The 140,399-nt window shown below is 39.5% G+C and overlaps 10 protein-coding genes, 2 long non-coding RNA genes and 1 pseudogene across 24 annotated transcripts in view; 4 read left to right on the top strand and 9 right to left on the bottom strand.

Moving 5' to 3' along the window:
* Positions 1-1,686: 1,686 nt before the first annotated feature.
* On the bottom strand, positions 1,687-15,585 carry slc34a2a (solute carrier family 34 member 2a). 2 transcript variants are annotated; one of them, XM_084931154.1, is made up of 12 exons: positions 15,493-15,585; positions 15,290-15,400; positions 14,064-14,192; positions 13,667-13,810; positions 13,447-13,558; positions 8,523-8,715; positions 8,053-8,148; positions 7,844-7,964; positions 6,866-7,033; positions 6,662-6,778; positions 6,186-6,310; positions 1,687-4,679 (listed from the first exon to the last, which is right to left on the bottom strand). In XM_084931154.1, exons 1-12 carry the CDS (start codon positions 15,575-15,577, stop codon positions 4,116-4,118), a joined length of 1,965 nt encoding a protein of 654 aa, XP_084787280.1. In that variant the 5' UTR covers positions 15,578-15,585; the 3' UTR covers positions 1,687-4,115. The 2 variants fall into 2 exon arrangements, with proteins under 2 accessions (XP_084787280.1, XP_084787279.1); XM_084931153.1 differs by having other exon boundaries at positions 13,447-13,810.
* A 1,807-nt stretch (positions 15,586-17,392) lies between these two features.
* LOC146385452 (uncharacterized) lies at positions 17,393-18,674 on the bottom strand. Its single transcript, XR_014800510.1, has 3 exons — positions 18,345-18,674; positions 18,171-18,240; positions 17,393-17,645 (listed from the first exon to the last, which is right to left on the bottom strand). It is a non-coding gene; the product is annotated as an uncharacterized LOC146385452 (long non-coding RNA).
* A 3,057-nt stretch (positions 18,675-21,731) lies between these two features.
* On the top strand, positions 21,732-26,142 carry LOC146385453 (OCIA domain-containing protein 1). Its single transcript, XM_084931157.1, has 8 exons — positions 21,732-21,925; positions 22,151-22,235; positions 22,338-22,391; positions 23,370-23,417; positions 23,565-23,694; positions 23,785-23,951; positions 25,191-25,352; positions 25,963-26,142. Exons 1-8 carry the CDS (start codon positions 21,872-21,874, stop codon positions 25,998-26,000), a joined length of 738 nt encoding a protein of 245 aa, XP_084787283.1. The 5' UTR covers positions 21,732-21,871; the 3' UTR covers positions 26,001-26,142.
* On the bottom strand, positions 25,593-28,904 carry rhbdd2 (rhomboid domain containing 2). Its single transcript, XM_084931156.1, has one exon. The coding sequence runs from the start codon at positions 28,590-28,592 to the stop codon at positions 27,600-27,602; it is 993 nt and encodes a 330-aa protein (XP_084787282.1). The 5' UTR covers positions 28,593-28,904; the 3' UTR covers positions 25,593-27,599.
* Positions 28,905-29,711: 807 nt separating this feature from the next.
* Positions 29,712-36,343, top strand: chic2 (cysteine-rich hydrophobic domain 2). The gene is made up of 6 exons (XM_084931158.1): positions 29,712-30,074; positions 31,260-31,314; positions 31,515-31,670; positions 31,841-31,897; positions 31,980-32,039; positions 33,283-36,343. The coding sequence occupies exons 1-6, from the start codon at positions 29,941-29,943 to the stop codon at positions 33,331-33,333; spliced, it is 513 nt and encodes a 170-aa protein (XP_084787284.1). The 5' UTR covers positions 29,712-29,940; the 3' UTR covers positions 33,334-36,343.
* A 3-nt stretch (positions 36,344-36,346) lies between these two features.
* LOC146385456 (uncharacterized) lies at positions 36,347-38,665 on the bottom strand (annotated as a pseudogene). The gene is made up of 6 exons (XR_014800511.1): positions 38,526-38,665; positions 38,276-38,421; positions 38,129-38,190; positions 37,844-37,964; positions 37,055-37,153; positions 36,347-36,882 (listed from the first exon to the last, which is right to left on the bottom strand). The product of XR_014800511.1 is annotated as an uncharacterized LOC146385456 (transcript).
* A 7,271-nt stretch (positions 38,666-45,936) lies between these two features.
* On the top strand, positions 45,937-46,467 carry LOC146385457 (uncharacterized). Its single transcript, XR_014800378.1, has 3 exons — positions 45,937-46,018; positions 46,178-46,234; positions 46,317-46,467. It is a non-coding gene; the product is annotated as an uncharacterized LOC146385457 (long non-coding RNA).
* Positions 46,468-54,843: 8,376 nt separating this feature from the next.
* On the bottom strand, positions 54,844-61,609 carry LOC146385458 (uncharacterized). The gene is made up of 6 exons (XM_084931160.1): positions 61,470-61,609; positions 57,097-57,242; positions 56,947-57,008; positions 56,668-56,781; positions 55,781-55,879; positions 54,844-55,101 (listed from the first exon to the last, which is right to left on the bottom strand). The coding sequence occupies exons 1-6, from the start codon at positions 61,584-61,586 to the stop codon at positions 54,932-54,934; spliced, it is 708 nt and encodes a 235-aa protein (XP_084787286.1). The 5' UTR covers positions 61,587-61,609; the 3' UTR covers positions 54,844-54,931.
* An 8,440-nt stretch (positions 61,610-70,049) lies between these two features.
* On the bottom strand, positions 70,050-71,778 carry LOC146385459 (uncharacterized). The gene is made up of 5 exons (XM_084931162.1): positions 71,648-71,778; positions 71,414-71,559; positions 71,264-71,325; positions 71,036-71,149; positions 70,050-70,338 (listed from the first exon to the last, which is right to left on the bottom strand). Exons 1-5 carry the CDS (start codon positions 71,762-71,764, stop codon positions 70,196-70,198), a joined length of 582 nt encoding a protein of 193 aa, XP_084787288.1. The 5' UTR covers positions 71,765-71,778; the 3' UTR covers positions 70,050-70,195.
* A 1,350-nt stretch (positions 71,779-73,128) lies between these two features.
* Positions 73,129-75,170, bottom strand: LOC146385460 (uncharacterized). The gene is made up of 6 exons (XM_084931161.1): positions 74,913-75,170; positions 73,986-74,128; positions 73,808-73,869; positions 73,581-73,694; positions 73,352-73,450; positions 73,129-73,257 (listed from the first exon to the last, which is right to left on the bottom strand). The coding sequence occupies exons 1-6, from the start codon at positions 75,015-75,017 to the stop codon at positions 73,130-73,132; spliced, it is 651 nt and encodes a 216-aa protein (XP_084787287.1). The 5' UTR covers positions 75,018-75,170; the 3' UTR covers position 73,129.
* A 1,816-nt stretch (positions 75,171-76,986) lies between these two features.
* fip1l1b (FIP1 like 1b (S. cerevisiae)) lies at positions 76,987-88,925 on the bottom strand. 5 transcript variants are annotated; one of them, XM_084931164.1, is made up of 16 exons: positions 88,641-88,925; positions 88,220-88,274; positions 86,338-86,404; positions 86,117-86,229; positions 85,347-85,411; positions 85,118-85,228; positions 84,021-84,151; positions 83,236-83,354; positions 82,763-82,816; positions 81,318-81,417; positions 80,441-80,597; positions 80,254-80,335; positions 79,578-79,630; positions 79,239-79,428; positions 78,767-78,913; positions 76,987-77,595 (listed from the first exon to the last, which is right to left on the bottom strand). In XM_084931164.1, the coding sequence occupies exons 1-16, from the start codon at positions 88,717-88,719 to the stop codon at positions 77,451-77,453; spliced, it is 1,668 nt and encodes a 555-aa protein (XP_084787290.1). In that variant the 5' UTR covers positions 88,720-88,925; the 3' UTR covers positions 76,987-77,450. The 5 variants fall into 5 exon arrangements, with proteins under 5 accessions (XP_084787290.1, XP_084787291.1, XP_084787289.1 ...); XM_084931165.1 differs by having other exon boundaries at positions 76,987-77,592; positions 79,578-79,633; XM_084931163.1 differs by having other exon boundaries at positions 79,578-79,633.
* A 12,556-nt stretch (positions 88,926-101,481) lies between these two features.
* Positions 101,482-121,208, top strand: kitb (KIT proto-oncogene, receptor tyrosine kinase b). Of its 3 annotated transcripts, none has more exons than XM_084931170.1 (21): positions 101,482-101,736; positions 104,388-104,663; positions 104,746-105,030; positions 106,754-106,893; positions 108,026-108,194; positions 108,380-108,569; positions 108,663-108,778; positions 109,046-109,160; positions 110,026-110,213; positions 110,625-110,731; positions 111,451-111,577; positions 111,676-111,780; positions 112,738-112,848; positions 113,514-113,652; positions 113,744-113,811; positions 113,953-114,044; positions 116,247-116,369; positions 116,758-116,869; positions 117,084-117,183; positions 117,920-118,025; positions 118,166-118,276. In XM_084931170.1, the coding sequence occupies exons 1-21, from the start codon at positions 101,682-101,684 to the stop codon at positions 118,190-118,192; spliced, it is 2,751 nt and encodes a 916-aa protein (XP_084787296.1). In that variant the 5' UTR covers positions 101,482-101,681; the 3' UTR covers positions 118,193-118,276. The 3 variants fall into 3 exon arrangements, with proteins under 3 accessions (XP_084787296.1, XP_084787295.1, XP_084787294.1); XM_084931169.1 differs by having other exon boundaries at positions 101,483-101,736; positions 113,747-113,811; positions 118,183-121,208; XM_084931168.1 differs by having other exon boundaries at positions 101,484-101,736; positions 118,183-121,208.
* A 1,236-nt stretch (positions 121,209-122,444) lies between these two features.
* clockb (clock circadian regulator b) overlaps positions 122,445-140,399 on the bottom strand; it is an 18,749-nt gene continuing 794 nt past the window's right edge. For 3 of the 5 annotated variants that reach the window (XM_084931175.1, XM_084931171.1, XM_084931174.1), the window contains exons 2-24: positions 139,179-139,270; positions 138,699-138,843; positions 138,317-138,405; positions 137,648-137,707; positions 137,185-137,333; positions 136,451-136,542; positions 136,171-136,260; positions 135,863-135,983; positions 135,393-135,506; positions 135,001-135,119; positions 134,806-134,888; positions 133,804-133,910; positions 133,552-133,699; positions 133,278-133,353; positions 132,789-132,933; positions 132,526-132,629; positions 130,768-130,905; positions 130,389-130,547; positions 127,969-128,169; positions 127,076-127,281; positions 126,830-126,962; positions 126,104-126,238; positions 122,445-125,836 (exon numbers count right to left, since the gene is read on the bottom strand). In XM_084931175.1, the coding sequence (XP_084787301.1) occupies positions 125,576-125,836; positions 126,104-126,238; positions 126,830-126,962; positions 127,076-127,281; positions 127,969-128,169; positions 130,389-130,547; positions 130,768-130,905; positions 132,526-132,629; positions 132,789-132,933; positions 133,278-133,353; positions 133,552-133,699; positions 133,804-133,910; positions 134,806-134,888; positions 135,001-135,119; positions 135,393-135,506; positions 135,863-135,983; positions 136,171-136,260; positions 136,451-136,542; positions 137,185-137,333; positions 137,648-137,707; positions 138,317-138,333 (2,658 nt within the window). In that variant the 5' untranslated portion in view covers positions 138,334-138,405; positions 138,699-138,843; positions 139,179-139,270 and the 3' untranslated portion in view covers positions 122,445-125,575. The remainder of the gene's footprint in view (positions 125,837-126,103; positions 126,239-126,829; positions 126,963-127,075; positions 127,282-127,968; positions 128,170-130,388; positions 130,548-130,767; positions 130,906-132,525; positions 132,630-132,788; positions 132,934-133,277; positions 133,354-133,551; positions 133,700-133,803; positions 133,911-134,805; positions 134,889-135,000; positions 135,120-135,392; positions 135,507-135,862; positions 135,984-136,170; positions 136,261-136,450; positions 136,543-137,184; positions 137,334-137,647; positions 137,708-138,316; positions 138,406-138,698; positions 138,844-139,178; positions 139,271-140,399) is intronic. The other 2 variants (XM_084931172.1, XM_084931176.1) reach the window with 1 other exon arrangement.

Raw genomic sequence — 140,399 nt, forward strand, 5'->3', positions numbered from 1 at the left:
GGCGGAGGTTTACCCTGGTGCAGGTGTGCCGCAGCGGTCAGTGGAAGAATCCGCGAGTTTCTCTGTGAATTTCCCATTACATCGTAGCGTACTTGGTGCTTGCTTGGAAGTTTAGGGGTTTTTTTCGCTGTAAAAAGAAGTTTTCTTCCCACGCACAACGGACACTAATGTTTTTGTCACTTTTTATGGACTCAAACTTAAAGTAAGGTCAGTACTTCCACGCTTTAAATGCTGCACGCTCATACTCTCTCCCGCACTCCATATATTATCCATTGTTGCTCTGCACACAGCACTGTCATGAGACATAACGCAGCGTTCCTACAGGAAAGTAATGGTAATCTAATTACCGTTTTTGCAATAGTAATCCCTTACTTTACTCGTTACTTGAAAAAAGTAATCGGATTACAGCCCATCTCTGGCAGCGACTGTGTGATACTATCATGTCAATATGGAATTTCTCTAATAGCTTGTTCAATATGTACAACAAAGAATAAAGGCAGGTATGAAGGCAAAATGGGTGTCAAAACAGTACTAGCACGGTGTACCTAATAAAGTTGCTGCTGAGTGTAATTCTGTACTAGTTTTATAGGTGATTTAAGAGTTTCCAAAGATACAAGATATGTTATTCTGAATTTGGGATTAATTATGTTCAAGACATCTAAACTATTTTTCTTCTGATGGACTAAAAATACAACAAACACACGCCGTCACACAGATGTCATAATATTAGTATGTCTATCAAAATTAATCTGATCTGCTGTCACCCAATGAAATGGAGATCAAAGTCCACAGTGTGTGTGTGTGTGTGTGTGTGTGAGAAAGAGAGAGAGAGAGAGAGAGCGAGGGGGAGAGACATTTCCATGGCATTAATGTCAGCTGACCATGTGGAAACTGTCGTGATTCCCGTGTTGTGCTTTGACACAGTTCCACACCCTCTTTATTGATATATTGATGGTGCATCTCATGTTCCCTGCACATGGCTCACTGACACGTGACAGTGAAGGTTTCCCAGATACCGGGTGTGATGGTACAACTCAACTCTAATGTTTTTAAAAAGTACATTTAGGAGAAAAATTGCTGTTGACCTAAATTCTGTGCAAAACGTAGAATGTAAAGAAAATAATCAAGGAAATAGGTAAGAAATAACTAAACACATACAATCTTGTAGATGTAGATGATGTCTAAAAAAAACCAAAAAAAACCAAAACATCAATAATCAAAACTTCAAAGATCTAACAATACAGTGAACGTACAATGAGAGGACCATTGGACAGTCATTTAAAAAAGTATGAAAGAATAATTTAATAATACTAACAAAGTTTACGATATTTTTAGACTCTCTCTCTCTCTCTCTCGCTATATATATATATACACACACACATATATATATATATATGTGTGTGTGTGTGTGTGTGTGTGTGTGTGTGTGTAGATAGATAGTTGCATTTATAGCTAAAGCCTACATGAACCACGTGACGACCTTGTATTCTGTACCCCTGCTGATGCGACTCTTACCACTGCAGGGTTCTGTCTTTATCTCTCTTAACACTTTGAACACCCTCCTTATACTTTGGTTAGCTCAGAAACAAATAACACAGATAACAGGGCTATATAGAAATGATCAGCATATAAACGGGTCAGAAAACCATACCAATTGATGAATCTAGCATTATTTTATTCTTTTTGCTTTTTAACACAGTTTTTTTGGGGGGACAACTCACAATTAAACAAACAAAAACAAATTGTTAGATGTGCATTCATCTAATTCCGGACTATATATTCCTTGAATACAATTACCTCTTCAATTACAAAGTTATACTACACCTTAAAACGATGTTTTAAAGATCTGAATGTGTCTTTTATACACAGTGATTTTTTTTTTGTCTCTGTATAAAAATACAAAAATGGGAAAATGATGAAACTAGGTAAACATGACAGGTTGGTGTGCCAATGAAACTGCAAAAAAACAAACAAACAACAACAACAACAAAAAAACAAGCACTACATCTCAGACTCCACAGTTAGCATGTTAAATGTTATGTTAGTTCATGACAATACAGTTACTCAGATGTTAAAAGGATAAGACTGGTGATATTCTGCATTTTTATATCCACACACAAATTGATTTAAAAGACCAAAGTCAACATGATTGAGTCTAGCTTTGTCTGTGTAGCTAAAATTTGTCACATCATACACCACTTTATAGCGATGCTACCAGTTCTGAGGCTATACACATGAGCTAAATGTTCATCAGCAAACAATGAGCAGGCAGAAAATCATGATGGCATACTGACACAATGACACAACACAAAATTTAGTTGAAGCCTTTGGGTTTTTCAATTTTTTAATCATGAACCAGGGAACTATTAAAATTTAAATTCACCAACTCAGCAGGACTCATAAATAAAATAAGCATTTTTATAGCAAAATTTTAAACAGCAAAAATCAACATGTCTGGGTGAAAGTATTCCCTGTCTTGTTCCCTGATTTACAGCAGAAAAATAGTCAAATAAAAATTTCCCTTCATTTAAATAATGAAAGTAAAAACAATTAAAGTACCAAGCTGCTTTAAGAAATGATGATGTCCTTTATAAGGTTAATAGAATTGCATTGATGTTTGCTGCATTTATGTCTTCAGCAAAGCCAAACTGATTTGATGTTAAAATCATAAACTTGCTAAATTATGAAGTATTAGTACTCCGAGATCTAAGTCGTCATAGTTAATAACCCTAACCCCACTCTAATAGCATGCTGTGGAAAAAGTAAAGGAGGATCTTTCAGGAGAAGAAAATAAAAAAAGACCCAAAACAAATATTACATATTCTGTGAAAAAAACACACATACACACATTCTGATTGGCTAGCCTTAGTGTTAGGGTTAGGTTTGGGGCCGCGATATGATGACTCTGAGAAACTAAAGTGGTTGGTTTTGATCCTTTCATAGGATTTGCTGACATTAATATAATTATAGATTTCCACTCGCATTTCAAGGTCACTTCAGTTAACAATGTAACGTTTTAGTGCATTCGTCTATGCAGTCATTTCCTATGTTACACTACAATATGTCCATTAGTATGTTTCTTTGCATCACACACAGTCACACACATACAGTTGTGGTAGGAACTTTAAATACATCGTGGAGATTTTTGGATTTTTAATGATTTCTTGGAACTGTTTTTTCCATGGTGGAATGACAGCATACATCTTTAATGACAGTAAAAAATATCAATAGGGTGCACATGTTTGAATTTATTTTGGAATTTCTCTCATCCACAAAGCGTCAAAATGACATATTTGATTAAATGTCCCTTATCAAGTTGCAGTCCGACCAGATACTTTTGGCATCCATCAGTCTTGGCAGAGTTTGGTTTAAATTGGCTGGTCTCCTGGCAAAAACCTGGCTTTTAAGCATAATGCATAAATTTGTGTTCTTAGGTTTGAAAGCCTCACCTTTAACCATCCAAACACACCTCTTGTCATTGTGATCAAACAGCTCAATCTTTGTGTCACCTGACCATAAAATTTGGCATTTGGCTTGTCCACATGGGCAGCTGAAAATTGTAGATCAGTTGTTTAAGGTGTTGATTTTGGAGCAAGGACTTCTGTCTTGGTCAGCGCCGTCTCAGTCCATGGCAATGTAAAACATGCTTCAATTGTTCAGTTCCTACTGCTGGTTTTCCAGCAGTTTCCAGTTCATGGCAGGCTTGAGCCTTTGTGGTTTCTCAACATGTTCCTGAACAATTCCCTGTCATCTAAGGGGTGAGAGTTGGGGTCTTCTTCTAGAAGTTGGCAAAGTGGTGACAAATAACTTGTACTTACAGAGAATTGTTTGAATTGAAGAATTGAAAAAAGGTGTTTTAATAACATTGTACAACTATCAGCACAACCTAAATGAGTTTATGTATAATTTCGACCCTGTGTGGATTAGAGAAAATCCAAAATACATTCAAACTTGCACCCAGTTCTTGCTTTTTAAAGTCCTGTAAGTTGGCTTAATTCCCCCCTGGAAAAACAACAGTTAAAGAAATCATTAGAACTCCAACATCACAGTTACGTTCATGGCCATGACGAGTACATGTAAACTTCTGACCACAACTGCACTTAAAATCTCAAATCTCAAAGTGTGGTCATTTTCAGGATATTTAACTCTATTTTCATCCCATCTTCCGCTTCATTCTCTACAGTCATTGCAGGATTGTCATATACTGCTGTGTGTGTCGTCTTGTTATTTTCCAATTGTTCTGCTCTGTCTTCTTGGTCGTCTGATGCAGCTTGGCAGCATTTGCAGCAGCAACAGCATTTTGCGATTAAAACCCCAACTGCTTTGTCGCAGGGAGCCAGGGAGTGTGCCCATAGTGGGAGGAAGTCCCAGGATCGCAGGACTGCAGGCAGCCACCCAGGTTTCCGCTTTTGTAGTATGTTGATCACAATGATTATGATCAACATGATGAGTAGAGGAACACCCACGCCCACCAGTACCTTCCAGCCAGCCAGCGACAGGCCGAAAATGAGAAGCGGTAAAACGAAGAAGCAGCAGATGATGTAGACTACAGCAAACCAGCGGTACTTGCCCGTGATGTTGCCCAGACCTTTAGCCAACCGGATAGGGACGCGGGTAAATGGAATGGGATACCACAGAATGATGCCAGAGATGTTGAACAGGAAGTGCACGAGGGCAATCTGAATTGTTAACAAACAACAAGCATCAGTGTAAGTGCAAAGAGGTAGCTTGCTACAAATTCAGAGTAAAAAATGTAATCTTTTACAGGTTGATAATTTCCTGATAAGTTTCTTTTTTATTGAAAATAAATGATTTGGCACAAGATGTCAGAGCCACAAAGATACTGGTCATTTTATTAGGTACACCTTGCTTGGACTTCAATTCTTCCTGACATGGATTCAACAAGATTCAGAGATTTTGGTCTATATTGACGAGAGCATCGTACAACCCCTGCAGATAGGTCAGCTGCACATCCATGATATGAATTTCTCATTCTGCCACATCCCAAAGGTGCTCTATTTGATTGATATCGGGTAACTGCGGAGGCTGGGATGAGTACAGTGAACTCATTGTCACGTTCAAGAAACCAGTTTGACATAGTTTGAGCTTCATGACATGGTGTGTTATCCTGCTGGATGCAGCCAGCAGAAGATGCTCAGTTGGTACTAGGGGGTCAAAATGTGCCAAATATCTCCCACCCCATTTCACCACTACGACCAGCCTGAATCTTTGATGCAAAGCACAATGGAGCCATGTATGTTGTTTACAGCAAATTCTGTCCCAACCATCTGAATGTCGCAGAACCTGCGTGAACTGTAATCTCAGTTTCCTGTTCTTAGCGGACAGGAGGGGCATCTGGTGTGGTCCTCTGCTGCTGTAGCCCATCTGCTTCAAGGTTCGATGTGGTGTGCATTGAGAGTCGTTAATTAGTGGTTATTTAAATTGCACCTATCAGCTTGAAGCAGTATGGCTATTCTCCTCCGACCTATTTTTTTATGTAGTTGTTGGGAAAATCCCAGTAGTTTCTCAAATATTCAGACCAGCTCATCTGGCACCAACAAGTTGAGGTTACTGAAATCACCCATAATTGAAATGAGCTCATTTTGTTAATCAATTATAAGATTTCTCAGTTTTAACATTTGTTATCTTATCTATGCTTGGAGTTGTGAATAAAATACTGGCTCATGTGATTTGAAAGTCTTTTAGTTTTCATTTTGTTCAAATTTAAAGAACGGCCCACCTTTTCTGGATAGTATTAACAAGCAGTTGATAAGGTGTACCTAATGAAGTGTCCAGTAAGTTTATATTTCCAACAGCTGTTTCCACAACGATTTGTCCCAAATTTTCATGGAGGCACCCAATTTCTCCCTCAAACCACAAATTTAAAGTTAAGCTAAATGTCACAGTTGAATAAAAATTAAATTAGTCGGATAAAATATTATTATTAGGGTAAAATTAGTCATTTGGATTTTTGCAGACCTTAATATGTAGGTAACCATAGGAAATATGTTAAATAGCAAATATGACATAATTTCTCATGAGAAGATCTACCTGCAATGATATTTAAATTATTATAAATTAAGAAAATGATTTATTTTTTTAAAAAAAGTAGTGGTTCTAAATACAATTACTGACACATTTAATGTTAACCAGGACAGGAGAGTGTTTTTGTGGGAATGACTGACCTGTAGAGCGTCAGCCAGAGTTTCTCCGGGACTAGCCATGGCTGCCAGAATGGCTGTGGTGGTTGTGCCGATATTTGAACCAAGACACAGTGGGTACGCTCTCTCTATACTGATGACACCAATGCCTATTGAATTAAAAACGACATGGTTGGAATACATATTTTCACATCCTTACACCATGTGTCTGACGACCATCACTATCTGCTTCACCATGATATTACAGTCATTAGATTTAGGTCCTGGTCATTATGGATAAACAAAAATATCAAGAAAAGAACAATAATTTCACTCCTTTCAGACAGATTTTGTCCTTTACTGCCTAAAAAGTCACATAAAAAAGACAAACAAGATATAGAAATCTTTAGAAAAAAACATTCGGAAGGAAACAAATATTCGCAATCGTGCATCAATGCTGTTTTTAATAATAAATACATGGAGGTGATAGAAGTAATGGATGAATGCATAATTAACCTCACCAACTAGTGGCGTAATGGCAGAAGTGAACACTGAGCTGCTCTGCACGATGAAGGTCATTCCAGCACCGACTAAAATGGCGATGTAGCCCGTGACCCAACCGAAGGGAAATGGGAAATCTGTGCAGAAATACAAGAACATTCATGTATTATTCTACATATCGCATCCAGTTTTTTACAGAATTTATAGAGTGCAGTGATGCTCACTGGTGTTGAGGACTTTCTTGATGACAACAGCCACCTGTCCCTTCAGCATAGAGTTGAGCAGCTTGACTATGAGGATCAGGCAGGAGCAGAGCACGAGCAGAGAGAGAGCCAGCAGAATCAGACCCACCGCCATATCGGACAGATTCACATCCACAAAGAGGTGTGTACCTGGCAACACACAGAAACACGCACATAATTACAAGAAAGAAATACACAATATGGACAAAACTACTGGCCTACATGTCTTAACATGTCTTTGAATTCAAGTGTTTCATTCAGCCTCATTGCCACAGGAGTGTAAAAATGTTTATAAGTCTACCATTATAAACATTTGTAAAAGAATGGGCCCACTGAATTTGAGTAAGGTACTCCAATGCAATGCAACAAGTCAGTTTGTAACATTTTTTTTTCCCAAGATCAAGTCGAAGTAGTTTTGTTGCAAAGTGGAAGCATTCGGGAAACATGGCAACTCAGCCTTAAAGAGGCAGACCTGATAAACTGAGTGCTGAGGAGCGTGGTGCATAAAAGTCACCGGTGCTCTACTGATGCAATAACTGAACAGCTCATTACCTCTGGCATTAACATCAGCACAAAAACTGTGTGCTGGAAGCTTCATGGCATGAGTCTCCAAGCTGAAGCAGCTCCTGTAGGTATAATGTGTAGGTGTCCCACTACTTTTGTTCATATAATGTTTGATACTTCTGTAGTAATTTTTGTATGCAACTTTTGTATGCAATTTACTGATAGACTCACAGTGCTATTAGTAAATTGCACTATTATTATGATGACATCTGATGTATATCTAATGTATATATATGTATATGAGATGCTTAATCTGGGCAGACTACTGTCCCACAAGGACAATGAAAAGTACACAGTTAAATCCAAATGTCTCTACAAGGAGACTGTCTATTATATTGTGATGGAAACATTATTCCTTTATTTACATAATTAAATTAAAGTAAATAGTGGTCTTACATTTCTTTATATTGTATGTCTGAGAAACGTTCTTTAGCGTGAAGGTATAGTTGCCATCAACCCAGCACAGAGACGGAGAGGTACAGTTCTCTGGACCAGGAACTGTGACATTCATTAAGGTCTGAAACAGGGTGGAAAACATATATTCAGCATTTAATTCTTAGTTCTTTGGAGTATATTTGGATATATTTGACATGCTTTGGTCTTACTGTGTTGGTGAAGGTTTGGCACCATCTTTTTATGAGGCTCTTGTTTTTAGCTTCTGGATCGTCGATGGCAATCCCACTAATCACAGATGCATCCAGCTGAGTCAGAAGGAAAAAGGGAGGAGGAAATAAACTGTAAACTATAAACCATGAGAGATAACAGTCTTATATATGAGCATCTTATCTGTCTGATAATGTTAAGAGTATGAAAAAAAGCAATAGACTACAGACATTCATGTCAGCATTCATCTTTCAGGAAATGAATCGTGCTGCTTAATACTTTGTGTTCTCAATGTCATTTTAGATAGAGGTGAAATTCTGCTGTTATATATAGATGTTATGCATGGCCACTCATACTGTATCATCCAGGCCTGTCAAGCATGTTTTTTCACCAGATTGATGACCAAAAACTGAATAAGGCGGCTGCATGTTTGTTTGTTATTTGGAAAATTAAGATAATAATGACATCTTACCTCTATGATTGATTTAGTGAGGGGGTCAGTGATCACATTTAACAGATCTGGGGCCTCTCCACTCTGGATTTCGAATGAATCAGTGATGAGCTTGGTGACCACAAACAAGTAACCACTGGCTACCTCCAGAGGCAGCAGCACCAACACTGAGAGCCAGTTAAAGAAGTCGTGCACCGTGGCCCCTGCGAAAGCTCTAAGTGCATAATGAAACACAAAAGAAAGACAACAATGACCTTTGATCTTTCTAATGAAAGCGTGATATCACTGCTTTCCAGGTAAAGAATTCTAGGAAATGTGTACCATTTATCTTTTCTCTGAACCTGAGAGTCATAAAATAAAAATTAATTAATTATTTTGTTTGTTGATTTATTTATTTTTTATTAAATATTACATGGTTAATTTTGTATTTATTTTATTTCCCGGAGGCCTAAGAATCTCAGGTTGAAAAGAAGGCTGTTTGTCAGTTACATAGTAGCAGGTTATTGGAGTTCAAAGGGCTTCAGAGGTAAGATAATAATACAGATAATAAGACAGTAATAAAACAGACCGATTAATATTCATTTACAGCTAAGTAAACAAGTAAAGAAAATAACAAAACATCATAAAATGAAATAAAATTCACAGGATTAGTTATCTAAAATTGAATGCATATAACAGTATCCATAAAAATACAATAAAGTAATTCTGACGGAAATATGTATAACTTCACAGTAAGTTCATCACACTTTTAATTTATCTATGTTCATCTTTTCAGGACAGATCATCACATGTACTGCTGCTGCAGTAAGGAAAGCTACAGTTGGGGTCAGATGCTTACAGGTATCCTCTCTTTCTGCTCCTGCCTACTCCTCGTTTGAATCCATGCTGATTCAAATTAATGGACCAACCCCCACAGTATTAGTTGCTGTTTACCGTCCACCTAAAATCAACTCTGACTTTTTAACTGATTTTTCTAACTTTCTCGCTGAAACCCTACTCTTATCTCCAAATATACTACTGCTGGGCGATTTTAACATCCACATGGACAACACATCAAATTCAGCCACAAGAGATTTTATATCTTCACAGCAAAATCTCCAGTATTAAATTAACACTAGAGAGTGTCTATATGGGTCCACACCTTTGAGTGTTAAATACAACACTGTTGAGTGTTAAATTAACACTTTTGACAGTGTTATATGTTTAAAAGTAACCTAGTCAGTTTTGAAGATTAACAATGGCTAACACTGAGCAGTGCTGATTTTCTAACACTGGAATATTTCTAACATTTTGAGTTATTTTCCAGTGTTAGAAAATCAGCACTGCTCAGTGTTAGCCATTGTTAATCTTCAAAACTGACTAGGTTACTTTTAAACATATAACACTGTCAAAAGTGTTAATTTAACACTCAACAGTGTTGTATTTAACACTCAGAGGTGTGGACCCATATAGACACTCTCTAGTGTTAATTTAACACTGGAGATTTTGCTGTGTTGTCTGGACAATTTTGGCTTACGCCAATATATGGACGTTCCCACACACTCCAAAGGACACATTTTGGATCTTGTTTGCTGTATGGGTGTCACCCCTAAGAATTGTGCTGTATTGTACATGCCTTTTTCAGACCATAAATTAGTTTTATTCAATGCTAGTCTCCCACTATACAAAAATAAACAAAACCGCTCAATTACTTTTAGAAATATTAGGAGCATTGATCTATCAGCTCTTTCCCATGGCATTAATAACTTACCTACCACTGATGCCTCAGCTTCCATAGATGACTTGGTATCTCACTATAACAATGAACTTATCAACCTCTTAGATACCTTGGCTCCCCAAAAAACTCGAACTGTTTCTTTCTGATACTCATCTGAACTTCGCCAACTTAAAGCTACTGGACGCCGCCTGGAACGTCTATCCAGGAAAACAGGACTTACTATTCACAAGGACATGTATCTCAGTCATATACAACACTATAAAGAAGCTATTCATCATGCTAAATCTGCTTACTACACCTCTGTTATTGAATCCGCTGAAGGAAACACTCACACTTTGTTTTCTACATTGCATAATAAGATAAGATAAGATAACCTTTATTAGTCCCACACGTGGGAAATTTGTTGTTAATATTGTTAAACCCCCAGATACCTTTGCCATACATACACACTCTGCCGCAGTTTGAAACAAATTTATGGACTTTTTTTACACCAAGATTGAGAATATTCATCAGCAATTGCCCTCGTCCTGTGAAATGGTCAATTGTTCTATCTGCATTTTTTGTCCTTCTCAGCTGTCATCCTCTCTATCCAATTTTGAACTTCTCACAATAACTCAGCTATCTTCCATAATTACTAACTTAAAGTCATCATCATGTAAACTTGATCCACCGCCAACAAATCTTGGTAAACTCTCATTCCCGTCTCTTGCCCCACTGATTGCTAATATCGCACACTCCTCTCTTATATCTGGTTCTGTTCCTTCTTCTCTTAAAACTGCAATAATAACTCCAATACTGAAAAAGAATGGTTCAGATCCCTCCAATCTAAAAAATTTCAGGCCAATTTCAAATCTCCCTTTCCTAGCAAAAATTCTTGAAAAGATAGTGGCTGCACAGATTCATCATCATCTCATTGGAAATAACTTGTACGAACAGTTTCAGTCCGGCTTCTGTTCATGTCACAGTACAGAAACAGCCCTAGTAAAAATCACCAATGATCTTTTGCTTGCAGCTGATTCTGGACTTATATCCATCCTCATTCTCCTTGACCTTACAGCAGCTTTTGTCCCACCGCATCCTCCTTCACAGATTAGCATCTATTGGCATCAATGGTACAGTACTCACCTGGTTTACTTCTTATCTCTCTGGCCGCTCACAGTTTGTTCAATTACAGTTCAGTATCTACTCCAGTTAATTCCGGTGTACCCCAAGGCTCTGTCCTGGGTCCTTTACTTTTTTATCATCTATCTCCTACCCCTAGGTAATATTTTTAGGAAGCATAACATCCAGTTTCACTGCTACGCAGATGACACCCAGCTCTACCTATCCTCCAAACCCACAGCTACTCTCCCACCCACATCCATTTCTGACGGTTTAAGTGAAATCAAGGTCTGGTTTACTCACAACTTTCTTAAACTTAATGGCAATAAAACAGAATTCATTTTAATAGGCACCAGATCAAAACAGTTCCAACCAGTCTTTCGTTATCCATTGATAACTCTGTTGTCACACCCTCCCCTCAGGTTAAGAGTCTTGGTGTCATTCTCGATAGCACTCTGTCCTTCACAGCACATATAAATAATGTCACTCGGTCTTCCTACTTTCATCTCCGTAATATTAACCGTCTTCGTCCCTCACTCACACCACACAGTACTGCCATACTTGTCAATGCTCTTGTCACATCTCGTCTGGATTACTGTAATTCTCTTCTCTATGGTTTACCTCATAAATCCCTCCATAAACTGCAGTTGGTTCAAAACACAGCTGCTCGTATTATTTCCAGAACTAGATCCACTGAACATATAACACCTGTTCTTAAACAGCTCCATTGGCTCCCAATTCACCTCCGTGTCAATTTCGAGATCCTGCTTCGCACTTTCAAAGCGCTTCATAACCTTGCTCCTCCATATCTATCCGATCTTCTCCATACATACTCACCCCTTCGTACACTCCGCTCTTCTTCAGCTTCCCTTCTGTCAGTTCCACCTGCTCGCCTGACTACCATTAGACTCAGAGCCTTTAGTTGTTCTGCCCCGAGACTTTGGAATGCACTTCCACTTGCTCTCCGGACCACACACTGTCTCACCACTTTTAAATCACTACTCAAAACCCATCTGTTTAGAATTGCATACACCTGATCTGTCTTAGGCCATTTTTACCTTGCTCAGTTTTTATATTTGCTTTTATACTTTTATGACTGTTTATGTCTAAATTTTATCTACCATGTTTGCTATATATACATTTTTCTTATCTTTTTTATTGTATTGTTTATGTGTTACTGTAAGGTGACCTTGAGGGTCTGAAAGGCGCCTATAAATAAAAAGTATTATTATTATTATTATTACTATTACATGTATTTATCATTGGCATGAATGCCATGGTAATTTTTGGCTTTAATGACTTCATTGAACTGTTCTTCTTTCAGGGTGGAATGATTGTACAGAATACATTTTACTGACTTTAAATGATAAAAAAAAAAAAAAAAAGCAAGAATTTTTTGATCATGAGTGACTACGGCTGATAATTTCTCTTTGCCAGCATAGAAGAAGAACTGTAGAGTTCTGGAGGAAGTCCCAAACTGTTACCCTGGGATGAGAAGAAATTGCTTAGGATATTCTGGAACAAGCCTGCCATGAACTAGAAACTTCTGAAATACCACGTAACGGTCAGTGAAGTGAGTATTATATCGCCATGGACTGAGACCTTCAACACCACCCCCATATGGTGAAGCAAAGGAGAAGCTAAAGGTCCTACACATTCTCTAACTTCATCTCAAAGCAACAGCTAGATGGTTGAAACTTGGAAACAGTTGGACGTTCACACATCAAAACTGGTTTTGGAGTGGATAAAGTATATATTTGGGCCTGCGTGTATAGTTTTGACCATGTGTAGATTACAGAAAATTCAAATTTATGCACCCAATCCTTTTTTTAAGTCAGTAAAGATGTATTCTGTACAATAAGTTCACTCTGGAAAAAGAGCAGTTAAAAGAAAACATGGAAATCCCCGAATAACCATACATCCATGCCCATGATGAGTGCATGTAAACGTCTGAACAGAGCTATAATTCATCAGGGTGTTCTTGGGAGAATACCCACAAGATTTGCAAGGTATATATTTCTGTATATTACTACAATATAATGAAGAACACACACATATTTTCTCCTGGGTTACTTTTTTCTGTTTAGCAGAAGGAAAGGAAGCTTCCATGAAGCACAAATTCATTACCTCCGAAAAGTGTTGCATTCACCAGCCTGCGTCATGGCGACTAGAGTGTTTGTGACCGAGGTGCCGATGTTGGTGCCCATGATGATAGGAACGGCCACCTGAACTGTTAACACTGTGGAGGCACACAGACCTCCTTCAATATCATCCTCACTCATGATGAGTTTTCTGTGCATGGATGTGTCTCTGTATGTGCTGGTAGAGGGGAGAAGTTCATACTCACAACCAGAGGAGACCATGCTGACAACTATGGAGGAGGAAGTGGATGAGCTCTGGACCAGCAGGGTGACCAGAACACCAATGACTAAACCAGCCAGAGGGTTGGACAAAATTTCATTGTCCTGAAAGATGTCACCTGCCGTTTTACCTGGACCAGGTGAACAGTAGAGAGTGAACATTTTCACATTCATACCATATTTTATTTCTGAATATAAAAATATTATGCTTGGGATTGGTGATCGGGTACATTTTAAACAGTAGTAGAACTGAGTACTGCTAAAGGTGACTTGCACAGTGTTTTAAAAACAAGACGTCTGCTGTGGTAAAAGGACTATAACTTGCAAGTTTATTGCTCAACATTACATTAACTCACAGCTTCTGATAAGTTTAAGAGTGAGTACCTCCCACAAGCTGGAAAGCTGAGCTCAGGATGTCAAGAGAACAGACGAACATATAGAGGAAACCTAAAAGCAGAATCAGCTTCCCCACTGATATCAGCACTCTGAGGACCTTCCCTTTGGTATCCAGAGCTGAAACAAAGAGAAAGAGACAAAGCAAAATATACAAGATCAACATGTCTGAAATAACTGACTGAAAAAAAGCACTGTTACACAAAAATACACCTTACCCCCCCTTCTTCTTTATTGTAAGCTCTATAGTCCAGTGGCGCTGGATTCAAAGAGGAGGGTAACAACTAAGTAAATATAGTAATTTATGTATATTTTTTAGTGCTGTCAGCGTTAATCTGGTGGGGCTGCACGGCGTTAATGCGTTAACGACCTAACCACGCTAACACGTTGACGGCGTGCAGCCCCATGCAGTAACTCGCTAACGGAGATTTGCCACGTTAATGCGGTTATGGCGTTAACGTCATTTTAACAAGACTAACGCTGACAGCACCAATAATTTTATATACTAGTAGTATTACATTCTATAATTTTAGAGTTCATCTTAACCTCTATTGCAGTCAAAGCAAATTTACCTAATTTATCTTATCTGAACAGGACGTTTGTTCACTGCTATCACTAACACTACCATTTATTACTGGTACACTGTTCAAGTAATCAGATCAATGTTTGAACTTCTTAAAATGAGGTAATGATGATCCAGAAGCAAACTAGAGTTTGTATTAATGTTTTAAAACAGGAAAAGCCTTTTATGTCTTATTCTTTTAGTTTTACACAGATCAACACTTAAAGCTGTTTTTAACTAAATATTTACAAAATCATCAAACTTACAGACAAACTCGAAATATGAAACAAGTGTTTGCAAAAGCATTTACACCTTTAATAGGACACACTGAATTATGTTAATATGGTGTACATGAGGGAAAACTCCTAAACACATAAACTTATTGGGGTTTTTTTTTCACTTTGTTTAAAAATCAAATATAAAAGCTTATCAGTGAATATTTTAATTATCACCGTAACAAACAGTATCTCTTTAGCTGCAGGACTTTGTGTTTTACTGCAGCTCTTTATGGTGTAATGTACAGGTAATGTTCTTAATCACTAGGCTTGATTTGTAAATGCAATAGTTATTAACAATGTGCACATCTTATCAGGACTGTCTTATCACAGTCCTTGATGAGACATTGCTTGTACTATTAGAAACAACGAGTCTACACCTGACCACGGGACACCCGCGTCCTTCAGTTCTGGCAGGTCCCATGGATCTGTCTCCTCCGGCTCATCCACGATCAGAGCCGCAGTGGAATGTGCAGGGCTCGCTTTGATTTCTATAAACATGAGAAAAAATACCATTTTTGTCCTGCTGCACACACACACGTGTAATTCTGATTAAATCAATCAGTAGCTTTTCCTTACACACCTTTACTTTTATATCCATTTTTCTCATCGTTGTCTTCCTTACATTTGTTTTTTGTAGCCATTTGCTGAAAAAAAATCAGGTTCATTTTTACTCATTTAGTTTTAGTCATTCTCAAACTATTCTTAAGCATAAATAATACTTACATTATATCAACGTTATTGTAATATTTAGATAACACAAAGAAAAAACACCATATTATACATAAACTGTAAAGTAGCTTGCTGTTATCCCTAAATGCAGCAAGCTTTTAAAAATAATGATGCATTGCTACACTGTTAAAAAAAATTAGGAAAATGTTAATGTGATTAAACAATGAAATTATCTATAAATAGGGGAAAAAAACAAATCCTAAAAAAACAGTAATATTCCGGCAGCTGGGGCGCCAAAATACTACCGTAAAATAACAGAAAATAACTTTCTCATGAAAATACAGTTATTTTCAGTAATGAAAATAGAGTTTGTTGCGCTAATTTTACATGGGATTCTGCCTTTTCCAAGTGCGTTTAGACATTAAATTAGGAACATTTTAACGTGATCAAACAATGAAATTACCTATAAACAAGGTCAATGAATGTGGCAATATGAATCGTAATATGTAAATGTACAGAAATATACAGTTAACGGTTTAAATAATAATGGATTGCATGCCCTGGGACAGACTGACAGAGGCGAGGCTGCCATATCGCACCATCGGCCCCTCTGGCCGTCACCAGTAGGTGAAGAGTCTTGACCACAGACACAATACGGAGAGTGTCCGAGCCGGGGCTCGAACCGGCAACCTTCTGATCACAAGGCGAACTGCCAACTCTTGAGCCACAATCACCCTAAATAGCAATGATAATAATACTAACACAAGCTTATAGGAATCATGTTATATACTTTTCCATAGCATTACATTTGAATTCAACAGTTCGATCTTTCAAATAATGGACAGATATTTGTGAAATCATGATACATTTGTGAATGTATTTTAACAATCTAAATATGCATATGTACAGACAGATACACTTAATAATCATGAAAATTATGTTTTATTACATTACAGTGATTTAACGTTAATTTACATTTGAAATGTGAAGTCACAGTCTATTTACGTAACTTTAATGATATTCCAGAAGAACAGAACAAAACTGTAAAATGCACAGTAAAATACTTTTATATTAGGACTTTTTCTTACAGTGCTGCCATACCCGCGACCTTGTGGTTGTTAGTTCACATTCATTGGCCGATGCTTAGCGTCATGTTATTATGTGTCCCAACATCCAATGGCATGTCACATTGTTTTCATGGCCACACCCTCACCCCAGGTGCAGAGGCCTATTTCTGTCTAGGAATGTTGTGAATACTTTGAGATTTATATTAATTGCAATTCCTACCTCTAGATTTATTTTTTAAAATATATAATTAGCACAGCGTGGTCGTGCAATGTTTTATATATTTTTTTTAGTTTTTATTCCTATTAATTATATTTTCACTTGTTACCTCTGAATTATTGAATCAGACCTAGATGACATGAAATTTTCAGCAAAATTATAATTCAAATACTCCTTTAATTATTGATTATTCTCATTAATTTTCAATCATTTTATATATTTTTCCATAGTATTACATTTGAATTTAACAGATCATTCTCTCACATAACAGACAAATATTTGTGAAATTATGATACATTTCTGAATGTATTTTTACAATCTGAATATGCATATGTACAAAAAAATATATTTAAAAAACAAGTAAATTGTGTTTTACTATATTTACAGTGATGTTATGTTATTTTACCTTTAACATGTAAAATCACAGTCTACTTATGTAAATTTAATGATATTCTAGAAAGACAGTACAAAACTGTAAAATATACAATAAGATACTTTGACATTACTATTTTTTGGAACAGTGTATGTAAAATTTCCTCTATTTTTGCAGCAATTTGTTAGAGTGATGATTGCCGTTAACTAACAATGCAGCAAACTAAGCATAGATACAGAAAACCTCATTCAGCTGTATCGACTCCTCGCTTATTAAAACAAACTAATTTTCTCTAGCAGGTATTGGCTTCAGGAATAAAACACACACACACACACACACACACTTATCTTGTCTCATGCCAGGGTATTGATCTTTGTGTCACATGTAATCCAGTAAAATTCCAGTCGCTGGACAGTATGACAAAAAGAAAACACTGTGGGTTGGGGTATGTTCCGTCATTTTGCTATTGTTTATACTTAATAAACAATATAATTTGTAAAGTTTCTAAGTGTACACTATTTGTCTAAGCTGTGCCCTGTTTTCTATCATTACTCGTTCATAAGATGCTGGGCTTCAGTGGACCACATCCAATCATTTTCAGACTTAATTTCAGTGTTTTCTGTTCTGAATTCCAGCTCAGTAACAATAAACGTGTTTTTTTTTTCACATGAATTAAGAGCCACATGCATACTGTATGAGCAGTATGTATGTTAAAACATATTTTAAGAATTTATAAATAAATATAATTTAAAAATCTACACACATCCTCGTGTTACCATACAAATGCTACAGTTCATGAACTCTTGACCCATACTGATTCTCCCAATCCATCATATAATTTTATTAATTTAAATACTCCAGTTTTGCATTCAGTTTTCAGTTAACAGCAGCAAAAATAATTAGAAGATTGACTGAGACAAGTCTGTCCTCACCTGTGGCGGATGTAGTGTGTCCATCCTTCCCGTGCACTTTTTACTTTGGCCTCCGGTTTTAAAATGCTGCCTTTGTGCAGATAAAAAAATGTGATGTGCAGTGTTCACATCACCGGGAACACTTCCATCACGATGATAAGAAGAACACACCTTCCAAACTTTGATTATTCTTACCTGACTCGGCTTTAATCTTTCTGCCAGTGGTGTTGCAATCCAACTCACATTGTACCTGATAAGTCTCAGGCTGGTGGCGTCAGCTTTCAACTGCACCTCCACACCTGCTGCTAAACTTACCCTACCAATGTACTTTGTACATTTTGCACGCAAAACTCATAATCAGTTCTGCTTGCGTGTATCGTTTGAAAGTATGATCGTCCATTTAATACATGAACTCTTAAAGCAAAAACTCTGTGCTTAATTTAGCTGTTAAAAAAATAATTCTTCGTTGCATGTCTCATGCACAGCTCTCAGAGTGAAGATATCTCCAGCTGGTGGACCCTGAGATTAACATGGGAAAGAGGTGACAGACACAATGGATGCCCTGACAAAGATTTATTTATACCACACAGGGCAGTGGGGTGTGATCATTGACTGTATTGGGGGTGGGGTGGGTCTATAATGTCATACAAGTCCAACTTGAGTGTATTTTTGGAGCATTTTTGGATAGAAATTATTGATTTTCCTAATCCAGCTACCCATTGGTCAATATTGCCAGTGAACTAAGTTTAGCTCCATAAAACTCTTCATAACAAAAAAAAAAACGTCAATCTGCGCCAGAGTGATGCACTGAATCTCCATGGCAGCTGCGCCAGCATGGGAACCCAGGATCCACTACTCTAGTGCACAACAAGCCCCTGTTGGACATTTCCATGTGTGCTTCCGATCTGACCAAATGCTCTGTTGCTAATTTATTAGGTTCAGCTTGTCAATGTGGATGCACATGAAATAAATATGAACTCATAATTTTCCATTTTAAAGAAGTGCTAATTTGATTTTTTTGAAGCACTTTCAACAAATACTGAACACCTTAACTTTCATAAAGGAATTCTGTGTAAGAGGACTGCTTTAGTAGACATAATTGATTTTAGATAGATTAACCAAGCAAATGTGTAACTGTATTTTTTTTTTTTTTTTTGGGGGGGGGGGGGGGGGGTGAAATGGGGGTAGTTAATATTAATCCAAAAAACAAACCAAAGTGCCACAGTTAACTCAGCAGGTAATTTGTACCTATACCACAGCTTAGAGCTACTTGAGTGGCCCAGTTATGTAACAGCGTGGTTAGCTCAAGTAACTCTGCAGTGACCTAATGAAACCATTGCCAGTATTGATTGTCCCAGAAGCCAGGCTGTGCCCCTCTGCAACCCAGTGCACTGAGGTGCCCGTCTGGTTGTCCCAAAAGCCCACAAATTACAACTCCCCAGCTACAGTTCTAATTGGCTGATTATGCCTTAGCATTCCAGTTTGGCCTTACCCCTAAACAGGAGCACCTCCATCGCACACCAACACAGTTAAGGCACATATACCCTTTAGCCTTGCATCTCCTGCCATGCAGTAAAACCAAATGGAAGATAACTAAGGTGACAAAGGATACAACTGACCTCGTCTTTTAGTTTTCTTTTACTTTTATTGATTGTGGTCTCTCTTCTGTTGTACTTATTTTGAACATGCTTAGGATAAAAAGATTCACAGGCTTGATCCTCTCCTTAATAGCAGCATTAAAAGACCTTTGATGAATATATGTGCCTCTACATGTCATGTCCTTCTGAAAACCAAGGAAACAATTATGTTTTAGTTGAACTTCTTTTGTGATGTCCAGCCTATTTGGAGCTGAAAGAGGCCACCCAAACACATGAGATATCATTGGAAAAGCCAGGATGTTCTCTTATTATGGTAGCTCAAATATGTCCAAAGACATAGAACAAAAACAATTGTCCATTAAAGAGGACATAAATTAATAGGCTGGTTCTCAGGAGGATGTGAGGCAAAGTCTTTTTCAGTTTACAAGTGCAACAGCATCATCTAGGCACTATACCATGATATTACAGCACTGCACAATTTGGCTCTTATCACCCATTTGTGGCCTCGTATATTATTTTTAATGAAAATCAAGTTGCCATTAATGGTTCCTAAACTGATACATAACTAACGAAGTACAGAAAAATTAGTTGTGCAACTCTGGAAAGTATTTTGCTGTCTGTAAAGTCTAAATAATCAGCAGAACATGGACAAAATTATAGTAAAATGTAATGTGTTATTCAATTGAAATATTACGTAGCATGCATAATGTATATTATATAAGTTGCAGTATTGTAAAATGTAATATGATGAGACATATATGATTATGTGACAAACTGTGCAAACATCTTGAGTCACCCCTCATTTTGCTTTCTAGCAGCCAGACTTTCTTGTCATGTTTTTAAAATGTTCTTGAGAAATGCTTCTTCGGTTTTATGAAGGTCTTTTAAAAGACAATGGCTGCTTTTTTGTTTATATTAAATCAAAGTACTTGCACCTGGCTATTTTCACAGGAGTGCTTTTTGTTTCTTAAGTCACTTAATACTGACCTATGAATGATTTGTTCATGAAAAGGCTGTGCAATTTAAGAGATGAAACAGTACACATAACAGACAACTTAGCAAAGAACCCTTTTTAAATTGTATCTTCAGCTACTTTATTACTAGTAGTCTGATTACTACTTTATTACTAGTAATCAGACTACTAGTAATAAAGTAGAGTCATAGAGTCTTTAACCGTCTTTAACCGACTCTATGACAAATGTCCAAGATTACACTATTTGACAGGCAAGAAACAGACTTTTTGGACCAACAAAGGAATTCCCAAGGAAAAATTAGCCGAGAACTTGGCATATCTTGGCATGGTGTGCAGTGTGTGCATATAAATTTGAGCAAACTGGACAAGTGGAAGACAAAAAAGGCAGGCCTAAAAATATCAATTCAATTCAATTTTATTTATATAGCGCCAAATCACAACAAAGGTCGCCTCAATGCGCTTCATATCTACAGCAGATAAGCAGTATCTAAAAGTCATGTACTTAGGAAACGAAAAAATTCACCAAAGACCTGACACAGGACCTGTGAGATGCATCTAACCCACCAGCTGACCCATCTACTGTTCACCCAATAAAAATAATTCTCATTAGTATCGGATCTCTTTGGGCGTGTGGCTCTAAAAAAATGAATTCTTCTTACCAGCAAACCAATAGCCACACAATAAGGCAGTTATGATTATGAAAACAATTAAATAGTTTGCATAATATGAAGATGTGAACCGGAAAGTGACAGAAAATAGTTCACATCCACTAGAGGGAGCGGGTTGACAACATTGGTACCGCTTTAACTGCCTTTTTTTCCAAAATAAAAGACCCAGTTGAGAGCTCTTTCTGATGTTTTAAAGTAATATAATTGCAACGATGTTTATTTTTTATTATTTGGAATCATGTTCATGGGAGATTACATTCCAGCAGTAAAACTGAGATTAACAGGCTTTCTTTTCTTTTCTCCTTTTTTGTTAGCTAAACAAATGCAACTTTCCTTCAACTTCCGGGTTAATGTCGACGCTATCGACGCTATCTGTAGCAATGACATTGTACCAAACACTAGATAAGTCAGTACGCCGAGTGGCTTATATTATGTTAGTTCACATGCTTTGAGGTGTCAGGAAGCTTGGACATTATCGTCAGTATGTCGTCCTCCACTACAGGTTTCCCGGGCGAGCGGCAGCACCAACCGGCGCAGGTAAAACATGGAGATAAACACGCACTAATTTAGATGCTAACACGTTAGCTTACGGTAGCTGGCAGTGACTTTGGATGAACTGCACGCGCAGTTTTATGGAGAGGGGTGTGTGCTTTGTTGCCCTCCGTTTTAATTTCAGTAATTTGAAGATGGATACGTTTGCGTGGATTTCTATGACTTCTAGCGGCTGTTAACTAACGGTAAGGTGTTTGCGTTAACCTGCAGACGCCGCTGAACATTGACTACATCCCCACAGAAGAAGAGAGGAGAGTGTTGAGAGAGTGCAACCAGGAGAGCTTTTTTTACAGGTGTAAGTTTCCCGTGCACGCCAGCTTGATGGTTTAGGATGTGAAAATATTGTTTGTTGTGACTCCGTCAAGTTTACACTGACATCATTATGATTTCTCCACAGCGGTGCCCTTCTCTGTGATCAGCATGGCTATCACCCAAGCCCTAGTGGCCAGAGGTAATGTTGTTCATACTGTGGAGCAGGGGTGTCAAACTCATTTTACACAGTGGGCCACATTCAGAGCAGTCCAATCTGGTTTTCAATAGGACAGATCAGTCAAACGTATTACAAAGTGTTCCTCTTTCTTTCACTCTGAAGACGTAAGAGAAGTCTTATGAAAACAATTTATAAAGAAAAGATGTGGGAGTGAATCAGCATGTCACTTTGGTCTTAAATGTTTAGAAAGAAATGTAACTTTGTTTTTTATTTTACAGATAAATTTGATCGTATTTTACCACAAAACATTGATTTCTAAAGAACATAGTGAAAAACTTGAACTTCTGCTAATTAATGGAGTATTAACAATAATTTAAAAAAATCTATAATTATAGATAGATACTTTACTAATCCCACACTGTGGAAATTCCCTTGTTACAAGGGTCAGAAAGAAAAAGTAAATTAGACATTATATTTATACTCAAGTATTTTTAGATGGTGTTTTTCCTGTGTCTACATTGTACACTCTGATTGCTGTTGGGATGAAGGACTTGCGATAGTGCTCGTTCCTACACAGTGTCTGTAACAGTCTACTGCTGAAGGACCTGCTCAGGGCATCCACAGTCTCATGCAGGGGGTAAGAGACTGGATGTGGACCATGCTAATGTCCATAATGAACATCAGCATGGTTAACATCCTGCTCTCACCCACCTATTCTATGGAGTCTTGGGGACTGGCAAGGACAGAGCAGTTGATGGGTTGCTGATATTTCTGTTTGTAAGATGGCTCTAAAACTGACAGAAAGCACAGTGAAATGTTGAAATTTATGCTCTCCTTTGTAATTTTCACATTTTCTAAAGCATCCAGAGGGACGAGATCATTCTGGCCCCAGGGCCATGTGTTTAACATCCCTGCTGTACTGGAATCAGCACAATATCAGTTAAATGAACATTGTCACATGTTGATACTCAAGTTGACATGAATGTGTTAAATTTGCAGGGGCTCTGTCTGCATCTCCAAGATTTGGATCTTTACCCAAAGTTGCCTGTAAGTTTAAAAGTGTTAAATATGTGGGAAACACACATACACACACTTGCCCTGTATTTACTGAGTAGAATAAGAAAAACCTCTCTGTTAAACTCAGTTTGTGTTGTTTTCTCATTTCTTTTTTTTTGACTGTGTTTGACCCTACAGTTGCTGGTTTCTGTGGCTACCTGGCTGGAAAACTGTCATATATGAAAACATGTCAGGAAAAATTCAAGAGGCTGGAGAACTCTCCTCTTGGCGAGATTATCAGACAGAAGTCAGGCCTGCCTCCACTGAAGTGAGTATCACATACACTTAATTAAATGCTGGCCTGTTGAGATTAACTGTCAGCAGCATTGCCTTTAGCATTTTGTCCCCTTCTTTACAGATCCCAGGGTCCTCAGTCAGAGTTGGGTGACCCAGACTCTCAGTCTTTTGAACCCATATTCCAGCCTGCAGAAGCCTCGAGCCACACCTACAGCAAAGATTATGGATATGGCTACAGTCCAGACCCACCAGCACAAATGGACAGAGGAGATGACTTTAGTGCTCCAGGTATTCCAAACGGGCAATATGTGGGTTATTCACAATTGAGTTCTCCACAGTAGCTCACCAAAAGAAAGTCCTGGGGCCAAAGCTTCCTGTTCTCTTTTTTTGCAAGGAGTTTGCGGCTCCCACTAGCCATCTTCAGTTAATTTTCCACGAGTGTTAATATTGTATTGATAAAGTGCTCTCTGAATTTTGCTTGCAGCAAGAATAGAAAAGTTCTACCAGTGAAAAGGAAAGACCTTTTCTGTCCTTTTCACTTGTTACAGTTAGGTGGTCATCAAAGTCCAGCATTTACTAGTTTTTCTTGTTTGGCATACATCTGAAATTACTTTTTTTAAAAAACAAAAAACAAAACAAGAGTTGGTTGCACAAATTTGAATTTACTTTGGATGTTCTCTAATCCACACAGGCTCAAAAATATATACACATATCTCCCCTGATATTTTGTTATATGTCCCTTAGCAAGTTGCACCTTAGCCATATACTTCTGGTAGTCATCAACAAGCTTCTGGCATAATGCTGGCTGGATTTCTTGGTTAATTTAAATCTGTTGATTTTGTGGTACAGGTCTGACTTTTTAAGCATACTCCAAAAATTTTTAATAGACTTTAAGGTGTAAGCTTTCTGAAGGCAACTCCAGCTTAATGGCAACCTGCTTTATCTATTGCAAAGTCAGTTTTAAAGTACTGAGATCATTGTCCTGTTGGAACACTCAGTTGTGTCCAAGTTTCAATTGTTTGTCTGCTGATTTGAGGTGAATTTGAAGAATTAGGAGGTAGCTGCGTCCAGATGAACAAAATCAACTTTTTTGAGATTTCAGATTTCCTTACGTGGATTATTGAGCATGCATTAAGACGTGGCCCTTCTTCATTATTCTTTCCACTTTGTATAATATACCACTGGCACCAAAACAGCTGCAGATCATAAACTACCACCCCCATGCTTGATGATACAGTGTTCTTGGGTTTAAAAGTCTCCCCTTCACACCTCCAAACATACCTCTTTGCAAAATACTATTTTTAATTTTTAATCCTCTCATTCTAAAAAGTAATCAGTGTATAAAGCATCAAACTACTTTTTTGCAAATGTTATATTGTAACTTGTATTCTTACTGAGATTAAAGGTGTCCACTGAATTCACAGACTGAGTTAATTTAATCATCCAAATATTTCAATAAAACTTTCCAGTAGAAATGAACTTTTTTTTTTTTTTTTTAAATCCCATCTTTTGCCCTGTAAATTTCAGTCCAGTCATATGTGGAAGAGGAGGAGCCCAAGAAGAAGTCTATCCTCTATGAGGACCTGAGGCTCAAAAACAGAGAGAACTATGAGGTCACACTCACTCAGAAAGCTGACGCATTGCTCAAAACACCACCTGCAAAAGAGCCAGAAAGACCCAAGAAAGATGGTAGGTGGTTACTGCTAAGGCATATATAGAACTTGATATATACTTTTTTTTTTTTTTTCCTTCCTTGGCCAAACTAGATGGAAGATAACCAACATTATAGAACTTTATGTTTGTGTCTCTAAAGTGGTGTCTTACAGAGGTTCAAAGTTAGCTGTTAAAGGAGTTGCTTCATAGTCTATAATTCTGACAATGTCTGTAAGTTAGCATTAAATGACACAATAATTAAATTATATCAACAGCTGAGAGAAAAAAAATCTTATAGAATTCAAGGAAGTAAAATGTACAAAACCAAATGTCTGGAAGTCCATCAAAGAAGAAAATCTTATTTAGTCGTGGCAGCAGAATCTTATTCCTGTGATGCGCCTGCATCTATATCGTGAACAAGCAGAGGAGCAACTGGCATGGAAACAAATAGTAGGGAGGGAGAAATGTGACGTCATTACTGCCTTTTATTATAATTCAAGATGCAGTGTGGATTGCACCTTACAGGAGGACTAGGATAATTTCCTTAAGAAATGGTGGTGGATAGATAGAGGTAGATTTGCAAGTACAGCCTGTCTTTTAAGTAATTTGTAAAATAATTTGCATTTCTCCTTCTGTCTCTGTACAGTAAAGAAGAACATCTATGGAGACGCTTGGGAGGAATGAGTCCTTTGGTGAAAATAAGATGTGATCAGTATTCGAGTGTCACTGATTGTACAGGACACGGGCTTTTCAGTGGTCACTTTTCATGATGTACAAGATTATGATAATTTTGTCTTTTAAGTATTAATAAAACCAAACAGTTTCAGGTCTTGGTGCTCTGTGTTTTCGCACTAATGTGAATTTATCAAAAATTTTCTATTAACTAGGATAAAGGCAAAGGTTCAAAACAAAAAAACCCTGGAGGTGCATTTGACTTGTTTGAACTTGCATCCAGAGTTTAAGACTCTTTCCTAACCTGCAGTTGTTACAATGATTTAAGCACTGTTATAATTGCATCATGTTTAATACCATGGTGTAAGTACAACAGTGAGTTTAGTAGTGAAAGAGAAACTTCTGTTTTACTCATCACAGAGGCCTTTAATTTAGGCGTAAACATGACAATTTAACTTGCAGAGAAATGGACCAAAATCACAAAGGAAACCACTCTCTAAACCAGGGGTGTCCAATCCCAGTCCTCGAGAGCTACCGTCCTGCAGGTTTTAGATGCATCCTTGTTTTGACACACCTGAATCAAATGAATGGCTTGTTATCAGGCCTTTCCCAAACTTGATGGCATGCTGAAGAGGTAATCAAACCATTAGGGATGCATCTAAAAACTGCAGGACAGTAGCTCTCGAGGACTAGGATTGGGCACCCCTGCTCTAAACCTAATCAGTGAAATTTGTTTGGACTGTTTGTCTAGATGCAACACAGGAAGTGGAGTACATCCTGCTGACACCAAATTCAGATAATCAGACAAAAAAAGAAAAATAGAAAGATACAGTGCTTAGCAATTTTACTAGACCACCAACTAGCGTAAGGATTACGCAGCAGCTCCCATAAATTAATAGCACTGGCATAAAAATCATATTTGGTGTTATTTGGTTATTCCACCAGTATGTGCAAACACTTTTAATCAAAATATATTTAATGCTAAAATATAGTTATCCATGAATTTTCAAATGTACTATTTTACAAAAACTGGTAAAGCACATTATTGCTTTCTTGATGCCAAATTGCAATTATTTACATGCATTTCTTACCAGGAACATAAATAGTTGAATTTGGTGGTCTAATAAAATACGTTTTTTAATACTACCATAAAAAGATTGGAATATTTTAAGAAATACTGGGAAAACATGACTGCTCCAACAACACTGCACACTGGTTATTAGTTATACTTGATTGTCATTTTTCTTATGGGTTGACCATGCAGTTAATACAGCCCTATTAGGGTCTGTATTAACTGCATGGTCTGTATTGTTACTTCTGTGCATCAGTTCTGGTTTCCAATTTGTAAGAAAGAGATTAGAAGGTTTTTATTTAATTTTTAATTAGTAGGAATAAAAATATAGAAAATTGGAATTTTTAAAAATGACAAGTCACCAGAAATATTTGAACTTTCAAAAAAAAAAAAAAAAAACTACACTTAATTATACAAGCAGGCAGAAACACAATCAGTGCTGAGATGCTGCAGGATCTTATAGATGATAAAAACTGAGTAGCTTTTATAGGATAAGCCTTCATAAGTGGATCCTTGCCAAGGCAAACATCTGAAAACATCTACTGTTGTAACAGTGATCCTCCGCTCTTATGGCTATGACCATGACCGTGGCCATGGCTGTGACTGTGGTTGCAGCTGTGGTCGAAACTCTGTGGTGAAAAGTGTCCAGAGCTGTGTCCTGCAACATGTCCATGAAGACTAAGAGGTGGTGTGGGACTCGCCTGGTGTGGCCAGCCTTCATAAGTCATGGCAGCAGTGTTGGCAGTGGGTAATGGAGCATAAGCCTGCACTGGGTAAGACCCAGGTGTGGGATTGATCTGTGGAAGCAAGGTCTTCTTCCTGTCCTCGGAGGAAGCTGGGATGAACATATCACCGCTGATGGTCCTGAACAGCCTGAAAGGCAACAACTTCTCCAGAACTCCAGCCTTGGCCTCAGACATGTCCAGAAAAGAGACCCATCCTTTACCGTACATCACCCCAACCAGGATGGCAATCACATTACAGGGCAGCACACAGTGAGGGACCAGAGCAGTGGTGATGACAAGGAACACCCAAGGAAGGGCCATAGTGGGAAAACTCACTCCACATAGAAAGGCTTTAGTCATCTTTGTGTGCATGGTAGTTATAGCCACAGAGGCAAGAGTGCCGGGAACCAACCCCTCAGTGTGACCCTGGAAGCCGTCCTCCTGCAGGAGATCCATGAAGCTGTAAAACAAGCCTATGATCGAGGACAGCAGGAGGAACAGAAAGAGGAAACGGACCGTCCCCACACCTTTCTCCAAGCTCCCGCTGAGAAACACCAAAGTCGTGATGTTCAGAAGAAGCTGAGCAAAGGTTCGGTGGTAAAAGGGAAACATCAGGATGCAGTATAGGTGTCCGTTTTGAAAAACACTTGCGCCGATGCTGAAGATGCCTTGTTTTAAGCTCAAACATGTTTGGATTGCAAATAAAACACACGATATGATGCTCACTGTGACAATCCCGCTGGTGAAAGCAGGAACAATATCTTTGATAATTTTGCAGATCATCTTAATATGCTCAGTGAGAGCCATTTTATCATCCAACTCAGGATATCCACGATTAATGAGCTAAATAGAAGTTGAGCAAGACTTGCCGAACTGTTTCATCGATGTCTTCACTTCCTAAAGAGGAAGAAGTGCCATTTCCGGGATGTTTCGAGCCGAAGGCATCTGTAACCTTCTCAGGATGTTTCCTTTTTGATGGATAAAAATGGTGTGCAGTCTGTGATGCAATATATCGATAAAAAGCACACCAAATTAACTTACTGTACAAACATCTAGCTAGGTATGAATCAGGGAGGCTAGCATGGGTAATAAGAAAACTTCTCGGTAAACCTTTCAAAATAAGTTTCCCTCTAATTTATTTTAGTAAAAACATGTATGTTCTAAGATTTAACCAACGACATTCAAGTTATATTTTGAAAAAGACTTTGCTCAGCTTCCGGTTTTAACTGCCCATCCTCTAGCTATCATTCACACCTCTGCGCCTTCTGCTCAAAGTGAAGAGATGCACTTTTTTCTTTACCACAAGTATTTGTACAGGTTTAAGATACTTCATATAACAACATGCAAGACTCCTAAATAGTTGGGAGATTGAGCATGCATGATTGAATATGCATCAAGACACCATATTAGACTGTGAAACACCGACTGAAAAGCTCAATAGTTTATAAAGGTTTTTAAAATGACATAAAACTGTCAGTGATTAAATGCTACAGTCAATAATTATGAAAACTATAAATAATAATAACTCAGTTCAAAGAGCATGAAGGAAACTTAATGCAATACTTCAGTTCTCCCTTTGTTTTACTGAGCAAGTGAGACTTAAATATTTTTTGCCATTTGAACCTCTCACACGCATCAGTGCGTCAAATTGTGATAACTCTGATTTTTTAAATAAAATGTGCTGTGGAATATCAGTATTACTAGACAGCAGTAAATGTCATTCCACAGATAGATGCCTTCAAAAACATCTATCCATGGAATGACCTGGGATTTTTACAGATATCCATCTTCCTGTAAGAGAGATGTGCAGAGAGCTGTAATTGAATACTTGTTTACAAATATTTCTCGAATTAGTTTTACATATTTTATATATTGTTATTTCATATAGTGGCCTTCGTTGTTTAACTGTGAATTGTGCTGTTCTTGGTGTTTTTCTGTCCCTCTTCCGGTGTCGTACGGTTACTGCGGCGGATGTTGATGTTTTGTTTCAGAGCTCTCAGAACGATGTGAAACTGTATCGTCTCCGGGACTGCTCGATATTTTTGTGGCCGTCTTCCCGATACTTTTTGTCCCATTTCTCTGTAAGGTTTCGCTGTTTGTCGGCATCGTGTCTCTCCCGGTGTCTGTCCCGGGAAGCGCGAGGCCGAGTCGTGCGATGATGGAGGACTTTGATGAGATCTACGAAGAGGAGGAGGAGGAAGAGGAGGACGAGGACAGGGCCGCGGAAGAACAGCTCCTTAAGTACGCTCCGGACCCGGTAGTGGTGCGAGGGTCCGGTCACGTAACTGTGTAAGGAACTGACAGAGCTCACGAGGGTCTACAAAATAGTTTAACGTTACTGTAAAATGCGGCGGCTAACACAGCTTTCCGTGGGTAACCAGTGGCTAGCTGCGTTAGCTGCCGCTGTCTGGCTTAGCATAGCATAGCCTAGCTAGTTAGCTTCTAACTTAGCAGCAAGCTAACTAACCGAGAAGTGAATGATCGGATCTAGCTTCAGACAAATTTGACCTTTCTTGAGATTTTTTTTATTGTAGCTATTGTCAAGTTGTGACAACGTGTTCCCATCACTGGTTTCATTTTTCTGAAGTTAAGTACAGACTTCCAGAGCTGTTTATACCGATCATTACAACACAAGACAGTACTGTGTCCGTAAATAGGTATTCTCACAATTAAAGCTAGTAATAATTAACCTACCATATCTTGAGTAAAGAAATTGTATTCTTAAGTAGTTGACTGTACTGAGAGTAGAGCTTTTTTCCAAACAAGTATACGTTTAACTTGTTTTTTCCGCTTATCTTACCTTGTCTCTTCAAAAAAAAAAAAAGGAAGAGTATCAAGCGTACAAATACTAAGAATAAAGACGGGAAAGGGATAAAGGTTGCATGTTGTTAAAGTTTTGTGCCTTGAATGGATAAATATACCTCCGTATTTCAGCCAATTTACATTTGTGGATTTAAAAGTTGTTTTTTGGGGGTTTTTTTTAAATGTCCAGTTTAGTTGGGTGGAAATGAGCTTACAGTTGAGTTACCTCCAAACATAAATCTGTGTCCTTACTGTTTTGGGGAGTTTAACCTACTGGTACTGTTTCTTTAATTTAACAGTGCCTCACATTCATTCTCACAGTGTTTTACACTATGCTGCTCTTTGCGTTGAACATTAGATTTGTTTGTGTAATTCAAAATAAACAGTGACAGAAGCTAAATAAGCAGGTCTGTGTGATAGTACACAGATGTATGGGATGTTTGAACTGTGTATTATATATTATCTTTGAATGTTTTAGATGAATTATAAAATAATTATTTTTGTTCTGATAAAGTAAATAGCTTCTCTTTGCTGTGGGTCTCAGAAAGATGTTGTGATGTAATTTTTAATGTCTGCACTAAAAGTATATTAAATCTCTAATAGTGGTTCATGGCTGATACAGTTTCATCTTTAATGTTGTAAGTAAAAATGTAATTTTTTACCTACTTTCAGGTTTGGACTCAGTAACAAATTCGAGTCAGAATTTCCTTCAGCACTTACAGGAAAGGTGAGTGTGTTGTTTTTATTGAAAGCAAACCATGACCGTGGGATTTAGATCAGAATCAACATGTAGTGTGTCATTTAAATTAATTTCTTTCCTCTTTTTTTGTTGTACGAAATACAGATATTTGATGCACATTTAATGGTGCTAAAAGTGTGAATATACTTACTTTTAATAATAAAAGTAATACTGTGTGCTTCCCTTAGGTGGCACCAGAGGAATTCAAAGCCAGTATCAATCGTGTGAACAGCTGCCTAAGAAAGACACTCCCGGTGAATGTGCGGTGGCTTCTGTGTGGTTGTCTTTGCTGCTGTTGCACACTGGGCTTCAGTTTGTGGCCTGTCATCTGCCTCAGCAAAAGGGTGAGATGCCCATTCACTTCGTCCCACAGTTTGAAAATGTTACGCAGAGAATCTACCACATTTGTTGCAGCATCACAGTGAACACAACAAAATATGTTGTGCACTAAGTTGATATGAGACTGTTTTTTCACACTACATTCACAACAGTATCATCTAATATCTTTTTCCAGACAAGAAGATCTATAGAGAAACTTTTGGAGTGGGAAAACAGCAGACTTTACCACAAGGTAAGCAATGAAGGCATCATTTGATATGTGTGGATTGATGAAACTTCTCTAATCACTGTTTCTGAACTCTGTTTCTGTGTAGTTGTGTTTGCATTGGAGACTAAGCAAAAGGAAGTGTGAAACCAACAACATGATGGAATATGTAAGTATTCGCTCTTTTCAGTGGTGCAATTATCCCCGTACAGTTAAAGAAAGTATACTAGGTGTTACACCCACTACCAGATTGCGTTAAAAAGCTGCTGATTTTAACTAAAAAGGTACTATTTTAGATGATAAATTGTGCCGAGGGTTGGTTTCTGGTTGTTCATGTAGTTACAGGTTTATCGCTGCACCATGGAAAAGTATCATATCTCCAACCTTTTTGAGCGCAGATGTTAGGCAGTTATTGTATCTGCAGTGTATGCTTGTGTGTCTTTGATCGATTAGTGTAGCGCATTGTTGCTCAGTTAGTCCAAAAGAAAGGGGTAAAAAAAAAAACTTTTTAATTGAGTATATTTAGTTGTTGAGTAAATAGGGCTCCTGCAATCCATAGCCCTGGCTAGTGGTTGTGTACCACCTTGTCTTTTGTTGTGCATTAACAAAATATTACAAATTAGTTTAACCTACTAGTATTAGCGTTTCTTATTACTAACATTAGCAATTTTGTGTCATGGTGTCTGGGCGTTTATATACAGATGTTGTTTATCCAGCCAGCTTTCAGCTACTTCATCCGATTCTGTGCCAGTTTAATTGTGTTTAGAAGAGGCTGAAATGCTCCTCTAAATATAAACGCTGCATATTGATTCTTGTAAAGATACACAAAATGTAATATTCTGTGGTTGTTATCTGTTAATATATCTGGCTTCCTCGTAATGCTAACACAATATCCATTTATCCATCAGCCAGTTCCTGTTTTTCATAGTTTTGTGTATAGCCACGGGCAGCCTGCTTGTTTTTTTGTTTTTTTTTTTGTATTTCAGAAAAAGTAACTTTAGCACGATCTGCTTAGTTAAGTTGGTACTCAGAAGTAAACAAATAGGCTTGCACAGGTTTGCATCTGTGACCCAGTTAGATGTGAGATGGTGGCTGTTTTGATATAAACGCTGTGGCCAAACCTCTCCAAGTGAAGTGAGTTTTTTTCCATCAGTACCTACTCGGGTCGGCTCAGCACAGCCTGACATGGTTATTAGGGTTTTTCATTAGATGATAGTACCTGTTACCGGGTACTTTTAAAAGTACCTGTTACACAGAAACAACATCGTGGTGCCCGTGTCTAATGAAAAGCCACAGACAGAGCAGCAGGTACGTGTCAAGTCGATCCAAGGAGGTACTAATTGGGGGGGGCTTAAATCTTGTTGAAACATCCCTGACTCACTACTTAGAGCCTTTTGTTCTATTCCCTGCAGGTAATCCTAATAGAATTCCTACCTAAGGTCCCGATCTTCAGACCGGACTAGCCTGACTACAGCTGATCTGAAACTTCTTCTGCTGCCTGCTGCTGTCACAGAATCATGATGGCTGTAAAGTTCCCAAATTATTACAGTTCCTTAAATACTCCAGCATTTATGTTGACATTTATTCTCCCTGTTTTCTCTTGGATCCATTCCCTATAACATATCTACAGCCTTGTTTACAAATCCAGCAGCCCCATACTTTTTTTTTTTTTGGGGGGGGGGGGGTGACATCACCATTGAACCATGGCCAGCTGGGCAAACCTATATCAGCCTATGGGATGTGAGGGGAGAACAAGCCGTGGACAATTTTCTTGATCTTTGGAACTATACCTGGAGACTAGACTCTCAAATTGAGTTCTTGGAGCCACGACTGGAAATTTGTCAATTTTATGTTTCCTAACCGAAGCACATGGCACAGACAGACCATGATTAAAAAATATATCAATCAATAAAACACTTTCATATGTTACACCACCAACTTCACCTGCAAAAAGTACACGCCAGTGCATTTGTAACAGTTGGTTTGGTGCTTTCGATTTGTTAAAGGCAGAGGAAGCAACGCAACACTGAACTTCAAAAGAGCCTTCATCCAAATCGACGCTGTAGCGGAACGTGGGGGTCCTGTGGGAACAGGTTGGGCCAGTGGCAAAGCAGCTGAACTCAATGTCACTATTCAAATACCAGGCATCCTCTGGTCACTTCACTGTGCATCAACCTAACCCAGTGACAATCACACACTTTGACTGTACTGTATGAATGGGTCTTTATGCTACACAGGTTACGTGGAACAGTTTGTTTTAAACGTGTGTCCAGGTGGTGGGCTGACTCTTGAAGAGACGGCCACCGGTGTTAAAGAAAAGCTTGTTGTTTTTTTCTTGTTCTTTGTTTTTATTATTTGAAGGTTTGTTTTCTGTTTTGTTGAAAGAAAAGACGGACAATGTTTGCAAAACTTTTATGTGTGTCAAACATAAGCAAAAAAAATAACCAAAATTGGACAAATCAAACACAGGATACTCTTCTTTGGTAATGGAAAAAAAATACTTCAATCTTTTAGTTTAAGTAATTTATAAATTTGAGCGTGCATTGATGAAATAAGCATCTTTTGTGTAACTGCAAAGGAATGCCTTGGTTGTTTTATTTCTCTCTGGGGTCTTGTGTCGTGACTAAAGCACACAATCGCTTTGTACATAAGAGAGGCGAAAGTAAAGGTGTTGATTATCTGCTGACCTTAGCTTACTCGTGTCTAAAGGATGTGGATGTGTACAAGGCAGATATTCTGTTTTAGATGTAAACTTACTCGAGATGAGCATAAAGAATAAGAGTTCCACCTTGTGAGGTGTTATGTGGTACAAGTGATCTGTGTCATGAAGCAGGATTTGGGCGTTCAATATAGTATGGGGAAACTCAAACAATCAACAAGGAAATGAAGCAGGTCTAATATGTGTAAAGAAGTTATCAGCCCTACTCTGTTCTATGAGGCGTTTTTGTCTTCCAGCGAGTTGTTGTGGTTTTCTGTCCTGAAGCGTTACTGCTTTGGTTCACTGTCACCGTTCCCTATCAGTCTGGTTTGAACCAGTTGTTTTCAGAAAAAAAGCTCAGACTCTACACAGTCTGCTAATATGTAAACATGCCGCTCTTTCCAGCAGAAGTTAGTGAACACCAGTAACAGACCTCAAAGGGAAGTAACAAAATGCACTCTGTATAGTAGTAAAGTGTGTCTAATTTGATTGCAGTTTTTCCAAAGACTTCTATAGAACCTGAACTCTTTTTTGTTTTTTTTGTGTTTTTTTTTTAATCACAACTGAGTGGAAGAATTGGCTCTTCCACATTGGCTTCATTTTTTTTTTTCAGGTCTTGGAGCCATGTCCATTTTTTATATCATCTATAGTTATCAGCTAGCCTGACAAGCAAGGGGCATTTATAGGCCATATTTAGCAGAAATAACTGCTAAATAATAGGCAGTTATTATTTTTCACGTAAATCCATTAAAAGCACCCCAAAAAGGTTTGAGTGCCGCAAACATGGTTAAAAGGTCTTTTGGAGCCTGCCTCAGGTGGTCATATGAGGAGCTGCAGCCGGTGGCAGTTCAATGTTAGCAGGATTTTTCAGCCCCAGAGAAGTCCACTTTGTTATAAAATGTTGATTATGAAGCCTTGTTTCTGAGTGAGTTATTTAGCCTGTAATCCTACTTCATGATGGTTACTTCAACAAATGTTTCCATGTCACAGATCACAACGTGAAGCACATCACATATCTTGCATATGTTTGACATTGACAAAGAGGAACAGATGGAAATCTTAAAGAAGGCCTTTTTGAGTAGATTGCATAATTGTCTTTCCCTGCTCCACACACCTTTGTGAAAGCATAAGAAGACTATGAGGTTATGTATGTCAAGAATTTGAGCTAAGCCACTTAGTTTTTGTTCACTGAGGTCTGGTGATTGCATGGATCACACTCAGGGGATTGCACTAGATTTTGAAAAGCCCCAAAATGTAGCAAAATCTCACTGTTACACCAGGGTGTCGCATATAGTACACGCGTCACACGCTACTTTGAGTAATTGCTAAACGATGCATTTGAAGATTTGGAAATATCCCTGAGGAAAAAAAAAAGAATAACCTTTCTAACATTTCTGTGGTCTTCCTATTTAGAAAGTGAAGGAAGCACATACACCAACAAAAAACAGATTTAGCCTTTTTATGTTAAAAGACCCAAATTCACGTGATTACTGCTGGTTTGCCTGTCGGTTCATCTGTCACTTTTCTATACTTTGAACTGTTCTGTGTAAAGCGAGGCATAGGGCCATATGCATATTTGTGGTGTGTGTGCATGATGTTTGCAGAAGCAAATGTTCCGATGTAGATCTGACTGTGATGAAATCCTGCACAAAAAACGAGTCCTTTTTATATAATCTTGAGTGGTCGTATGTGTGCGTGTGTGTCTGAGAGACAGAAAATGTATATACATGACTCATGAGCAGATGTATGTAAAGGAATAAACTTAATTAAACAAAGGTATGGACATTCTTCTCTTCAACTCATTTTTTTATTAACTGCTTCCTTGGCTGCTATTATTTGCTAGATAATAAGCGCTGACAGGCATCTTTGTAAGGTACACCTGTCCACATGCTCTTTCATTCTAATCAGCCAATCAAATGACAGCAACTCCGTTTATTTAAGCATGAAGACGCAAGATAACCTGCTGAAGCTCAAATCGGAACATCAGAATGGGTAAGACAGTTGATTTGAGTAACATTTAACATAGCATGGATCTAGGGTTTACAGAGAGTGGTCAGACAAAGAGATCAAGTAGGCTTTAGATTTAGAAAATGTGTTAACACCAGAGGTCAGAGAAGAATGGCTTAGTGACATTTATGACTACTTCAGTCTTCCTTGAATAGATCCAGACTACTTTGGACCATGTCTAAAATGGTCTTCATTCCACTCTCAGTGAAAAGCTTCTCAAATAGGTTGAGATCATCGGGCGTTATGCTGCTCAAGGTCAGATCAATAGTCTTTGTTCCTGGGCTGAGCGCTGGATCTGGGCAAAACCCTGCAAGAACACATTTGTAAATAAAGTTCATTCATAAATTTGATTAATCTATGACCTTATCAAACATGGCGGTTACAAAAATATAAAGAGTATAAAGATAATATTAGATTGAAGAAGTAACATTCAGTTCAACTGCAGTTTCTAGGTTTTCATATTATATAAAGGTTTATACCTTTTTCTGAATCCAAGATAGCAGGTGGTTGTAGGTTCAGACACTCTGCCTGCTTTGTAAACTCTTCCAGCTCAGCAGCAGACACTTTAACTCTCCTACCTGGGAGACAGAAAAAGTAGACAGAAAGAACCATGATATTGAAGGAGAATTTGTGGCCATGAGCACATGAGCAAGGCCACCTCTGAATGGCTTTCAAAATCTGTTCATGCTTGAAAATCCAATCCAGTGCGGCTGAATTGAATGGACTCTACATAGTAGAGTTTTGAAAAATTCTTCCACAGCGATGTGAAAGACTCATTGCTAATCATTGCAAATGCTTGATTTCAGTTCTTGCTAACCAGTTATTAGGTTTAGGGACAATTTCCTTTTCACACAGTGCCATGTAAAGGAAATATTCCTTTAAGAACTGTGTTTTCTATTTGCTTGGGTTATCTTTGTCTAATCTAAAAATGTATTTGATGATCTGAAATATCTAAGTGTGACTAATATATAAAATAGAGAGAAACCAGGAAGGGTGCAAATACATTCTCACAGCACTGCACGTTTTTAGATGTTTTATTCTTTTTTCAAAAAAAAAACATTTCTAAATATGCCTTTAACTGGCAAGTGTTATTTGTAACTGGTATTTCAAAGGGCAGTGTTCCGATTTATTAAGCCGTAGAACAGTGGAAACCACTGTTCAATGATTAGTCATTGTTTTATTTTGGAAATTAGTGGCCGGCGTCTCATAAAAAATACTTAAAATAAGTACTTTGACATTACATTATTTAGGTGTGTCATTGTTCTTACTCAGGAGCTGGAGAGCTTTAACTGTGGTTCTTCCAATGGTGTTATTTGAGAAGATAACAAGGCACAAGGCAGTCAGGGCAGCCAGTATTCAGCAGGACACCAGAATATTGGAAAGGGAGCTCTGTGGACAGATGACAGATGATGGCCATACTTCATATTCTCTTAGCATTGGTAAGGGTAAAGCTGCACTGTGCAAATACACACCAATCGATATATACTGAAAGTGTTATGGCAATGCTAGGCACAAAGTCTAAATCAAATGTTTGTTCCCTCAGTAATACTCACCCACAGTGAGAGTGTTGTTAACCAAAGTCATGTTGGTTTTCCGTGTGAAGCACTTGCCCATGCTTTTAGAAGATACAATTAGAGAGATTTTTACATTAATATTATTTGAAAACAGTGTCAGTTCAGGAAAAACATCCTTTTTATTACGTTTTTGTAATTTGGAGGTTGTTAAATGTATCGGCTTCACTGGCAGCGGTGATCTTCACCCAGGTATTTTCCATAAGCATCTGTACCAGAATTTTGGATCCAGGTATGCTTGTGCTCTCTCCTTGTAGTATCCATTTGCCCAACAGCTGAAACAGATGGTATTAGGTGTATAAGACAACAAACATTTCATATCGAAAATGAAAAAACAAATAAACAAACAAGTGAGAAATGATGTAAGAGAGGGTCTGACCCGACTTCTGTGGATTTCAAGAGGCTGGATTAGATTCTCACAGCTTGTCACAGGAGCTGAGTGTCCAAGAGACAGAAGACCGAACACAGTTACAGCAACATGAACAAACTCCATCATGGCTCATCTGCTGATAGTGTGGCTTCAGACTCTGAAGTGTGTCCTAGACATTCGAGACTCTGCCCAGTTTAGGTGAAGTATTGCTCAATTGTTTACTTATGTGTTGTAATTGTATTTGACAGAAATATTTACTCTGTGGCAGTACAGTCAGGGGGGTTATTTAAATGTGTTGCGACAATGGTAGAGCAGGTCATCTACTGATCGGAAGGTTGGAGGCTCGATTCCTGGCTTCCCCCAGTCTGCATGCCAAATATCCTTGGGCAAGATACTAACCCCAAATTACTCTCCGATGCATCCATCGGAGAATGAACGGGTGTGTTGAATGTGCTTGTGCGAATGGGTGTGAATGCACAAGTTGTGTAAAGCACTTTGAGTGCTCCAGTGTTGCCAACTCCTCAGTAAGGAAAATCGCTATTGGCTGTCCTAAAAATCGCTAGAAGTCGCTAAATGATGTCATCGCCTAATTTGCATAATTGGTCATGCTAATGTAATTGTAACCTACGTTGTTGGAGAGAGAAATAACATCGTGGAAGAGACATAAAGTGAGTAAAAAAACGTCTTAAATGCATTTAGAATTTATTTAGAACTACAAATTAAATTTCTTTTAGCAATTATTGTTTTTTAATGTCACAATTCCAACCCTGCTCCTTTATCAGGGCTTGGACTGGCAAAAGTGGCCCGAATTGGCACTCTGGGAGAGTTACTTTATGTGTGTGTTTATTAGTAATGGCCTGTATTTGTATAGCGCTTTACTAGTCCCTAAGGACCCCAAAGCGCTTTACACATCCAGTCATCCACTCATTCCCACACACATTCACACACTGGTGATGGCAAGCTACATGGGGCGCACTGACAGAGGCGAGGCTGCCGAACACTGGCGCCACTGGGCCCTCTGACTACTACCAGGAGGCAATGGGTGAAGTGTCTTGCCCAAGGACACAACGACCGAGACTGTCCAAGCCGGGGCTCGAACCGGCAACCTTCCAATTATAAGGCGAACTCCCAACTCTTGAGCCACGAGATCACAAGGTTTAGTAGTTTTAAACCTTGTGATCCACAAAACAGCATAACAGTAAAAGAAGAACTGACTGCGTTACAGTCAGTGCGGGAGCAGCGGCTTCGCTCATGCGCGATTCATTTGCAGTTTGGACGCATAGGTGTGAACATCTCCTGCCCTGATAGCAGCTGCTGAGGACTATTGTCGCGTGTTCAGAATATTGAGGATGAGAACAAAACAACGATGGTCCAGAAGAGTTAGGTCAAACGAAGATTTTAATGAACACACGCGTGGGGAGATGAACACTGTTACACAATCAGCGTCGATCTCCACCTAACAATACACAAGCAGTTGTTTTTATAACATCAGGGTATTCTTACGCCCCCTCATGCGTCAAGCAGATACATCACATGCATAAGTTAAAACCACAAACGTTCTGTTGACGACTTTTGACACAGTTGAAAGGAACATCGTCTCCGTCTCCACGCCAGGTGCTTCCTGTAGATGCTTCTTGCTCTCGCTTATCTCTGGAACATCAGACGCACGTCCTACAACAAACTGTCACTTATGCAGGCACAAAATGCAGTTACAAGCAAAATATGTCTGAACTCTTACCTAAAAATGAGTCTACCTCCTATGTGTGTGTGTGTGTGTCTCGACCTCAAATGCACTCTGTCTCACCTCGCCAACTAAACTCATGACCTCTTACCAGACAGAAGCCACTCTCATATGTGTAACAACCTAACTGAAACTATATATGTAATCTATTGAATAAATGCTTTAATCAAATGCCACTACTCAAAGCTTAATAAAAAGGATATAAACGAATAAAAGATAATAATGAATAACATGGCATATGTGTCTTGTAAGCGTGTAGGCAATCCTTCCATAGCTCTAAGTCCCTTTGCGCAATAGCTCGTCTGGACATAGTGCCGGACGAAGCGTCTGACCCTCAATTAACTGATTGAGCTTCAACTCTTTAAAAGCACAAACTGCAAGATGTGTATAAAAATAGTTATAACTGCACCTGGAATAAAGGTTAATGTGGTGCCTGCATGTTTAAACATCTTAAGGCCCTCTCAAAGCTATCTGTTATATTGTTAATGCAATGCTAATGCTGTAGATTATATTGTAGCAGTAAAATATTTGTTCAATTCCACACTATCCACCGCCCGTGAGCGCTTTGGGACGGGTGAGGTGCACCGTGCCAAAGCACTGCTGCTTGTTGAGAGTAAGAACCATACGTGCTTTCACGTCAAAAAGTCATCATAAATAAGTCTCCAATAAAACCAGAAAAAGTCGCCAGATTTGCCGCTAGTCGCTTTTTAGAAAAAAAGTCGCTAAGGGGGTCTGAAAACTCGCTAAATATAGCGACAAAATCGCAACACTGGCAACACTGGAGTGCTCAGAAGAGTAGAAAAGCGCTATATAAGAACCAGTCCATTTACCAATCCCACCTAAGGGAATTTTACCCCTAGGAAATAAAAAGATTGACATGTAAATGTAACAAATTAAATTAAAAGCTACCTGGGTTTGAAAACACATCCTGGCAAGAGAGATGGATTCAATGATAAAAAGAACACTTTATTGAAAGTAATACAATAAAAAGTTAAATGGAATAAAAATAATAGAATAAAAATAGACTGTCTTTCAGCCTAATAGTGTCCTCATATCAATACCAATAAATGTCTTGATGCATGCTCAGTCATCCAGGTAAGTAAATCTCAATAGGTTGATTCTGTTCATCTGGATGTAGCATTTTTAATGATCAATGAACTGACCTCACAGCCTACTGTTCATTCAGTGGGCTAGTTTCATGCAAACCTGCAGTCAGCTGAGACTGAAGAAGTCACTTGGATGAGTGATGAAACGTTTCTCCCACTGAAAGCGCTAAATCCAGATGAACAGAATCAACCTTTTGGGAGTACCAATGAAGAAAAATAATAGATGTTGGGATGGACTTGGTAGCTGGAGGCTCAAACAAAAGAGAATGAAAAGAAACACAGACACTATAAGTCACTTCAAACCCAGAGTGCTGGTCAATAAAAGAAGTGTGAAAAAGCAGGGGCACAACCAGAGAGGCCACGCTGCTACTGGCTCAATCTTCTGTAGTCAAATCCAGCAACTAAAAAGGATCAAACAAGATGATTAGTAGTCACAAGAGCTGGACTTTATAGTTTTACAGTGTCCATAATGCTTTGTCCAACCATCAGCAGACTGAGCCCAACCGGAGCAACACGAACAAACTTTATCATGGTTTGTTGATTACGTCTTTAGTACATGGTGCATTAAAGTGACAAAACTAAGTAATTTACTCATGTGTTATAATCTTTCCCTCTTAAAGCAGGTTCACATTGTCATTTTTATGTCAGTTCAATGAAACTAAATCTAAATTACACTGATGACACAGAGCAGTCAGTCTTGTGTGGATGAAGCCATACTTCTTTGGATCATGTCAAAAAGGGTCTTCACTCCACTTTCACTGAGAAGCTTTTTTAGAAGGCTGAGCTCATCAGAGCTTATGGTGTCTGTGGTTACATCAGTGAAATTTGTTTCTGGGGCAAGAGATGGATCTGGGCACAAACCTGTGAAGATGACATTTGTGAATGCCTTTAATTTATGAGAGGAGAAATGAACTGAATCTACAATTGTTCAAACCATGGTGGTATAAAAATAATGACAACATTAAACTGAAGGTGTAACATTTAGTTCAGCTGCAGTTTCTTTGTTTAACTGAACTCATTTGAAAAATTGTAATCTGCTACTGATTACTGCGTTTTGTTTATTCTTCAGGGCATGTACAGATGTGGCTTTAAGGCTTTTATATTAAGTAGAAGTTCATACCCTTTTCTGGATCCATGATAGCAGGTGGTTGTAGGTTCAGACACTCTGCCTGCTTTGTAAACTCTTCCAGCTCAGCAGCAGACACTTTAACTCTCCTACCTGAGAAACAGGAAAAGTGTTAGCATGGGATTGCTGCAGGCTCATGTCAGGGCACTACGATGGTACAGAAGTATTTAAGTTATCAAAATGAAAATTACCACACAGACTTTTCCTATTTTCAAACATCAGTGCATCTGTTTGTAAGCAGCAAATATTTTTTTTTGTTTTGTGTGGTTAAGGAAGGTATTTTATTACAATTATGTACAGTGAAAAATATTTGGCTTCTTTCTGATTTCTTAGTTTTTTTGCATATTTGTCACATTTAAACGTTTCACATCATCAACCAAATCTGAATATTAATCAAAGAAACATAATTAAATACAAAATGCTGTTTTAAAATTATGGTTGTATTTCTTAAGAGAAAAAGGCAGGCAGAGGCACATTTTTCTTGTCATATATATTTTTTTTCCTTTTTTCACTTAGTTTAAAATTTGGCCTTTAACTGTTATTTGGATGTCCTCATCTAGACGGCGGTATTTGGAAACTACAATTATTTATTAAAAGGCCTGGAAAAGTGGAAACGCCTGTTAATCATTGTTTTGATGACGTTTTAATTTGGGAATTAGTCACCAGCATTTCTTTCAGCTTTAATAAATTAAATGCATGAAGTTGGACCATAAAAACAATACTTAAGTACTTTGACATTACAGTATTTAGCTGTGTCATTGTTCTTACTCAGAAGCTGCAGAGCTTTGACTGCGATTCTTCCGATGGTGTTATTTGAGTAGATAACAAGGCAGTCAGGGCAGCCAGTATTCAGCAGGACAGCAGACAATCTGTAATTGCACACTATGGACATGTGCACATACACACCAATCGATATATACTGAAAGTGTTGTAGCGCAAAGTCTAAATCTGGTCATCCAAATGTTTGTTCCCTCAGTAATACTCACCCATAGTGAGACTGTTGTTAACCAAAGTCATGTTTTTCTGTGTGAAGCACTTGCCCATCCTTTTACAAGATAAAATTAGAGAGATTTTTACATTAATATTATTTGAAAATGTCTTAAAGATATGAGGAGATGGATTTTAAATTTGATTCTGAATTTAACAGAAACCAAAAGAAGATAAGCCAGTATAGGAGAAATGTTCTCTCTCTTCCCAGTCCCTGCTGGTATTCTTGCTGCAGCATTCTGGATTGACCAAAGGTTTTTCTAAGGGGTTTTAGAGCTACTTGATAATACTAATTCACAAGCTAGAAGTAATAAACACATGAACTGGCTTTTCACCATCACTCTGAGACAGCGTGTTTCTAATTTCAGTGATAACAATGTTACTGGAGACCGTGTCTTATGTCTTTAAGACACGGCTGTAGTTTAACTAGTTGATTTTTTTCATATTGGAGTTTTGTCTTATTATTAATAAATAAAGCTGGGTGTCATCTGCATAGCAATAAATATATGTGTAGTGTTTTCTAATAACATCGCCTAATGTATAATATAAAAAGCATTGCAACTGTGACTAGTTCTTGTGTGTGAAGAAGAAACCCCATTTATTTGCACATATGAGAATTTATCAGATACATATTATTCATACCAGTGACCCAACAAACATCCAACCACTGGGGTGAACGACCTCACCTGACTTATTTTGATATTTAGTGATAATAGTGATAAACTATGAGTCCCTCCCAAATGGCCCTGCTCCTCACTCTATCACTAAGAGAGACCATCCGCCACCATCTGGAGGAAGCTCATTTTAGCAATTAGTCCTCCAAGTAAAGGAGTTTTAAAATGTTGCTTAGATATCACCGCATTAGTGATACTCATCTAGTAATTGAACTGGACTTGTCCTTTGTTCCAGTAAAGACATACAGTAACAACATAAAAGTGATTGTTCATCCAAATAAAGCAGAAGAAATCAGAAGCTACATTTAGGCATTTTTATTTGTTTGTTTTATTTGTTATGCTTTTTCCATAGTTTCACACATAATTCTTTAATTTAATTCAGTATTACAATGGACAGTTTTGTTTTGGCACAAATACAAACTTTTTAATGTAGAAAAATCATGTCCTTAACTTCTCTTAGCAACTGGATGTCTATGCTATTTCAGACTTGATGACCCATATAGAGTGAGATGATCTTTGGTATTTTGCTGGCTCGGAGTAAAAATGGTCACAAGAAGTTAATACAAAGTTTTTTTTAACTGATCACTTTTATCCTATAAGACATTTCTGTCCTGTTTGGAGTTTTCAGTTTTATACAGTTTTCAAAGATTCAGTTCAAAACTTCAGATCCTTCACTAGATATGTGTTTACCTTTCTCCAAATATGCTCATTCATACACGTCAGACAGAAAAATTATGTTGCTTTCAAATTAAAGCCTTTGATTTTAAAACCACTTACTGTGGACTGCAAGATTGTGTACAGAGTTTACTAAGAGGCACACTCATGTAACAGACTTCCTACAGATCCGTTTCAATCCCAGTGTCAAGTGAAATCACTTTAAATGTTTTATTAGTAACATGTTTACATCATAGGAAACGTTAGGCAGTAAAATAAAAGGATCTTTAATGTCATCTTAGAGATGAACAACAATCTTTGCACAGAGGTGGAAGGAAAAACAAACAAATACGCGATAATAAGACACAGAAGCACTCAAAAAGGAGGGTGATAAAAGTAAATGTCCACATGATACAATGACCTTTAAAATAAAACTGTCAGCAACTAAAGAAGAGGCCAGAAATAAAAACAAACAAACAAAAATAAGTAAATAAAAACAGAATAACATGTGAACAGAGAAAGAACAGGAAAAACAAAGAAAATAATGAATTATTAAAACACAGACTATGACAAAATTTCATAATTACCTCACTTTCAATGGTCGTTTTGACATAGCATGTTTTCTATTTTGTGTTCTAACACGTATAAATGTGTCTAAATATGTTTTAGAGATGTGAAATAAACAAGAAGAAAAGCTGATTTGGACTATCTTTGCAATATATTATAGGTGCAATATTATAGCAATATTTTAACTTTTACTATTTCCCCACTAACAATATAAAAATAATAATGCAGTTCCATCATATTAAAATGAGCTACAATCTACTTTTATCTTAAAGTAAAAAAATAAAATAAAATAGCCAAACTCTCCCATTTGAAGGGACTATAATACATGGGGTTTACATCAGATTCAACATGTAGCGCATCTAAGTGCATTTAAATTAATTCTTTCCTTTTTTTTTCGTACAAAATACAGATACTTGATGCACATTTAATGGTGCTAAAATGTGAATAGACCCACCGTTAATAATAAAAGTAATACTGTGTGCTTCCCTTAGGTGGCACCAGAGGAATTCAAAGCCAGTACCAGTCGTGTGAACAGCTGCCTGAGAAAGACGCTCCAGATGAATGTGCGGTGGCTTCTGTGTGGTTGTCTGAATTGCTGTTACACACTGGGCTTCAGTTTGTGGACCGTCATCTGCCTCAGCAAAAGGGTGAGATGCCCATTCACTTCGTCCCACAGTTTGAAAATGTTACGCAGAGAATCTGCGATATTTGCTGCAGCATCACAGTGAACAAGACAAAAAATGTTGTGCACTAAGTTGATATGAGGCCGTTTTTTCACAACAGTATCATCTAATATCTTTTTCCAGACAAGAAGATCTATAGAGAAACTTTTGGAGTGGGAAAACAGCAGACTTTACCACAAGGTAAGCAGTGAAGGCATCATTTGATATGTGTGGATTGATGAAACTTCTCTAATCACTGTTTCTGAACTCTGTTTCTGTGTAGTTGTGTTTGCATTGGAGACTAAGCAAAAGGAAGTGTGAAACCAACAACATGATGGAATATGTAAGTATTAGCTCGTTTCAGTGGTGTAATTATCCCCGTACAGTTAAAGAAAGTATACCAGGTGTTACACCCACTACCAGATTGTGTTAAAAAGCTGCTGTTTTAACTTAAAAGGTACTATTTCAGATGATAAATTGTGCCGAGAGTTGGTTTTCAGTTGTTCATGAAGTCACAGGATTATCGCTGCACCATGGAAAAGTATCATATCTCCAACCTTTTTGAGCGCAGATGTTAAGAAGTTATTTTATCTGCAGTGTATGCTTGCATGTCTTTGATCGATTAGTGTAGCGCATGGTGGCTCAGTTAGTCCAAAAACAAAGGGGTAAAAAAAAACTTTGTAATTGAACACATTTAGTTGTTGACTAAATGGCTGCTGCCATCCACAGCCCTGGCTAGTGGTTGTGTACCACCTTGTCTTTTGTTGTGCATTAACAAAATATTACAATATTATTCTTATTACTGACATTAGCAATTTTGTATCGTGGTGTCTGGGCTTTTATATACAGATGTTGTTTATCCAGCCGGCTTTCAGAGAGAGGTGGGAACAGATGCAAATCTAAAAGAAGGCCTTTTTGAGTAGATTGCATAATTGTCTTTCCCTGCTCCACACACCTTTGTGAAAGAATAAGAAGGCTAGGAGATCATGTATGTCAAGAATTTGAGCTAAGCCACTTAGTTTTTGTCCACTGAGGTCTGGTGATTGCATGGGCCACACTCAGGGGATTGCACTAGATTTTAAAAAACCCAATAATGTAGCAAAATCTCACTGTTACACCAGAGTGTTGCATATAGTACACACATCACACGTTACTTTGAGTAATTGCTAAATGGTGCATTTGAAGATTTGGAAATATCCCTGAGAAAGAAAAAAGAATAACCTTTATAACATTTCTGTGGTCTTCCTATTTAGAAAGTGAAGGAAGCACATGCACCAAGAAAAAACAGATTTCAGGGCACTAGACTAACTTTTTGCCATGGGCGCAAAAAAGTTAGGTGCACTCAAATTTTTTCAACCGCATCGCTTAACACCGCAGTTTTACATGTGCACTTTTTTTTTTTTTTGGGGGGGGGGGGATATTAAATATAGAAATATTAATTTCTAAATTATTAACTAACAATCTTGTGCTTAAAGTGCTTTGTCAATATTGTAGAAAATGTTAAAGCGTCTGGACTTCTTTAAGTTGCTAGAAGACATTTCACCTCTCATCCGAGAAGCTTCTTCAGTTCTAAGGTCAAATGGCGGAAAGTAGGGCTGTTCAATATAACGATATATATCGGATGACGATATAAAAACAGCTATCGTTTCATTTTACGCTATAGTTTGTTTCGTGGTGTCGCAAAATACACTGTTTACGGCAATATTTTTTCATCGTTTTTGATGGTCACTGTAGTGGCTATATTAATTTCTTGAAGTTCTCTCTTTCTCTTATATTTAATATAACCACATTACAGACAAGCGCCTGTTTTTATGGGTTGTCGTTAGCAACAACGACGGTAAAACCATCGCATGTCCGCTTGTTTATTTTCCACATAAACCTTTCACAATAAAGCTCAAGATCCTGTTGAGACTTTTCAAAATAAACAGAATCATGTGAAAAAGTATGCAGAGTGTTTACGGATGAGAAGCAAAAAAGAGCCGTCAGGTGCTAAAAAATAAACCTTAGACTCAAACGTTGGAACAGGCTTTTCCCCAGAGCACGCCGTGTAAGAAATACTCACAAAGAAAACGGCGGCCATTACAACTTATGTCTAAAAATGTGTAGTTTCATGCATCGGTTAAAACACTCGACTCCAGGTACACGATGCCCAGCTGGAAACACTTCACCTACCCGAGATTCACAGAATTTACAGAAAATATTAAATTTTTTGTGATTTATATCGTTATCGGACGATACATGTTTTATATCGGGATATGAGATTTTGGTCCTATCGCACAGCCCTAGCGGAGAGTCCCAGATTTAAACCCAGTGGGAGTATCCCCCCAAAGAGGGACAAAAGGACCCCCTGATGATCCTCTAATCGCCTGAGCCAAGGTGTGAAACTGGGTATGGGTCCCAATCAGCCAGGGTTTCGGGTGAGCTCATTATGAAACCTGGCCCCACCTCATCATGCGATTTCCTGAGGTCAGATGGCCCAGGATGTGAGTGGGCGTTAAGGCGTCTGGGGAGGGAACTCAAAACTGGTTATAGATGGCAGACAGTTGGTGTCGTAAACCACCGCCTCTGTTCAAAGACGGTCGCTCACAGTGGACATAGATGGCTTCTTTCACTCCTCTTTCAAACCATCTGTCCTCTCTGTCCAAAATGTGAACATTGGCATCCTCGAAAGAGTGACCTTTATCCTTTAGATGCAGATGGACCGCTGAGTCTTGTCCTGTGGAGGTGGCTCTTCTATGTTGTGCCATGCGCTTGTGAAGTGGCTGTTTGGTCTCTCCAATGTAGAGGTCTGGGCATTCCTCGCTGCACTGTACAGCATACACCACATTGTTAAGACTGTGTTTTGGAGTTTTGTCTTTCGGGTGAACCAGTTTTTGTCTGAGTGTGTTGCTGGGTCTGAAATGCACCGGGATGTCATGCTTGGAGAAAACTCTCCTGAGTTTTTCTGATACACCGGCTACATAGGGGATGACAATGTTGTTGCGTCTGTCTTTCTTTTCCTCCCTCGCTGGTGTCTGATCTTCTTTTCTGTGCCTCTTTGCTGACTTTATGAATGCCCAATTAGGATAACGGCATGTTTTGAGTGCTTCCTTTACATGTGTGTGTTCCTTCTTTTTTTCTTCAGGCTTAGAGGGAACATGTTCTCCCCGGTGGTGTAGGGTCCTAATTACTCCAAGTTTGTGTTCCAAAGGGTGATGGGAGTCAAAGAGGAGGTACTGGTCCGTGTGTGTGGGCTTCCGGTAAACTTCGATGTTGAGGTTGCCATTCTCTTCAATGTGCACAGCGCAGTCCAGGAAAGGCAAACAGTTGTCCTTTGTGTCTTCCCTGGTGAACTTGATGTTTTTATCCACAGCGTTAATGTGTGCAGTGAAGGATTCCACTTCTTGTGTCTTGATTTTGACCCAGGTGTCGTCTACATATCTGTACCAGTGGCTGGGTACTCTTCCTTTGAAAGAGCCAAGAGCCTTCCTTTCCACTTCCTCCATGTAAAGGTTGGCTACAATAGGTGACACGGGGGAGCCCATGGCACAGCCATATTTTTGTCTGTAGAAGCCTTCGTTGTATTTGAAATATGTTGTGGTAAGGCAGAGGTCTAACAGTGTGCAGATCTTATTGGGTGTGAAGTTGGTCCTGTCTTCTAAGGAGCTGTCTTCTTGTAGTCGTTTTCTGACGGTCTCCACTGCCTCCGTGGTGGGTATGCAAGTCAAGAGAGAGACTACATCAAAGGACACCATGGTTTCATCTGGATCCAGGGTAAGTTTCTGGACCTTGTCGGTGAAGTCGGTGGAGTTCTTGATGTGGTGTGGGGTGTTCCCCACGAGAGGAGCAAGGATGGCAGCAAGGTGTTTTGCAATGCTGTAAGTGGCTGAGTTTATGCTACTGACTATGGGTCTGAGTGGGACCCCTTCCTTGTGGATTTTAGGAAGTCCGTAAATGCAGGGTATGGCATCCCCTGGATAAAGGCAGTGATATGTGAGGTGGTCAGTGATTTTGTCCTTTTCAAAGTCTTGAAGGCAAGCTATAACTTTCTTTTTGTAGCTGCTTGTGGGGTCTCACTTTAAGGCTTTGTAGGTATTGTTGTCACTGAGGAGCGTAGTGATCTTTGTGTGGTAATCTGTAGTGTTTAGGACCACGGTGCACCTTCCCTTATCAGCTGGTAAAATAGTGATGTTGTGGTCTTTGCTCAGGGAAGCGACGGCCTTCTTTTCTTGTATTGTGAGGTTGGACGGAGGGACTTTGGCACTGGAGAGGGTGGCTGAGACTTTCATCCTGATTTGCTCTGCTTCTGTCTGTGATAATTTGTTAATCCGTATGGCGGTTTCTGTGGCTGTGATGAGGTCCACTATGGGCAACTGTTGCGGGGAAATGGTAAAATTGAGTCCTTTGGCTAATACTCTCTTTTCAGGTTCAGTGAGATTCCGGTCTGAAAAGTTCTTTACCCATTTCTCCTGACTGTCTTCAGGTGTGTTTTCTTCTCTGAGTTGTGTAGGTTCAGAATGAGGAGTGTGTGTTTTTGAAAGCAAGGTGTGAAATTTCCTGCGTTGTCTTTCTTTTCCCTTAGAGTGTTGGGCCCGCTGAGCCTTGTCCACAAACTTGTAAACCTCTTCTAAGATTGGAGAGGGTAGAAGGGTTTCCAGTTCCTGCAGAGTCTGGCTGATCTTGATCTGGAGGGCATCTATAGTGAAATGGGCCTGTCTTATCCTTTCACTTAAAAGCTGATTTTGTGCTCTCTGTAGAATCAAGTCTGCTCTGTATCCCCTAACAGTGGATCCAAGGCGCAAGCTCTTAGGAACAACTCTGCTTTGTCTGCATCTTAGGTTGAAACGGAGATGGTTCCTATAATCCGCTAGTTTCCTTGATTCCCTTTCATACTCCAGCACCAGTTGAAGGGTGTTCCTCCCAAAATGTACGGCAATATGTCTGTGAAGGTTCTCAGTCATCCAGGTCATCATAGTCAAAGGAGCTTGCAAAGAAAAGCGTCTGGACTTCTTTAAGTTGCTAGAAGACGTTTCACCTCTCATCCGAGAAGCTTCTTCAGTTCTAAGGACCTTAGAACTCTCTGTGTGTGTGTGTGCGCGTGTGTGTGCGTGTGTGTGCGTGTGTGTGTGTGTGTGTGTGTGTGTGCTTGCGTGCGTGCGTCTGAGAGACAGAAAATGTATATACATGGCTCATGAGCAGATGTATGTACAGTAATAAACTTACCAATAAACAAAGGTATGGACATTCTTCTCTCATTTTTTATTAACTGCTTCCTTGGCTGCTATTATTTGCTAGATAATGATGAGCACTGACAGGTGTCTTTGTAAGGTCCACCTGTCCACCTGTCCACCTGCTCTTTCATTCTAATCAGCCAATCAAATGACAGCAACTCTGTTTATTCAAGTGAGCTTTAGTTTTAGAAAATGTGTTGTTAACACCAGAGGTCAGAGAAGAATGGTACACTACTGGAAACTGATAGGAAGCCGACGGTAAATCAAATAACCCCTCATTGCAATCAATGTATGCAGAACAGCATCTTTACAGAAACAGAAGACCACACCAGGCGCCAAACTTGTCAGTTAAGAACAGGAAACTGAGACTACTGTTCAAATGGGCTCACCAAAACTGGACAATAGAAGACTGGAAAATGTTGCCTGGCCTCATGAGTCACAACTTCTGCTGCTGTATTGGTAGAGTCAAAATCTGGTGTAACAACATGAATGCATTGATTACTCCTGCCTCGATGAAGACTGGGAGAGGATCATTCTCACCTACCTCCGACCTCTGGTGAGCGCGCTGCTGGGCCCCCTGCAGTTTGCTTACCATCCTGATTTTGGGGTGGATGGTGCAGTCATCTGCCTCCTGCACAGATCACTTTCACACCTGAAGAGTACTGGAAGCAGTGTGAGAGTCATGTTTTTTCTAATTTTCCACTGCGTTCAATACAATCAAACCAGCGCTGAGGGAGAAGCTGGAAGGAGCAGGAGTCAAACATTACCCAATTTCAGGGACAGTCGACCATGTAAGGTTTCAGTGCTGTATGTCTGAGGTGGTGGTTTATAGCACATGGGCCCCTCATAAATAAAACTCAGTTAAATTGAAAATGAGGCTTTGTGTGGAGGATTTGCTTATTCAAGCAAGAAAAAAAAAACTTTGTACAAATGGGGGAAAAAACATCACTGTTTCAAAGCTAAACTGAGCTTCCTGCAGTCCAGACCTTTAATCTGTTGTTGAAGTATAATAAATGATGAAATCCACAAAGGAGGCCCAACACTGCTGAAATCCTATATCAAGCAAGGGAAACATTTGGACTTAAAAACTGCAACAACTGGTGCCTTCAGTTACTAGACACTTTAAAGGAAAGGCCGTGTAACACTGAGGTAAACATGGCTCCTATTTCAATTTGTTGGTGACTTTCAACACTGAGCATATAGCAATTTTTTTTAAACATAACAATACAAACTTGTATGTTGTCTGTATGCTATTTCAATTTTTTTATTGCATTCTGGTTTTGTTTATATTCTACTCAGCGTCCCAATTGTTTCTGTAAACCATAAACATTTTTCTGTACATAAAAGTTTTGCTGGTTTAGTCTTCGCCCCACCTGAGTGTGAGCCCAGTTGACACCAGCTCAGCCTTCAATGAGAAGCATACAGTACCAAACAAATTCATAGCCCAGCACAAGAGGTCAAAGTACCAGAGAAATAAAAAAAACTCTCAAGCTCAGTTTGTTAGAAAAACAGAGTCAAGCCATCCTTAAATACAGCTGCTTTATTTTCCCCTCATACAAGTTGTGGTTTTAATCATTCTCACCTATAATAATTCTTGAGTATTTTTCTCTGTTGCATCAGTCTCTGTTAAAGGTCCATAAAAATTCAACAAATATGCTGCGAACTTACAGTATATCTGTTCTACCTTGTTCCTTGAAGCAATCGCACATCTACACCACCAATTACATTAAAATAATATAAACATATACATGAAAATAACTTTAATTTTTATTTAGTTTTGCATTCTGTCTGGTATTGATATGCTCAATGCAATTTTTACCAAGAAGTTTCACATTTTAAGTTTTCATTATAAGTAGTAGTAATTTGGCATTTAGCTAAGGTCAGTGTTTTTACTCGTTATATGAGGCAATACCTGGATCCTACAGAGCTTGCACAGATAATCCAGCTGCTCCAGGATGGCACATCGATATGTGCCACTGTATGGAGCCAATTACATGGAAAATCTTGGAATAATCATCTGGTAACGCTCTGGGGCCACATTTCAACCACAATGAACATCAAAGGACTCCTCCGCAGCTGCCTTGCTTCCTGCATCCATTTAGCAAGGAAACAGGTGTGGGAGGAGAAGGGCATATTGGCCCGCAGAAAGCAGAGCGATGGAGCTAACTTGGAGACTATTCCGAACAACCTGTAACCTATTTTTCACCGTTCCTGCCAACTGCTCAGACTAACAAAACTGACGGGTTAAACTTTTTTTACAAAGGAGATTATCAATTCAATTCAATTCAATTTTATTTATATAGCGCCAAATCACAACAAAAGTCGCCTCAAGGCGCTTCATAGATACAGAGAAAAACCCAACAATCATATGACCCCCTATGAGCAAGCACTTTGGTGACAGTGGGAAGGAAAAACTCCCTTTTAACAGGAAGAAACCTCCAGCAGAACCAGGCTTAGGGAGGGGCGGCCATCTGCTGCGACCGGTTGGGGTGAGAGAAGGAAGACAGGATAAAAGACATGCTGTGGAAGAGAGACAGAGGTTAATAACAGATATGATTCAATGCAGAGAGGTCTATTAATACATAGTGAGTGAGAAAGGTGACTGGAAAGGAAAAACTCAATGCATCATGGGAATCCCCCGGCAGCCTACGTCTATTGCAGCATAACTAAGGGAGGATTCAGGGTCACCTGGTCCAGCCCTAACTATATGCTTTAGCAAAAAGGAAAGTTTTAAGCCTAATCTTAAAAGTAGAGATAGTGTCTGTCTCCCGAATCCAAACTGGAAGCTGGTTCCACAGAAGAGGGGCCTGAAAACTGAAGGCTCTGCCTCCCATTCTACTTTTAAATACTCTAGGAACAACAAGTAGGCCTGCAGAGCGAGAGCGAAGTGCTCTAATAGGGTGATATGGTACTACAAGGTCATTAAGATAAGATGGGGCCTGATTATTATATCAGGTGATTCTGATGCTGAGTCTAATTTTTAGCAGAGCGAGAACATTCACATTTCAATTTATTATTATTACTGGTATTGTTATTGGTTTTGTATTTGGCTAAGGTCAGTGTTTCCACTGGTTATATGAGGCAATACCTGGACCCTTCAGAGGTTGCACAGCTAGTCCAGCTCCTCTAGGATGGCACATCAATACGAGCCATCGCAAGAAGGTATGCTCTGTCTCCTAGCACAGACTCAGGAGGATGGAGCAGACACTAGGGGACACACAGTTACTCTAGGTGAGCTGGACAGGGCCGTAGAAGGTCCTTAACCGATCAGTAGGATCGATATCTCCTCCCTTATGCAAGGAGGAAGAAAATGAGAGCTGCCAGCAGGCCACTGGTGTGAATGTGTCTGACCAATCAATCAGAAACAGACTTCATGAGGGTGGCCTGAGGGCCCAATCTCCTCTAGCAGGCCGTGCTCGCTGCCTGGCACTATGGAGCCTGATCGGCATTTACTCATGCACTATAATGTCCTTAAAATAGAGAAAGTAGAAATGTTTTGGGGCCATTTATTCAGAAAGCAAATGAATATTTTCATTTTTATGTCAGTTCAGTGAAGCTAAATCTAAATTGCTTTGAAGAGAGATGACAGATGACGGCCACTCATATTTTTTAGCATGTTTAATTTTAGTGGTAATGCTCTTGACAGACATGGCTTCTTCATCAACACTTAGTGACATTTATGACCACGTCAGTCTTCCTTGAATAGAGCCACACTAGTTTGGACCATGTCCAAAATGGTCTTCATTCCACTGTCAGTGAAAAGCTTCTCCGATAGGTTGAGATCATCAGGCATTATGTTGCTCAAGGTCAGATCAATAGTCTTTGTTCCTGGGGTGAGTGCTGGATCTGGGCAAAACCCTGCAAGAAGACATTTGTAAATAAAGTTCATTCATGTAAGAAAGAATAAATTTGATTAATCTATGAACTTATCAAACATGGCGGTTACAAAAATATAAAGAGTACAGTGGCTTGCAAAAGTATTTGGCCCCCTTGAACTTTCCCACATTTTGTCACATTACAGCCACAAACATGAATCAGTTTTACTGGAATTCCACATGAAAGACAAAGTGGTGTACATGTGATGTGTGGAATGAAAATCATACATGATTCCAAACATTTTTTACAAATAAATAACTGAAAAGTGGATTTCAGTCTCTAGATGTGCAAAGCTGGTAGAGACATACCCTAAAAGACTGGCAGCTGTAATTGGAGCAAAAGGTGGTTCCACAAAGTATTGACTCAGGGGGCTGAATAATTACGCACACCCCACTTTGCAGTTATTTATTTGTAAAAAATGTTTGGAATCATGTTTGATTTTCGTTCCACTTCTCACATGTACACCACTTTGTATTAGTATTTCACGTGGAATTCCAATAAAATTGATTCATGTTTGTGGCTGTAATGTGACAAAATGTGGAAAAGTTCAAGGGGGCTGAATACTTTTGCAAGCCACTGTATAAAGATAATATTAGACTGAAGAAGTAATATTCAGTTCAACTGCAGTTTCTAAGCTTTCATATTATATAAAGGTTCATACCCTTTTCTGAATCCAAGATAGCAGGGGATTCTAGGTTCAGACACTCTGCCTGCTGTGTAAACTCTTCCAGCTCAGCAGCAGACACTTTAACTCTCCTACCTGAGAGACAGAAAAAGTGTTAGCACGGGGCCTACACAGTGACACCAAGTAAATAAAAAGATTAAAACACAAAGAAACAACTGCTGTTGCTACTTCAGGACCTGGGCCACTTGCTGTAATTGAAGCAACCATGATATTGAAGGAGAATTTGTGGCCATGAGCACATGAGCAAGGCCACGTCTGAATGGCTTTTAAAATCCGTTCATGCTTGAAAATCCAATCCAGTGCGGCTGAATTGAAGGGATTCTACATAGTAGAGTGGGGAAAAAAAGACTCATTGCCAATCACTGCAAATGCTTGATTTCAGTTCTTGCTAACCAGTTGTTAGATTTAGAGACAATTACAGTTTCACACAGTAAATGAAATATTTCTTTAAGAACTGTGTTTTGCATTTGCTTGAGTTATCTTTGTCAAATATACAAATTTATTTGATGATCTGAAACATGTAAGTGTGACTAGTACACAAAATAGAGAGAAACCAGGAAGAGGGCAAATACATTCACATCACTGCACTTTATTCTTGATGCTTTATTCTTTTTAAATTTGTTTTCTGAAAAAATGCCTTTAATGGGCAACTATTATTTGTAACTGGTATTTCAAAGGGCAGTGTTTGGATTTGATTCATTAATGCAGGGGAAACCACTGTTCAATGATTAATCACTGTTTTAACTTGGAAATTAGTCACCAGCATTTCTTTCAGCTATAATAAATTAAATGCATGAAGCTGGACCATAAAAAATACTTAAGTACTTTGACATTACATTATTTAGGTGTGTCATTGTTCTTACTCAGGAGCTGGAGAGCTTTGACTGTGGTTCTTCCAATGGTGTTATTTGAGTAGATAACAAGGCAGTCAGGGCAGCCAGTATTCAGCAGGACAGCAGAATATTGGTAATTGTGCACTGTGGACAGATGACAGATGATGGCCACGCTTCATATTCTTTTAGCATTGGTAAGGGTGCAGTGTGCAAATACACACCAATCGATATAATGAAAGTGTTGTGGCAATGCTAGGCACAAAGTCTAAATCTGGTCATCCAAATGTTTGTTCCCTCAGTAATACTCACCCATATTGAAAGTGTTGTTAACCAAAGTCATGTTGGTTTTCAATGTGAAGCACATGCCCATCCTTTTAGAAGATAAAATTAAAGAGATTTCTAAATTCGGATTATTTGAAAACAGTATCAGTTCAGGCAAGGCTTTATCATTTTTATTACATTTTTTGAATTTGAAGATTATTGAACGTATTAGCCTCATTGGCAGCAGTGATGTTCATCCAGGCGGTCTCCACAAGCATCTTCGTCAGCATTTTGGATCCAGGTATGCCTGTGCTCTCTGCTATTTGTGTCCATTTTCCCACCAGCTGAAACAGATGGTGTATAATATACAGGGGGTAAAATAAGTATTGAAAACATCACCAAATTTCTCAGTACATATATTTCTAAAGGTGCGATTGATGTAAAATTCTATCCAGATGTTGGTAACATCTGGATAGAATTTCTCAAACCACATACTCCTGCTAGAACACTCAGATCTGCCACTCAACTACTTCTGACCCAACCCAGATCTTGACTGAAGTCCCGGGGTGACCGTGCGTTTGCTCTGGCTGCCCCGGTACTGTGGAATACCTTTCCTCTCGACCTCCGCGCATCTGATTCCATTGCACTGTTCAAATCACGATTAAAAACCCACTTATTCAATCTTGCCTTTCCCTCTAGTTAATATTTCTTTTATGATTTGATATCATGCACTTTTATGCTCATTTAAATTCTTGATTGCTCTGTACCTGTTGCTTTCCTATGTATCAGTGACAGTTATCTGCTTGCATACTTAATACTTGCTTTGGTCCTATTTCTATTATCCTCCTCCTATACTCTATCTTACTTGTTAAGCACCTTGGCATACCCTTGGTTTTTAAGTGTGCTTTATAAATAAAGTTTATTATTATTATTATTATTAACAATCCAGCCAGTCCACACATGCAAATGTAACCCGGTGTTAAAAATGGGATTAAAAGTATAAATAGTCATACTCTCACAATGGGAATAAATATTGATAAAAACAAAGTTAATTATAATAAATACTGATAAAAAGCATGTAAACATAAGTTTAATTAATATGTACATATGTATATGTAATATATAAATGGTGTGGGGGCAGGACTTAGTCCTTTAGAGTGTGTTTGTTAGATCCACTGAGCGACCAATCATTGGCCGGTCTGACCCTCCCCCAGTCTGTGTGTGCTGCTCAGACACCTGTGTGTGCCTTCGTGTGCCAGTCAGATACACCAGAGACACAGACGGTGAAAGATCCGTTTACTCATGCAGCAAAGAAGCTAGCTGGATAGTGAAAGTCCTTTTTCGGCGAGAATAATAAGAGTGATACTGTATTCCAGAGGCCGTGAGCCAGCGTGAGCACTGTGAAGCCCCGTGTAGCATTTGTTGCTTCACATGGTCAGGTTTTTTCCCTTTGCTTATTTGGATTGGATTGGTTTTGAGGACCTGAGAAGAATCGAGGATCCCTTTTCCAGTACTGGATGGCGAGCCCAGCCCAAAGAGCCGGATGAACTGGTAGATTGTAACCCGACTGGTTACAAACACACTGAGTGACTAGTGAACATTGAAAGACTGAAATTGACTTTAAAAAAAAAAAGACACAAAAGACAATATATCCTTGGGTCGACCATTTGTGGGGTTTATTTTATTTTATTTTGTTCTCAAGAAGCGCGCTCTACTTTTGTTAAATGTGCACAACCTGCTGAACTTTAATAATTGCTAATAAATGCAATTGTGTTTTCTACACCTATTGCGTACAAGTCCTCTGTTGTCATACACCCTTGGCTCCTACAAATCTAGAACCTGTCTGATCTGGCCCATATTCCCCTTCTGTCCTCGTACTAAGGTTAAAGGTAACTATACTGCCCGTACTACATGCAAAGAAGGCAAGAAGTAGCACTAACAGGTCTTACATGCCCACTACTAGTATTGCACCACCAGTGTTACACAAAGAAATCAAACCATAGATGTTATGTGTAAGAATGAGAAATGAAAGAAGGAAAAAGTATTGAACACGTTTACTGAAATTGTATTTAATACTTCATGTAAAAGCTTTTGTTGGTAATGACAACTTCAAGACGCCTCCTAGCCGCAGGCATCGATCAGGTGTGATTTTGGTTCATTCTTCTACACAAACAGTCTTCAAATTCTGTGTTTGGATCATCGTCTTGCTGAAAGGTCCGTCAGCGTTTCATCTTCAACATCCTGGTAGATGGCAGCAGAACATTTTTCCATTCATCTTCCTCCATTTATATGAAACATTCCAGTGCCACATGATGAAAAACAGCCCCATACAACTCCAAACTTCACTTTTGGTATAATGTTTTTGGGGTGAGGCCTTTTGACCTCCAGACATGGCGTGTATTAAGGTATCAGTTCAGTTTTGGTCTCAACTGACCAGAGTATATTTTTCCCAGTATTTCACAGGCTTGTCTAAATGTTGTTCAGCAAACCTTAAACGTGCTTTAGTATGTTTTTTTCTTCAGCAATGGAGTCTTGCATGGTGAGCGTGCATACAGGCCATGGCAGTTGAGAGGATTTCAAGTCTTTTTGTAGCTCTTCGCAAGTGCTCCTTGGCTCTTGGACAACTCTTCAGATAATTCTTTTCACTCCCCTGTCTGAAAACTGGCGGGGAGCAGCTGGTTCTGGACGCTTTATGGTGAAATTATGTTCTGTCCTGCCCCAACAGTGCTCACTGGAACCTTCAGTAATTTAGAAATTCTTCTGTAACCAATGCCATCAATTTGTTTTGCAACAATAAGATTATGAAGGTTATGATATGTTTCTTGTGTGACACCTTCTTCTTCTTCTTCTTCTTGTAAGTATTATTGGCAGTTGGCAAACAACTGCATGGTGCATTTCCGCCACCACTGGTATGGAGTGTGGACAGGATTAAAAAAAATAAATTAAATTAAATTAAAAAATTATTTTTTTTTTTAAAAACAACCTACTTCATATCCTTCCAAACAATCTTCCTTCTCTCAAAAACTGAAACAAAGCCTGATAACTTTTATTCCCCGACTCCTTTTGTAATAACTTAATAAGATCCAATTTCATGTTACTGAGACTTCGAACCAGTTGTGTCCTCTCTACCTTGTACTTCCGACACTGCAAAATAACATGCTCCAAAGTTTCCTCCTCTCCACAACAATCACATTTCCCTGAATTATGTTTCCCTATCAAGAATAGTATAGAATTCAATCCTGTATGTCCAAATCTCAGTCTTGACACCACCACCTCCTCTCGCCTACTCCTTCCTGTGGCTCTCCTTACTCCCACCCCCCTTTGAATTTTATATAACCACCTTCCCCACCTTTCTTCTTCCCACTGTTTCTGCCATCTACCCCTCATTTCTAGCTTAATAATACTCTTAACTTCCACCTGACCAAAACTCACTGCCAGATCAACTATCCTATGATTAGTGGCTTCTTTTGCTAACCTATCCTCTGCTTCATTCCCCCTTACCCCATAGTGAGCTGGGACCCATACAAACACTACTGACAGACCCATCATATGTATTCTGAAAAGAGTTTGCTGAATCTCTATTAAAATATCTGATCTACCTTCCGAATGACCTTTCTGTAGACTGACCAAGGCTGCTCTTGAATCTGAACAAATAATTGCTTTCAACGGCCTCAACTCTTCCACCCATTGAACCGCTAATAGACTTGCTATCATTTCTCCTGTAAACACAGACAATCCATCATTAATCCTCTTCCTAATTTCTACCATAAAGTCCGGAATTACTACTGCTACCCCCACATGACTTAGCTGGATTCTTTGAAGCATCTGTATATACTTGCACATACCCACAATACTGTTCAGTGTAACCCTGAACTGAATTTGAGTGTAGACCGCCTGCCCTATCCTGACTCTTCTGGTGCAATAAAGCAAAATCTACAGTTGCTTCAGGAAGTATCCGTGGAGTGATTGCAGGCCACGGCACTCGCTGGCATATGTCTAACTGATCTAATTTAAGTTCTCTAGCTCTTCCCCCACCACCCATCCAAAGCTCTTTAACTTCCTCCTGCCTTTCTCCCAGCAAGGTTTAAGTACTTCTAGTGTAGGGTGATCCTTCCCCTGACCCTGTAAGTTTGCCCAATAAGTCAATCTAAGCTGTTCCCTCCTCAGCCCTAGTGTCATTTTCTCCATCTCCACCTGCAAAGTTACAGTAGGAGTTTGTGTGACACCTTGGTAATGAGACATCTTTTTATAGGCCATCAGTTAGAATAGAACCAACTGACATTAATTTGCACTAGGGGGCAGGATTGCTTTGTAATTGCTGATAGATTTCAGCTGGTGTCATGACGTTCCATGCCTTTTTGCAACTTCCTTTCTTCATGTGTTCAATAGTTTTCCTTGTGTCATCTTATTATTACACATAGCTTAATTTATGGACATTGATGATTTTACTTCTTTGTATGTGTGGACTGGATGGGTGGTTACCCACATCTGGTGTAAATTTCATGTAAATTTGGTGACATTTTACTCAGCGGAAAGTGATAAGTGAAAGGTGAGATAAGAGAGAGTCTGACCTGATTTCTGTGGATTTCACGAGGCTGGATTAGATTCTCACAGCTTGTCACAGGAGCTGAGTGTCCAAGAGACAGAAGACCGAGCACAGCTACAGCAACGTGAACAAACTCCATCATGGCTCATCTGCTGATAGTGTGGGTTCAGACTTTGAAGTGCGTTCTGGACATACAAGACTCAGCCCAGTTTAGGTGACGTATTGCTCAATTGTTTACTTATGTGTTGTAATCGTACTTAAAAGAACATAACAGAAATATTTACTCTGTGGCAGTACAGTCAGAGGGGTTATTTAAATGTGTTGCGGCAATGCCACCTAAGGGAATTTCACCCCTAGGAAATAAAAAGATTGAAAATGTGACAAATTAAATCAAAAGCTACCTGGATTTGAAAATACATCCTGGCAAGAGAGATGGATTCAATGATAAAAAGAACACTTTATTGAAAGTAATACAATAAAAAGTTAAATGGAATGGAAAGACTGTCTTTCAGCCTAATTGTGTCCTCAAATCAGTGCCAAGAAATGTCTTGATGAATGCTCAATCATCCAGGTAAGTAAATCCCAAAACGTTGATTCTGTTCATCTGGACATGTTTTTATAAATAAAGGAACTGACCTCACAGCCCATTGCTCATTCAGTGGGCTAGTTTCATGCAAATGTGTTTATAAGCAGGGGTGCACATAAGTGGTCCGCAGGTGCGCATTCGCTGTCAAAATAAAAGACGCACACCAGATAAGAAGTTGCAACGTGCGTTTGCGTACATAAGATGTTCTGGAGGAGGACAGTCATTTGTTCAGAACTCTTAAAGATGTCGAAGAAGCAAGCTCCGTAAGCAATTACTTTGGTGTTACTCCACCAAAGTAATTGCGGTTCGGACTCCTTCTGACATTTCTTTGGAGGTGGAGGAACACCAAGGAATAAGTCTGAATTAGTGGGCCTGCTGAAGCGCAGACCCAACATTATTTGGTCATTCGAGCCGGAGTCCAACAAATGGCTTTCCACCGAGGAGGGGGAGACGACACACCGAAGTTTGCTAGAAGCCAGGACGCCTGAGGAAAGCCCTGAATGAGCACGAGTGAGTACGGACCAGATGTGGTCTGTGGCGCTGATTGTTGTCTTGTAATGGGGAATAAACTGTGTAAGACTGCCTTGAAAGGCGATTAAATATATTGCAAAGTATTCACCGGGCAGCACGTAGTATGCAGATCATTGAAGGAAGAAAAGAAGTGAAATGTGCACAAAGCAGATGAAAAAGTGAGTGTGAATGTGCCTGACGTCACTGTGTGTGCGCGCTCCAGAGGAGTGTGAAAGTGTGTGAAGCAGTCTCCAGCTGGGAAGAGGGTGACTCTGCAGGTCACCAGCTACCCTAGTGGATGCAAAAAAAATAAAATTTGTGTTGTTGATGAAAATAAGCAACAATAATATGAAAAGTGTTTGGTGTCTCTCAGCCTAGAAACAACTACCATCTCACTTTCAGTTCACTTTCAAACCAGAGAGAGGAGATGTGTGTTGTTTAAGCAGTGATGAGAATGTCCCTCAGACAAGTGAAGAGCAGACCTGGATCAATTTTCCACATGCAGCAGTTGGAAGAAAATTATAGGTTAAAAATCATTAGAAACACTCAGGCCGAGTTTTGGCCAAATTGTGTTAACAGCTTAACTCCCATGTGTTTCTCACCTGAGAAAGCAAGCTCCCTGAAGACAAGAAATGCAGTTGCAAAGAGCAACAACATGGCAGTCCAAGACACAACAGCAGAGTCCTGAGCAGAGAGACCCAGCAAGCAGCAGTATGTGCAAACGGCATCAGAGAGAGAAAAACCATCACTTGGACTGGATGGAGTGCGTTTCCAGCAAGCTGCAACTTCACTGTGTGTGAAGAGGACCTGTGAAAAGACTGTCTGAGTTGACATTTGCCACGTTTGGAGTTAAATGGCAATGAAAGAGACAGTGGGAGAATACACAGGACGAAGCTGAAAAGAAGAACTACCATTGGACTGTTGAAGTGGGAGAGGAGAGCAGGTGAGGACATAGAGGAATGCTGTTGTTTAGAGTGGGAAATCAAATTTGGGTTAGCAAACCTGGGAAAAGGGAAACTGACTGCTGTAAGTGGGTAAACTGAGAAGGAGTCTGGACCACAAAATGAGAGAGGTACATAAAATCACACAAACAGAAAATGCATTAACCCTACTAACACATATATACACATAGAATGAAACTCATGAAGACCAGACAGCATCTTAAGCATGTGTTTCTGGTTATCATCTTGTCCAGTTCACTTAGTAAGATGAAAAGTGATACATAGACTAGTGGACTAGTATTGTTTTGGGGAAAGATGATTGCATTATAGCTGGGGGGAAAACAGAATGCTGATGAGAGATGAGATGAGATAGCCTTTATTTGTCAGTTGCAGGTCTTTTGCCCACAACCGAGATGACAGACCTTGCCGACTGTACATACAATACACAAACATCACATTGGGGAGACAGGTCAGGCTAGGTAGCGAGGAAAAAAACATTGAAATGTGTAACACAAAAGGATAATACAGGAATGCATGGATATCAACACACCATAGCACAATAAACACAGACAAGCAACATGGGAAAGTGTTCCAGTGTGTACATCTGATCTGGGACCGCTGCAATCTTCGACTGTGCCTCCAACTGACCCGATGTCCACATCAGAGGGGAGGTAAGCGTTGGAGGTGGCGTTGGATCCGGGGTAGGGAGGGTGATGCGTCGGTGAGTGCTTATCAGTATCAGTATATGTATGTGTATGCGTGTCCATAGTTCAGCTGAGACAGTGTCCTTTGCCCTGCCAGGCTAAGTAAACAGTCTTCCAGCCAACCCAGGTGGCCTTGCATGGAATGGGAAGGAACAGACTAAACACAGTCATTATCAGGGTGTTGTTGTTCAGCTCCGGCCTTGCAGCTGGCGCCAAAGGGGTATCCGCATAAGTGATGGTATTTTTTACTTTAGTGCGAACAGCTCATATGAATTTCAAAGCAGTTCTACAGTCCAACACTGGTCTCTCAATCTCCCGTTGGAGAGCCGCGAGCTTCGCCATACTTGCGTTCTGTGATGTTGTCATTTCTTGTGCTCAAGGAGCCAATTTCTGAGAACTCACGGCAGTGTGCCTCCCCGAGATGTCATCCAATTTTGCGCCCAGAGATGTTATTCTGGGCTAGCCCTTCCGAGATGTATCCAGTCTGCAGTCAGAGATCTTATTCTGAGTATTCACAGCAGCCGTAGCCTCTCCAAGATCTTATCCGTGCTGACTCAATGAGCCCATTTTGAGAAACTCACGCCTCTCCCATCGTTTCAATCCCAGCGGGCAGCCTTGTGGGGGTTTGAACAGCCGGTTCCGCTTTCTTAATTCTTCGATAAGTCAGGGCCAAGCCAGCTCCGATCCGCCAGAACCCTGTTACCATGGTTCCGAATAGGTAGATATCTTCAGCACTCAGGCTCACCCAAGCCCAAACTTCTCGTTGAGAAAGGGGTGTCAATTGCATTTAAGGACCAGTTGATCCAATCCATAATTCCTCTTTTAGGTTTTAGAGAACAGACTGTGAGAGAGTGTTCCAGGGAAAATACAAAAAAAACCACGAGACTAGACAAGGACATAAGCAGGGAAGATAAGGGAGAGGAGAAAAAGTGCGTCCGCCTCCTCCGAGAGCCAAAGAAGGAGAGGGGTGATGAGGGGTCTTGAATGAGTGAGACTGATAGCTTGTTGACCAGTGTTGGGGAGTAACGGAATACATGTACCGCCATTGCGTATTTAAAATACAAAATATGAGTCACTGTATTCCATTACAGTTACCGTTTAAAAAGGTGGGCCTCGAGCAGCAGAGTTCTGAATGAGCTGTAGTTGTCTGATTGATTTTTTAGGTAGACCTGTAAAGATGCTGTTACAGTAATCAAGCCTACTAAAGATGAATGCATGGACTAGTTTTTCCAGGTCCTGTTGAGACATCAGATCTTTTATCCTTGAAATATTCTTGAGGTGATAGTAAGCTGACTTTGTTATTGTCTTAATGTGTTTTTCTAAGTTTAGGTCTGCGTCCATCACTACACCCAAATTTCTCGCCTGGTTGGTGGTTTTTAGGTGTTTAGATTGAAGTTCTCTGGTGACCTGTAATCGTTTTTCTTTGGCTTCAAATAACTTCAGTTTTGTTTTTGTTTAGCTGGAGAAAATTGTGGGACAACCAGTCATTAATTTTCTCAATGCATTTACCAAGAGCCTGTACAGGGCCTCGGTCTCCTGGTGACATTGTGATATATACTTGTGTGTCATCTGCATAGCTATGATAGTTTATTTTGTTGTTCTTTATAATCTGTGCCAGTGGGAGCATGTAAATGTTAAACAGAAGAGGTCCCAAGATGGAACCTTGGGGAACTCCACATGTGATACTTGTCTGCTCAGATGTGAAGTTACCTATTGATACAAAGTATTTCCTGTTTTCTAAGTATGTTTTGAACCAGTTTAGTACAGTTCCTGAGAGACCTGCCCAGTTTTCTAGAAGTTTGAGTAATATGTTTTGGTCAACTGTATCAAATGCTGCACTGAGATCCAGTAAAACTAAGACTGACATTTTTCCACTGTCTGTGTTCAGACATATGTCATTAAACACTTTGGTCAGAGCAGTTTCAGTGCTGTGGTTCTGTCTAAAACCTGACTGGAAGGCATAATAACAGTTGTTCTGTGTTAAGAAGTAATTGAGCTGTTGAGAAACTGCTTTTTCAATGATCTTACTTAAAAATGGGAGATTTGAGATCGCCCTGTAGTTGTTCATTTGTGTCTTGTCAAGATTGTCCTTTTTCAGTATAGGTTTAATTACAGCAGTTTTTAGTGGTTCTGGAAACACACCTGACATTAAAGAATAGGTGACGATCTGTAACAGGTCTGACTCAAAAGTTTTTGAGACCTTTTTGAAAAAACTTGTTGGCAGGACATCTAAACAGCAAGAGGAGGAGTTCAGTTGACCTAAGATGTCCTCCAGGTCCTTGCTGTTAATAGGGTGAAACTGTTTCATGGTGTTTAAACAGTTTTTCAGTGGACACGGTACATATCCTGAATCTGCTGTTGATGTACCAATTGCTTGTCTAATCTTTTGGATTTTGTCTGTGAAGAATTTGGTAAAGTCATTGCAGGCCATGGTCGAATGAAGTTCAGCTGCGACTGGCACAGGAGGGTTTGTTAGCCTGTCAACTGTAGCAAATAAGACCCGAGCATTATGACTGTTTTTGGTGATGATGTCAGAGAAGTAGGACCTCCTCAGTTGTAAATTATAATTGTGAAGTTTCTCTTTATTGACGTCATAATGAACCTGGAGGTTTGTTTTTCTCCATCTGCGCTCAGCTTTCCAACACTCTCTTTTTTCTTTTTTCATCAGTGTGGAGTTTCTCCATGGAGACTTCTTCCTTCCAGAGAACCTTAATGGGAGCAATAGTGTTCATAACATTTAACATTTTAGCATTGAAGCTATTGACGAGCTCATTGACTGAACATCTGGACAGGCCAGGTGTTAATGGGAAGACCTGGTTAAAGATCTCACCACTGTTTTCAGTCATTACGTGGCCCGCGACTCGACTGGTAAACGTTGACAAAAGTTGACTGACTTGACATCAACATGTAAGGTTGCACCTCCACCTTAGTTTGGACAAAGGGGTGGATGGATGTATGGATGTATGTCTTTTGTTGCAGGAACAGGAGGATGACAGAGGCCAGAGGGAGAGACTTTACACATGAGTGTGTGGGCCCTGCAAATTTAACCTTTTAGCTGTAATTTTTCTGGGTTGCTGGGTTTATGCGTGCAGGAAACTGTGTTTACAGGCTATATGTTGATTAGGCTATTACGCTGTGTTATTGGGAAAATGGTGAATATTACAGTGGGAAAATGAGCATACAGTGTGAGACACATATTGTGTTAAAACCAGTATTGCTTCTTTTACAGCAGAGTGTTAACTTTATGACCTTTTACAGCACCTCTGGAGTCTGTTGACCTAGGCCTGACCTCCAAGATGCTACTGCTAACATTTGTTTTCTTTCTAAGAGTGCTTGTAAAGGATTCAGCACAGACAGACAAGTGACAGAAGAAAAGCAAGAGATGCAGTGATTACAGAATGGTTTAAAGTTGGGCTCATTATTTGACCACTATTGAGCTCATAGACATAAATTAAGTGGAGTGACAAACTTAAGGAAAGTCACTGATTACAATGTGGAATGAACACGTGGGATGATCCATGATTTGAGGCGAATTACGGTGATAGTAGTGGTTTAATGATTTGGAGAAAACTGCATTGACACTTGTCTCTATGGTGCTGAATACTTTATTACTCTTATGATACAGTTGTTTGCAAATGTGAAGTTTGTTTCAACTTACAGGATTTGTCTTCTAGGATACAGGCTCCAGGTGGAGCTGGGAGTTAAACAAGCTTAACATTTAACCGCTGGCTAATGTTTTTTCTTTAACGCAGGGTTACAGGTTTGGAGTAGAGCTACTCTAAGGGACAAGCCCTGGGGAATTTTTAAAAGAGAATGTGCAACTTTCTCGTGCATGTCTCATTGAGTTGAGTTGACATATGGAAAGGACCATGTGGCAAAAGAGGGTTTTCTGGAGAGCTGTCATGTTTGAAATTGCAAGTGTCGTGAGGTGAAGTGACTGAGGAGATCGTCCACAAGATGGAAGCTGAGGCCAGGAGAGAGGTTTCAAGAGGACCAGTGAGGAGCAGAGATCACCTCCAGCACAGCTGACAACCCACAGAGGGCTGTGCCACTTGATCAAGACTGGATTGTGGACAACAGTGAAATCCAAAAGAAAGACATTGGACGTTGACGTTGAGGAAGACAAGTAGGGTGTAAGACTTGCTCTGCCCTAAATCTTCAGCAGCGTTGGAACAGGAAACTGAAAGATGAAGGGTGCATGCTAAGCTCCAATCGACAGCGCACAGAGGGATTTCAGCGATGGAATTGTGGTTCTGTGAACAGCACAGACACCAGGAGACTGGGAATGACTGACAGGAGTTTCCGAAGGATGAATGACCACTTAATGTTGCGTCACTGTGACATGCGTACTTTGGCACTCTGAAGAGGGTCTTTCCTGTGTTTCATTCGCATCATGAATACTTCTTCAAGCTGGCTGAAATTTTGAGCCATGGGCCAGCCATGACTCAACAGGAGGGAGAAGAGCATAACAGCCGTAAAACAAAATAACTGGATCCAATTTCCTTCTCAAAAAAGATTTTCTGCAGAGATGAAAGGAGGAGTTGTAAATGCAGATGATCTGCCAGGTGGCTTTGTTCCCCAAACAGGAAGAATGCTTGAAGTGAGAAGATTTGGGGGTTGATGGAGGCCATAAAAAAGGGGGCTGCTGATCAGGCCCAAAGCTTTGAAGATAGCCGGAAGCCGTATGGACAAACAACAAAACCAACTGGTGTGTTTGAATGCTCATTTCTACATACATTTAGACAAGGAAACATCTGGAAGAGACACTTATGGAGCACTGCTGGTCATGATATCGGTTTGGTTATCTGGTGAGAGGGAAACATGAAGATGAAACCAGGAGGTGTCCTTACTGAATCATCAGAGCTGAACAGGTGATGGAGAAACAAGTTTACCTTTTAGGTGACATGAATGAGTTAAAGGGAAGTTATGAACTGTTTATGAGAGACAAATAACACCAGGATGCTTTTCTAAGTAGCAGACAGCTGGTAACTGTGCAGGGGCGGGTCTAGCAAAGTGTTGCCAGGGGGCCGGTAGGGTATTAACAGGGAAAGGGGGGCACAAAGAAGTACTTTTCTTTCTTATTCTCATTTAAAATGTCTGGCTTTTAAAAAATAATTATCTGGATCTTAAAACAAATGATTGATTGATTGATTGATTGATTGATAAATATATACCATCAAAACTGTGTACATCACTGTCACAACAGCATTTGTTTTCATTCAAAGGCTTTATGATTTTTCCTATAATGGCGGGCCAGTCTATAGTCAAAATTCCCGGGCCGATTTTTTGTCCCAGTCCAGCCCTGTCGTTACTTACCCTGAACAGCGCTTCGTGGAGTGGAGCTAGCTGTGATAGCGTTAGCATTTGCTAACGTCAACACTGTGCGGTTGTGATGAGAACTTGGACCAGGGTTAGCAAGTTCTCTGAGTAACTCAGAAATGGACTTGTCTCCTGCAGCCATGTCCTTCACAAGAATTGATACACCTGTAACGTTATTCGCGCCCAGTGTTTTGCATTTGTCGGTGCCTTAACTTTATTTTGAGCTGCATACTGCCGTAAGGAGACGCATTGCACCATTAAACCTAAATCGACACTTCATGTGCTATTACTTATGTCTGAGTAAAGGAGCAACCAATCACACAACTGGCTCCGCCCTATCTCTCTTGATTGACAGACAAAGTCATTCTGCTGAAAAGTCGCATTATGAAACAAATAGACCATTGGGAAAAACTGGATTTTGAAATAAAGACTGACTTTGAAAAAAGGACATTTTGGAATAAAAACGGCTGGAAATAAATAAAATGCCTCAGCAATAATCTCTGTTATTGGGAAAAATAATGACCATGAAATAATATTTCACAATAATAAGTAAATTTATATAGCAGAACGTAATATATTTCACAATAATGAGCATTTTTTTCAAAATGTGTTCCATTATTTCACAATATCATTCTCACATTACATATGTGTCTTATTTATTCACATAGTTATTTATTTCATCATGACCTATTTATTTATTTAATTTTGAACACTTTGGAGTTCCATAGTTGATACCCTTTTCCAAGTCCATGATAGCAGGTGGTTGTAGGTTCAGACACTCTGCCTGCTTTGTAAACTCCTTCAGCTCAGCAGCAGTCAACCTAACTCTCCTACCTGAGAGACAGAAAAAGTGTTAGCACTGGGGGCTCATGTGAGGGCACTACGATGGCACAGAAGTATTTAAGTTATCAAGAATAAAATTATATCGGGGACAATTTTCAAACGTTACTGCATCCATTTGTAATCAGCAATATTTTGTAAGGTATTTTAGTACAATTATGTACAGTGAAAAAATATTTGGCTTCTTTCTGATTTCTTAGTTTTTTGCATATTTGTCACATTTAAACGTTTCAGATCATCGACCGCATCTGAATATTAATCAAAGAAACATAATTACAAAATGCAAATACAAAATGCCATTTTTAAATTATGGTTTTACTTTGTTAAGAGAAAAAGGCAGGCACAGGTCCTGTGGGGAAAAAGCAATTCCAACCCAACTTTCTCACAGCAATGTACATCTTGATACATTTTTTTTTCTTTTCTCAGTGAGTTTAAAATTTTGCCTTTTACTGTTATTTGGTTGTCCTCATCCTGACGGCAGTATTTGGAACCTTCAAGTATTTATTTAATGGCCTGGAAAAGTGGAAACGACTGTTAATCATTGTTTTAATGTTGTTAATGTTGTTGTAATTTGGAAATTAGTCACCAGCATCTCTTTCAGCTGTCATAAATTAAATGCATGAAGTTGGACCATAAGAAAAATTACTGAGTACTTCGACATTACAGTATTTAGCTGTGTCATTGTTCTTACTCAGGAGCTGAAGAGCTCTGACTGTGGTTCTTCCGATGGTGTTATTTGGGTAGATAACAAGGCAGTCAGGGCAGCCAGTATTCAGCAGGACAGCAGAAATTCGGTAAGTGTGCACTGTGGACATGTGCAAATACACACCAATCGATATATACTGAAAGTGTTGTGGCAACGCTCGGCACAAAGTCTAAATACGATCATCCAAATGTTTGTTCCCTCAGTAATACTCACCCAGAGTGAGAGTGTTGTTAACCAAAGTTATGTTGGTTTTCAATGTTAAGCACATGCCCATCCTTTTAGAAGATAAAATTAAAGAGATTTTTACATTAATATTATTTGAAAACAGTGTCAGTTCAGGCGAAACATGATCCTGTTCATTACCTTTTTTGAATTTGGAAAGTGTTAAATGTATTGGCTTCATTGGCAGCGGTAATGTTTACCCAGGTATTTTCCCTAAGCATCTGTACCAGCATTTTGGATCTAGGTATGCTTGTGCTCTCTGCAAGTATTATCCATTTGCCCAGCAGCTGAAACAGATGGTATTAGGTATATAAGATAACAAACATTTCATATTGATTTTTTTTTTTAAAGAAGTGATGTAAGAGACAGTCTGACTTGATTTCCGTGGATTTCATGAGGCTGGATTAGATTCTCACAGCTTGTCACAGGAGCTGAGCACCCAAGAGGGAGAAGGCTGAGAACAGCGACAGCAACATGAATAAACTCCATCATGGCTCATCTGCTGATGGGTTCAGACTTTGAAGTGTGTTCTCTAGTTATGAGGCTCAGCCCAGTTTAGGTGACATATTCGTCTGTTTTCGTGTCGTAATCTGAGGAAAGGAAGATGACAGAAAAACTGCATTAACCTAAGTAATGAAAAAATGCTGAAGTATTGTGCCAGCAATCCATAATGACACTAGCCACCTCCCTTACACTATTTCTATTGAATTGAACTAAAATGCTTTTCCTGGTAATTTAGTTTTTTTAATATAGTGCCAATTCACAGCAACAATTAACTAAAGGCACTTTATATTGAAAGGTAAAGACCCTTACTTCCAGCAGAAACATGTTCATCAGGTAATAGTCATGTGCTGCGAACAGTTAGGTGTGAGGGGAAAAAAGCAAACAGCAGAGTGTGACAGGTCAAAGGCAAGGAGAAAGATCCAGATCCAAGAAGAACCACTGCCTACTGCAGCATAATGGAGGGTTTGCATTCTAGGAACTCTGGGAACCACAAGTAAGCCTGCAGTCTGAAAGTGAAGTGCTCTCACAAGGAACTGTGAGGTCTTAAAGATATGAGAAGGCGGATTTTAAATTTGATTCTGAATTTAACAGAAAGCAAATTGCTACAGCATTCTGGATTGACCAAAGGTTGTCCGAGGGGGTTTTAGAGCAACTTGCTAATACTAATTCACAAAAATCATGTCCTTAACTTCTCTTAGCAAGGGGATGTCTACGTTATTTCAGACTGGATGACCCATATAGAGTGAGATGATCTTTGGTATTTTGCTGGCACGGAGTAAAAATGGTCACTAGAAATTAATACATTTCTCCATATATACTCATTAATACATGTCAGGCAGAAAAATTGTCTCACTTTCTAATTAAAGACTTTGATTTTAAAACCACTTACTGTGGACTGCAATATTGTATTCTGAATTTACTAAGAGGTACATCGATGTTACAGACTTCCTACAGATCGTTTTTAATCCAAGTGTCAAGTGACACACAAGGTTTTGTTCATCATAGCAAACCTTAGGTTTCATATGATGAACTGTCAGCAACTAAAAGAGAGACCAAAAATAAAAACAAGCAAAAATAAATAAATAAAATCAAAATAACATGTGAACAGGGAAAGAAAGGGAAAACCAAAAAAATAATGCACTATTAAAACACAGACTTTGACAAAATTTCATAATTTCCTCACCTTTAATGGTTGTTTTGACATAGTTTGTTTTCTGCTTTGTGTTCTAACACGTATAAGTTTGCCTAAATATGTTTTACAGATGTGAAATAATGTGAATTAAAGTAAAAACAAAAAAACTGGCCAATCTCTCCGATTTAAAGGGACATTTAGCAGAGATTAAAAGTACTAAACTACCAGTTCACAAACACATCAAAAAGAACATCCAGGACTCTCGCAACTCGATGTGCCATCTTGTTTTCTAATAAGCTGTTGAGGGCACTGAGCCCCTCTGAGGGCGGGAGGTTGTCAGGGCAGATTTCTGTGTATGCAAAGAATACAAATAAAAAACAAACAAACAGCTTTTATGACATAATAGTGACACAGTATGTTGAGAAATGTGCTGAAACTCTCACCGTTGTTTGGGTCCATCATAATGGGTGATGACATCCGGAGACATTCTGCTTGTTTCTTTAACGTCTCCACAACGTCAGGAGAGACACTCGTTTTCCTGCCTGGAAATAAAGAGCAAAAAGGGGGGTAACTAAAAGTTTTTCTACAGATTTTCATGCTTCAAAAAACAATAGTAAGAAGAAAAAAGAGTTCTGGATTCACACATGGTATAGTGGGATGTGTGTTTCTTACTGAATAGAAGAAGGCTGGTAAAAGTATCTTTCCCAGAGATGACTTCTTCATAAGCAAGCAGACAGTCAGAGCAGCCAGTTGGCAGGTAGACCTCCTTTAGGTAAAAAGGCTCCTCTGTATAAAACAAACAAAAAAACAAACAGTTTCGTGAGATTGGAAATCACAAGAAACTACGTGATTGCAGGTTTCCTCTGCATGTAAAACCTCTGTGGCCATTCTTTACTCACTGATTAACATTGTGCTGTTTTCAAAGACCACATTATACGTCATGCTCGAACAGTCACCATTTCTGTGAGGAAGAAAATAAAAGCATCAGAGCTTCAGAGATATCAAAATAAACATAGAAAATAAATATGTATAAATGACTTCAGCTATTGTGTTAAAATTGCTTAAGGGAGCATTTACATTCTCTGAGTCTGCAGGATATTGAGGACGTTACTGTTGGCAGTTGTAGTAACATTCAACCAGACGCTGGTCAGCAGGAAGGCCAGGGAACGGCTTCCCGGGAGGTCAGAGCTTCCCCCAACATATATCCATTTTCCCAATATCTGGAGCACACAGGCACAAGTTGAATTAAGTATGTTTAAAATACAAAACCCTATATTTTATTCAGAACAAAACATCAAAAAACTTGTTTAAATTGATTGGGTATAAAAAGAGCATCTTAGGTAGAGTTTGAGAGACACAAAGATGGAACTGTGGAACTATTTCAGAATAAAGGTCTGCCTGCAGTCCAGAGCTTTCACCTGTTGGAAACATTTTGATGTCTACAAACTGTTGTTAAATGAACGGGGGATGCTGCAGAGTGGTAAACAGGAGCTCGTCCCAACTTTTTTGAGATGTGTTTCTGCCAGAAAATTTGAAATGAGCTAATATGTTTCTTTAAATAGGACATTTATTCACTTTAAACATTTTATGTGTTTTCTGTGTTCTATTGTGAATAACATCGCAGCAGTCACATCACAAAAGGTGGGGTAAACCCTGGAAAGGTGACCAGTTTGTTGCAGGGCTAATATAGAGAGACAACCGTTTATACCCACATGTACACCTACAGCCAATTTACAATCAGCACTTAATGTAGCATGCATGTCTTTGGACTGTGGGAGGAAGCCGGAGTACTTCGAGAGCACCCATGTAAACACGTTGAGAACATGCAAACTCCACACAGACCAACTAGCCAGGTGCTGGATGCAATCCCAGGACTTCACTACCCCTAAATTTCAATATGAAGTCTTTAATTGTATTGTAATTCTGACAATGGATTGTTTTTTTTTCTAAATTTTCTCCCTCCAAGAGCCAATATCAGGACGAGTTTGCTCCAAAGCAACTTACCTCATCCGTGTTGACAGTTATTGGGTTTATCAGAGTGTCACAGCTGCTCACAGGAGCTGAGCGTCCCACCGAGAGCAGACTCAGCAACAGAACAACACACTTCATCTTTTAAATGTCTCCTTTCTCCTTTTCAAGATTTCCTCCTCCTTCTTTTGTTACTGCCTCCCTGTTTGCCTCCAAGCTCTATTTTGACTTCACAGCCTCACAGATTTCTCTGGATGCAGGATTTATTCACTTGTGCTGTGAACCTTTGCAGCAAAGGCAAACAGCAGGGGATGATCGAAGGAAGACTTTGACCTCTTTGAGGAATATCGATCCAATCACATGCAACAGGGAGCATTGTGTGGGCTGTAATAAAGTGCATTTGATGTTTTCTTTATTCACTGAGATAATCTTCCCCAATTAGTCACTGATACTCATGGATACATGAGATCACAAGTTTATCCTTTTATGTTAGTAAAATTAGGACTATTGCAAGTGTTACTCGGGTATCTGTAACACCCTCTATTTGCATTTAACTGACTCTAAGGTAACTGAAAACAGGGAAGTTTATTGTTGTCAGAACTCATAGGGTAGTCATCTGTAATTGGACCCATAACAAATGACAAATTAAAGAAAAAAATGTGACTCCTTCATCCAAATACAGACTCTATAAAAGCACAAACCTTTAGCGGTTTGCAGGTCTGGAGCATTCAGGACAAAAACACCAAAGAGGAAAGACATCAGCAATGATCTTAGAGATGCAACTGTTGATGCACATCGATCTAGGAAGGGTTATTCATTTCCAAACAATTTTAAGTATTCTACAAAAAACAAGATTATTCACAAAAAAGCAGTGGATATCCTGGCAAATTCAGTTAAGGGTCAGAGAAAATGCAAAAAACCCAAGAGCTACAGGCCTTAGCATACCAAATGTTAAAGTTCATATGGGTATAATTAGAAAATGGACAAACAAGTATGGCTTGTTTGAAATGGTTACCAGCAGAAAGCTTTTGTCTTAGGTTTGCAACAAACCAGAAGACTTCAGAGACAATGTGAGACAAGATCAAAGTAGAGAGGTTTGCAAATACAATTTAAAAGTAAATTCAGAAAAAAATGTCACATTTTGAAGAGTCGTTTTAAGATGCGGAAAATGCTTGGAAAGACAAAAAGAACACAATGTTTTCATTTCAATATTTTAACTCCTGGACACAAGATGCTTCCAACTTAACTGACAAGCCCAGTCTTAAATTGATATATAATGAGGGGATTTTAATATTTGAAGGCTTTCTGGTGTAAAACTCTGTACATATATTATTCTACACCACATCTCAAGGGTTGGTGTCCTTGATCTAACACAGCTGATTTAAATGGCTAAATGACCTCCTCAACATGTCTTGAAGTTCCTCAGAGGCCTGGTAATAAACTAATCATTTGATTCAGGTGTGTTGACCCAGGACACCGGCCCTTGAGGCCTGGAATTAGCACCTGTTCTACACGAACTCAATGATTGAAGTTAAAGAGGGTCCATTGTGATTTTTATTTTGTCATGTACTTTTTCAATGGTTGATCCTCACATTAAAGTTTCCTTTTTTAAATAAAGTTTGTGTGCATAGGATACACATCAACTTCAAAATGCTCAGCTTAAGACATTTTTTTTCTCCTTATAGCTTCTTTATGAGCAGAGAGAAACCAACCCACCTGACCTCCGTCTTGTATGATGCAGTCCGTCAGAAGAAAGATGTCTAAAGGCCCAAGTCTGGATTCAGGTGATGGTTGAACTGAGGGGCTACTCCAAAGTTCATTGTTACATAAATAAGGATTATTTTTAGACTGAATCATGCAAAGTTTTTTTTTTTTGGTTGTTTTTTTTTTTTTTTTTTTTTTAAAGAGTCCAGGAATAAAAATATAGAAAAGTGTGTATCAAGTTCTCTTTTAATCTGAAAAGAACCATACATATTTTCTACTTTATGAATTTGTGAACTAAAGATGCATGATGGCGAGACTATAAAATTAAAAATGATAAACATTATTAGGCTCTGGAGAAATGAAAACAGTAGACAAGTATTTATTCCAAGAAAGTCACAAAAAGACATCTTATCAAAAAGTGTTTAATTGAACTTAACTGACAGCTTTCTAAGGAAGTCTTCATTGGGGACAAGAACAAATGGACAACATACAAACAACAGAAGAAGAGCAAATTCTGCTGATCATAGCGACTATACAGTGAAATCTTTGAGCCTAATTTACAGCAGTGCTCTGAAAGAAGGGGCAGAGAGAAAAATGTGGTTAAAGACCAAATGATGTTTTGCCTGATCAGATGGAAAAGATGGGTTAGGAGAATGACCATTCCTCCTTCTCCTTTGCTCCATTTATTCTGAAGTGATGGTGAGGGTGAACGACAGCAGGGTGGAGGAGAATGGAGACTGATGGAGAGGAGAGTGACAGGGCCATCTGTCACTCAGCCACTTTCTGGTTTTCTTGGTCTCTCGTTCATTTTCTCCCTTTCTGGTCAGCATGGAGACAAATGAAGGGATGAAAGATGGGAAGTGGTCATCGCTACTCCATGGCTTCCTGATTCTCTTGGTCTGCGCTGATCTCCTCGCTGGCCTCTTTGCCCTCCTTGCTCCTCTTGCTCTTCTTGTGTTTGTGCCGTCTGTGGCTGTCCCCCTCCTCGCTGTCGTGCCTCCTCCTGCTACTGCTGCTAATGAAAGGTGAAGAGGACAGGAGAGAAAAAAATGATCGGAAGAGAAGGGCAGGTGTAAGGAGATGGGAAGGAAGAGGAGGTGAGAAAGACACACGGACAAAAAAAGGTTGAGATCAATACAGATGAAAGGTGAGAAGAAGAGAAATAGAGACGAGAGGGCAAAGACAAAGGAGAATGAAGAGAGGAACCGTGGGTTAGACAGGGCGGAGAGGTGGAAAGAAAATAAAGTATTAAAAACCTTCATATTTTCTGGGTTTGTCAGTTGATCAATTTTGTTCCTCTGATATTTCGATCCTCATATCACACATATGACATTTTTAATGACGACAGCAAATTGTCTGAAAATTCTTGGGGGGGGGTTGTTGTTAATGAGATGTCTACGACTGCTGATGTTAGCTCTGTGACTTCAGTTTACAGCTGACTTTTTAATTGTTTAAAAACACTGAATCTCTCAACGTTTTAGAAGGACAGATCTCGATAAAACTAACACTTCGTGAGCTGCTACTTCTTTTAGTTTAAACTCTGCTTTCATATGTAACAACTGAAAATTCGTAAAAGCTAAAATATTTCTGTTTAACTCACATGTTTACATTTCATTTCACAACATAAGCTTAGCTCTAGAACACCAACGCTACGTGATTAAAAGTCCAATCATCTTGGAACCCTGTGTGTGTTGTCTACGCAATAACAGCCAATATTTTAGGGCTTCTGGTTTAGTCGGTGTGTATCAGGACTAATACTTCCTGTTCCTCCCAGTGATCAGTGTTTAAGGATACAGATATTATTCATTAGTTCTAAAAAAATAATAATAATAAAAAATAAAAAAAATAAAAAAAAATTTAAAAATTGCAATAGAGTTTACTTAATGCAATCCCTTTTTTGCCTGCTCATATATGATTGGCCTGAACAGGAAACCACAGAACCTCCAGAATAAAAATTCATTGTCTGCAGAAATGCATGAATATTTACATAAAGTATCCATTTATAGTATTTACAGGAGTTAAACTAAGCCCAATAAATAAAACAGAGAGCAACTTTCATCAGCGTCAACTATGTGACAGGCTTTCACTTTTAAAAGACCAGAAAACTAACCAATAAATAAAATGTTCCAGTTTGGCAAATAAACTAGTTACACAACAGGGGTGAAAGAAAAACTGTGTTCAATTACCTGCGTGAGGATTTGTGGCGCCCCTCTTCTTTCTCTCTGTGCCGCCTCTCTCTGTGTCTTTCCTCTTTCTCCCGGCTTGCACGGTCACGGTGGCGTTCTGCGTAACCACGCTCTTGATAATCACGGTACCGATACCGCTCCTCGTCGCTGTAGAAGACGAAAAGGAAAGAAGAATTTACTTCATTTACATATAAAACAACTCAGTCTCTGTTTAAAGAAAGCGTCTTAACATAGATTTCTCTCCTAGATGTTGTTTATTAGTATAAGCTTCTCTGTCTGTGCTCTCGGTAACATTTGTGATGAGTTTGACAACCGCGTGACGACTATATGTATGATCACTGATACACCAATACCCACGAACAGCTGAAAACAAACTGCTCAAATTATTTGTTTATCCCTTTCTGTGGCTTTACAGATGCCATTCAAATCCCCCAGCAGCCCATTCACTACTGTTTTTGTCCCGCTGGTGCACCTGGTGTAGCTCATAGCTGAAGGGCTGTGCTCCCTCTCTCGTTCCCGCTCATGTGTCCTCTCTCTGGGTCTTTCTCTGTCCTTGTCTCTTTTGTCATCTCGGCGGGAATAATAATCCCAAGGTTTGGAGTTATCTATCATCGGAGGCCAAGGAGGAGGCACACCTCCAACCATGGGGGGAGGGTAAGCACCTGAAAACAAATGAAAGGGAAAGGTGGAGTTCATTTAAATAAAAATATGTAACTACAAATGGTGATGGTGCAAATGTATGCATCAACATGCATTTTCGTAGCGTTTGCCACATCTGTCACTGACAGCACCAGATTACATTGGTCTGTACCTTGAGGAAACGGATACGGAGGAACAGAGCGTCCATCATAACCTCCTGGATGGCTGCTTCGAATACACACAGAAAGGAAACATTACTTCAGTGTGTATGTGTGTGCGTGTGTTGTCCTTTTCACTGACGCAACGATTACTGTTCAAACAAAATCATGCAGCACCAAATGGCATTGATATGTTTCGTTATATAGTCATCATACCTTTTCTCAAGTTTTAGAACTGAATGAAAACACATTAAAAAACATGAGGCTGTGTTTCCTTACACATTACCCCAAGGTTGCACAGCTTGAATAACTAAGTGTGTGTGTGTGTGTGTGTGTGTGTGTGTGTGTGTGTGTGGGGGGGGGGGGGTTTTTTTTTTTTACTTTAAACTTTGCACCAAAAAAAAAAAAAAAAAAAAAAAAAAAAAAAAGGCCAAAGCAAAGTGTCACTGAATTGCAGGGTCAGTGCACCAGTGCACATGTTTGGGGTAGTAAAAAGAAGAAAACGGACTTAAAGTGTGTGCACAGGTGTAAAATGCAGCTGAAAACACTTGTGAATACATGTCTATATTTATGTTATGTCAAGTTGTTTTCAAGCTATACATTATGATGTTGCACTAGCTTTAAAAACATCCATATTTAAAGTGCTAGAGTTGAACTGCAACTGTGTGCATGTGTGTGCAGACGCATTACCTGTCCATAGTGGGGATGATAGAAGGAGGAGGCCCACTAGTTGGTGGAGGAAAACTAGGAGGAGGGACAGTAATGGGCAACCCTACAAAGAAGCAGAAGGAGTGAAGAGAGTAAACATGCTGAAAATATTGCATAACAATAATAATGATAATAATGATAATGACGATAAACAGAAAACTGAACTTACTGGGTGGGGGGATGAGTGGAGGTGCAGTACTGACGTTTGGTGGCGGAGGGAGAAATGGCGGTGGGGGAATATTTGGAGGAAGTGGTCCGGGAGGGAAGAATGTGGGAATCTTAGCAGGAGCAGGCTCAGCCTCTGATGTCGAGTGCTCAGAGATTACCTGCACAACAACAGAGAGATGAGGAGGAACACAGAGAGCAAACATCACACAGTTTTAATGTCTGTCGACATACTAAAAACAGCTGACTGATGCTATCAGAAGTTGAGTTTGCCATACTCTGTAACCACAAAGTCTTCTAAAATCCTGAGGCGTAACCCAGTGTGCACCTCACTAGAAACATGTCAGGTGGACAAAGTGCCGAACTACTGTCAGTACTGTCGATTCCTCCCCTTTGCATTTCCAGTTACTTTTTCCCTGCTGATTTTTGAGTTCATCAGTGAGAGAATAACAATCACTGCTCAGTATAAGGAATACGATTCATAGAAGGACTCACAAATGTCAGCAAATTCCTGGAGGGAGATTGCTGAAACCATCCTAATGGATGTGAGGGAACATACAAAGAAGAAAAAATGTTTGCCTCTAAAAATGAAAAACAAAACAAAAACCCACAACAAAGAGTGGGAATCCATGAAGGGAAAAAAGTCCAAGCATTTTATTTGTTTCTATCGGCTGGGTGTGCATATAAAACACTGGGGCGCGACCACAAGATAATTAACACACCAGCACGAGCATAAATGCCAACAACAATGCTGGCCACTTATGTAGGTTACAAAAAGACTCCCCACAGAAATCTAAATCAGGCCTTATGTTCACTGTGAAAGACGCATAAACAAACTATAACTGGAGGTTTTTCTTGTGAGTTTCTGTTTTTGCTTGTACCTGAATATTGTTGCCCTCTAGATTATGTCGGCGTCGACCCTCAACTCTGCTGATAGTTGCCAACTGTCCACCAATCACATCGATTGTGCCGCTCGATTTCCTTAAAAAAAAAAAAAAAAAAAAAGGCAATTTTTTAAAAATGTACATTAAGGTACCGAGCAGGATCCAAAGAAAATGGGCTCCAGCTACTTTCAAATGTACTACAGTCAAAAATAATGAGCAAATAAACTACAAGCCAAATTCACCAAAAAGTGTCAGTTTCTGTCTGGTAATTTAGTAAACCTGGGGTACGTATCGTTATGTACGCTGTTTTACCAGCATACATAACGACAGTACTCATTAACTATGGCAAAAACAACAACACTGAGATAAAGGCTACTTACCATGAATACTCACACTTTCTTCTTAAATTTAGAGATAAACATTATTAATTTAATTTTTATGTTAAATTATAAGTAAATTTGAATTTGCCAAGAAGTGATGTAGGACTTTTAGAGCATTACAACACAACAAAATTTGGCACAATTATTGTTTTATTTCGATTATCTTGTTTTGATAAATCAGCAGAAGCCATCATTCTAACTGAAATTAAAATTCAATTAGCTGCAGAGCCACCATGACACCATCATATCTGCAACAATCAGCCAAAGTTTAGATCTAAAACAATTTGTAACTTTCGTTTTACGCTTGGTTAAATCAGCCTTTTGGGTCTCAGATAAAAACTATAACACCATTAAAGAACACACTTAAGAAAATAGTGGTTTAAAAAGAGAAGACATCTTTAAATGGATTTTCCACCTATTTGTGTTGAAAGTATTTGTCATTTTTATTAGCTTTAACCTCCTAAGACCCGAACTCTTTCATGGCATGCATTTTCAATTTCTCTTTGCTATTTGGGCTGATTGGGACCCGATGAATGTAAAACAAAGAATTACCTGATTTTTGCTTATGAGAAAAATGAGATCCACAAATGAGGACACTTGTTTTAAATTTTGATAGAACAGTGGCAAGATAATGTCCCCGTAAGTGGATATCAGGCCCTTGTAGAGCACAATTTAGTATTTTTGTCTAGACAACCCAAAATGTGATGTCCACATACACCAGGTCCTAGGAGGTTTAACTTTAAAATATAAAATTAAACTAGTTTCTGATACTGTTACAATACAACTAAAATAAATATCATTATTAATGAAACTAACATTTTTAATATGATATGAGAACCTCACATAGTTAACTGGCCTGCTGTTAGTATTTCTTCTCTTTTGCTTAAGCTGTAAAGCTACAAAGACACATGCAAGTCAACTACACAAACAGAAAGAAACAAGGGTGAAAATCAAGCTGTCTTTGAGGCTTCAAAAGCACCCAGAGAAGCCCATTCCTTAAACATCTATGCATTTCCCATCAGGCCCCCTTAACCTCGGAGGGACAAGGCCATGCCCACTTACGTATAATAAGACATGTCCTGAGCAGGCGGGCCAGTCCACTGAGGGGGAGAGATCCTACCATTTTGAGACAAAGGACAGGGGTAATGAGAGTAACACACATAATAAAAACCATGGGAAGGCGCCTCATTTTAACCACAGGCACACTGGTGATTATTCTGGAAGTGGCCCAGTGTGTTTGTGTCTCCTTATGACCCAAGATGGTGCCTGCAAATGTTGGATTTAAAAACTGTTAACACAATAAACTGATGAAATTTTAACTTTCTTGTACCAAAACCATCAACAATTTACTCCTCGTCCTTCCGTTAAAGATGGCCAGTTAACTGTATGTGGTTGTTTTAAGCATCTTCATCCAACCTTCCCTAGCCCCATAACTGGATTCTGTACTTCACTGTGCGCTTAACCTCTACTGAAAAACTGTAAGTGTGTTTCTCTACCAAATATTAAACATGTGAATGTAGAGGCAGGAGTCTTACCTGGTGACCTGACTGACAGCAGACTTATACAAGTTGACAGGAGATGTGAAGTCTGGCTTTGAGGTGTGAACTGGCAAACTGGGCATGTCTTTTTCATTACCAGTTCTGCCCTGCTGAACCTGGAAAAGAGCCACACAAAAAAATTCATGTGTCTTCTGAAGGAGAACAAGGGTGCTGATTTTAAAGTAGATACGGTCAAGCAATGGTCATGCAACAGTACACAAAATTCTAAATTTGTCATCATGGGTTTGAAGTCACTGTGTAGCTGCATGTTTTTGGAAACATATTGGCTATATTTCTTACAATTAAAATTCAGATGCTGGTAGATTTCCAGCAAAATACCTAGATACAAAAATAACATGACATAAATGTCTTTGTTCTTTCCCCTGTAGGTCAACTGACATCAAAGTATGTCACTGACTCTGGTTGCTACCACATTGCTAATCGCTTCCTGTGCGAACGCCCTGTAGAACCTGCCTCCTAAAAATGCAAGCCTTTACTCATTTATCCACATTACCACATGCTCTGCGTTGGTGGTTAACTGAAGACAAAAGCTAAAACATGTAGTGAGGTCAGACAGCTTTCCCCTTTAAGTTACGTAGCCCTGTGACCTGTATGGAACAGCTATGAAACATTTAGCCGTTAGATCTGCTAACGTTTAGGCATTTACACGTTGTATAAAGTGAAATAAAATGCTCAAAAAGAAACTGAGGGTTGGTGGAAGCAGGAGCTGAAGTACAAAAACAAACAAAGACAGAGCCAGCAGTGGTGCAGTGATATCTTACAGTGATCTTGCTTGTCACTGAGCCAACTGTAGAGACCTCCAGGCCCATACGCAGCCTCTTCTGTTTTTCACAGTAAGCCTTCCATGTGTCTTCATTGAACCCATAGTTGAAGTAGTCTGACAGATCGGCTCCTACATAGAAAAAAAACAAAAACATGCACATGCTCTGATTTTCTTTTTCTTTTCTTCTTTTTTTACTGAGGAGCAAATATGGATTTACAGATTTGGCTAAGACTGGATCCACGATGTCAACCTTGCAATTTTCAAAAAGGAAGGAATAGCAACCAGTTTAAAAAATTAATACCATATTTCTGTTGACTAACAATTATGGACTATGGAATGGAATTTGAGACACATGGTCATATTTGTGTACTAAACAGCAAACATCCTGCAACTTGCACAATGTGGTGTCTAAAATATTAAGAAAATCTCTACTACAGACTTGATGCAAAAGATAAAAGGAGCAGTGACTTCTGCTTGTCACAGACAGTGACATTAAGCAGATACAAAATGTAGACAATGGTCTGCAGAGCTGTGCATAGGACTAATGCACAACCACGCTAGTCATTTTAGGCTCTGATTAGAGGGTGTTAATGACCACAAAGCAAGAGTGCCTCCACCATGTAGCGTTTTGTTAAGGCTGGCAATACTTGGAAGACCAACAGGGTAGGCAACCATGAGTCGTACAGCTACAGAAAGTGGAAAGATGATGGCTCCAGAGACAAACACCACAGCAGGCTACTGTTTACAATCTTTTCATAGATTCACCTACGGAAATCTTGCAAGTTTTAATTCTTCTACCTAGATCTCGTAGACTCAATGTTTTCTTTCGGTCATTTTAGCTGGAGCTGTTCTACTATAGAATATTTTTTGGGAAGGGGGATCAGTAGAGTAAAAAAAAAAAATTGTGTGTTTGATTTCTAACACAATAAAAAGCATTTAAAAAGAGAGAGATCGGTAGTAAAAATGAAATTTGTAAGACATTTATTTTTTCTCCATATGATATAAAATGCTTATTTACTCACTTTTGGAGGCAGCCTCTGGCTTTTAAATATTTTGTCTATAAAAGCAAAGACACAGACACAAGCACACACGCACCTGGTTTCCTCCATGGTTTCTCTTCAAAAGACTCCATGTCCACCTCTAGCACTGGAACACCGTTAATGTTTCCAGGTGCATCGAGATCCACTCCCTTCAGCTTTGCGGAAACTGAAAATAAACAATACAACAAGTTACAAGAAGACATTACAGTAATGAAACAGGCAAACTGTCTTTATTGTATGTTTTTATTCAGGAAAAAAGAGATTAAGCCAGTAGAGAACGACACCTTGTCCATAAGGTCTGGAGCCTGTTGATTTGATGTTGAGGTTGACAGGTGGGGCTCCATAAGTTCTGGGAGGAAAACAACAGTATTAAGACTGAATGAAACATCCCAACATAAACTTCAAATTACAATTACCATATTCACATTACCCTTTCAGTTTTTCAGCAAATTGATTTATTTAGCTGTTGATAGCTCACTTGAACTTATGTGTTCACTGAAGCATCCTGTTTTATAAGTGGATCAAAAAGTCCATTAACTCCGCCATGTCAAAGCATTAAGAAGCTTGTAGTACAAACAGCTAGTGTTGACTCACTCATTAGGATTCCATATCAAGTCATTATGACATTTGAGATTCTTCCTGGCAGATCCTCTCAGGAGGAGCTTACAGATCTCTTCACAAATGTTCAATTGGGATCTCTGTTTATTTCAGAGACTCAAGGACAGTCAGAATTTTCCTGAAGCGACTCCACGTTCGTAGTTTCCTTACATTTACTGTGGCACTGATAGTCTAATCTAAAGTTACTGCATTGTGAGGTTTGCTTCGAGGTTCTTTTTGAAATATTTATTTGTTAAATTCTAAATAGTTTTCCTGCTCCTGCTACTGAGAAGCACCCCACAGAGCACGATGCTGACACCACCACGCTACATCACAAGGAAGGTACAAGCAAGGTGATGAGCCATCTCCAAATCAGAAACCTCACCCAGCAGCTTTTATATAAACCAGCCACAAACTGTAAAAATATGTACAACAACACAATTTGCCTCAAACGTACGTGTACTGTGGCGCTCCGGTTTTTATGTCTCCAATCGTGACACGGACATCATCGTCGTCATCATCGCTGTCGCTGTCGCTCTCCACATCCTCGCCTGTAGCCTCACCTGTGGCCTGAAAATCCAGAAGTAAAAACAACACAAGAAACATTCATTGAGTTGGAAATAAGTTTGTAATAAAAACAAACAAAAATTATTGAAACTGTGCATGTAAGCTACACACCTCAGACGCAACTCCATTTCCTGTAGCGTGCGCAGCAGCATCATCTGTTGAAGCATCAGCAGGGGCACTGAAAAAAACAGACACAACAGACCAAATATAAAATTTATTCTCAGTCCAAAGTTTCTGGGTCCAAAATCTCACAAAGTTTTTCACCTGGGTGGAGATCTGGTGACTGTGAAGGCCACAACATCTGATTTGCATCATTTTCATACTCTTTAAACTATTCAGTCATCAGAGCACTGACATCCTAACAGAGGCCATTCTAATAAGGAAGAAAAATTTAATCAAAGGATAACTTATTATCACTATCCTATACACTATATTTACTTGCAGTGACCCTTATCTTAAAGAAAACAAGTATTAGAAAAACAAAACATGCCACCAAAATGTCACTTCAAACATAAAGCTGCCACAGCATGACCTCACTGTAGAGTTCAAGGTGTTACATTTTGTCCTATTATCTATCTGTATGTTAAAAAAAAAAATAGGAGAAAATTATGTTTCAAAAGACTATTAGTTTGTTTTTAAGTCTCCCTTAGTAGCTTTTAATTAAACTAGATATGTACACATACTCATGTGACCTGCTGCCTTTTTTGTTTTTTTAAATATGTTTAACCACTTTTGTTATTCAAATTTAAGCACATAATGTAACTGTAAGATGTCTGTATGTTATGTGGAGCCCAAGTGATGATATATCAATAAGCCAAAATTATTTTTGGCCTGTCACAGATATGTTCGATAAATCTGTCTAAGGCTGAGTATAATTTAATAATGGTGTCATTATAAAGCATTCACTATGAGCCAGAGGTACCTTTACTAAACAAGATTAGATTAAATTACACTAATTTTATTCTTTGTGCTGCTGCTGTAACAGAGTTTCCCCCTGTAGGATCAATGAATCTATGACAGCAGCAATAGTGCCATCAGCATCTGCAGCACATGTAGCAGAGTATAAATGAAGAGATGATGTGTAGCTTTAACGACTGACAAACAACATCCTCATAATTTTCTCTTTTCAATAATATTCTAACATACTAGATGTAAAGCAATCTAATCAGCCAATCACATAGCAGTAAATGCATCTAGCATGTGATTTTAGTTTGGGAGCATGACATGGCTGATTTCAGAAATCCACTGGGATTTTCCCATACAACCATTTCTAGGGTTTACAGAGAATGGACTTGGGAAAATAAAGAAAGAACTATCCAGTTCTCTCAATGCCAAAGGTCAAAGGTAAATGGTCGGGTTGATTCAAGCTGAGGACGGCAGCAGTACATCATATAACCAAATAACCAACCAAAGAATTGGTTTCTGCTGCAACATTCAGATGGTAGGCACGAATATCATGACAGCATTGACAAATCCTGCCTTGTAGCTGCCGCTTAGCGTTGTTAGTGATGTAATGGAGTGGGAGATATTTTTAGTTTGGCTCCCATAACACCAACTGAGCATTATTTAAACACCATATTCTACCTGAGGTTCTCAGGTAGGATACAGCCTACCTATATCTCATCAGATTCTCATGGATGTACAGCGATTCATCAGTAGCAACTGTGTGATGTCATGAAGTCAACATGGACCAAAATCTCAGATGAATTCATCCATCACTTTGCTGAATCTACGCCACAAAGAACTAAAGCAGTTCTGACAGCAAAAGGCGGCAAAAGTCCCTCCCCAGGGATACAGCATTAGCTGAAATCCACCTCAATAAATCTAAAAATTATTAAAAATTTAAATACTTCTAGAGTTCGTGAGAAGTGATAGATGTACTGAACTATATTACCTTTGCTAGTTACTTTGCCAACGCTCGTTGACCCTGAAATGTGTTACACACAGAGGGTTTTGTTGTTTTAAATCCAGACTAAGACTGAATTATAGTTACCTGACAGCAGCGTTCAGCTTGGCTTCCTCATCCTCGTCTTTGCTCTCCGACTCATCTGGAACAGAAATTAAAAGCAACTGAGTTCATTTATCGTTATCTAATATATATTTAACTAAAGTTTTGTTTTAAAACTAACAAGGTGAGCTGCAGAAAATACATACGCCACTTCATAGTCCAGTTAAACGTTATAACAAGCCAGAGTAACACTCAAATGATTTGACTCGAGCGGTGCAGCCACAACAGGCCGACCAAAAACCCGCTGCTAGCTTAGCTTCCAGGCTAACACTCGTGATTAACGGGATAGCGCACAGTGATATCTGTTGGTTAGCAGTTAATTAGGAACATAGCGAGAGAGATCGTGTTCCACGTCTCTGTCGGTTCGAAGGAACCGTTTCTGCGGACGTCAGGTGGTTGTTTTTACCTCCATACAGCCATTCCTCCTCCTCGTCTCCGGCGCTGGCATCAGTGGTGGCTGTTTTGTCAGCTTCCTCCGCAGACATGTTCAACTTACACGGAGAGCTAAACCAGCAGCGGCTTCAACAGCTACAAGCTTCAATAAAGCTCACAGGTGCAAAAATAACAGTACAACTTCTCCCTTTATCGGGGAAACGTGGTTATGTACATAAATTATGTCTTCATAGGTTCATTTCCAACCTTTGCGAGTCGGAGTGAACCCGGAAGAGATTGGTGGCACCCCGCTAATGTCAAGAGTGATAGGAGAAAACACAGCGCCCCCAGCGGGCAGAATAACGGCTCCTTTTTTTTTATGTCGCTTTTTTTTAACACGTGAACAGTGAAAGAAAATCTAAAATTCAGTAACAGGAATGATGGCGGTTTAACTTTCAGGAGAATTAAATAAAACGTTATTTTGTGCTGTAACAATTAGTTAGATTATTTTTCAAAGTAACCACCAAATGCATGTCCAAAAGTGCTTCTTCAATCTCTTTTCCAGCTCTGCTTTTCTTTTAGGAGAAAGTGAAACTTTGCTATGATAAACTTTATTACTCAGTACAACTTGAAGGGCATTTAAAGCTCTTCTGCAGATGTTGGCTGCCTTTTTATTCCGTTCTCTGTGAAGATGATCCCACACTACTTCAATGATGTTGAGGTTTGGGTTCTGGGGAGGCCAATCCATGACTGATGATGATCCTTCTGTGTTTTTGAATCCAGGTATACTGTTACTGCGTTGGCACTGTACTTGGGATCATCGTTATTATGAGAAATAAAGCCGATGCCAGTCAGACAGACAGAGCCTCCATCATGTTTTATAGTTGGCCCTAGAGACTCACTGCTGTACCTCTCTCCTGACCTCCTCTGTACATAGTGAGAATTCCAATCAAAATTTTCAAATTTGGATTCATCACTCCAAAAGATCTGTTGCCACTAATTTTCAGTCCAGTTCTCATGTAATCTTGCATACCTCAGCCTTTTGTCCCTGTTTCTCTTCCCTTCCTTCACTAAGAAAGGCTTCTTGCTATCTGCCCTTCCACTGAGAACATTTCTGAAGAGGCCAGATGCAACTCTCAGCTCCTGGGTCAGGTCTTTGTGAGATTTTCTTCTAGTTCTTAAGGACATGGTGTTCAGATACTGTTCATCTGCTGTAGAGAGTTTTTTAGGCCTGCCACTTATTCCACTTATTATTTTTTTACTGTTCTATTCCAGTTTCCTCAAATGGTTTTAATGGATACCCTGCACATATCCTGAGTTATGTCAAGTTTTTCGCTCCGCAGTCTAGACTCTCGTGGTGGTGAAGATAAGATGGAGGCTTGGATGAGTGGTTTGCATGAGGCGGAATTGGGGAGGAGGTGGGTTGCATGAAGGAGTCTGCAAGGAAGAATGAAAGATGCCCAGTGCAATGTAAAGTACATAGAGTGGAGGCTGATTGGTAGAAAGATGACTGGACTAAAGCAATGATGTCAGCATTGAGTTTTACAGCGTGGGAAAATGGAAGTGATGTAAAGAATAGACTGACAGCCAACCACGTAGGAAAGCAGACAGATGAGTCAATACTAATCTTCCTTATTGAACTTACATACTTGCGCTTCATAAATGGGAACAAATTTTGTGGTTTTTGACAGGCTTCAAGTTACCAAAGTGCCAAAGCATACGGCTTATTATCTGATCTTAGCTTCTCTGCGAAGATTTCGTTATGTGTTGACATAACACATTTACCTGATAAAGGCCAGACACAAAGCCTGGACTGAATATTGGTGAAAAAGCAGCCAATGTCCACAGAAACCCCCCCGGAAAGCGCAGTGTTGAACAAAAGTATTGAACAGCACCACTTTAAAGAATAAGAAGGAAGTCTGGCACCTGGAAGCAAAAATTTACAAAACTAGGGTTGGCATAAGACTTGTGCAATGTGCTTTACATTTTTCATCTTATTAAAGAAAGTATAAGTGTTGTTATTGATTGAAACCCTGGTAGCAAATTTTCTCATATTCCTATCTCCACAAGCATTGGGGAAAATGAAGCCCCTCAGGGCCTCACCACATGCGAAGCATAGCAGAGCAGGATAAGCACATGTCCAGATGATTTAAAAAACCACTGTGTACTCCATTTAGCTGAGCGATTTTCAAGCTCCTTGTCCTGCACAAAGGCTCAGTGTCACGTCTTACCATGGTGCTTTCATCGTTCATTAAATTAGCTCCCCCCTGCACTTATGCTGTAAATGATCAAAGTGCCTGATCTGTTTAAGAAAGTTGTGTTTGAGTCTGAAGGTAGTACAGCCAGTGGCCTGGGGCACACACTGTACCTCGTGTAAAAGGCCATGTAGGCGCTTCAGCCTCCCATTTGTTTGCATTACCGCCTGGTAAATTGACATAAATAAATCTACTTTTGTTTTTAGTATATCATGGGATGCCACACTTAATATAGTGTAATGTGTTTTCAGCTGAACTATTCAGTCCTTCGAAATGTTTTGATGTTTCTCATAATCTGTTGGCTTCTGTCTATCCATGGAAAAATGTGTAGCCAGAGGTAAAGGTGGTACTGGCTTCCACTGAAATATGTTTAGACCTTTATTATTTTGAAGATTTGAATATATAAGCCAACTAATGTATTACACAGTTTTATTATAAATAAAGTTATACACTTCTAAGGATACCTTTTACCTACAAAAAGCCAGGGAAGCACCCCTGAATATATTTTACAAAAGTGCATGGACATGTAGATATTCTTTGTGAAGATGAGCACTCTTCCATTTGTAGAACAGCCTCCACTCTTTTGGAAATGTTTCTGCAAGACTGTAGAATCTCACTGCAGGGGTTTGCTCCTATTCAGACATTCAGCAAGGCTGAATGTTCAGCTTATACTACTTTGATATGCTGCAAAAATGAATAAAGATAGCAGCTATACCAAAGTATTTCAAAGTCTATTCTGGACAGTAAGTTGTTCATGCATTTCCCTGACTCTAGCTGGCTTTGATAGAAGTGAAACTTCACTGGACAAGGTAATCATAAAAAACTAAAACACAAAGAAGTTGTGAGGGCAAAATTGCAGGTTTTCCAAGGACAATGCTAGTTTTACAGCTAAGCCATCTCTGGAACAGCAGTAGAAGCAACTAAGTACATTTCCTTATGCAGGCTACTTCAATAAAGCACAATTTTAACGTTATTATTTCTTAGTTTTGGACTATTTTATCTGTATTCTTTATTTTTTGGTTTATAGCAAGTAAGTTGTTACTAATGCAAATTATAAGCAATAAATAAATGATGTTAAACAATGTTATGTGTAAGCCAGAGGTTCTAAAAACACAAGAGCTCTTCACCAAAGCCAATGTACTATATTGTAATTTTAAGAAAAGTAATCCAGATTCACAACAAAATTTATTGAGGTATTTCTCTGGTCGCTATCCACTTCTCCACCAGGTTTCATGAAGTTCAGCTGGGTGGTTTTCGTGTAATCTTGCCGACAAACAAATATCACTAGAAACATACCTCCACATCAGCTCCTGCCTTAGAAAAGGAATAAAGACTTAAACTTTGCCTCTCTCAAAGAGCTTTTATAAGTTTATAACCTCAAGAAGCAGCTGCAGACTCATCAGCAGCGAAAAGACTTCTCATGATTGCTGTTGTGGTTGTTTGCACAAGAAGTTGCCTGCTAATGCAAAGAAAACTCTTAATGCATTTATGGCCTCTGACCAGTTAAGTGGAGCCACTTTAGCTTTGTCAGTAAAGGACAAGGAAATCTGTGGATTCTCTCCCTCTCCCTCAGTTTTTACAGTGGAAATTACACAGAGGCGTGGCCTGAGTTCTGACACTCACTGGTTTATCTGAGGCTGAAATTAAATTCATTTTTATGTAGTGCATGCTCTCTCTCACAGGGAGAGTGAAAAATGGGATGGTAACACTATAGTTGTGATTATATTGATTTTTTTCCCCCCATACCGTATGTGAGAACCACACAGGGGTTCATATCACGGGAATCTACTGTATCACATCATATGTGTGGGCTTTTGTGTGGCTCCCCCAAGTTTACGGTGTATTCACACACACACCACACAAACACACACACACACACGTACAGGGACTAATGGTCTCAAACTTAAACTGATCATGGAAATTGCATTTATTTCATTCACTCTCTCTCCCTCTCACGCGTCTCTCTTCCAGTCTGTTACTCCTCTGTGTTTTCTGATCACATTCCCTCCCTTTGTTTCCTTTATACCCCCACCTACTTTTCACGCTCTTTTCTCCCTTTTCTCTTTTCCCTTCCATTTACTCAAGAGCTATTTCAAGTCAAATTTACTTAACTGAGATGACCGTAATTAGATAAAGTCTTGCAAAGCATCTTTTGAGACAAAAAGACAACAAAGCAGCTTTTAAACTAGAAAAGCACATCTTCCCCGAGGTTCAGTGCCAGGGTCCTGTTTCTTGAGAGAAATGATACAGATCTAACAGCCTGCTCCTCTGCCATTACAGAGTAGGAACTTGATTTAAAATAAAATGTGGTTGAACTCTCGGATGCAATGGCAAAGGTCAAAACCACAGTGGAAGGAGATAAAAGCGGTTTGGAGGGAGTTCAGTTTGCTGTGTTGTTGCCTGTGTTTTTCCTGCAGGCAGTGATCTGCTTTGACACACTGTGCAGCTTCTCTTCGCCTGTTTTTCCCTGACGATTCCTCTGCCTTCTCTCTTCTCTCTCTGTCTTGTTCCTGTCTGCTTTTCATCCTCTTGCACCTTGTTTATCTTTATTTCCCTTTCTCCCCTTCACCCTATGTGCCACCCTGTCTCTCTCTGAGTTTCCTCCCTCCCTGCATCCATCCCTCTCTCCTTACGGTGGATTAGAGAGGCTTACAGCCTAGTCGATCCTAATCGGGTTTATCCAAGCAGAGGGCGATCGTTGGGCTATCAGTAATTACACACGCTGATATTAGCTTCCCCTGATATGCACCCTGGCACATTTTCAATCCACATCATCTCTTTGGATCAAACAAATGGTTATATCAACAGTATGATGCAATGCCAGCTTAACATGGCATTTTCTCCTTCTTTGTTTTGCAATACAAAGATCCATCTGTTCTTTAATTACGGACATTTCATTCAAGCTAAGGCCTTGCAAAATAAAAGATCTGAGATTGTTTTAAACTTTTTTAATGTGAAAATTCAGAATATAAAACTTTTCTCTGCTGTTGTTTCAAACAACAGTTCGACATTTTAGAGTTTTTCATCTATTGGAAAAAGATGAAAAGATCTCTGTCAGTTTCATGTGTTTCTGTTAAATATGAAGCTCCAGACAGCAGGCAGTTAGGTTAACTTAGCACAAACACTAGAAACAAGGAAACAGAAAGCTTGACTCAGTCCAAAGTGCTTGCTGATAGGGGGATGTGTGATCTTTCTATATTGTAGGTTTCAGCTTATTTACAAATCAATTAAAATGCAAATACTAGTATGGTAATATATAAAATATGAAATTGCACTCCCGAAAAGCTATCATCAGCTTATGAACAAGGACCCAAACACACCAAATACATATATAATTCTCGACATACGTAATCATACCAAAAATATTCTAAAATTAATCAAGCATCCTGACGCTTCAAACGGGCTTCAACAATGCATCCAGACTGTGGCACATAAATACAGTAGTATAAACCTTACAGGACCACCTTTTACCTTACAACAGAGAGCCATTGCAAGGGGGGCGTGGTATGAAAAGGGAAAAGAAAAAAAAACGCTTGGACACTGCACACAAATGCAAAGCAGGAGATGAAGCATACACTGTTCCAAAAAATAGTAATGTCAAAGTATTTTACTGTATATTTTACAGTTTTGTACTGTCTTTCTAGAATATCATGAAATTTAGTAGACTGTGATTTTACATGTCAAAGGTAAAATTACATAACATCACTGTAAATATAGTAAAACACAATTTACTTGTTTTTTAAATATATTTTTTTGTACATATGCATATTTAGATTGTAAAAGTCCATTCAGAAATGTATCATAATTTCACAAATATTTGTCTGTTATGTGAGAGAATGATCTGTTAAATCCAACTGTAATACTATGGAAAAATATATAAAATGATCGAAAATTAATGAGAATAATCAATAATTAAAGGAGTATTTGAATTATAATTGTGCTGAAAATTTCATGTCATAGGTCTGATTCAATAATTCAGAGGTAACAAGTGAAAATATAATTAATAGGAATAAAAACTAAAAAAAACATATAAAACATTGCACGGCCACGCTGTGCTAATTATATATTTAAAAAAATAAATGTAGAGGTAGGAATTGCAATTAATATAAATCTCAAAGTATTCACAACATTCCTAGACAGAAATAGGCCTCTGCACCTGGGGTGAGGGTGTGGCCATGAAAACAATGTGACATGCCATTGGATGTTGGGACACATAATAACATGACGCTAAGCATCGGCCAATGAATGTGAACTAACAACCACAAGGTCGCGGGTATGGATAGCAGTGTAGGAAAAAGTCCTAATATAAAAGTATTTTACTGTGCATTTTACAGTTTTGTTCTGTTCTTCTGGAATATCATTAAAGTTACGTAAATAGACTGTGATTTCACATTTCAAATGTAAATTAACGTTAAATCACTGTAATGTAATAAAACATAATTTTCATGATCATTAAATGTATCTGTCTGTACATATGCATATTTAGATTGTTAAAATACATTCACAAATGTATCATAATTTCACAAATATCTGTCCGTTATTTGAAAGATTGAACTGTTGAATTCAAATGTAATGCTATGGAAAAGTATATAACATGATTCCTATAAGCTTGTGTTACATCACATAAGTATTATTATCATTGCTATTTAGGGCGATCGTGGCTCAAGAGTTGGCAGTTCGCCTTGTAATCCGAAGGTTGCCGGTTCGAGCCCCGGCTTGGACACTCTCCGTATTGTGTCCGTGGTCAAGACTCTTCACCTACTGGTGATGGCCAGAGGGGCCGATGGTGCGATATGGCAGCCTCGCCTCTGTCCCAGGGCATGCAATCCATTATTATTTAAACCATTAACTGTATATTTCTGTACATTTACGTATTATGATTCATATTGCCACATTCATTGACCTTGTTTATAGGTAATTTCATTGTTTGATCACGTTAAAATGTTCCTAATTTAATGTCTAAAAGCACTTGGAAAAGGCAGAATCCCATGTAAAATTAGGGCAACAAACTCTATTTTCATTACTGGAAATGACTGTATTTTCATGAGAAAGTTATTTTCTGATATTTTTCGGTACTATTTTGGCGCCCCAGCTGCCGGAATATTACTGTTTTTTTAAGATTTGTTTTTTTTTTTCCTATTTATAGATAATTTCATTGTTTAATCACACTAACATGTTCCTAATTTAATGTTTAAAATCACTTGAAAAGGCAAGATCCCATGTAAAATTAGCGCAACAAACTGTATTGTCATTACTGGAAATAACCGTATTTTTATGAGGAAGTTATTTTCTGTTATTTTACGGTAGTATTTTGGCGCCCCAGCTGCTGGAATATTACCGTTTTTTTAAGATGTTTTTTGTAACAGTGTAGCTGAATATGTTTCCAAACCAACTTCATTCTAAGCCAAAGACTAGAAAATATGGTGAAGCATATCTGCCCTTTGGTTTCACCTGCACAAGTGCCAAGGTAGGTCTCCCCTGCATAATTGCTTTTCCCTGCGTCGGGAGCACACGCTGGGCTCTTGATTTTTAGTTCACAAACACTTGTTGTAATGACTAACTACTCCTGACATTTTGGAGATGTTAGGTCTTTATACAGTAAAGTTACAGTGGGATACAAATAACATCAGGCTGTTGTTTAAAATGTTGTCATTATCTATCTTTGAGACAGAGTACGGTTGTGCACTGTGCACTGATGGAATGATACAGAACTTTGCTACTCAAACTTAGCAGTCAAAGTGCTTTTTACTACAAGCCACATTCATTAGTGCTTTCTAACAAACAGAGCATAAAGTTGCACTGCAATGGATGCATTGTGGGCACTTTGGAGTTCACTATCTTGTCCAAGGCCAAGGAGGAACCAGGGATCAAACCACCAATTTTCTGATTGGTAGATGCCTACCTCTATCTCCTGAACCACAGCACCACAATGCATACAGCAAGATTGCTTTGATTTTAGTCACTATATAATGAACAAATGCACAGACTAAAAATTCAAACATTAATTAAAGACACGATGTATGCGCAGAAAACTGGGAGTGACTGACTTCGTATATAGCCCAGACCAATACACAACCTCTCCTATTTTTCCACACACACAACAGATATGGCTATGATATCAATTGCATTCAAGGATTTAAGGGTTGTAGATGCTCTCTGACAGCTGCACACACCAAGGACAAGTGGTTCTTCACATTACCCCAGCAGCATGTTTTCTGTCTCAGTGAGTACAAAAGGTCCACGAGTGTTTCAGTGCACATTTCTTTATGCAGCCACTTAACTACAAGGGCACCCACTGAGCATGCTTCCTCCAAGCTGTCTCCATGTGAACTAGAAAGCAGTAAAACAAAAACAAGTGAGTATAATCCTGGCCTTGTGCTACTCTCTGCTTGGAGAACTCGTGTGTAATTTTAGTGCAGTGGCTGTGCAGACAAATATATGGTGACCATAAAATTCAGGTTACACAAACATCCTCGTGAACATCCTCTGAAGACAAAACTTATTTAGATGGACAAAGTTTAACAAAGGCTTAATTCACCACCAAAATACTTTTTTAAAAACATGATGCTACCTATTCAAAGTTATAGTGTTTACTCAATGTCATAACCAAGGAAAATCATCTAAACTGTAAAATACATCAGTGTATCCAATCAGTTATATGAAAATAAATCTAAGACAGTGTTTTCTTCTTAAAAGTGTTTTTTAAATACTTATAAATGTGTCTTTTTGATTATTTTTTTACTTAGCTTTTTGTCTGATCTGTTCAGTGGTCATAATTGATATACAAAACACCACAATTGAACCATGGATGGACACTTAACAACCACACAGAAGGGGTAAAAACAAAATGGACACAGATATCAGGTTTATAATGCCCAGTCAGCAGACAGAGAAGAGTGTTGGATTGCACTGGAAAAAAAGATTATACTGAGCTTTTAGTCCATCATCAGAAGGAGAAATGATGAGGTATTCTTTGGGTTTAAATGTCTGTGTGTGCGTGTGTGTGTGTGTGTGTGTGTGTGTGTGTGTGTGTGTGTGTGTGTGTGTGTGCCAACAGGCAAAGGTGTACATAGACACCTGCCTGAGGGCGTGAAGATAGCTCCATTTGTAGGTGATTGAGTTTGGGTGAATAGATGTGTGTTTGTGTGTCTATCTGTATGTGTGTGTGTGCCATGTTTACATATCTTTGTGGGGACCAAAAATTGGAAGTTTACTATACTTGTGGGGACTAGCAGCCCTTATGGGGACAAACTGCCCATCCCCATGAGTTTGAAGACATTTTTGAGACTCAGAATGTGGTTTTAGTGTCAGGGTTACAATTAGGTTACGGTTAAGTTTAAGCACATTCATTTTTGATGGTTAAGGTTAGGATAAGCAGCTGGGGAAATCATTACGTCAGCTAGATGTCCCCACAAGAATATGAAAACACAACTCTGTGTGTGTGTGTGTGTGTGTGTTCCTGCCTAGCTATCTTTGTGAGGACCGAAATCTGCATTCTACTATACTTGTGAGAACCAGCAGTCACTTGTGAGGAAACACAACCCGGTCCTCACAATTTTGAAGGCGTTTTGAAAGGCATTTTTGAGGCTCAAAATGTGGTTTTAGTGTCAGGGTTACAATTAGGTTATGGTTAGGTTTAGGGTAAGGGTTAGGGTTAGGCATTCATTTTTAATGGTTAGGGTAAGGGGCTAGGGAAAGCATTATGTCAATGAAGGTCCTCACTAAGATAGCTGAACGTGTGTGTGTGTGTGTGTGTGTGTGTGTGTGTGTGTGTGTGTGTGTGTGTGTGTGTGTGTGTGTGTGTGTGTGCGCGCACACACATCACTAAAAAGAAGAGAGAGAGAGAGCGAGAGAGAGGCAGGGGGAAAGGTGAAAGAGAAAGAAGGAGGAGAGAGAAGAATGTATCACGTAATCTAATCTAAGTGGCTATTTTTCTTGTATAAAACCTGGGCTGTCCTCAATGAGACCGCTGTCCTCATCTGTCTAAAAGCAGTGAGTGAGTCATGCTGTAGGGCTATACACACTCACAACACACACACACACATACATGCCAAGTCACAGTGAGTCAGCCCAGATCTGCTATAGATGCTCACCTCAATAATGAATAATGAAACAGGGAAAGGCATATAAACTGCTCAAATAACATGTGAACACAGTGGATAGTAGACATATGGATGATCCTGATGGACGCACACACAGGCACACAGTGACATCTTCACAGAGCACATGAGCAGCTGGACTATGGGCAGGTGAACAGGTGGATTGTACACCAGCACCTTGAGGTTTGTGTTTGTCCACAGGTGGAGAACATTCAACCGAAGGTCGTCACTGCCAGCTGGATGGAGTCGTCTCGAAAACAAAGGTTTTGTCAGCATTTCAGGGGATTTCAGTTTCCAGTTTCTAGTCAATGAATCAAAAGTTCCGGCCAACAGTTGGATAGCTTAGCTTCTAACAGAGCCTAGAATTAGCAGGACTATAGATATAGATAACCAAATGCATCCATTTCCGACTGCTGCTGGTCTACTGCCCATTCCCATTCTCCCACTCCATCCCCACTCCCCACAGGCTGCAGGTCTCAGACTGGTCATTCATCGTCCCAGATTTGAACTACCCCCTAACCCCATTTGACACAACAAATGTATGACTGCTGCTGGTCTTCTGCTCTGGCCCTTCTTCATACATGTCAGGAAAGACTGCGCAACCAAATGGATTTGCCCTGCAGTGATTTTTCTGTCTTAATGATATTCAACTGATACCACCATCACTAGTCGCATTTTCCAGAAACATATAACACAAACAGATAAATCATTTCTTTAAAAAGTCTATAAAAAGCAATGTTATGCCTCTGTTCCAGTTTGTTTAGCCTCATCCCGCCATCATGTGCTATAAAAGGCACAAACAGCTGCAGGGAGATGCAGTGAGGTTAGAGATAATCAGTTAATACAAGTTAATACAAACAATCCCAGTGTCTTCTCAAATATTACTCTTGAGCACCAGGAAACACGCACACGTACAGAAAAAAACATAATATTCAGTAATTTCCCTTGTGGGATCAATAAAGTATCTATCTATTGATTTAAGAGGCACGTGAAACCAACACATAACCACACACACTTAAACACGCAGAGCTAGCCGAGAGGCATAAAACAAATTAAACACCTATTTATGGTCTCTCAGCCAACAGGAGGCCCTAAAAACAAATTAGAAGGGCAAATTTCTTTTCAGCATTCCCTGCTAATTGTTTTGTGATACCATTGAATAAAATGAGCCTCATTTAGCCTTTTAGGCTTTGTTCTCGCAAAAAACTCACATTTATTTATGATGAGCTTAGATACACTTAATGTCCAGATGTGAGAGTATAAAAGGAGCAAGATTTCCAGGACTTTCACTGTTTTAGATGATGCTTTTGGGGTTTAGGGGGTTTGTGTTTACACATTGTTTTTTAAAATGAAACCCAAAATGAAGACCACACGATTCCAGGAAAAGCTGAAATTTCATTCCCCCCCCCCCAAAAAAAAACGCACACAGAACAAACTGTTCAGGTGGAAGCAATAAAACCCAAAAATTGTGCTTGAAAGTGGGGGAAAAGACAAAGACAGGCAACAAAACTACAAAAGGCACACAGAGAAAGTAAGAGAGGAAGCGACTAGAAGCGAGGCTTAACGGGGAGTAAAAACAGGAGCAGAAACTGCGCCAAAATCCAAAACCACGACCATGACTTGAACATCTGTCAGTAAGACTTCTTCTGCACAAGAAAGGCACATTTTAAGGTGCATCGTGCAAATCTCAGATTATAACAAAACGAAGTCAATGCACTTGATGATGTCTACAAACTTAAAGAGATTTTCTAAGAATAAGCTCACATTTTATAAATCTGTGTTAGAATAGTCAGGAGACCACACAAGCCTTCAAGCAATTCATGCTTGCTGTAATCATTCCTGCTGTTCTCGAGCATTAAAAGATCAGTTATTTCTAATGATGTTGGTGGTAAACAGTGTGTATAATTACAGCGCCCATTAACTCAGACCTGTGTCTGTGTTCCTACTGGCATCTAAAGATCTAATGTGGAAAAGTGACCATGTCAACCTCCATCATATTCTGGTTAAAAACGTTTGCCTGACCTTGCACATTGCCAAATTAAGATTGTTTATTGGCTCTTTCTGGGCTATAGAGTTGATTAAATCTGGGAAAAGTGAAACCGCCATAATGCTGATTAGAGTTGGGAAATGTGACACTATGAAGTGCATCACAAACTGAAAGAGCTCCTGCGGGGAAACTCCTGCCAAGCGAGAGCTGTCATCACAACAGGACACGCTGGCCCAGTCGAAGTGTGAGGACAGGCTGCCGCCATAATAATACTTTATTACAATGTCTGTAATATAAAAAAGAATCACGTTATTTAACAGAACAGTTGATCCTCTGTATCCCTGCGCCACCAGGACTTTTATTGATGGAAAATTTACTTATTCTTCCAAACGACTGAGTGAAGATGATTTTTATGGGTTTTTGTTTTTGTTTTTTTTTCAGTAATAACAGACTCATCACCTTGGCCAGACTCCAACCAATGCGGGACAGAAAGGAGTGGCAATGATCCAGAGCAGGAGGGAGGGAGAGAGGCGCTGCACTGTGTCTTTAAGCTCCAATGAAATCCATCAGGGGGAGCCAGGCTGCTGGATCATTGTGTCCGTGCGCTCATTACGTTGGAGGAACCTGTGCCGCGTTATCACGCTGGACGAGGTCTCGTTGTTTTAGACACAGGATGGTTTTGTCTGCGCTTGAAACGCATGGAGTAGAGTGAAAGACTTGAAAATCACCCGACAATGAGGTTCCGCTGGGCTCTTTGTGCCTCGTATTTTATTTTGCTGCCACTAACAGGTAAGAAAACCACTTGCGATGTTATTTCAGCGCGGCGTGTGGATATCTTTTTTTTCTCAGTGTTGACTTTATTGCTTTGTTGTGTTTTTTTCTCCCAACTCTTTGAGTGGGTAGTTTCAGATATTCTTACGTTTTATTGCTGTTATAGTGGTGGAATTTCTATGACGGCATCCTTAATGCTTTTCACCCTATGGTAATAATTAAAATTATTTATTTCTGTACTTTGTTCGTGCATTATTTTAGAGTCAGTGCTTCTTCGGGTCGTATTCCGTCTCCCGCATGTGCGACATGTGCTGCTGTCACCATTAAAGAGTCTTTTTTTTTGCCTTTACTTTAGAGTATAGACGTAAACAGCCGAGGAAAAACAGCGTGTATCTTTGCGCATGTTTAGCGCAACCTCCTGTCCGTTTACTGTTTTTCCGGACTGTTTCAAGTCAGTCATTTAGTGCTAAAGGTAAATGTAAAGCTCTTGCCAACCCGCCAGCTTAAGTCTACAAATCATTTGTATGCATAACTGTTTAGTGGTGCGCTGGAAATACCTTTGGCGGGCAACAAGTGTGTGTGTGTGTGTGTGTGTGTGTGTGTTTGTGTGTCCCTGTGTGTGCCTGAGTGTTTTGTTTGAAGAGAATTAATTATTTATTCTACCCAAACGAAGAAGATAAGGTTGAGCATCCTACCAGAACACCAAAAGAAACAAAGAATAAGAAAGAGAAGAAGAAGAAGGGAAAAAAAGATACGCATCTTCTACCACAAAGCACCCGCAGCATCTTGACATCTAGCAGCTCTGGATGTTAGGATCAAAGCTTTGTGTTTAGTCACATAACTGCCTCGGGTTTTGTTTTGTTTTTTGTTTTTTTAATACTGAAACCGTTTGCTTGTTCAAATAGTTCAAATCACTGGTTGCCAAACTCATATTCTGAGAGATGCAGCATTAAAAACATGCCCTCACACCCCATGCAAACACAGATGTGGATATTTTGGAAGGGAGGGGGGATTCACAGCCTTCTCCTTTTTGCTTTCTGAGCTCTGCTTGAGCCTGGAGGCACAACAGTCACATGAAAATCCTGTTTTTGAAATGGCTCTTATCATGTGCAAATCTAAGGGGGAAAAGGAAAAGGGGGGGGGAGTTGACTGGTGGAGCTTAAACTAAAATGTCAGCTGGGTTTACTCATCTTAAGGGAATAGGTTTAGGGACCTTGATGCATGATTACTCAGCGGCTGTATAACTCATAATTATTGATTCTCCAATTGAGCTGTCGTGGTTAGATAGCACTCTCTCTTCAGGGAGTCTCTGTCAATCATGCCATCCTGTTTAACCACCACACTGGGCACTCTGATCTTAAACGATCAATCAACAGAAAAATAACAGCAATTATTTTGATATTTTGAGTTTGCTAACACAACAAACAGAAAATGCTGTTTTTTTGTTACAACATGTACTTCAGGATTTCTGATTCCTGGTAGCTATTTTTACAATTTTCTGACCCTTTAGAAACCAAGCTATGAATGGAATAATCAGAAAAAAAAAATCTACATCAGCTTTAATCTGTACACCTGTTCACCTGCTTGTTAATGCAGATACCTAATTAAGTAATCACTTGGCAGCAGCTCACTGCATTTTGGCGTGTAGCAGCGATCGAGACAATCTACTTAATTTGAAACAGAGTATGAGAATGGGGAAGGACAGCGGTGTAAGTGATTTGGACCTGGCGTGGTTGTTGGTGCCAGACGGTCTGGTCTGAGTGTTTCAGAAACTGCTGATCTACTGGAATTTTCTCTGCGAATGCCTTATTGATGCCAGAGGTCAGATGAGAATGGCCAGACTGCTTTGAGCTAAGGGAACAGTAAGTCACATAACTGTTTGTTAGAACTCTTGTATGCAGAAGATCATCTCCGATTGCATAAGATATTAAACCTTGAAGCAGAGGGACTACAGCAGAAGACCACGCCGGGTGCCGTTGCTGTCAGCTAAGAACAGGAAACTGTGGCTACAATCCACAGGCTAATTAAACTTGACATTAGAAGATTGGTAAAATGTTGTTGGGTCCGATCAGTATAAATTTCTGCAGCAAAATTCAAATTTCAGGATCAGAATTTTACATAAAACAGCATGAATGCATACATCCATCCCGCCTTGCATCAATAGTTATGACAGCAGTGTACCCGTCTTCTAATTGCTGCTCCTATAAAGCTAAAGCAATCTCAAACTGTTCACTGCTCACTGTACTTAAATGGCCTCCATAGTCACCAGATAGCAATCCAATAGAGCACATTTGGGATTTGGTGGAACAGCAAATTTATACCATGCATGTGTAGCTGACAAATCTGTGATGCTATCATTTCAACATGGACCAGAATCTCTGAGGAACGCTTCCAGTGCCTTGCTGAATCTGTACCAAAAGCAATGGAAGCAGTTTTAAATGGGGCTATATGTTGAAAAAATGTTTCGATTAAGAACAACATCTCCGCTGTGTCTTCAGTGGGGTTTTTTCTTCAGAGGTTGTATTTAATTATATTATTATTATATTAATACACCTGAAAGCAGCAGCATTTCTTTCCCTTCTGGTGTGGATTTTTATCCAAGCTGAACCCATTCAAAATTAGCAACAGGTCCACCATCCATCATCCTTAATGTTCTTCCTCTCTACCAGTGTGGTCAGAGCCACTCATCTCCCCCGGTGGGCCTCACATCGTAGTTCCCAAGAAGGGGAAGCTAGAGCTGCGCTGCTATGACAATGCCACAACGTCTGGCCCCCCGCCCAGGTTAAGGTGGTACAGGGACAAGTCTCGCAAGCTGGATGGAGAGCTGCAGGAGGGCAACATGGCTTTCGTCAGGCTATCAGCCGCCCAGCTTAACCACATGGGTCGCTATATATGTGTGAATAACATCACACTGGAACAGAGCTCTATCTACGTATACGTGAAAGGTGGGTGTTTAACGGGGGGGGCATTTGGATGTTTGTCTTCACAACATTAATCCAAATCTTTACCTGTCTGTCATCTCCCTAGACCCCTACAATGCTTTTCTGCACATCATGATAAACATCAAACTGGTGCGAGAAGGCGATAGCTGCACCATTCCCTGCCTTGTTACTGACCCTGAGGTCACCCACCTGGGTTTGGAGACCTGTGATGGACGACCTCTGCCCTCTGGTATGAGATATAAGAGTGACCTTCAGGAAGGCATCACCATCAACAACATTCAGAAGGAATACGATGGCTGCTACGTATGTGTGGGACTTCTTCGCGGAGTCAAAGTGATGTCAAGTAAATACAATCTGGAAGTACGACTCGGTAAGTAAAAGTCAAAAAGCGATATGTATTATTCGTGTTTCCTGAAATTACCATTCATGTTAATGAGAGATTAGTCACTTTTGTCCAGAGTAATTAATTACTGGTGATATATCCCCTTCAGTGTGCATATATAGAAAATATAAGGTCTTGTTACAGAACAGAGCAGGCATCAGTGACAACAGGCAGGAGCCTAATTAAGTCAGACACAGCTTGAACAAGAGGACTGAGGAAGGAAGTGGGATTCAGAGCAGCTGGAAGATGTCCAGCAGCTGGCTGATGTATGGAAGAGTATCAGCTGAGCCATCAGCTGATGTGGGCTGGCACTCAGATGTTGTTGTTATCACCTAATCTATCCGGATTGTGATCGGAGCTTGACTTTTGCAGCGTGACTAAATGAACACCATGTTTAAGTTGTTTCATGGGTGTTAATGAAGCTAAATGAGGAGGAAGAAAACAATGGGTTTACTGCCTCATTCATATTTCTCTTCATGCCTGAAATACAAAAACATCCATCTATGAGCAGCTGCTGAGAGCACACAAGCATCTTTAGAGGAACTGTTTGAATTAGGAAAAGGGAAAACTGCAAAGTCACTAGCAGGCGATGGTGAAGTGGAAAAACATCCATACTTTACCCGTAATTAGTAATTGGAAGTTAAAACCACAACATTTGCTTTCCCTGATGCCTCTAAAAGCATAATGGCATGTCATTAGTTCTGCAGGAATTTGGTTTGATGCAAACTGAAGGATTTTAATTTATGAAATTCATAGCTGCCTAGACTTTGGCAGCTATTGACATTTTGCTCAATATCACCAATAAGCGAAATTGTAGCATCGTAAAAAGCCAAAGCATGAGCAGATGCCATAAGCATTCATCCTATGGGAAATTCATCCAGTCTTGGTTAAGACTGGAACATGATAGCGGACCAACACTGGCAAATGCAGAGCAGCTAGCATGGCTAATAATAGACAGTCCAAAAGCCTTCTGTTCACTTTCTTTTTTAGCCACAAAGAGATATTACATTTTTACGAGCTACGTGCATCTTAATAAAATAAAATCGACCATAGATACAATTTAAGTTTGTGCTTCTGTCCTCTGCATTACATCAGCACTCTTTATGTGGACCAGCTGAGGGGCAGTACGGCATGGTGTCCTTTTGAATGATGGGAAGAGGGAGAAAGAGAGAAGTACGTTGAGGAAGGGAGGAGCCGAGGGATTTGATTCCCCCAGTGAACAAAGCTCTGTAACAGAGCATGAAGGCTGTGTTTGGGTTAAATAGAATTAGTCCAGCACAAACACAGCAACCGAAGCGGCGTCTGCAGGCATTTAATGCTGGAAATTAATCGTCCTGCCTACGTGGGGACAAGTGTCTGCATTTGGACATGCTGCTCACGTCAGTATAACGCTGCACAGTACAAACCGCAATAGGGTATTTTATTATGGTGTTTAAATAAGCAATTTACTTATCTTTATTACATTTTAGCTCAAAACCACCACATTTTTTGTTTCACGTCAGATGAAAAGCCGCTGTTGGGATTCATGATTTCAGATCATACCAGTCCAGAGTTATTGCAGTGCAGCAGAATGATTTCAGGCTCACATATATCGTGCCGTTAGAAGTGTCTGTGTGACAATGCACAGGTGAAAAAATGATATGATGCTGGTTTAGATGAACTCACAAATACAGCAGTTTGATACAGTTGCTTTTTGAATCCCTTGATTCAGTGCCAGAGTTACGCCCAGTGATCACGCTGTCCCAGAAAGACAAAGTCATCTTGAGGACAGGAGAGCAGTTCGAGCTTACCTGCAGCTCCTCCAATGTCAACGCAGACGTCATTCTCAAGTGGGACTTCCCGTCAACAGCGGTGAGAATGATTCAGGGATTTATTTGCAGTTCTTTGTCAGGGATGTTTGGCTGCCTACTTGTCAAACAGTTTGCAACGTCCTTTAGAAATGATTTCATTTTGCACAAAGCTAACGTGGAGAAAAGTGAGCTCATATCCCAAGTAATGCTTAAGAGACTTTTCGTTCAAGAAACATGTTTCCAAAAGATTTGTGATGCTGTTTAACATGTAAACAAAAAGCAGAACTATATTTTCTGTGAAGAATTATACCCAATATTTTAATATAAGTTTGAAAAAAGACAAAAAAAAAAGGAGAGAAATTCGTAAAAGTTTTGGAAACAGGTCGTAACTTCGCCTACTTTCAAGGTGCACGGTGAAGAGCAAACATGTGAAGAGGCTGATGGTCCAGCAACATTTGAAGCATGAAGAGCAACTTTCTGGTTCTGCCAGCACATTTCAGCAGCCTGTTCCCGTCATCACTGACAAAGGGTATAGGCTGAAGTAACAAAGTTGTTCTTCATACTGCAAGTGTTGCTGGAGGTTTGACCTTTGACGTGCAGAGGAGTGTCCAGAGGGGGGGGCTGGGGTGGCAGCTTGTGAATAGCAAATAGTTACATTGTGCTTTTTATTCATATTTGACACAAATTCCACACTTTGGATATGGTTGTTACTTACAATTTGTTAGTTACCAGTATAGACATTTTATATACTAGTACGTGCCACTGCTACAGTATTGTTTGATCTGTGATTTTAACCCATTGTTAGGTGGTTGCTAGGCAACATGATGGCATCATGATGTGCTAAATGCAAAACTGAGCCTTTGTGGATATAAATGAGATGCTACTGTCATTAAATTAAAATGATACTATTATTTGAAGTGTTGCAGGCGCATAAATGTTACAAATAGGTCATTTTAACTCCTTGGTAGGTGATCTCATAACATCTGATCTAGATAAGAAACTTAAGAAGGCTAAGACGTCACTGTGTACTGAGCTTGGTCGCTCAACTTTTGATCATGGGGAGGAGGTGCTGACAGCCAGACTTTGTGTGTTACAGTAAGACTACAGTTGCTGGATTATGTAGAAAACAACAGATCTGTGTCATGTTACACCTGTAAAGCATGCCTCTTTGCCTCCTCTTTGACACTTTGCAGCATCCTTTTGAAACACAAACCTCACACATCCTGTCCGGGGGTTTGGGTTACGAGCGTTCAACCTCACTCTTGATCCCAGCTGTTAACCAATCAGACTCAGGGACTTACCGTTGCCATGCTCACAACGAAAGAGGCCGCAGTGACGAAGCGATGGAGCTCAAAGTTTACGGTAAGAATTGGGGGCTTTGTATTTATACTCAAAAATATATTTTCAAGTTGCCCCAGTAATGTTATAGTTATTTCTGAGACCACACATACCTGGATGTGTGCAGAATAAGAGGTCTACATAGAGGTGTCATGTTATCAACCTTTTGTTCATAAAACATATTAAACTTACACATTTCTGCTCTTCAGATCAGGGGTTCATTAAAATGTTAGTAAGTCAAAGTCCAGTCCAGGAAGAGGTTAAAGAGGGAGAGAGCCTGAGCCTAAAAGTTGAATTCAATGCCTATCCTGCACCAAGCTTCATGTCCTGGTCTTACAATGGGAAGATTCTCCACAACACCACAGAGCACATCATCACTCTCCACCGAAACAAATACAGGTACAGTTAGTTAAAAGTGAGTACTTCAAGTAACCAGTACGCTAGTATGTCACTGTGGGTTAAAGGATTTTACAAATACACTTGTTCTATCAGATACAGCAGCAAGCTGAGACTAGTGAGGGTTCTTGGCTCCGAGGGCGGGATCTACAACTTCTCAGCCAGTCACAAAGACGCATCTGTTGATCACTCGTTTCATGTGTATGTCAACAGTAAGTAGCTCTCACATTTGTTCCTTTGGGTTGTATATTTAGAACACAGTTAGTAGCTGAAATAACAACCTGTACAGAAGAGTAGCTAGATAAATCAGTTTTACAAACTTTTTGCCTGCATTGATTTTAGTTAAAGGAAACCTCATTTTGATCAGCTGGTACTTTTCTGTAGTAATACCACAGGTAGCCAGTATACTGGGAGTCAACAGGAGATGCTTTGTACATGTGCTGTATGCTTCATATACGACTTTCTTTTTTCTCCGTAAGGTAAGCCTGTCATTACAGCTCAGGAAGGGCCTGTTGATGGACAAGTGCGGTGCATTGCTGCAGGATACCCCGTCCCTAAGATCAGCTGGTACTTCTGTGAGCTGCCGCGCACAAGGTATCCCGAAAACGCAGCTTATATCAAGATCTTACAGAAGAGGATTAGGCCCACTGAAATTAAAATCATAATTCTGAAGAAATGATCATGAAACAGGAAATCAGTTTGCCTATGAAATTTGATTTATTAGTAACATATTATTAAGTAAATATCTAACCAAGCCTTCAAGTACATTGTGCTTTATTAAGCACTAAAACTTTATGCCTTTTAATAAAAGTTTTAAAGCTTTTCCTATCCTAACAAACCATATACACACTATATTTCACATATTTCCATTCTCAGGTTAGCGACTAAGATACAAATAGCGATTTGGCCCCACTGACGAGAAGCAGCTGTATTAAAGGTCCACATGAAGATATGTATATGTAAAAAAAAAAAAAAAAAAAAACCAACAACAATTGGCTACAAATATAAATGGCTAGGTTTTAGGATCATATGAACAGAAAGGGTCATTTTATTCTATTAGAACAGAAGTAATGGAGACGATTGCTAGAAGGAGCTGCAGAAACAGCACCAGGTTTCCACTGGGTGATCTACATCAGTGACACCACCTCTGATGTGTTTGTTGGCTGGTTCATCTGTAACTCAAATGCAGAACTGTGCTCTAGTTTCCCAGCTATTAGACTTAAAATTGCTTTAATTTTTCCATCTTTTTAAATTTGTTTTAGACAATTTAGCAATTGATGGAAAAGCTTTTAATGCACTTACAGTAAGGCGCTGTAAGTTTAGTAAGTTTAGCATGTCTTATTTTTCCTACCTCTCCTACTGGAGTGGATCCAAAGGCACTGAATCAATAAATTGATTTGTAAAGGCTGAAACCTGCTCTTGCACGGAGTGATCGTAAGCAACCTTAATGTCTCAACAGGTGCTCACAATTGCCCAATGCCACCCAGTGGGAGACCTCAGAGGTCACTGTCCTTTCAGAGTCAACCTTTGGTAGGAGTCAAGTGGAAAGCCGACTGAATGTCAGCAAAGAGTTCACTCAGTACCACACCCTGGAGTGTGTCGCTTCTACAGAGGAGGCAGAGGCCTACACCCTGTTCTCCATCAGTGGTAAGACACTGTACGGACCACAAATAGAGCTGCAAGGAGAGTAACACAGGTGAAGCGTCAGTGTCTGCGTGGTGGGGATTTGTCTTATATAGTGCGCCACAAATACGTTGTGCAAGAATTCAAACAGACACACAAACCCATTGACCCTTTGTCTGCACAGGCCAGGTGTGTGGTTACTGGGTACAGATTGAATGAGATTAGTGTATGCTGACTATGCAAGCTGGGATTATATGGCGCAGACTCACTAATCCTTGTCACACAAACAAACACCAGCTGCAGCTGTCTGTTTTAACGGTAGAGGATGTCACTCCATATGTGTGTGTGTGTGTGTGTGTGTGTGACTACCAAAACTTGGCTACTTCAATGCTCCATGAGATTTCTCACTCTGGGTTTGTTGGTGTTCATTCTCAGAGCGTGTGGTCCCCCATAAACTCTTCACGCCTCTTCTAACCGGCATGGTGGCTACTGGGGTCTTACTCAGCCTCGTGTTAGTGGTGCTGCTTTATAAGTACTTGCAGGTAAGGAAAAAGGAAATAAACTGTGCATGCCTTATGATTATTGTGATTTTAAGCCCGGGTTTAAGTAGGGTCACAGATTTGACGTAAATCACAAAACTCTTTGGCCATCAGCCCCTTTCAAACCCATGAATCAGTTTCAAAGATTATAAACATCAATCTCAAATCAGGATCATCAAGCAGCATTGACATACACTTTGCATCCCAGGAAAATAAATGGCTTCGGGAGTTTCTGGCAAAGGGCCCATTCTCATTTACTAATGACTCATGCCTCCATCGTGTTTAGAGTACGTTAAAGTTAGAAGCATCTTTCTTTCGTTCTGCATTTGGCAGTGATGTTTTGCACGCAAGAGTGACGGTAAGTTCTTTTAATCAACATGAATGTGTCCTAATGAATTTCAGTTGAATCAGTCAACCATTTAAAGTGCAGACATGCTGTAGTTAAAGGATTTTTGACACTGCGATCACGCCTCCAGCCATTAATTTGCCCCCCTGAGCATGCTGCGCTTATTGCTCTCAGATGAGTCAGACTCCTTGAGAAGTAGCTCACGCATCTGCAGTGGGATCGTCAGGGGGAAAGTCTAGACTCGGGCTGACAACTAAAGTGCATCTTTGTAAAAGAGCAACGTGAAAGGGAATATGAGCTATACAGTCGAACACAACAAACAGTCCCGGGAAGCTGATCTGACGTCACTTTTTCTCTCCCCTCCAAACTTTAACAGAAACCAAAGTTCCAGATTCAGTGGAAGGTCATCGAGACTGTCCATGGAAACAACCATATATATATTGACCCCACCCAGCTGCCATATGACTCCAAATGGGAGTTCCCCAGGCAGAAACTGCGCTTTGGTAGGACAGTGTGTGTAAGAGTGCAAATGTACAGCGACTGTTATCATTTTTAGAGCACGAATGAAATGTTAAAGTTTGTTTTTTGTGTTTATTTGAAGGTAAGACCCTGGGCTCTGGGGCGTTTGGAAAGGTAGTGAGGGCCACGGCATACGGATTGTGTTCTGCAGACGCTGTGACAACCGTCGCTGTTAAGATGCTGAAACGTAAGTCTATATTTTCCCCATCACTGTCTCTGTGTTGTAACAATATTATATAAAGTGGTACAAAGTACTCAGTACTGTACTTAAAGAGTGAAAACACCAAAATTCAAAGAAGTCTTTGACTGCAATCCCATGTTTAAAATTGAATGAAAAATGATGAATAAATCTAACCTGGAAGTGACAGAAATTGCAGTTCCTTAAGTGGCTCCGAAAGCAAGTCAGTGCACACAGACTCTGTGTTAAAATCCTCTATATTAGTCTCCATGGATATCTTTAATGAATACAGTGGGGCTTTTTGTTTTTTATTTTTAATAACTCATTTTGATACTTGCAAGAAGTAAAGTTAGTTATATGGAAGCTGCCTGCTCGTCCTAACCTTCGCCAATTAAAATCAGTAAACTAGATCTCTCATTTTTGGTCTTTTGGAGCATTTTAAAGGAATTGCATGACAAATATTACGGCTTGCTGCTTGGTACAGCTTGTATAAGAAGACTGTGGCTCTGTTTTTACTCCACACTAATTAGGAGGCATGTGTGTCCGAGCTACTCACCCCTACAGTCTATGGGTCCTGCTTGCTGACAGAGCTTGCTTGGGTTAGCTGATAACTTAGCACTCCAACCAATTGTCCAAATATTCTGACTCGAAAAAAACAAACACTCAAACAATAACAACAACATAAACAAGTTTCAGAGTAGAGACGAATACGAAGTTGTTTTTTCTCTTTTTACAATTCTTTTAATCCCCCACATTTATGTTAGATTGGAAAACACTGGGCTGAAAACCAAATTCTGTTACACCGCCACTAGTGTCACTACTGGTACTGTTTCTCCTGTATTTCTGATTGCCGTTAGGCTTTTAAATATGAGAATACGCCAGTCACAAAGGAATACTTTCACTTTACGGCCTTTGATTTTGTGCTTATACGTCTTCCACTTTAATGTTGTGATGATGTCATCTCAGCCAACGCTCACTCCACGGAGAAGGAGGCGCTGATGTCTGAGCTGAAGGTTCTCATTTACCTTGGAAACCACGTTAACATCGTTAACCTGCTGGGAGCCTGCACCGTCGGAGGTGAGAGGAGTCACTACGAGCACATTTAGTTTACTCAGAATCAGATTTGCATGTGAGATATTTTTGGATTGGTTTTGTCGTGTCGGGGACACATAAACCTTACGCATCTGCACTCTTGTTTTATTGTTGACTGTCATGATTTATGATTATGAATATTGTCTGGGAGACACATTTGCCATATCCTCATGTGGTGACTCACTGCTGTACCCGGCCATTATCAGTCACTGAACAGCCTGCATCTGCCTTCGATATGAAGACGTGATTCATTTTACCTTGCCACAAATCTGCTGTGTGTGTGTGTGTGTGTGTGTGTGTGTGTGTGTGTGTGTGTGTGTGTGTGTGTGTGTGTGTGTGTGTGTGTGTGTGTGTGTGGGTTCAATATTATTTAGCTGTCTAGACCTCAGTATTGATTATAATTTAGTTTGGATTTTTTTTCCACAGATGTATGCATAAGCACTTATTGTGAGAGAAACAGGGAATAGTGACATTGTTTCCTCTGTTTAAACATGATCAGCTTTTAAGCACCCTTGTTGTCAAGCCTCATCACTGTGTCAGAACTGCCTGCCGTTTCTTCTCATTTTCATTGTGCTGTCATGGTTTAAAAATCAGTGACTGATGGTTGTTGTCTTTGTATTGTTTTGGTTTTTGTCCCTGTATTCTGCCAGGACCAATTTTGGTAATCACAGAGTACTGTTGCTATGGGGACCTCCTCAACTTCCTCAGAAGGAAAAGAGAGTCCTTCCTAAACTCCAGAGCTGGGGATGGTTACTACCACAATGTCTCGAACCCAACAGAGTCCACAAGGTGCGTATTTGCAGGAATGATTCATGGCGATGACAGCTGAAAGTGGCTAGTTTCTCTACTTACGTGTGTGTATCTGTGTGTATTTCTTTAGCAGTGAGGCTACTGGTGCAGGATATATGCCCATGCGTCCCTCTGAGAAAGAAAGGTCCTCTGAGTCAGGTACAACGTCGCTCTCTTTTTACATTTCTAATTACAATACACTGCATAACCAATAGCATACCTCCACAAAGGATGAAAATTCCCTACAAATGAATCAAAACTGGAATTCTCGCATATAACTGAAGTGCATTGTGTGCCTAGATGACATAGATGAGCTGTCCTTGGATGCTGAAGATCTCCTCAGCTTTTCCTACCAGGTGGCCAAAGGAATGGAGTACATTACTTCCAGGAATGTAAGGCTTTTACAGACTGTTAATAAACAGTATATAGACTCGTCATGGGAGAGATTTAAAAGTGCTGTTCCTAGTTCATAAATCATGGCATGGCTCAGGGCCAATATTCGTGCGGAACTTTTGCTTTCAGCTAATGGCGTCTTTATAGTAGGAAACCACGGCATTGCTGCATTTCAAACGTATACTGCACACAAGCAGATTAAACGATTAGGCGTCTCTATTTAATGCTGTCAATTCAGCAATGAAAAAAATGCCAAATGTAATGATGAAGTTACAGAGAATTTGTTCAGTTATCACATAACTGTGCATCTTCCCCCAGGCTGTGTGGAGCATTTTAGCCATTAAGGCACTGCTTTGTTTTATGCCATATTTAGATTCAACGCACAAAGTCGACTAGGCGTATAAATCAAGTCGAGATAATGTCATATATCTGGATTGCATTTCAGGACCAGTGTTGTCTTTGCAAACTTCTGTATTTGCTGACACACCCATACAACCATAAAACACTCAAGCTGCAAGCTGCACAATCCAAACATTGATGTTTTGCACACTGCATTAGTGCTTGCTGATTTACAGCATTTCTCACAGCGACTTTCAAACAATCAGGTAGAAGCAGAACTCTTACATGCGCTACCTTGTCAATGCTAGTTACCAAAAACAGGGAAGTGCACTTGGTAGTTGTAGGACTACACAAACGTAGACGGAGCAGAAATTAAATCCTACAAGAGTGATCCGGTGGACAGGAACATGACTCCAAATGAAAGGAAATTAAATGAATTAAAGTTTGAAGAAGCTCCACCTTAGTTACACACAAACTGTCAGCCTTAGACCGCTTCAATTGCTCAGACTGTACTTTTATTTATTTATTTAATTTATGCATAGTTTATTGGCTTATTTCTACTAATTTATCCATTTGGATTGCATTCCCTACCATATTTTTTCATGATTTCAGTAGAAACATGGCTTCTGTGCCCAGGTTACCTGAACAGTTAAAAGAAAATATGACATGAACTACAAAAAAGTCCAAAAAAGTTGGGCACCGTTTTGCCCCCAGTACCATCAGAGGCTTTTGAATTGAGTGCTGGATGATTCCTCTCTTCTTTAGGCCACAGGACTTGGCGTCCAAGTTTTCCAAAGAGAATTTCAAATTTCGATTCATCTGCCCTCAGATCAGTTTCCCCCTTTGCCTCAGTCCACTTTAAACGAGCTTTGGCCCAGAGAAGACAGCAGGGTCTCTGTATCATGTGCATGATAGAGCTTTAACCTGTATTTGTGGAGTGCACGGTGAACTGTGTTCACAGTGCTCACGAGCCCATGGAGGGATTTCCATGACAGGATCATGCCTGTTTTAAATGTAGTGCTGCCTGAGGGTCCTTGTCCATTGCACATACAGATTTCTCCACATTCTTTGGAATTGAAGACCATTAATCAAGACCAACAATCTGAAATTGTTCCACAGTTTGCAGATTCATTTTTTTTCCGATTGGTGAACCTCTCCCCATCTTTACTTCATGTTACTGATCTGTTGCCATCAAATTCGAAATGAGCTAGATTTTTCTTAAATGCATTTTCTTTGTTTAAACGTTTGATGTTTTTCCTATATTGTGTTGTCATTCAAATATGGACTCAAGAGATTTGCAAATGCCTGCATTCTCTTTTTACATAGCAGCCCAGCTTTTTTAAAATTATGATCGTAATAACACAATTCCCCTTTTGTTGTGTAAAGAAACTGTACTCAAACACAGCTTTAACGGTGTCTTTCGCCACAGCTGATTCGTTTCTCACAGACACAAACTGGTGGCAGGCCAACAGAGAGCCCAAGCTGGTGACACTTTCTCTTTGTAACATAAAGATGAAAAAAAGTGTTTTACTTCCCTCTACGATGCAATCTTAAAACCGTTTTATTAACCAGTTAAACTCTTAAATAAGACAAAAGTAACTGTTTAGAATAATCCTGTAAAACGTGGCACCCGTTTACCCACACATGCTTTCTTGAATTTTGTTTGGTCATATTGAGTCATTGTTTCTCCTTCTTCTACTTCTTCTTCTTTTGTAAACACGTCAGTTCGCCTTTTGTGTTTGCCACAAGCTTTACCGGCCTCGCCTCCTTTGTAAGCGTGCCCTGTCATTCACTCCAGAAACCGGTTGCTGTGTCAATGCTCATCGCTGTGTTTGTTTCTGCTGCCGCGTTTGTGTGCGCAGTGCATCCACAGGGATCTTGCAGCTAGAAACATTCTGCTGACTCACGGCAGGGTGGCGAAGATCTGCGACTTTGGCTTGGCACGAGACATCACCACCGATGCCAGCTATGTGCTCCATGGAAACGTGAGTCTGTCTTTCCGTCTGTCAGTCTTTCGCTCTCTCCTCCTTTGTTCTTTGTTCCCGCGCCGTCTCCGCAAATCAAGACAGGAAAACTCCCACGCTCGCTTCTCTTTACTGAGTCTGAACTGCTCTATGAAACAATACATGCAGAATTTTTGTGAAGAAAGTTGGACAGCAAGCTAAAAAGGAAAAGATGAAAAGTTTGCAGTTAACTTTCTTCTTGTTTGGCCAATGTATGTTCATTTTGTACACGAAGGCATTATTTATTGAATTGTATTTTATAAAACTTTCATATAACTTTTTTCACACTGAAAATTTAGATTCTTTTTGATGGGCTATATTATATTCTTATAAATGAGGACACGAGTTCATGGCTCTCTCCCTCCTTCAGGCTCGTCTGCCGGTCAAGTGGATGTCACCTGAGAGTATTTTTGACTGCGTCTACACGATTGAGAGTGACGTGTGGTCCTACGGCATCCTGCTCTGGGAAATATTCTCCCTCGGTAACATTTCCATTTTATGCTTTACTTTCCTTTTACTGTTTCAAATCATCATTGTCATCCATTTGACTGGGGGCTTTAGTAGAGGCTTATTAATGCTCACAAGCAGCAACATAGCTTAGGGCACGCACGCAAAGTGGTATTGATTGAGAAGCCAACAGTACCGTGCAAATCAATATTTTTTTCCTTTAAAAATGATGTAAAGTTGTTGTTGCAGGTAACAGCCCGTACCCTGGGATGCAGGTGGGATCTGCATTTTATAGGATGATTCAGGAAGGCCACAGGATGAGCAGGCCTGAGTATGCCCCCACTGAGATGTAAGTGCATGTTTGTGAGAATGAGTCTGTTTAATATACTGCCATCACAAAGGTTGCAGGAAGTCGTGGGGTTTTTTTTACTATCAGGCGATAAACAGATTATTTTTTTGAATTAATAAAAAATGTGTTTTAGGCCTTGGTCAAGCACTTACTTCATCCAAACCTTTTTCTTTGATGATATAATCAGGGCCGAACCAACAACACCAACACTGTAGGAGCTAAAAGCAGAGAACCGTTTTATTCAAAACAAATTATCACTCTGTTTTGTGGTGATCAATTAATAATTCTTTGTTTTTATTTATAACCTGGACTTCCAGCTTATAATTTTACATGATCAGTTATTTAAATAAATTATTTGGATCTAATTTATGTTGTTTTCCATCAGTGGGTACTTGAACTAAATCAGCAGCAGTTGAGGTGTAAAAGCCAAATATGTTAAATTTCCTCCTTCTTGGACGGTTTGGGGAGTAAAAAAATAATTAAAAAATAAATAACAATAATAATAATTTTTATATATTTTATAGACCACCTGAAAAATTTGTTCGATGCTGCCTTATATCCACGACTAAAGTCATTTTATACAACGTGACTGATGTAATATGAGCTGTTACAGGCTATGAGCCTGTCAGCCTGTAGTTTAGATGTATAATTATTAGCTAGATTGTTTTTGTGTTCTGCTGGCTGTTTCTCTGTATCCCAGACATATAAACTAATGCCAGTGTGACTTGCGGTGTAGGTATGACATGATGCTGTCCTGCTGGAACCACGATCCTCTGAAAAGGCCTTCCTTCAAAAAGCTGGTGGAGAAAACCGAGCTGCTGCTGTCAGAAAATACCAAGAATGTGAGTGCAAGAACGACTCTTAGTCTCACTTTTGTAATCTGTCTTTTTTGTTTTTCACTCATTTCCCTACATTTTGTCTCCAAAGCACAAAAATTATGTTATGTCTTTTTTTTTTCTTTCTTTCTTTCGTAAAACACAAGTCTGTGTTACTCCTCAGGTGTACCTGACCCTGAGTAATGCTTCAGGTCCTCCAGAGCAGCAGAGGGCGCCGTCACAGAGACTGAGCTCAGTCTGCAGCACAACAGCCCCCAACCAACCTTTACTGCAGAACACAGTTGACGTCTTCCTGGACTATGTCTGACACACCAATTGGACACATACATAAATCCCCACCTTCCTGACCTTCCTCACCTCATACCACACAAGCTACACTCCACTCTACTATAACTAACAGCTGATCATTTTAAACAAACTCTCAAATGCTGGCCTTCCTGCATCTTCCATACACACACACTCACACATACAGAAACACACACACATATAGATATTGTACATATTGAGGGCTGCACTTGGCTCTCAGCCTCTATCTACTCTTGCCCTTGCAATATTGATCTCCATGGTAGGTATTTCAGGTGCATGTCTAAATAAAGCAGACCTCAGCACTAACCGGCCATCAGATACATCACCCATCAGCAGTGGGAAGAGTCTTGGCTCACATTCAGCCTTAGATTACATCTTAAGATGCTTTGGGGAAAACAAAAGGCTGCCACTACATGTACATACCTGCACAGGGGAGATGATAGTGAACTGATAAATAAATAAACAGAGTTGATGCTGTGACTAGAAGACCTCTTTGTATCAGACTTGTCTGCCATTTCATAGAAATATTTTTGACATTTTGGGACTTTCTTGTTGAGAGATAGATGAGAAGAATTATACCATCCTCGTGTCGCTGCATGCAAATGAGGAAATAAAGCTTAAAAACTGTAGTTTCTAGTTTAGGAGACACAATACACAGGTAATCAGCTTGTCTGGCTTGGTCCAATGGTAACAAAATCTGCACACCAGCATTTCTAAAGCTTGGACACTTGTGCAGTTGCTAAACATTAAGTAAAAGATATGTAAGATAGTAGAATAGCCCCTGAGCTGCATGCCTGTGGTAGTTTTGCCTTTTTAGAGTGTACAGCTTTGAGTTGTGCTTACGTAACTGTCACCATGCTGCTGTTGTAGGTGTTGAATGGTGTGGTTCATAGAAATTATCAGTCTGTGCAGTCTTTAACTCGTCTCCATATGTTCTTTATGGCTGTCTATCAGTATTTACCAGTGAAAGCCGATAAAACCAATCAGTTGAACTACAAGTTTGTCTTAAAGACGTTAAGGCCTATAAGAATTTGGCCCAAGAAACAAGGCATCTAACCAGATACTTGCTTTGGATGGCATCACTTTGGCCTTCATTATTAATGTGAAGATCTAAGATAGATATTTTAACACAGACATTGAAGCAATGTTTAGGAGTGCCTTCTCTAATCTGCACAAGATTGTCAAAGTTAGGAGACCCTGCCTTAGAGGGATGCTGAAAAACTAGTCCACACATTTGCTAATTCTAGTCTGGACTAATATATAATTCCAATATATGCCTAAAAAAAGCATCCACTTGATCAGAATTCCTGGAGGAAGGAACTTAAAACAAGATCCTACTATGTGTTTGGTTGGCTGACGCCATCTCTGCCATTAAGATTAGACTAAAATGATAGAGCTTATATTAAAGGCTACCATTAGAAGTGCCTTCTCATTCTCTGTGACTCCAATGCTATGTGAGCAAAGATGATGGCACTGCAGCACTCATTAGAAGTTGCCATGGTAGTTAATGAAGTCTCAGTAATGGATTTTTGCACATTAGAGGCACCAGATTGTACAGAAGCTATTCGGTGGCTTCTAGCTGGTATTCAGTGGTGACTTGGGGCAGATCCTTCTTATGAGACATGGTAGCTGCACTGTGATGGCGCTTGAAGAGCTTAATCTTGTGGAGGAATGTTGGGATTGAAGAAGATTTTGGACAAATTCCTGCTGGACTTCGGTGAGGGAAAGATTCTTGTTTTTCTAGAGGAGGTTGATTCTGCTGTTGAACTCACTGGGGAGAGATGAGGTCATTCAGAGCAACACTGCCAACCCAGAGTGGCTCGGTGCCTGAAGAACTCTGACAAAGATCCCTCCAGGAGTTTTTGCTGCTTGTGCGTGAGCATCATTTGTATCCTTCCTGAAGTTCCTACATACCCTCTGCCTACCCGGAAATACCTCTGCATTACAGAGTAATGTAGGAATCATATGATTTAGAAACCAGGACACTGCCATTGTTTAAGGTATTCCATCAATCACATGCTGCCCCATCCACTGGCTACACACGTGCCGAGCCCGTCTGACCCATTTCCTTTCCTTCTTTCACAAAACCAAGAATAGGTCTCAGGGTTCTTCCATGGTTGACAGTGCATCACTGACGTCATGAAATCGCCCGTGGTGGCGCTGGAGGGTTGAAATGGAGAACATGTCATGAAAAGGGAGTAAAGGAGAAGCGTGAGGAGCACACAGCCCTGTGTTTAGGAGGCATAGCCTTTCAATCCAGACATCTTGCTTAAAAAGTTCTGCCTATGAGGGCAGACTGGATGTTGGAAAGGTTAATTGTTCTTATGTCACTCAGCAAAAATATTTTCCCAAAATGTCAAATCCTAAAACCTTAAAACTTGTTTTCAGCAGGCCTTTAAATGAACATGTTTCTCTAAGGTAGTACAAAGTGTCTTTGAAGAGGAAACAAAAAGAAGAAGAGAAGCCATAGCAGAGTGGCATGCAAGCGATAATTCCTAATGAAAAAGATAAAGCCATAAAAGTTACATAAACACGAATTTCCACATGTGCGTTGTAGCTTTGAAAACTGTGACTTATAAACAACAATTGCTGTATGTTTTTATGGATAACTTTAGTCTCTTTAGCAAAGCCAGTGTGGCCAAGGATTTAGGACTGATTGTGTGCTTTTTACTGTACGTCAAACCTGTATGCAATGTAAATATCTTAGAGATGTGCCTTTAGACTTTTTTTTTTTAAGTGAATGCATTTGTTTGTGACAGTTATTGGTGAGAGAGCAGAAAAACGTTTCTGATGTTTCTGCACTCTGGCTTTCGGGTTCTTGCAGTTTTGATACAGTTGGTTGACTTGTAATAATAAAGAATGTACCTGTGATGGTCAAACTAACTGCAATAAGTCTTTTATTGTTTTCTGTGAAACAACATGGAGTCGTAAAAGAAACTCTTGGGGGGGAAATGTTGCCTCAGGTTGCCAACATGGTCCGACCATCATGTGTCGCATGATGCTTCTTGATGAAAGGTTGGCACCCCTGTTCCATGAAAGACATGCATGCCTGTATGCATTTTAATGGCAGTAATTACTGTAGGAGTAATAGCACTTTTCAGTCAAACTTCTAATGTGAACCTCAGATGGGCACTAGGATTGCCAGCCAGCACCTAGGCATGCAGACAGCTTCTACAAACATTTGTGAATGAATGGGTCACCTCAGGAGCTCAGTGAATTCCAGCAATTCTGTGCAACAACTCCAGTGGTGAAATTTCCTCACAACTAAATATTCCAGCTGTTAGTGGCGTTATAGCAAAGTGGAAGCGATTGGGAACGAGACCAACTCAGCTATGAAGTGGTAGATCGCATAAAATCACAGTATAGCATGGCGCCACTGAACTCTAAACAAGTGGAGACGTGTTCTCTGGGGGATTCATGCTTCTCCATGTAGTAATCTGATGACCAAGTCTGGGCTTGGCAGTTGCCAGGAGAATGGTACTTGTCTCAGTGCAATTTGCCAAGTGTTAGGTTTTTGTGGGTGGGTGTTTATGATGTAGGGATGGGGGTTTTTGGAGGAGGGGGGGGGTTAGGAGTTGGGCTCAACCCCTTGGTTTCAGTGAAATGAACTCTTAATGCTTGAGAATACCAAGGAATTTTGGACATTTTGGTCCCAACTTTGTGGGAACAAGCTTGGGAGTGACCCCTTCCTATTCCAACATGACTGCACAGCTTTGCACAAAGCAAGGTCTATATAGACATGGATGTGTGAGTTTGGTGTGGAAGAACTTGACTGGCCTGCACAGAGTCCTGACCTCAACTCTATAGATCACCTTTGGGATGAATTAGAACAGACTGTGAGCCAGGTCTTCTCATCCAACATTCATTTTCTGACCTCACAAATGCGCTTCTGAAAGAAAGGCCAAAAATTCCCATAGACGAACTCCTAAACCTTGTGAAAAGCCTTCCCAGAAGACATGAAGCTATTAGAGCTGCAAAGGGTGGGCCGACATCATATTTAAACCTTACGGATTAAGAAGTTCATATGCATGTGAAGGTAAATGACCGGCAATAAGTGTACTTTACTGTGGGTCAAAAGGAATGCCATCCCTGGCTTAAAAACTGAGTACAACACACATGTCACATTTAATATTTGCAACTGTTTTTATTTTCAAATTGACCAAGATGGGAGAAGAGGGGATTATAATAATAATGTTAGCAAACATTTTGCTTCAAAATATTGATTACATCTGACTTTGGGGTAGATAAAGGAGCACAGTTCAAGAGCAGAAGAAGGGATAGAAATACATACAGTACAGGTTAGCATAGCACCGTTTTTACACTGAATACTGGTGTTTTTAATTTTGTGTATGTGTACAGTATTATACTAGATCTAGAACTGTTTAGAACCAAACGGTGTAGTGGAAAGGTGACCTGTGTATCTGTGTGGAAGGGGGAGCTCGCCGTCTTGTCAATGGCGTCCCGTATCAAATATCCTAGACCTCAACTTTGAAGAGATTTTGAACCCTTTTCCCAACCAAGATGTTGTCAGAAACATATTGCTGCAAACCAATAAAGTCTGTAATGGTGAAACATTCAGAGGTTCTTTTACAATAGACTGAATTTCAGATTGTAAGTTCTGGATTCTTGCAGTGAATCGTGAGTTTCGTTCACACCCCTCCATTTCCTTCATCATAAAGCCTGTCAAACAGGCGCACAGTTACAACATCCATTAGTCTCTTTAAAACACCATTACATTCTTTGGGCTGGGTATCAGTGACACAAACTATAAACATTTCATTACCCTTTAGAGATGCCTTAAAACACACGCACGCACGCATGCACAAACACACTAATCTATACAGGACAAACAATTAATGTGAGACGAGTGGAAGACCTGATTCAAATATTAAAGCCCTCACTGTGTAATCTCGCCACTATTCCTTATTTGTAAGGGGGAAAACAAGAAATGAGGTTTTATCCCCGCTAACAGCAATTTAGTCTAAGTTAAGCTTATGTCCAAGGGTTAACATTTGAGACTTGTCAGATAGTACTATAGTCACTGTGAGCAGTCTGTTATTGCTGAACAATAACAGTACCCATCTTCTTTAGCCTGGCAGGTGACCAGTGCTCTGCAATGCCTAATAACCACTTTCCAGTCACACTTCTGTGCATGAAAATATACTGGGATAAAGCGACAGCTAACATGCACACAGACTCAATCACACAAACATATTCAAGTTGAGCTGTCCCACACACGGGCTCGCACAATACTGCGCCCAACGAGAGCAGACGTTCCTTGAAAATTACAATTCCTTTATACTGCAACGCAAGAACTGATTGGCTATCGCCAGGGGAAAGAAATACTGACCCCCAAGTGATATAAGAAGTAGGATCAAGGACAGGAGATGTTATATTCACACAAACCCACATGCACACTTTTACTACACTCTGAGACAAAACACATTCTAAATGCTCCTTTGCCAACATTTCCCTTCCTCCAAACCAAGGCTTTTCTGTATGATATGGCTTAATCACTGAAGTACACAGGCTGAGCCCAAACCATTTAAAGTGGAGCGGGACCCTGTCCTGGTTTTTGACTGCTATTTGAGAACCGAGAGTCAAGTGAACTGGACTGCATGAGGTTTTCTGAGGCCTAGGAAGATAAAGAAGGACGAAACACTGATGATACAGGAGACCTTAAGATAGTCAGCTGAAATTCAGATGCTTGGGTAGCGTGAGGTTAGCCTATTCCAATAAGAGTAACAACAGAAGGATTTCTCTGCAATTCTGCTCCACTGCGTCTCAACATCTACCCCCACAAAAACAACAAAAAAAAAAAACCAAACCACCAGCATATTTTTATATGCTTTGATAAATAAACAACGAAGGCTCTAAAGAAATCTGGGGCAAATTTGATTCAGTCACCACTTCCTTTATGAATCTTCTTCCTATGGTCTTTGCAGCATCACTGTCTAATCCTTCTGGTCTGGTTCCAGACTGAGGCAGAAGCAAAAACTTTCCACATTCCTGAGAATACAAGTACCATCCAACAACTTCAAACCCTTTACTAAGTCAATTATTGTAAGACACAAGGGGCAACACACACACACACATACACACCAGCCACAGACACTCTTGTTTACTCATTCACACAAAGATTGTTTTCTCAGAAACACTCATTAGCTCAAAGAATCACACCACAGATTACAAACAACAGGGTCGACAGTGATTTATCGTACACAACCACGTTAAGTGCTAAAGTTGAGGAGCTTGAGGATATACTGTTTTGTTACATATAGGGCTCTTTTACTTTTAAAAAATAATCCCTACTATATACACACGCATTAATTTTAATAGGGGTAATATCTTGTTGGAAAATATATGCCTTTGAATAGTCTGTTTGAAATTTAAAGTAAAAAAAATTTTTTGACTATGTTATTGGCACTTGGAATCACTAAACCCGTCATATGTACAGTAATTATCCTGTAAATAATACAGTTAAACTGTAATCTAGTTTCTTGCCAAACATGATCTGTAATTAGAAAGAGAGCCTTTTTTTGTCTCAGAGACACAGTGTTCAAAAAACAACTTCCACAAAAAACACCCAAGCCCAACCATTTTTTAAAACACTCAGAACTTTAAACCTTGTTCTGGACTTAATTTTTTTTTTCCTGGGAGGGGTGGTGGTGGTGGTGGTGGTAGGGCGGGGAGGTCTAAGAGGAGTCAGTGCTCCATCTTTGACCACACTTGACCAAAGTAAAAAGTTATGTTGTTTTTTTTTTTTGTTTTTTTTTAAAGCAACTAATAAAAGCTTACACAGTTATTTTTTCCATGCAATCATATAAAATACTACATTTCTGTTTTCTGTTAGGCTATGGTGGATATTTACAAGTTTTTGTTTGTATCATACAGTAAATCTGTACAAGGCCAGTTCGCTTTGACACGCTTCTCAGAAAAAAAACAAAAAACAAAAAATTGACCATAAAGTAATTAATTCAGGTTTTCACGGAAACTGAAGCTTCCCTCACAACACCGCTTCTCATGACAGGAAATGGGGATTTGAATCCATCCTGTTGCCATGGTGACAGTCTTTTGGTGAGTTCCTTGTGGACTCATTTTCCTCTTTCCTATGATTTGTTTCCTTCAGATGAAGGAACGATTTCGGGGGGGAAAAAACAAACAAAAAAAAACAAAACAAACATATGCAGCAATCCCTTAAGAGTTTCAATTCCCCACATGTTCTCGCTGTACACACTCCCCTCCTCGATTCACTGCTGTTGGCTGCTGACAGCGTCAGTCCTGTGCGATGACGGGGCTTTCTGCTGTTTCTGGGGCTGTGGTTTAAGCTGCTGCTGGTGCCTCTGGTGATGAGATTGTTGTTGCTGCTGTTGCTGCGGTTGTTGTTGTTGCTGCAGTTGTTGTTGCTGCTGTGGATGTGTTGCCTGGGTGAAGGTTCCCTGCTGTTGGAGTGGGAAAGCTGCCTGCAGGATCAGCTGCGTAGACTGGTTGTTGTGGAGAAGACGAGGGCCCTGGCAGCAAGACAATGCAATGATATTAGACAATGAAGGAAATTCTTCTCCCTCTGCTCATTCTCTAGTGTCACTGAAAGTCTCAAACATTTACAAGTGTAAATGACACTCCGTACACTTAAGACACACTTCATATAATTTCATAATTATTAGCAATATCATAAAAATGAAATATCTGTACAGTAAAATTAAACATGAATGCTATCCTATCATACCATGCCTCTACAATATTTTAAATCAATGACATCTTCTGCCCTCTAGTGATACCTGTAGGAATTGCTGTTGTTGCTGCTGCCCCTGCTGGTTGCTTTGTGCCACTACAGCTGTCTGGTTTTGGCCGTCTGGTTGTCCTTGAGGTGCTTGGGCCGGCTGCAGAGTCAGCGTTTGGGTCTGCCCCCCTTGCTGAAGTGGTACAGAGGGTTAACAAAGGGAATATGTTGAGGTAAAGGAATAAAAATGAATTAAAAAGTTCACTCACTCACTGCTTTCAGGGTGAATGAGCAGCTACTCTTAGTTTTATCGTTATCAATTATTAAGATGTGTGCCATTTTTTCACTATTTAAGTAATTACCCAACAACCTGCAAGTCTTTGGTTTTTCAAGCGTGCTTTTGGGTTTCAATTAATTATTAAAAGGGTTATGCTATTTTTTTTAAACCCAAAATACTTTTTCTATCTTTATCTATCTTCCTGAAACTCTCCGTTAACTACTTCCAGAACCACACTGTTGCGTTAACTAGTCTTTTTTTCCCCTCCCCTTTTCATTTCAGTTACAAACACCTAGAAAATTATCGCTAATGAGCATTTGCAAAGCTACTGTGCCAGAATCATTACACCAAACGTTAAAGAACACACATTTTACTATGCCAGGAGCAGTTTGTCAGCCCTGAGTGGCTCAGATATAATCATTTAAATGGGCTTCACTCCAAATAGTTTTGATCTTAGACAGAGAGAGGCAAAACAAAAGAAACAGACTTAATTCAAACTGTGTTTACCTGCTGGCTCCCAAATGGGTTGTATGCGGTAACCACCTGCCCCATAAACATAGAAGTGGGAACCATGACTGCACCACATGCATGCATTGGAGCTGTCACGAGCTTGGTCACAAGCTGCTGCCCTGCTGGGAAGCTGGAGAAAGAAATAGATATATTTATCCATCATAGTAAATATCAGCTTTTCAAATGTACAAACTGTCAGATTGTCATTATAATGGGAATCAGGTTCGATTGTTCTGCACTAACCGGATCTGTCGGTCCTGGGTGAAAGTGGCCACAGCTGTGCCTTGCTGGGTGTTATTCTGCGGCAGGCTGGTGCTGATCTGCAGCACATTTGGCTGTCCTGGCTGGGAAATCATCATTGTGTTGTATAACGGAGCAGATACAGAGCCCTGGGTCTGGGGTTGAGGTTGGGGCTGAGGCTGAGAAGCTTGCTGAGTCTGACGCTGGGGCTACAGAGGAGCAACAGCAAAGGCCATGACATTATGTCTTTTAAATTAAAGAAGCATTAACAAGATTTGAAGATTTTCTGTGGATTCGTTCTCCAGTTTCACTTTCCCCACTTTTACACTGTCATGTGTGAAATTTACACATAACACAAAATAAATCAGCATGTAAGTCAAAGTGGTTTTTCGTAAGTTTTCTGTCTTCTAACTTTGAGACACAAAAATGAAATCAGTGAAATGTCTTGCTGCTGTCACACTCACCATTTTGAACTGACTTCAAAATTGCATGAGATAATTAATAATTCACAACATGGAAATTTAAACTGTGTCTGTTCAGAGGAAAGGCGGGGTTTAATGAAAGACTCCACTATCACTGAGTGACCCCTAAAGTGTCACATTATTAAAAATGCAAACAGCATGAGATTTTAACATTTTATCCTCACAGCATAGCACTGTAATATCTGCATAAAAGTGACTAATACTGTCCCAAATTTAGGTAAGATTATTGTTCGCAGAGAACACTGAAAGAAGACTACATGCACACACAGGCAACTTCTGAGATTAAAAGGAAATGACAAAATCATGGACATGCAAAAGAAACAGACAAACATTTTCATCTGATCGGAACTTTCAAAACCATTTTCATAGTATTTCCATAGCCTGTCTGCTTGCGTGTGTCTGCAGGTATCGCACCTGCGTAAGGGTGTTGGTCTGCTGTTGTAAGCTCTGTTGAGTGGGAGGAGCCTGCTGCTGGATGGTGAGCTGCTGAGTTCCCGAATGGACGGGGTTAATTGTTGTTTGCTGGACCTGATTGGTCAACGTAGTTGTCTGCTGGACTGATCCTACTTGAGGAAGCTGTACATTCATGGGTCCACCCTGCTGCTGCAGCAACATCTGTTAGAATGGACACATGAAACGTCAGGCCACATTCAGATAGTAAGGAGATTTACAATGTGTGTGTGTTACTTTTACCAGATCTGTGCGTGACAACAGAATAATCAACAGAAATAAATTATCTTTACACAATCAGGAGATGGCAGTTTACTGTTTTCTATGAATAGAAGAAATATACAGGGAGTGCAGAATTATTAGGCAAATGAGTATTTTGTCCACATCATCCTCTTCATGCATGTTGTCTTACTCCAAGCTGTATAGGCTCGAAAGCCTACTACCAATTAAGCATATTAGGTGATGTGCATCTCTGTAATGAGAAGGGGTGTGGTCTAATGACATCAACACCCTATATCAGGTGTGCATAATTATTAGACAACTTCCTTTCCTTTGGCAAAATGGGTCAAAAGAAGGACTTGACAGGCTCAGAAAAGTCAAAAATAGTGAGATATCTTGCAGAGGGATGCAGCAGTCTCAAAATTGCAAAGCTTCTGAAGCGTGATCATCGAACAATCAAGCGTTTCATTCAAAATAGTCAACAGGGTCGCAAGAAGCGTGTGGAAAAACCAAGGCGCAAAATAACTGCCCATGAACTGAGAAAAGTCAAGCGTGCAGCTGCCAAGATGCCACTTGCCACCAGTTTGGCCATATTTCAGAGCTGCAACATCACTGGAGTGCCCAAGAGCACAAGGTGTGCAATACTCAGAGACATGGCCAAGGTAAGAAAGGCTGAAAGACGACCACCACTGAACAAGACACACAAGCTGAAACGTCAAGACTGGGCCAAGAAATATCTCAAGACTGATTTTTCTAAGGTTTTATGGACTGATGAAATGAGAGTGAGTCTTGATGGGCCAGATGGATGGGCCCGTGGCTGGATTGGTAAAGGGCAGAGAGCTCCAGTCCGACTCAGACGCCAGCAAGGTGGAGGTGGAGTACTGGTTTGGGCTGGTATCATCAAAGATGAGCTTGTGGGGCCTTTTCGGGTTGAGGATGGAGTCAAGCTCAACTCCCAGTCCTACTGCCAGTTTCTGGAAGACACCTTCTTCAAGCAGTGGTACAGGAAGAAGTCTGCATCCTTCAAGAAAAACATGATTTTCATGCAGGACAATGCTCCATCACACGCGTCCAAGTACTCCACAGCGTGGCTGGCAAGAAAGGGTATAAAAGAAGAAAAACTAATGACATGGCCTCCTTGTTCACCTGATCTGAACCCCATTGAGAACCTGTGGTCCATCATCAAATGTGAGATTTACAAGGAGGGAAAACAGTACACCTCTCTGAACAGTGTCTGGGAGGCTGTGGTTGCTGCTGCACGCAATGTTGATGGTGAACAGATCAAAACACTGACAGAATCCATGGATGGCAGGCTTTTGAGTGTCCTTGCAAAGAAAGGTGGCTATATTGGTCGCTGATTTGTTTTTGTTTTGTTTTTGAATGTCAGAAATGTATATTTGTGAATGTGGAGATGTTATATTGGTGTCACTGGTAAAAATAAATAATTGAAATGGGTATATATTTGTTTTTTGTTAAGTTGCCTAATAATTATGCACAGTAATAGTCACCTGCACACACAGATATCCCCCTAAAATAGCTAAAACTAAAAACAAACTAAAAACTACTTCCAAAAACATTCAGCTTTGGTATTAATGAGTTTTTTGGGTTCATTGAGAACATGGTTGTTGTTCAATAATAAAATTATTCCTCAAAAATACAACTTGCCTAATAATTCTGCACTCCCTGTATAATGCATGCAGGATTCCAGTCCTGATCTAGGTCAAGCAAAACCAGGTACAGCACAATTCACCTACTTGGTCTGAACAGAGGTCACATTTCTTGTTCGATTAAGTGATTTTTTTTTTCCCCACATGTGGAAAGTATTACATCAGTACTACTTCTTGGCTCTATCTGTATCCTGTGAACGGAATCCACCCTGTTGGTTTATTGTTATAATTAATTTTATTTTGCTGTAAACACTAGGTGCAATCATACACACCATTTTCTCAATATACAGATGTTAACTTCGACATGAAGACAGAGAAAGAGTTATGAATAGAGAGAAATAAAGCAAAGTAATAGAGATGACACAAGGTAAGTTACACTAGAGATATAAATAGACACTGAGTAAAGTGGACTTAAACACACCTACTGTAAGAAAAGGCTTTTATGTCATAAAGCAGTGCTGACCTAAAAGTAATCTTGCATATGCATCTACAGCCTACCTGTATACCCTGCCCCTGGACTCTCTGCAGCTGCTCCTGGATGTGTCTGAGCTCCTCCTGCTGCCGCTGAATGTTAGCCTGGATCATTCTGGTCCTCTGCTCCAGCTGCTCCTTTAAGTGCTGCATGGCATTCACCTGCGCTGAGAACTCCATCACCGGCTGCAGACGGAGAGAGAAAAAGAACAAGCTGTGCAATGTGTATGCAATTAGGATACACTGGCTAATCGAACTCCATAGTTGGGTTGCACAGTTAATTAAATGCCACAAGGTCCAAGACCTCAGAGTCCACATTATACAAGCATTTGAAAAAAACGTTTGTCACCAATTAACCTGTTGTCAACAAACCATTTGAGCTCTTCTCCACATTATTATGTCTCACCTGCACATTTGTCTGGAGCTGCTGTTGTTGTTGTTGTTGTTGTTGTTGTTGCTGCTGCTGCTGCTGCTGCTGCTGTTGTTGCTGCTGATTGATCATACCAGGAGCTACACTCTGCCCTGTAGTCTGAGAGCTCATAGACTGCAAATATAATGAAAATAAAAACTATGATTACAGGCATGAATTTTCCATTGCATTACACCACTTTATATGCACATGTTCAAGACTTAAAACTGAAATACACTTGCATTTATATAGTGTTTTTCTAATTTTACAGATACATACATCTACACAGGAAAATTTAGAATAACAGTTAACCTAGTATTCATGTTTTTGGACTGTGAGAGGAAGCCAGAGTACCCGGAGGAAACCCACACAGGAACAGAGAAAATATGCACACTCCACACAGAAAGTCCCTAGCTGAGGTTTAAACCAGGAACTTTCTTGCTGTGAGGCAACAGTGCGACGCACGTCTCTGGGTTTTGACGCCACTTAACGCCCATTCAAAGCACACCAACTTTAGTAAGTTGAAAAACACAGATTTTGTGGTAATTATGTATTTTTGATTGAAAGATTGTTTTGCATCTTCACTTCAACAATGAACCTCTCACCATCCCAGCTAACACTGCAGCACTGTCTTGATGCTAACCGCTGGCCTACTAAAACCTCATCAGCATATTAACCTTGCCCGTTGCTCTCCATTGAAGTTTGAAATCAAAACTGTAGCTGAGAAATTTGATTACATGTAGTGAAAATTATGGTGGTAAAATCAGGTCACATTCAACATAATGTGATATAATGGAAATTTAAACTCGCGTACAGGTTTTATGTACAGCCCAGACTTTAAGCAGCTGAAAAGACACTTTATAATTTCCCCAGTGATGCTCTTTCAGGCCTTCACTGTAACTCTGGTTTAGCTCTCTGTCATTAACAAGTGTTTTTGTGACAGCAATTTTTTGAATTTTTGCCTGAAGAGTCATTTAGTTTTAGTTATAATTTAGGGATCTAAGTTTAGGGTCAACTACATATCACAAGATTATCAAAACCTAAATGTGAAGTTGATTTATTTGCCTAAAATATAAAGTGTAAAAGTTTGTGTTTTTACTCCACAAGGTTTACAAAGCATCTTATTTTCCCAAACTTAAAAAGCGAAATGTGTCCATATGTCTGCTCTAAATTTTGTCGTGTTTTCATGAGAAACAGAGGCATGGGCGCTTCCTCCACACCCTGTTTGTTGAGGGCAGATCAAATTCTGTGCATCCAACCTTGATGTACACAGAGAATACTTCTGACAGGATCACTTCCAAAACTCGCCCCGCCTCTCAGAACATTTTCATCTCGTTTTTATTCGTTGGTACAAGTGTCCGTAGATTTAATCGCAGTTTTTATCCTCATGCATTCGTTTTTATTTTAGTGATTTGGTTTTTGTCAGGGAGAAACAGATTGTTGACAAAAACTATGATGAAAATTATTAAAATAGTAAATGGCCTGCATTTGTATAGCACTTTACTTATTATTTATTAGTCAGCAGAATTAACACTGTTCTTGAAGTCGGAAGCGTTTGTCTGCGCTTAGTGCTCAGATTACGTAAGAAAGCTTCAGGAAATAGTCAAGCACAAAAGTTCCACCAGGAACCAGATATGCCAATCCATAAAACAAAAAAGAAAACAGTGTTTTCTTGACCGATTTCTGTGTTAGTTATGGCCAGAAGTAGTTTTTGTAAGGATTTTCTATGCATTGGCCAGGTGTGTCTTGTCTCACCTGGCTGCTGATAGATGACCGGCGCTGTGATGTCATCTCCATGGTGGATGCCAATGATTGCCGAGGGGGCGTGGCCGTGTCCATGTGTAACTTGGGAGCTGTCGCTGCAGAGAAAGTAATTGGTGGTCAATGGTTATTTTTAGATGATATCACTTTACTACAGGAGTTAGCCACTGAATTTTAATACAGAGAGGATATGTCACCACCTCCCCTTAACAGTATGTCAGTGTATAATGTCACATTACAACTGTGGCTGTCCTTACAAGTGCAGGTGTTGTCAGACACATGCGATGAGGACTTGCGGGAACTCCGCGAGGAAGTCGAAGGTGTTCTACTGTGGTCAAATCGCTCCAGTGCCTCCTTCAGGCTGGACGTATTGAGCTGTGACTCTGAGCCAGAGTCTTGACTCTGGAAAAATAAGAAAATACCAAAGATTAAAAAAAACAAGAAAGCCTATCCATTGCATCTAATGGAGTGCATACAAGTGGAAATTACAGGCCTAAAAGGTAATTGAGGTACCAGCAGAAAATCTGAAGCATAAATTTCATAACCTAACATTGTAACAGCTCCTAATGAAGCTGAATATTGTACTTCAACATGTAATATATTTCCGGTATTTTTGCTTTCATCTGTTTCAGTTAGTCTTATGCAACAACTTCTACCACAACGTTGTTTTTAGACTCAATTTTACTCCTGTGCTTGACATGTTTGTAATTATAAGGACCATGCTACATGTTTTATTTATTTCTCACCTTATCTGCAGTGACTTCTGGATTTGCCTCCTCGATGCCGAGCTCTCTGCGCTGTTCTGCCCTCACCTCTGCATAGCTGCATTTTAGACCAAAAAAAAAAAAAAAAAAAAAAAGGGTTGATGGTTGACCAATAAAAACATTATAAAAATAGATACATAAAGAGTCTTTTGTTAACACAAACTCAACGTCGTTCCTGAAAAAGTCCAGTGATCAGCAATCTTCAGTAACATTTTCATGGAAAAGGGGAATAAAATAAAAATACAATTACTTGTACCTGACTACTGTGTGCGTGCAGACAATAAACTCAGGTCGAGAGTTCCATTGATGGTAGGTGATGTAGTAGTGTGTCTGCAGCCAGATCCACTGTTGACCTTTCGTCAGGAAACGGTAGTAGCATGACTTCCCTTTACCATATTGCATTACTGAACAGAAGCGGGGCAGAAACAGCCAAAGATGTTACCAATAACACTCAGAAAAAGGCTTTTACAAAAGATTTTTGCTAGTTTGACTTAAAGTAAGTGCTCACAGTGTTCGTGACATTTCGCTAGCGTCTCCAGGTCGTCCACATGGTAATAGTCGTACCCTGATGTCCCCAAAACCTCAAAAGGCAGGTAGCCTATAATTGGTGGCGCTCTGTAAAAGGTAAAAGAATTTTCTTACTCTGATGTAAAATTGCTGAACGGATACTTTTTCTAGAGAAATGCTTTATTTTCATGTACATTTATTTATTTTATTTATCCATCCATTCGCTTCCGCTTATCCTTTCCAGGGTCGCGGGGGGTGCTGGAGCCTATCCCAGCTGTCATAGGGCGAGAGGCGGGGTACACCCTGGACAGGTCGCCAGTCTGTCGCAGGGCTAACACATAGAGACACAGACAACCAGTCGCACTCACAGATTCACACCTATGGGCAATTTAGATTGACCAATTAACCTAACCCCACTAACTGCATGTTTTTGGACTGTGGGAGGAAGCCGGAGTACCCGGAGAGAACCCACGCAAACACGGGGAGAACATGCAGACTCCACACAGAAAGACCCCGGCCTGATGGTGGAATTGAACTCAGGACCTTCTTGCTGTGCAGCAACGGTGCTAACCACCGTGCTGCCCTCATTTATTTTATTTATGATTTGTTTATTTATTTTCTATGATTTCTTAACTTCTGGTGTCCTGAAAAGTGAAACTAGAAGTGTGGAGGAAGATCTCAATGGAGAAATAAATTGAAGAACAAGAACACAGTTTGTGAAGAACTGAAATGAAACATATTTGAACTGAAACATATTTTTGGAAAAAAGTGAAACGTGACCTGGAAAAAGACCGTACTATCCTCTAGTTCACATTTAAATTTGTCAATAATGAATGAAGACAGATGCATGAATAAAGTCTCACATTTGCTAAACTGACCAATCATAAAGTGTGTGAATGTGTGTTTCAGCCATCTATATATGACAGCAGCCATGTGGGTGCAACTCAACCACCCAACAACCCGTTGTGATTGAGTATACAGGAAAAGAACTAGATCTGCCTACCGATGGTCTAAAAAGAGGAATTTCCATTCTAGACTGTGTCTCGACGTGAACTCTTCATTGGGCTCCTCCACCGTACACATTTCCTATGAAAATAAAATTGTGAAAATTAGATGTTTTGAGAGATAATTAATAGCTAATTGACAAATAAATACATGACAATCTAATGAGTAAAGTAAGTTCATGTCTGAATAATACCTTGATAAACTGAGGCTTAGCTAGCCGGACCGTGGCTACAAAGCACACCTGGTCATCAAAGGCAGGTTGTAGCGACCGCTGTAACACCCCTGCCAGACCGTTCCTAGTCACATTGGGAACTGCACAACAGTGTTACTTACTCAGCATGTCAAAGAATATAAAATGTGGTTCACAGAGCAGTACACAGAATAATATCTTTCTAGGCTAGTAAATGATTGATATCTTAAAAATATGCTTATTTTCCACTTTTTTACTTTAACATTTAATGGGTTTAACACACAAGTTTAATGCTAGTTTGTATCTATACATGCAAGCTTGTTTGAAAAATAGTATTTAAAAAAAAAAAAAAAAACATCTTCTGAAATTCCTCACTTGCAGTGCGAGGGACATACCGTTATTGAGAGACTTGAAGTTGCCGATGAACTTAACATATTCATAAACAGGGGATTCTTTGGGGTCAATGGCCCCTCGCAGCATATGACAGCAGAACTCCATGTGATTCTTAGCTGGAGACAAAAAAGAAAAAGAGATTATAATTACCAAGGAAAAAAAAAATACAACTGCTTGTAAAAACATGCTGTTCATGTGCTCCACAAAGTTCATGTCCAGCCCAGCTGCTTCACTCTGACAAGCCGTGTCTTCACACTATGGTGACGTTTTTGAAATTTGAATCATTTTTAACATTATTTATTTATCTTTCTTATCTATTTATTTGAGAAATACTTTTACTTGTAAGCATTTTTAATCTGATAATAATAAATAATCCTGTTTAATCATCAGACATACAAAAAAAAAAAAATTGTAAACCATATCATTTCAAATAAGCAGGTTTTATGGTACAAGATGACGGCGTGTTACTCACACTTTAGGTAATCAGTGCTAAGGTTCTCTAGCTCAGAGGGGTGTGTGGACAGAGCCTTGTACACTTCGGAGTGTTCCCCAACCGGCAGGAAGTTTAACAGGTTCTGGTCCGCCAAATCCGCCTGATAAAACACCCACACACAGGCACACACACATTCAAGAAGAACACAAATGAAGACAAGCCCTTTTCAATACACACTGGTCAGCCTGACATGTTTAATCTGAACCACACAAAAGATCCTATGAAAGCTTTTGTTATAATAAAGTGTATGACTAATACAGACACGGTTGCAGGGGGAGGTGATTTACCGGGAGGTGTTCTAGTAGTGAAGTGACACTCTCAGACACGTAGAGGATGTTGCCATCAGTCATTATTGCTATAAAGAACCCATCAAGAGCCTGTTAAAAAATAAAAACAACAGTGTGAAATCCCATAAGGACAAACTTAAAATTGTAAATTTAACTTCAGATATAACTATACTGTACAAAATGAGGTGACACTGACCACTGCATTAATACAACTGTGGGTCAAGTGCCTGTGTTTTTACACAACAGACAGGATTACAGAACGAAACCTAAGATTTCTGACCTCCAGCATGAGCTGGGTGAATTCCTCATTGCTAAGAAATGGAGGCTTCCAGTCTTGCCTGATCTCACTCGACTCAGACTGAGCTGCAATCTCTGGTGAAGGACAGAGAATTCAGTCAGAACTTAATACAGGCATAGTGGAAAACGTCGAGGAGGAATAAGAGCACGAGAGGTGAGGGCATGTAAAAAGACAACAAAAACAGCATAAAGTTAACAGTAAACAACTGGGTGGAAAAATGTTTTGAGACTGCTATGTCCAGTATGAAAACAAGACAGTTAAAAACATACTAGGTGAGAGTGCACGTGAAGCGGAAGCTGGTATTTTATTATCTTGCAAGTCAATGGCACTAGATAAAAACAAAAGGATCATTGACCTATATACAATGATGAAATAATTTAACATAAACACAGTATCAGTATTCATAAAAAGTTAAAACTGCTGAAACCCTTATAATTATTAAAAGACATAAAGGTAGATTTACTTTAAGAATAACTTGTTAGGTCAAAAATACACAACTGGTTCAAATAGTTACCATTTTGTAATGTAAAATTACAGCACCAATGTCTCATAAAAAGGCAATAAAAACATGCTTTCACTTTCTAGTGATGAAGGTAAGCAAACCCTGGTAAGTGTGGCTAAATCGGAATGATCAAGCTAAATATACAAAAAACATCCACCCTGTGAGGTGTTCAGCAAAAACAGGAAGTGAGACGAGCACGGCAGAAAGCTCTGACCTTTGTGTTTGCACAGGAAGTCGATGCTTTTCTGCAGGATGGTGGACTTGTCCATCTTTCTAGTGTTGCCAGGCAACATTGTGCCGAGTTCCTTGATGAGGACATTGAACTGGTCTCGCCGTCTCTTCTCAGACTTGTTACGGGACACGCTGCAAGCCAAAATAGTTTTGAAATAGAAGGTTTAAGACATTTTATTTGGTTCTGTTTTCATCCAGTGTTTTGACTGGGCTTTAAAAAACAACCTTTAAAAAAAAAACAGTAATGTAACTTTATCATAAGTGACCCTGGTTATGTGAAAGTCAAGGCAGAATGACTGTTGTGTGAATGGCATTAGGACAAAGTCAGCTCTGACACTGTGTGTTCTGCAGAGGAGCCAAAATGTACTAACTCATGTTTAATCAATATTCTATGACTTTTTTAAGTCCATACTAGACTAATCTCCTCTCCAGTATGTTTATCTTACCGTTTCGCTTTGTCCTTTTCATCTTCTTCCATCAACCCATCAAAGATGCTACAATCATCCCTAAAGAAGGAAAAAAGCAAACATATTTACAGCCATTCACAGCTTTCAAGACTTACTTGTTTACGTTTTCCTGCATGTGCGGTGGCCTTGAAGGCAGGTATGCATTGTTAATAATAACCAATGACTGATGTTGGCTAATGAGAGAATTCCTATTGTACATGCCAGCAGCAGGTTTATTTTTGGGTCACACAGAAAACGGGTGAGACAGAGAGAGAGAGAGAGAGAGAGAGAGAGAGAGAGAGAGAGAGAGAGAGAGAGAGAGAGAGAGAGAGAGAGAGAGAGAGAGAGAGCGGTAGAACGAATGTGTTTTGTTTGCCAAGAAGATTAAGCGCATTTGTGTAATAGGGTGCGTTTCTTGACTACGTTTCAATTAATATGGGTCAAAAAAAATTATTTGATGGGGACTCATAGATGCTATCCATAACTTACTTTCTTTAAATGGAAAAATATTCTTTCAAAAGTAAAGAAATATAAAGAGTTAAAATAATGAGTTTTAATTTTTGAGCCAGATGTTACATACATATATTTTGTGATTTTGTACATGTGACTATGAACATATTCTGTATACAGCAGACACAACATTTTGAGGTATTGTGTGCAGCATTATACCCTATGCTTGATGTCATGGTGGCTGCTAATCAGGGCTGTGGCTGCAGTGATTTGTTCTTTAGGCGTGAGGTAGGCATTTGGAAGACCACCTGTTGAGACAAAAAGAGCAGGTAGTTTATTAGTTTAACTCCTAGTTATTTTTCATATTGTATATGAAGGCACTAAATGGGGCTTTGAAGTGAAAGCCTGAAAGGGTAGTCCCTTTTCTAACCATAACATTTGCAGATCATATCTTTTCTCTTAACTAGTTCCTTTCTTTTTAAAAACACAGTTACATCTCCATACATGCATGCACACACTAAATAATAATAATTTCTGACATTTAATAAACACTTTTCCATGCACCAGATTAAATCTGTGTGTCTGTGTATTAACTTCTCACCTCACTGCAGCCTATGCACGTGCTCAGTTAACGTATTTTCTCAGGGGGTTGTAGAAGGGGTTTGGGGTCAAAAGTGGAGCTGATGTCATTGGGGTCATGAGAGGGCACCAGGCCACAGGAAGGACATGGTGGTCAAGCAAACCTGCTGGAGAAATCAGAGCAGAAACTAATGGTCATGGGGAGACCAACCAGAGAGTTTGGAAACATAATAACCATCTCCTAGTGCACTGTCTGCCATTTCTTAAACCAAGATTTATTTTTATTTATTCTTTTTTCCCCTTTAACATCAGTTTCTTCCTTTTAATTTTGGTACAATATACATTATGGACATAAATGTATTTTATGAATTAAGATTATTAAATTACAGTATAACATGCGACAGCATCTTCAAAGTGTGAATCACATAAACCAATACAGAAAAAATACCCTAAAATGAAATTTACTTCTGCACTTACAATAGTTTTACATCATGTAACTTACCTTCTGGAATGTCACTTGTTGGTATAATTAGCTGTTTGAGATCGCAGCCTTTGAGTTGCTGACAAATCTTGTGTGTGCAAACCACACCTCACCTGCAACACAAACATACACCCACTGTTTACCATGCACAGAAATTCTAGAAGTCACCCGAAAAATGCAGATGTTAGTTGCTGCAAAGTACAAAACAGGAAACTTGAGCTGCAAGTAATCAGTTTTTACACATAGATTTGTCATACCACTAAAATGCCAAAAACAAGTCTGCTCTGTCTAAGAAACGGTTAAAAGTAAAAGAGATTTAATACTACTTTCATATAAAAATTAACAACAAATACCCCATTATCTCAGCAACAGTCCAATCATTTTACAGAGATATATGATCACAATTGAGGTGCTGGACCCAATATAACCTTGGCATTTTGCCATGAAAAATGACTGGTGATGACTTATCAGAGTAGTTGCTGATTGTTTTTCTGTTAATCAACAGTTCTGTTGTTTTGATTCTCCAACTGTTATGACCAATCTAGTCTTCGCATTAATGCTCAGTGTGTTTTCTTTTTTTTATAAAAACAACAGTCTAAAGATTTACTCTTTACATTAACACCAACCAGCACCACAACTGAACAGCAATAACTTGTGAGTGTTAGTACTTTTTTCTACAAGCAAACTCATGCACAAGAGTCGAATAATCAATTTCAGCATTTGCTAAAGGCTTAAAAGATTAGTCTATAGGAGTCGCTCCCAAACTCGTCAAGTAGTCCCACCGTCACAGGGACAATAGACCACCACTTAATCAACGCCTTCTAAGAGGATTTTGCTGTATATAAGTGTGGGCAGAGAGGTCACGAAGACTACACTAACACCTATGGACAGCATACTAAAAGAGATGCTCTCTCATATCTCCCTCATGTGTATAAAACCATCATAAGGAGATCACACTGGTGGTCCCGAGGCTATATTTCTGGATGCTGACCTGCACTTGGTGTTCTCTTCATGGCCAATAAGTGAAGCCTCGTTAAACTGAGCTTCTTCATTGGACGAAGACGTTGTAAACCATTCCCAATGAATTAACTCTCATATGAGCAACATGACCGAATGTTTTTCCGTCTCCCAAAACAGCAACGAGCCATAAGATAAGGCAAGCTAGCGTTTAACATATACAATTTAATGCCACAGGTGTTAGTTATACAACCAAAAGAGAGCAACCCATATAGCTAGCTAGCA

Source organism: Perissodus microlepis, chromosome 6 (assembly GCF_051167445.1).
Source record: "Perissodus microlepis isolate ML-2025 ecotype Zambia chromosome 6, ASM5116744v1, whole genome shotgun sequence".
Classification (NCBI taxonomy): domain Eukaryota; kingdom Metazoa; phylum Chordata; class Actinopteri; order Cichliformes; family Cichlidae; genus Perissodus; species Perissodus microlepis.

Coding starts and splice junctions, on each gene's coding strand:
- slc34a2a (XM_084931153.1), bottom strand. CDS start 15,577: ATGAACCTGATTTTTTTTCAGCAAATGGCTACAAAAAACAAATGTAAG. Junction 8,716..13,446: donor GAATGCAACACTTTTCGGAG/GTAATGAATTTG, acceptor TTATGCACTTAG/AGCTTTCGCAGGGGCCACGG. Junction 7,034..7,843: donor GACATACAATATAAAGAAAT/GTAAGACCACTA, acceptor GTGTGTTGCCAG/GTACACACCTCTTTGTGGAT.
- LOC146385453 (XM_084931157.1), top strand. CDS start 21,872: ATGTCGTCCTCCACTACAGGTTTCCCGGGCGAGCGGCAGCACCAACCG. Junction 21,926..22,150: donor GGCAGCACCAACCGGCGCAG/GTAAAACATGGA, acceptor GTTAACCTGCAG/ACGCCGCTGAACATTGACTA. Junction 23,695..23,784: donor TCAGGCCTGCCTCCACTGAA/GTGAGTATCACA, acceptor CCTTCTTTACAG/ATCCCAGGGTCCTCAGTCAG.
- rhbdd2 (XM_084931156.1), bottom strand. CDS start 28,592: ATGGCTCTCACTGAGCATATTAAGATGATCTGCAAAATTATCAAAGAT.
- chic2 (XM_084931158.1), top strand. CDS start 29,941: ATGATGGAGGACTTTGATGAGATCTACGAAGAGGAGGAGGAGGAAGAG. Junction 30,075..31,259: donor GGGTCCGGTCACGTAACTGT/GTAAGGAACTGA, acceptor ACCTACTTTCAG/GTTTGGACTCAGTAACAAAT. Junction 32,040..33,282: donor CCAACAACATGATGGAATAT/GTAAGTATTCGC, acceptor TATTCCCTGCAG/GTAATCCTAATAGAATTCCT.
- LOC146385458 (XM_084931160.1), bottom strand. CDS start 61,586: ATGATGGAGTTTGTTCACGTTGCTGTAGCTGTGCTCGGTCTTCTGTCT. Junction 57,243..61,469: donor GTGAAATCCACAGAAATCAG/GTCAGACTCTCT, acceptor CATCTGTTTCAG/CTGGTGGGAAAATGGACACA. Junction 57,009..57,096: donor AATCTTCAAATTCAAAAAAT/GTAATAAAAATG, acceptor ATCTTCTAAAAG/GATGGGCATGTGCTTCACAT.
- LOC146385459 (XM_084931162.1), bottom strand. CDS start 71,764: ATGATGGAGTTTATTCATGTTGCTGTCGCTGTTCTCAGCCTTCTCCCT. Junction 71,560..71,647: donor ATGAAATCCACGGAAATCAA/GTCAGACTGTCT, acceptor CATCTGTTTCAG/CTGCTGGGCAAATGGATAAT. Junction 71,326..71,413: donor ACTTTCCAAATTCAAAAAAG/GTAATGAACAGG, acceptor ATCTTCTAAAAG/GATGGGCATGTGCTTAACAT.
- LOC146385460 (XM_084931161.1), bottom strand. CDS start 75,017: ATGAAGTGTGTTGTTCTGTTGCTGAGTCTGCTCTCGGTGGGACGCTCA. Junction 74,129..74,912: donor TAACTGTCAACACGGATGAG/GTAAGTTGCTTT, acceptor TGTGTGCTCCAG/ATATTGGGAAAATGGATATA. Junction 73,870..73,985: donor ATCCTGCAGACTCAGAGAAT/GTAAATGCTCCC, acceptor TCTTCCTCACAG/AAATGGTGACTGTTCGAGCA.
- fip1l1b (XM_084931163.1), bottom strand. CDS start 88,719: ATGTCTGCGGAGGAAGCTGACAAAACAGCCACCACTGATGCCAGCGCC. Junction 86,405..88,219: donor AAGCTGAACGCTGCTGTCAG/GTAACTATAATT, acceptor TGTTTTTTTCAG/TGCCCCTGCTGATGCTTCAA. Junction 85,412..86,116: donor ACCGGAGCGCCACAGTACAC/GTACGTTTGAGG, acceptor TTTTCCTCCCAG/AACTTATGGAGCCCCACCTG.
- kitb (XM_084931168.1), top strand. CDS start 101,682: ATGAGGTTCCGCTGGGCTCTTTGTGCCTCGTATTTTATTTTGCTGCCA. Junction 101,737..104,387: donor TATTTTGCTGCCACTAACAG/GTAAGAAAACCA, acceptor CCTCTCTACCAG/TGTGGTCAGAGCCACTCATC. Junction 112,849..113,513: donor GGGAGCCTGCACCGTCGGAG/GTGAGAGGAGTC, acceptor GTATTCTGCCAG/GACCAATTTTGGTAATCACA.